Below are 123,383 nucleotides of genomic sequence, written 5' to 3' on the forward strand. Positions count from 1 at the left end.
AAAAGAATCTTATTTCCCAGGCAACAGCTTTTCGCTTGCTGTCTTCCCCCTGGGCCTCCACAAATTAATCATGAGTATAAATAAAAGCACTACTCAAGTCGGTGACTGCGGCCCTGCCCTGCCTGTTGGGATAGCAATGGAGAAATCAAGAACAGAGTGAGGTCCTAAGAAAAGCAGTGGAGCAACTCAAGGCTGAGTGTCCAGACTATAGCTGGGCAGCTGCAATGCTGGTCAAAAACAGGGCCTGCCGAGCTCCGATGCTGCAGAAACACATGGGAGCCTGCCTTCACAGGCAATGCCTCCTGACTTCGCAGGAGCTGGATGCTTCCTGCTTTCAGAGGAGCCTGATGCATTCTGATAGGAGCATTCTGATAGGATGTGCCTTTTGCATCTGATGCCATCCACTGACAAGGAGTGTGGACTGTTCACTGGCTCTTATTAAAGAATGCCTCAGACACTGCTTATACCAATATTTTACACCACAGTTCAACTTTTGAAGGGTGTATTGTTTTCAGTGTCAAAGTAAGTCAATCTGGATGCTTTAAGCTGCAGTAACAGAAAACCAACTCAAATTGATTAAACAATTTGGGGATCCATTGCTTAACAAAGAGGACATCAAAAGATAGGGTTGGCTTTGGTTTAATTGGCAGAATCAGGCTCATGATATAATCAAGACCGAGGTTCTTTCCAGGACTCTCCTCTGGTATCCAGGCTCAACTGCATCCTAAAGCATCCTCTTGGTCATAGAGTGGCTTCTAGCAGCAACCAGGTCTATTCCCTTGTTCACATCCAATAGGAGAAAGTTTCTTATGGAAAACTTTCAGGGAGGCAAATAAGTATGTTTCCAGAAATTTCCAGCAAAATGTTTCTCATGTCTCATCAACGAGCTGCATATCGCATGCCAATTCCTGAACCAATCCCTGATAAAGAAGGAGGAATACCCCTTGGACCCATCAGGAATAATCAGTCAGGCTCTAGGGAGCCAAGGGAGGTATGTGGATTATTTGGGAAAGGGTAGATAGCAGAATCAAGTCTGGTTTCTATTAGACAAGAGATGGGAAATACATGGCTAGACAGGCATCCAATCATACTAACTAGCTTAAAGTCTGAATAGCCCACTTACCTATTTAGATTGCAGCTTCTACACAAATACACTTTGCAATACAATTCTTCAACTCCCACCTCCATATTCCTCACCTCATAAGAAGCAGTAGGAGCCTTCATCAGAAGAGACAGGATAGGAAAATTGCTCAGGTTGTTCTGAGAATCCTTGGCTGGGTTTTCTCTTGCAGACCCTTAATGTAGTATGGTAAAGTCTTCATCTAGACAAGGGCATTTGCAACATCTTGACATCAAGTGTACTGACTAGAACCACAGTTCTCACACTCCAGGGTGCAGAAGAATCTTGGGATGGGGGATCAGCTTTGTTCAAAATGCAGATCTCTGTGCCCCAATCCTAGACATTCTGACTCATTGGGTTTGGATGAGACTCAGGATCCATATTGAACAAATCCAGCATGAGATTGGGATGCAGGTTTTCTTTGGATCACACAGAGAAACAATGGCCATGAGCCATGTGTTGTATTAGATTGGACTCCCCACAAGCATGCCCAGAGACAAGGGTCTTTCATGACAGTGATTAACTAGAAAGTGTTCCGGAAAAACAGTTAGGAAATGGAAAATGGGACCGGAAAGGGAAGGAAGACAAGTCAGGCTGCAATATTAGTGAAGTCCCATGGAGGTGAACCTATGGCTTGGTTCCACAGAGAAGCTCTGGAAACAGTGGAGGACAGTGTTGTTCCAGTCAGCAGAGAAGGGAGCTGGAATAGTTATACTCCACCTCACCCTGTAAACTTCAGTCATTGGTTAATCACTGCAGGGTTCTAGCAGCTGGGAGTAGAAAGCCTTTATCAGAAGCCATTGTCCACAAAAATGGTAAAAGTGTCGGATAGGAGGTATGGGCAGGACACCTACATTGTCTGCTCCTCATATTGTAAGTGTATTCAATCACTTCAAAAATTTTATATGTGAATTATATCTCAATAAAGTGTTATTCAAACGATAGATTTTAAGAGATACACTGAAGAACTCTATACTCTGAGCTCCACAGTGGACCATGAAACCACACAACATACAAAGGATGCAGATTGTCACACTACATGCAGGCCAGACTCAGGAGCAGGATACCATGTTCAACACTGACTCATAGTACTTCAAATCAGCTATGAGGTCTCCTCATAGTTTAATAAAATTACACGAATATGGTCAGGCACGGTGGCTCATGCCTGTAATCCCAGCACTTTGGGAGGCTGAGGAGGGCAGATCACTTGAGGTCAGGAGTTTGAGGCTAGCCTGGCCAACATGGTGAAACCTGTCTCTAATAAAAATACCAAAATTAGCTGGGCATGGTGGTGTTTGCCTGTAATCCCAGCTACTCGGGAGGCTGAGTTAGGAGCATCGCTTGAACCCGGGAGGCAGAGCCTGCAGTGAGCCTAGATTATGCCACTGCCTCCAGCCTAGGAGACAGAGACTCCATCTCAAAAACAAAAAAAATTACATGAATATTTGAAAAAAATGTATATATGGACAGTAGCACTTAGGAACTCCCTGTTTTTCCCTGAGGTAAGAGCTTGTTGCAACAGAAGCTGAATTTCAAGGGTAACATAACAGTAGAGACAAATGCTCATATAATGAATTCAACAAAATCATGGTTGCCTACTGGAGATTAGAGATACAAAGATGCCTGAGACAGGTTTCTGTTTGCAAGGAGCTTAGAATTTCATTTATTCATCCATTTAACAAACATTTGTTGAACACCTATAATGTGCCTATCACTGACCTAGTCCCTGGAGAATATCCGTGAATACAAGAGACAGGTTCTCTTATAATTGAAGTGGAGAGACACTCAGCAAAGAGGTACATGATGAAGAGATAGATAAACTTACACTAGAGTGCCAGTAGTGATGAGTTACGGAGAGAAAATGGCAGGTGAGGGGGCTTGACTTCCAAACGATGGGAGACCTCTTTGAGCAAGTGTGTCCTTAATGTTGTCAAAGCCTATATATAGATAAAAAGTCAACTGGGGGGGTCAAAATGGCAGATAGGAGGCAGGACTAACTTGCAGCTCTCACTGAGATGGACAGAGCAGCATGTGGAGACTCACATCGTGAACTTTTGCTCCAAGAACTACCGCAGAAACATACCAGGAAAGCTGAGAGAATCCAGAAATGCTTTGAGGGAGGTGGAATGCTGCTGCAGGCTCCACGGGACAGCTGAGGAACTGTGAGTGGGCTTGCCGTCTCAGCTGGGAGGCTTATAGCCCGCGGCAAGTTTTCAGCCCTGTTCACTGGCTGCCTGGAAATAAACTCGGTGCTGTTGCAGGGGCAGGGTGGGAGTGAGACCAGCCTTTTGGTACTTGGCATACCAAACCCAATCTTAGCACCTGCTTCAGAGAAACACAACCTACAACAGGCATCAAAGAAAACTTCCTGGAGGAAATGTTTCTTCAGGCAAGTTCTGAAAGACTGATAGGAGAATTAGGCAGAAGAATGAGAGAAGGAGACATAGCATGTGCTAGTTAATAAAAGTTCAATTCCACTTTCATCTGGGGCTCCCTTGTTCTGTGTTGAAGGCTGTTTCTTGCTAGCGTACAGGAGAAAATGTCGTTTCCTCATTCTGTTAATGGATATTGAGATGGTATCACAAGGAGGCTCGGGGGAGAGATACGTGGATAGATCTCTGTGCCTGGACTCAGACTTTGAGAATATTTGTGACTCATGAGATTTCCCCTCAAAAGGTAGCCACTGTGCAGATGTTGGTCAGCCCTCTTCCTTGGCCAGCCCAGAGCTTGCTCATGAAGCAGAGGCTGTGCGTGGGCTCCACAACATGGACTTCTCTCCAAAGATCGCCTTGGCAGTGCCATGGGACTGTACAATTTGATGGCAGCGACAACCAAACCTAAAACCCCAATATGGTGTAATAATCTGGCAGTAGCTTGATCACACCAGGTGCTTTTCACCATGGAAGGGCAGAGCTTTTCCCTCACTGGAATAGGCCCTCTTACCTGGACTTAGATGTGTTGCTTCTGCCCATGACGCTTTTGCCAGCACCATCCTCCATGACTTACTGGTTACATCATGGTAGCCCACACAGCATCCCTTCTGTTCTAGAAACTTCCTTCATTGTGAAAAAAGTGTCCCTAGGAGGCACTGGGCTAAGGAGCCCCACTGTCCCATCCACAACCTTGTGTTTTGCTAGATTAAACAAATTGGAGCAAGGTGTACTGTTAGGTTGAACCATATGAAAATGATGATATTCAACCATTTTCTGACCTATAAAAATGACAATTTCATATGACTCAACCCAGTAACTAGTGGGGTTTCAGTGAGGCTCTCCTAGGAGAGCAGACTACTGCATCTTGAGTCGTGAGAGGTAATAAAACTGCTAGGCAGGAGTGATATTTAGAAGCATAAATATAGGAAGAAGCATATATGAGCCCCCAAATGAACAGACCATGGTAGATATTTCTCATTTTTCACACGGAGAATCCAGACATATTTTCTATGTTGTGAGAATGTCAAGCTCATGACCTAGCACAGCCAAGCAGATGCTTCTGTCTGGGACTTTGAACTCAAAGGAGTGAGGCAGTCAGAGGCGTGTGTGTGTGTGTGTGTGTGTGTGTGTTGGCTGCTGTGGATTAAAGAGTTCAGTGATGCAGGGGTGAGTCTTACAGGAGGGAGGAGCAGGATGTTCAGGGGCAGCAAGGCCAGCAGCAGTTAAGTGTCCAGCTGGGAGCAGTGGGGTCTTGAGCATATTCCCAGTGCAGTTTCAGTCGGTCATGCCTTACCTCCTTTTCACTCCTGCTCAAACCTAGTTTTCCAGTCTTCCCATTGAGTGTACTAGTTTCTAAACCCTCTTACAATGAATCTTTTTTTCTGGTTATATTAACCAGAGTAGTTTCTGTTGTTTGTAACTCAAAACATTAATAAATACACTATCTTTTGGCCAGAGGTTTTACACTGCTTTCTAGATAATGGTATTTAATCAGATTTTTTTTCTTTTCTTTTTTCTTTTTTTTAGACAGAATCTTGCCTTGTCACCCAGGCTGGAGTGCAGTGGTGCAATGTCGGCTCACTGCAACCTCTGCCTCCTGGGTTCAACCGATTCTCCTGCCTCAGCCTCCCGATTAGCTGGGATTATAGGTGTGTACCACTGTGCCCGGCTAATTTTTATATTATTAGTAGAGACGGGGTTTTGCCATGTTGGCCAGGCTGGTCTCGAACTTCTGACCTCAAGTGATCCACCCGCTTTGGCCTCCCAAAGTGCTGAGATTATAGGCGTGAGCCACCGCACCTGGCCCTAATCAGTTTCTTGACAGTAAAAGAATGCACCTGTAAAGTAAACCAAGTAAACAGTGGGCAACGAGGAGGAGGGCAGGTGTATTCCTTTTATTCACTCCTCTTTAGTTATTGGTTTTTTCATATTTTTTTAAAAAAATTATTGTGATAGCAATTTGTATTTGTTGGAAAAATCACTCATTTTTATTTAGACTTTCAAATTTATAATATACAAGTATGCATGGTACTTTAAAAATTTTGTGTTTTCATTGCTGTAACATCTTCATATTTCTAATAATGTTCATTTATTTAACTGTTTTTTAAAAAGATTTGCCAAAGGGTAATCCATTTATTGTAGCAGTTTTCAACAGAGTGATTTGATTTATTAACTATACTTTCTTTTTATACTCAACTTCTTTTGCCTTCATTACATCCCTCTACTTGGCAGGAGAAATTTGTTTCTTTTCTAACATCCCACTAAAATTATTAATATGGTGATTTTTTTCTCTTTCTTTTTTTGTAGCAATAAAAGCATTTAAGTTAATTAATCTGGTTCAGTTCAACAAACATGTATAGTGTGCCTACTATGTGAGACAGTCACAGAGCCAGAGGGGCACAAGATAAATAAGACATGAATATGTGTCCCCAAGAGGTCTAAAGAAGGGAACAGGCAGATGAAAAGATACATTTAAAATGATAGAAATATAATAGTTACCTTTAGATAAGATTAATAGTTATTTTTTTCTTCTATACATTTTTGTTGCTACAAATATTTCAATGGTACTTTTTTTTTTTTTTTTTTTGAGATAGAGTTCCCTTTGTCACACAGGCTGGAGTGCAGTGGCATGATCATAGCTCACTGCAGTCCTCGAACTCCTGAGCTCAAGTGATCCTCCCGCCTCAGCCTCCTGAGTAGCTGGGACTACAGGTGCTTACCACCATGCCTGGCAATGTTTTTTGTTTTTTGTTTTTTTAGTAGAGATTAAGTCTTGCTATGTTGCCTAGGCTCGTCTCAAACTACTGAGCTCAAGCAATCCTCCCAACCTCATCCTCCCAAATTGTTGGGATTACAGGCGTGAGCCACTGCATCCTGCTCCATGATACATTTTTGAAAATTTACCAATATTTCATTCATGAATACATATTAAAGTCAGAAAAATAAGGAAAATGTACTTTTTTAAAAGAAAGAATATGACAGCATTAAAACTAGTGGTATTAAGCCTCAAAATCTGGAGATTCTAGAAAGACCTCTGGGTTTTCATGGAGGAAAAGTGTCAAAGAAAGACAAAAGGATGTTCCAGGCAAAAGAAGCAGTATCAACAGGGACCCAGCAATGGGAGAAAAGCAGCATTGTCCTGGTTGAATGTGAGCCCCCTGAAGCCTGTCTCCACATGTGCTGACTGCACTGCCATATCCCCGCCAACTGTTGATTGGTACATGTACTACAGTTGGGCCTGAAGTGCTAGACTTAACAGATGCTCCGTGAATATGTGCAAACTTGAATGAAGATGGGTGGGGTAGGGGTAGAGCACCATTTCCCAGGAGGCCATTGGGAGCCCTTGTGACTTTTAGAGATGAAAGAAAATTTTACTGCACCCAGCTCTGTGTTTTAGAAGAATAGGTACTTTTCAAGGGTGGACAATTTCCCCACTGTTTAGAAATTGATGTTGCATTACTATCACTTCTTTGAATCACCTACTACCTATATCATATTAAGGCACCTACTATCTCTTTTTGTAGATTAATGGACCCTAATGCAAATTCTGCAATACCAATATAACTCTAACATGAACACATTACCACGTAAAGACTGTTCTTATGGGCTAACCGCAGCAGAGAACCAATGGATTCCTCAATCACAGACACCATAAATGTCTTTGAGAATGGCTGTTCTGTTGGCCTGTTGTACCCTGGCTCTCAGTAGTAACTCACAGTACTCAGATCCCCCAGAGGGTGCTCGACTAGGAAAAACGAGGCTCCAAATGAGAATATTTGAAGCTTGCTGTCATTTTACCAGATGGGTGGCAAGTTATGGTAGGAACTAAAACATTGTATGTGTATATAAGTATATACATTTTTTGTATTTGTGATTTTATATATATGTATATATCCACACACATACATATGCACACACATATACAAGGGATCTTCAAAAGTTCATGAAAAATATGCATTATGAAAAAACTATACATGGATTTCATTTTTTGGCATCAAAATAAACTTGTACTGACTTGTTATATAACATGTCTGAACAGGATTTGGTTTGTCACTAAGAAGGATAAGACATTAGTTTGAAAAGAGCCCCTATGAGAGCAATGTGAATTCTGTTAAAATTGAAGAAAAAGTGAACATCGTATTTACGGCGAAACCGGGGTGGAAGAATGGTGAGATCATTGATGCTTTACGAAAAGTTTGTGGGAAAAATAACCCCAAAGAATCAGCAGTTTACAAATAGATAATTCATTTTAGGAAGAGATGAGGCGATGTTGAAGATGAAACCCACAGCAGCAGACCATCCACATCAATTTGCTAGGAAAACATTCACTTCATTTGTGCCCTAATTGAGGAGGACCGATGATTCACAGCAAGAACAATACCCAGCACCATAGCCACCTCAACTGGTTCAGCTTCCACAATTCTGACTAAAAAATTAAAGTTGAGCCAACTTTCCTCTTGATGGGTGCCAAAACCATTGGACCCAGATCAGCTACAGACAAGAACAGCGCTTTCAGTGGGAATTTGAAACAAGTGGGATTAAGATACTGAAGCATTTCTGTGAAGAATTGTCACAGAAGATGAAACATGGTTTTACCAGTACAATCCTGAAGACAAAGCATAATCAAAGTAGTAACTCCCAAGAGGTGGAAGTTCAGTCAAAGCAAAGGCAGACCGGTCAAGAGCAAAGGTCATGGCAATGGTTTTTTGGAATGCTGAAGGCATTTTGCTTGCTGACTTTCTGGAGGCCCAAAGAATGATAACATCTGCTTATTTTGAGAAAGTTAGCCAAAACTTTAGTAGAAAAACACCTGGGAAGGCTTCACCAGAGGGTCCTTTTCCACCATGACAATACTCTTGCTCCGTCCCCTCATCAAACAATCACAATTTTGCAAGAGTTTTGATGGAAAATCATTAGGCATCCACTTTACAGCCCTGATTTGGCTTCTCCTGACTTCTTTTCTGTTTCCTAATCTTAAAAAAATCTTTAAAGTGCACCCATTTTTCTTGGGTTAATAATTTTAAAAGATTGCATTGACATGGTTAAATTTCCCGGGCCCTTAGTTCCTTACAGATAGGCTGAATGGCTAGCATCATCACTTACCAAAGTGTCTTGAACTTGATGGAGCTTATGTTGAGAAATCAGGTTTATATTTTTTACCTTTTAATTCCATTTTCCATAAGCTTTTTGAAGTCCTCTCATGTAAAATATATATATCTATGTACTTACATAAGATCTATATTAAGTACTGCATATAATATATAATCACAAAATTCTACTTACTGTGCTGCTTCTCAATAAGTGGCATTGTTATTCAGCTCACCAAGTTTCATAGGATGTCCCTTTCTACAATTATGCAAGAATTCTAGTGCTTTTTCCCTTTTAAAAACGTAAGTGAAATTTAAGCCTGATTCCTACAGAGAATTAATTTTTATAACCACTACATTCTGCCATGAGGAGGGTTAATTACTGTTTTCCTTCTCTACTTTCTATTGAAACTATCCATGCAAATGAAAAAAAAAATGTGAGGAACTTGGCACAAAGCAAAGCCAGGTATGACTTATCTAATTAATTTGACTGGAAACCCCTGGGTATTACAGGTCCTCCTGAAAAGACCATCCTTCAAAGGTAGGAGCCAAATTCTCAGTAATTGGCTTGTTCTGCAACCACCCAACTGTGTTTATCTTGAGAGAGATATGTGGGTCTGGTCGCTGTCTCCAGCCACCTGCACCCAGCCTCCCACCTGCTGAGCTACGTCATGGTACCCAGGGACCAGTGAAGGCAAGGTAAGGCTGGGAAGCCCAGGCTCCCTGCAGGCCAGAGAGTGGAGCAGGGTGAGGGGGAAAGAGGGATAATGCCTTCAGCACCTTCCAAACCTGGCTCCAGATTTGGAAACACCTGAAACTTCAGATAAAGTTTATTTATTTATTTATTTTGGCCTATAGTCAGACGTGTTATTGCAAATATAGAACACTATATTGTTAAAGGACAGTCTGGCATTCAGGCAATGGAGGACACGCTAAATGAAAGGTCAGTGTATTTAATTCCATTAAAAATGTTAAATTTCTGTATCTCAAAAAATTCAGAAAATAAAAGACATGATAAATTAGGAAAATATTGCAAATGCTTACATCCAATTATTGAATGGAAAGAGAAGAATAAAAATAGTACTTTATATAATGACCTCAATTTCATGAAAATAATACATACATACATTTTAAAGGAAGACAGTCAAAAGATATTCTTGCTAGTGATAATATAATTTTTGTGTTTATGCGTTTCTGAGACCTGTATTTTCAACAAGTATTTATTCTTAAATATAGACATTTTTAAAAGTAAAAAAATAGTTCTACTTCTGAGAATTATCTCGAGGAAATAATTAAACCAACCAGAAGTATACAGATGCCTACTGTAACTTTATTGTTATAAAATTGGAAGTAACTTAAATGTTAGGTCATAGTGGAAGACCTAAATGAGTATTATATATGCACTCTAACAAATATGATAAAATCATTCAAATGGTAATTATGATGATTAAAGATTATAAATATGATTATGATAGACTGTTCGAAGAAAAAAATTAACAAGATATGTGCATATTATGTAAATATGTAAAATATATCATTTGGACAAAAACTGGGGGAAATGTGTAAATATAAAAATAATCACATTAGCAAATGAAGATTATGGATGCATTTTTCTCTTTTTTTAAAAAAAGTTATTATATTATTGTTTATGTTTCAAAAGAGTAGGATGAGATTGTCCTGAGGCACTTCCATTATAGGTTAGAATGCCATGAGCCCTTGCTCTGTCCAGTGCTGGCATCCAGGCCTCTCAGTTCAGTCTGTCCACACTTGTATCAGTCCATTTGTGTTGCCACAAAGGAATACCTGAGACTGCGTAATTTACAAAGAGGTGTCTTTTGGCTCGTAGTTCTGCAGTGCCATGTACAAGCATGGCACCAATGTCTGCTTGGCTTTTGGTGAGAGCCTCAGGAAGCTTACAATCATGGCAGAAGGTGAAGGAGAGCAGCGTGTCACATGGCGAGAGGGGGAGTAACAGAAGGGGAGTAAGAGACAAAAGGGAGGAGGTGGCAGGAGTTTTAAACAACCAGCTCTCCCCTGAACTAATAGAAGGAGAATTCATGACCACCGGGAGAGCACCAAGCCATTCACAAAGGATCCACCCCCACGATCCAAACACTTCCCACCTGGCCTCTCCCCCAACACTGAGGATCACATTTCAACAAGAGATTTGGAGGGGACAAACACCCAAACCACATCAACACTCAAGGCTGTTTTAGAGAAGACTCTGATTTACAAGTTAATATTATCCTGAGTAGAAACACAAGTATGATACTCAGAGATCCAAAGAAACAGTGGTAAACTGGCATTTATTTTTAATTGGAACAATTGGAGGATTCTGAGAAAGACCAGCTAAAATTATGAAATCCTTAAACTTGTTAAAGCATCTCACAAACTATTTCCACCAAGGCTCAGCTCGTTAAGAATGATAAATCAATAGAATTATTTTTTCCTCCAGAAATCATGATCACACACCAGACACAACCTTGTTAGTTTAATGTAATGTATGAAATGCTCTTCCATGAGCACAATGTTCAGACATTGTTTATTTGGACTAACAAAACTCTGATGAAGAAATCAAATAAGAAAGTCCTGTAGCTCATTTTTTCTTTAAAAACAGCCAATCACTGGAAAAACACACATTGACAGAATCTATGTAGTCCCAGGAATGAGACATGCTGGGATCCACTCATGGCTGAGGGAGCAGGGCTCAGGCCTCATACAGAGAGCAGGCCAGAGGTTTAGCAAAATGACCTGGAGTTCAGGGCTGGGCTCTGTCCTCATGACCACAGTAAAAGCACTGACTGAGCGCCTGCCCCCTGCCTCTGTTACATACGTGACCTCATTTAATCATCACAACAACTTTCCCAGGTGGGTTACTATTAGCTTCATTGTTCAGGTGAGGAAATTGAGGCTCAGCAAGGCAAGGTTGCTTTTCTAGGAGCACATAGCAAGTGATGGACCCCCTGGGTCTGGCACCCAAATCACCTAGCGCCTCACCTGGTGTTTCTCCCTCTACATTATATTAACTACAATGTAACAATTAGTGACTTAATCTTGGTACCTTACCTATATGATTTCATTTAATGATTATGAAGTACCATTATGTATTATTTTTATCCTCTAAACTTTCCTAAAGTTACAGAGCTAGGAGGTGGCAGAGACAGGGTAGGACTCCTGTCTATCTGCCTAAAACTGCAAAGCCCTCACTGTGTCCAGCAATACCCAGCTGCCTCTCCTTGTACCAAGGGTGTTAGAAGAGCATATCCCCCACACAGCCTGCTCAGGATAAATGCATTTCATCATGACTGCTCTTCTCAGAAACATGCTACAGTCTAATAAACCTTAATCACCATGTCATAAAGTGCAGTGACTAATCCATTGTACTGTGATTATCACCCATAATATATGTAGAGACATAAAAAGAGATTAATAATGAAGGTAGTCAAATAATACATAGGACTGATGATTATCCACAACAAAGTAAGGAGTGAGTGGAACGTGTTTAAGGAGAAAAGATAAGTCGATGCCGGATCTGAGCTGTCAGTTTAGTGCTCTCCCTACTCAGCCAGTCACCCACTCTGCTGGTGACTTTGTCTTCCATGTTACTGGGTGATGTTTCTTTAAAATGTCTTGCTGTGCAAAGTATGCACTCCTGGTCCCTATTCAACCCCCATGAGAACGTCACAAACACTCCTAAATCTCACATGAAGCAGCTCTATATCCTGGACAGAGCCCTGGCTTGGAAGTGAGAAAACCTGGTCAAGGTTCGTTTCTGTCCTCAGCTAGCTATGTGATCGTGAGTAAGTCACTTAATCTTTCTAAGGCTGAGTTCCTTCATTTACAAAATGGGATTGGTGATACCCAAAATAAGGCTGACAAAATAAGGTTCGCTGGAAATTCAAATGCTTTGGGTTAAATAATACAGGATTAGCTGATTTAAAGTACCAATGTTATAAAGAAAATAATCTAACAAATGCAGTAAAGGTCTTGGCACATTTTGATGCTAGAGTTGGTGGGAGTTGGAACAGCCAAGCACTAGGAAAGAGTTCTGAGTCGAGACCAGGACTGGAAAGGGAGGCTCAGTGCAGGTCAAACCAGGAGGAAACTGGAGGCAACATCATACTGAAAGGTACACAAGTTGTAGCCCCCCTCCTTTGAAACTTAACTCCTGCAGTCACCAGAGGCAAGCCCTGAGCAGCATCTCCTAAGTAAGCGTCTGTGACTTGCAGAGTGGCGGTCCTGGCCCACAGCTCTTGGAGAGCACTGGGTGGGGCACGCCTGGCAGCTCAAACAGCTGAGTCTTTCACTGAGTGTGAAGACAGCCTGATCCTTTAAAAAGAGTGGAGTTAACCCCTCCTCTAGGTCAATCTCAGCAGTAATTTTCCAAATGCTGCATGATGCATTCATGTTATGACCCCCTAAAGCTCTTGTTTTAGTTCTAGAGCTAGTCTAAGACTATTTACCACTGGTTTTTTGAATCTCTGTGTGTCATACTTGCATTTTCACTTAGAGTAAGACAACCTGTAAATCAAAGTCTGCCCTCGGGCGCGGTGGCTCACGCCTGTAATCCCAGCACTTTGGAAGGCCAAGGCGGGCGGATCACGAGGTCAGGAGATCGAGACCATCCTAACTAACACGGTGAAACCCCGTCTCTACTAAAAATACAAAAAATTAGCCGGGCGTGGTGGCGGGCACCTGTAGTCCCAGCTACTCGGGAGGCTGAGGCAGGAGAATGGCGCGAACCCGGGAGGTGGAGCTTGCAGTGAGCAGAGTTCACGCCACCACACTCCAGCCTGGGCGACAGAGCGAGACTCCATCTCAGAAAAACAACAACAACAACAAAAAAAAACAAAGTCTGCCCTAAAACAGCCTTGAGTGTGGACCGACTGAATTGAGAGGCCTGGGTACCAGCAACAGCCAAAGCAGGGGTTCATAGAGCCCTCACCTATCCTGAAAGTGCCTCAGGACAATCTCATCCTACTCTTTGGAAACAAAGAATAATACAGCAACTTTTTTAAAAAAGAGAAAACTGGCTGCAGTTGTGGTGTCCTGGTGACTCACGCAGCAAATTCAACTCCATCTTTACCCAAATCCTTATTATTTCTTCTCCTGCAAGCCACTCCTTAAAGAGAAACTATAAATATCTCTCTTCAGATTCAAGATGATATAGCTTAGATGGGTTAGTGTTGTTATTGAAAATAGGAGGCCTCAGCCGGGCAGAGTGGCTCACACCTGTAATTCTAGCACTTTGAGAGGCTGAGGCGGGCTGATCACTTGAGGCCAGGAGATTGAGACTGGCCTGGCCAACATGGTGAAACCTGTCTCTACCAAAAATACGAAAAAATAGGCTTCGTGGCTCATGCCTGTAATCCCAGCTACTCAGGAGGCTGAGACACGAGAATCACTTGAACCCAGGAGGCAGAGGTTGTAGTGAGCCAAGACCATGCCAATGCACTCCAGCCTGGGTGACAGAGTGAGACCCTGTCTCAAAAAAGAAAGAAAGAAAATAGGAGGCTAGATTCATGCTCCAGCACTGGCAGCAAATAATAAGGTACTGTAGGAAGCTAGGTGCTGTTTTGAGCTCTTTTAATATGTTATCTCATTTAGTGTTTTTCATCATCCAGGAATAGCTACTCTCCTCCCCACAAATAACAGAAGGAGAAAAGGAGGCTTAATGAGGTCAAGTAATCTGCCCAAAGTCCCAACAAACACCCTCCTGTTACTAATGCTAACCTTCCATGACTCTCCAGGGCTAGAAGAAAATCCAGTGTGAGGGGTTAAAAAGTGAAACAGGCTTAGCTCACATAGAAAGTCCTTAGCTCATCTCCTAGCACATGGTTAAATGCTCAACAAATGATATCTGGCATTAGCAATAGAAGGGCATTTGAAAGCCTTTAAAGAAACACACAGAATGCATGGATTTTATGGACTTGTGCACAGAGAAGCCCGTGGTGCTAGAAGATACCATGTAGGACTGTCACCAGTGTGCCTCAAGTTGCTCATTATCTTGCCATTTCACGTAAAATAAAACAGAAATGCAAATAAAAGCTACACAAATAACGAAACATATATAAAAGAAAATTTTCCCTTTGACTCCTCCGATTTTTCCTGGGAGTAATGCACCTTGTGCTTAGATACACAATTCTCATTGTCAGAGTTGTTTTCCCTTTGCTTTCCACAATCAGACCACATCCAGGCCAGTGCTTGGTTTTGGAAATAAAACCTTGACCACAGCCCTTTGCCTCACTGGGAATGTGTTGCTCAGCTAAGTGGCTCAAAGTCCATGCTGCCACCTACAGAATGTGAGAACATTTTGGCAAATTATGTATCTGACAAGAGACTCAAACAGGCACTATGGCTCCTGCCTGTAATCCCAGCTACTCAGGATGCTGAGGCAGAAGGATCCTTTGAGCCCAGGAGTGTGAGGCTACAGTGAGCTATGATCACACCACTGCACTCCAGCCTGGGTGACAGTGAGACCTTGTCTTAAAATAAAAAAAAAAAAAAGAAAGAAAAAGAAAAAAAGAGACTGTTTCTAGAATATATGAAGAACTCTTATAACTCAATAGTGAAAAGACAGATACCTCAATATAAAAATAAGCAAAGGATCTGAATATTTATTCAAAGAAGATATAAATGGCCAATAAGCACTTGAAAAGATGCTCAGCATCATTAGCCATCAGAAGAATGCATATCAAAACTACAACGAGAACTACTTCACACCCACTAGGATGGCTATTATAAAGAAGACAGATAATAATGAGTGTTGGCCAGGATCTGGAGAGACTGGAATACTTACACACTGCTAACAGAAATGCAATACAGTGCAGTCTCTGGAAAACAGTCTGGCAGTTTCCTCAAAAAGTTAAATATAGAGTTTTTATATGAGCCAGCAATTGTACTACTAGGTATATACCCAAGAGAATTGAAAACATATATTCACACAAAAAATATGTACAGGAATGTCCATAGCAACACATTTGAAATAGCTAGAAAGCAGAAACAAACCAAATGCCTATCAGCTGATGACTGAATAAATAAAAGATGGTATATCCATATAATGAAATATTACTCAGCAGTGAAAAGGAATAAAGTACTGATAGATGATACAACATGGACAAATCTTGAAAATGTTATGGTAAGCGGAAGAAGCCAGGCATAAAATACTACATGCTTTATGGTTCCCTTCATATGAACTGTCCAGAACAGGCAAATGGATATGGACAGAAAGTAGATGAGCAGTTGCTAGAGTTGAGGGATGGCAAGTAGGGGAAATGGTGAGCAACTGCTAATGGGTACAGGGTTTCTTTTAGAAGTGATAAAATGTCCTGAAATTGATTATGGTGATGGTTGCTAAACTCTGTGAATATACCAAAACACAGCAAATTATACATATTAGATGGATGAATTGTATGGTATGTGAATTATGTCTTAGTTGTTTTTTTTTAAATCTCATGCTTCCCAGGCAGCTGGAGTTTCTTCTAACTGGGCTGTGGAGTACATGACGTGGAAGGCAATGTGGTTAAAGGCATGCGTTTCAGAAGCAGACTCCCCTGGGTTCCAACGCTGGCTCTGCCTTTTATTGTCTGTATAAACTTGGGCAACTCTGTGAACTTGTGAAAATATTTGTCATAATATAGTCTTTGTGACTTTGTGCAGATGAAATGAGATGATGCAGGTAAAGGGTTTATCACAGTATTCACTTTGCGAGCGCTTAAAAGGAAGCTACTGACTTCATCACCTACGTGAACTTGGAAAGTTTACTTATGAAGTAAGTCATTTATTCTGTTACATATTATTTCTGTCTTCTTCCATTTCTTGTGTTTCCACCACCAAATCAAAATAGGAATCAGAAGTTCGCATGCATTTATCTCTACTGACTTCAAAAGAAAAGGGTAAAAAAAGTTGTCCTAGTTTAGGGATGCAAATGATTTAGCAGTGGCAGGATGCCCTGAGTGCGCATTACCAGGCTTTGGAGTTTATGTCATCAGGCATGGGGCGAAATGGTAGCTTTTGAGGCATAAAAGAGGAGCATAAGTTCTGTCCTATTAAAGAGATCAATTGTCCAGTGTGTCCAATATTCTGTCTTCCACTCTGGCCAAGACAGATGCTTCAGAGAAGGCCATAAAATCCATTAACATACTTAATTACACACTCTTGTATCATGGGAGATACATTACTGTCCCAAACCCAGCCTGTCCTTGCCTAAATATCCAACATCCATTATCTTCAAGGTAGCTTACAGATTTAAACTAATTAATCTCTCTTTCTCCAAGAGGCTTTTTCTTACCAGGGGGATAAGAGGGCTGGTTACCTGCTGCCTGCCCCCATCTGTGAGCTACTGCGCTGATGCCTGATTGTCACCTTGTGCCTGTTTGACCTTATGCTTAGTGGGCATTTGGAACTCCTGCCCCATCAATCATTTGTTGAAGACCAACTGTATGCCAGGAAATGTGCCAGACACTGGGGCAAAAGGAAGACTAGGATTTTGTTCCTTTATGAGAGGAACTCTAAGTCTACTAGGGTATATATAATTTTTCCTATATTATGATTACTTAAAAATGTGTTGGCTTCCCCTTTGAGAGAGATATATCTGAAGATAATGATAATGTAAGGTATAACTATTGAAATTGCTCAGAACAGCAAAGTGACTTCTTAGAGGTCACTATGCAACACTTCCATTTTCATTTATTGGCCAGAAATTTAGTCTCATGGCTGGGTCTAGTTGTAAAGGGAGTTGGGGGAATGTACTCATTTAATGGAGGGACGAGGTGCCTAGATACAAACTCAAGTTCTGTCCCTAAGAAAAAAAGGAGAGAATGAATTTGGGGAGTCAATTAGCAATCTTCTCACAGGAGGCATCAAAGATTTTTAATAAGAGAGTGATAAACTTAGATCTGTGGTTTTGGGCACATCTGGTGGCCCCCAAAGCATCAGTAGGTTAGGGTGTGGGGTAAGGAAAGGTAAGACAACAAGGGAAAGGGAGGGAAGCCGCAGCAAAACATGATCAACTAAAAGCCAAAACATGATCATTGGTTTGAACAACTAAGAGGATATGAGGTGACCTTTGAGAAAGCTGTTTTACAAGAATGGTAAGCTAGACACAAAAACCTGTGATGAAAAATCACCAATATGTTGTCCCTTTTGTTGATCAAGGAGCTAACTGTCAGGCCTCTGAGCCCAGGCCAGGCCATCGCATCCCCTGTGACTTGCATGTATACATCCAGATGGCCTAAAGTAACTGAAGATCCACAAAAGAAGTAAAAACAGCCTTAACTGATGACATTCTACCATTGTGATTTGTTCCTGCCCCACTCTAACCGATCAATGTACTTTGTAATCTCCCCCACCCTTAAGAAGGTACTTTGTAGTCTCCCCCACCCTTAAGAAGGTTCTTTATAATTCTCCCCACCCTTGAGAATGTACTTTGTGAGATCCACCCCTGCCCACCAGAGAACAACCCCCTTTGACTGTAATTTTCCATTACCTTCCCAAATCCTATAAAATGGCCCCACCCCTATCTCCCTTCGCTGACTCTCTTTTCGGACTTAGCCCACCTGCACCCAGGTGAAATAAACAGCTTTATTGCTCACACAAAGCCTGTTTGGTGGTCTCTTCACACGGACGCGCATGAAATTTGGTGCCATGACTCGGATCGGGGGACCTCCCTTGGGAGATCAATCCCCTGTCCTCCTGCTCCATGAGAACGATCCACCTACGACCTCAGGTCCTCAGACCGAGCAGCCCAAGAAACATCTCACCAATTTCAAATCCAGTAAGCGGCCTCTTTTTACTCTCTTCTCCAACCTCCCTCACTATCCCTCAACCGCTTTCTCCTTTCAATCTTGGCGCTACACTTCAATCTCTCCCTTCTCTTAATTTCAATTCCTTTCATTTTCTGGTAGAGACAAAAGAGACACGTTTTATCCGTGGACCCAAAACTCCGGCGCCGGTCACGGACTGGGAAGGCAGCCTTCCCTTGGTGTTTAATCATTGCAGGGATGCCTCTCTGATTATACACCCACGTTTCAAGCGTGTCAGACCACGCAGTGACGCCTGCCTTGGTCCTTCACCCTTAGCGGCAAGTCCCGCTTTCCTGGGGCAGGGGCAAGTACCCCTCAACCCCTTCTCCTTCACCCTTAGCAGCAAGTCCCACTTTCCTGGGGCAGGGGCAAGTACCCCTCAACCCCTTCTCCTTCACCCTTAGTGGCAAGTCCCACTTTCCTAGGGGGCAAGAACCCCCCAATCGCTTATTTCCACACCCCAACCTCTTATCTCTGCACCCCAATCCCTTATTTCTGCACCCTGACCTCTTATTTCCATGCCCCAACCCCTTCTCTGCTTTTCTGGAGGGCAAGAACCCCCCACCCCTTCTCCGTGTCTCTACTCTTTTCTCTGGGCTTGCCTCCTTCACTATGGGTAAGCTTCCACCTTCCATTCCTCCTTCTTCTCCCTTAGCCTGTGTTCTCAAAAACTTAAAACCTCTTCAACTCACACCTGACCTAAAACCTAAATTCCTTATTTTCTTCTACAATGTTGCTTGACCCCAATACAAACTCGACAGTAGTTCCAAATAGCCAGAAAATGGCACTTTCAATTTTTCCATCCTACAAGATCTAAATAATTCTTGTCGTAAAATGGGCAAATGGTCTGAGGTGCCTGACATCCAGGCATTCTTTTACACATCAGTCCCTTCCTAGTCTCTGTGCCCAGTGCAACTCGTCCCAAATCTTCCTTCTTTCCCTCCCGCCTGTCCCCTCAGTCCCAACCCCAAGCGTCGCTGAGTCTTTCTAATCTTCCTTTTCTACAGACCCATCTGACCTCTCCCCTCCTCACTAGCCCAAGCTACGTCCCAATTCTTCCTCAGCTTCCACTCCTCCACCCTGTAATCTTTTTATCGCCTCCCCTCCTCACACCTCGTCTGGCTTACAGTTTCCTTCTGTGACTAGCCCTCCCCCACCTGCCCAGCAATTTATTCTTAAAAAGGTGGCTGGAGCTAAAGGCATAGTCAAGGTTAATGCTCCTTTTTCTTTATCCCAAATCAGATAGTGTTTAGGCTTTTTCATCAAATATAAAAACCCAGCCCAGTTCATGGCTCGTTCGGCAGCAACCCTGAGGCGCTTTACAGCCCTAGACCCTAAAAGGTCAAAAGGCCATCTTATTCTCAATATACATTTTATTACCCAATCTGCTCCCGACATTAAATAAAACTCCAAAAATTAAATTCCGGCCCTCAAACCCCACAACAGGATTTAATTAACCTCGCCTTCAAGGTGTACAATAATAGAAAAAAGTTGCAATTCCTTGCCTCCACTGTGAGACAAACCCCAGCCACATCTCCAGCACACAAGAACTTCCAAACGCCCGAACCGCAGCGGCCAGGCGTTCCTCCAGAACCTCCTCCCCCAGGAGCTTGCTACAAGTGCCAGAAATCTGACCACCAGGCCAAGGAATGCCTGCAGCCCAGGATTCCTCCTAAGCTGTGTCCCATCTGTGCGGGACCCCACTGGAAATTGGACTGTTCAACTCACCTGGCAGCCACTCCCAGAGCCCCTGGAACTCTGGCCCAAGGCTCTCTGACTCCTTCTCGGCTTAGCGGCTGAAGACTAATGCTGCCTGATCACCTCGGAAGCCCCGTAGACCATCACGGACGCCGAGCTTTGGGTAACTTTCACAGTGGAAGGTAAGTCCGTCCCCTTCTTAATCAATACAGAGGCTACCCACTCCACATTACCTTCTTTTCAAGGGCCTGTTTCCCTTGCCTCCATAACTATTGTGGGTATTGACAGCCAGGCTTCTAAACCTCTTAAAACTCCCCAACTCTGGTGCCAACTTAGACAACACTCTTTTAAGCACTCCTTTTTAGTTATCCCCACCTGCCCAGTTCCCTTATTAGGCTGAGACACTTTAACTAAATTATCTGCTTCCCTGACTATTCCTGGACTACAGCTATATCTCATTGCCGCCCTTCTTCCCAATCCAAAGCCTCCTTTGCGTCCTCCTCTTATACCCCCCCACCTTAACCCACAAGTATAAGATACCTCTACTCCTTCCTTGGCGACCAATCATGCACCCCTTACCATCTCATTAAAATCTAATCACCCTTACCCTGCTCAATGTCAAGATCCCATCCCACAGCATGCTTTAAAAGGATTAAAGCCTGTTATCACTCGCCTGCTACAGCATGGCCTTTTAAAGCCTATAAACTCTCCTTACCATTCCCCCATTTTACCTGTCCTAAAACCAGACAAGGCTTACAGGTTAGTTCAGAATCTGCGCCTTATCAACCAAATTGTTTTGCCTATCCACCCCGTGGTGCCAAACCCATATACTCTCCTATCCTCAATACCTCCCTCTACTACCCATTATTCTGTTCTAGATCTCAAACATGCTTTCTTTACTATTCCTTTGCACCCTTCATCCCAGCCTCTCTTTGCTTTCACTTAGACTGACCCTGACACCCATTAGGCTCAGCAAATTACCTGGGCTGTACTGCCGCAAGGCATCACAGACAGCCCCAATTACTTCAGTCAAGCCCAAATTTCATCCTCATCTGTTACCTATCTCGGCATAATTGTCATAAAAACACACGTGCTTTCCCTGCTGATCGTGTCCAATTAATCTCCCAAACCTCAATCCCTTACAAAACAACTCCTTTCCTTCCTAGGCATGGTTAGTGCGGTCAGAATTCTTACACAAGAGCCAGGACCGCACCCTGTAGCCTTTCTGTCCAAACAACTTGACCTTACTGTTTTAGCCTAGCCCTCATGTCTGCGTACAGCGGCTGCCGCTGCTTTAATACTTTTTGAGGCCCTAAAAATCACAAACTATGCTCAACTCACTCTCTACATTTCTCATAACTTCCAAAATATATTTTCTTCCTCATACCTGACATATACTTTCTGCTCCCCGGCTCCTTCAGCTGTACTCACTCTTTAAGTCCCACAATTACCATTGTTCCTGGTCCGGACTTCAATCTGGCCTCCCATATTATTCCTGATACCACACCTGACCCCCATGACTGTATCTCTCTGATCCACCTGATATTCACCCCATTTCCCCATATTTCCTTCTTTACTGTTCCTCACCCTGATCACGCTTGATTTATTGATGGCAGTTCCACCAGGCCTAATCGCCACATACCAGCAAAGGCAGGCTATGCTATAGTACAAGCCACTAGCCCGCCTCTCAGAACCTCTCATTTCCTTTCCATCGTGGAAATCTGTCCTCAAGGTAATAACTTCTCAGTGTTCCATCTGCTATTCTACTACTCCTCAGGGATTATTCAGGCCCCCTCCCTTCCCTACACATCAAGCTCGAGGATTTGCCCCCACCCAGGACTGGCAAATTAGCTTTACTCAACATGCCCGAGTCAGGAAACTAAAATACCTCTTAGTCCAAATAGACACTGTCACTAATAAGTAAAGGCCTTTCCTACAGCATCTGAGAAGGCCACCACAGTCATTTCTTTCCTTCTGTCAGACATAATTCCTCAGTTTAGCCTTCCTACCTCTATACAGTCTGATAACAGACCAGCCTTTATTAGTCAAATCAACCAAGCAGTTTTTCAGGCTCTTAGTAGGTTTCAGTGAAACCTTTATATCCCTTACAGACCTCTGTCTTCAAGAAAAGTAGAACGGACTAAAGGTCTTTTAAAAAGACAGCTCACCAAGCTCAGCCACCAACTTAAAAAGGACTGGACAATACTTTTACCACTTTCGCTTCTCAGAATTCAGGCCTGTCCTCAGAATGCTACAAGGTACAGCCCATTTAAGCTCCTGTATAGATGCTCCTTTTTATTAGGCCCCAGTCTCATTTGACACCAGACCAACTTAGACTGTGCCCCAAAAAACTTGTCATCCCTATCTTTTGTAGTCATACTCCTATTCACCGTTCTTAACTACTCATACATGCCCTGCTCTTGTTTACACTGCTTCTCCAAGCCATCACAGCTGATATCTCCTGGTGCTATCCCCAAACTGCCACTCTAAACTCTTGAAGTAAATAAATAATCTTTGCTGGCAGGACTATGCTGAATCTCCTTAGGCACTCTCTAATCAGATGTCCTAGGTCCTCCCAATTCTTAGACCTTTTATACCTGTTTTTCTCCTCTTATTCCATTTAGTTTCTCAATTCATCCAAAACCGTATCCAGGCCATCACCAATCATTCTATACAACAAATATTTCTTCTTACATCCCCACAATATCACCCCTTACCACAAGACCTCCCTTCAGCTTAATCTCTCCCACTGTAGGTTCCCACGCCACCCCTAATCCCACTTGAAGCAGCCCTGAGAAACATCGCCCATTCTCTCTCCATACCACCCCCCAAAAATTTTCGCCGCCCCAACACTTCAACACTATTTTGTTTTGTCTTATTAATATAAGAAGGCAGGAATGTCAGGCCTCTGAGCCCAGGCCAGGCCATCACATCCCGTGACTTGCACGTATACATCCAGATGGCCTAAAGTAACTGAAGATCCACAAAAGAAGTAAAAACAGCCTTAAATGACATTCCACCACTGTGATTTGTTCCTGCCCCACCCTAACTGATCAATGTACTTTGTAATCTCCCCCACCCTTAAGAAGGTTCTTTGTAATTCTCCCCACCCTTGAGAATGTACTTTGTGAGATCCACCCCTGCCCACCAGAGAACAACCCCCTTTGACTGTAATTTTCCATTACCTCCCCAAATCCTATAAAACGGCCCCACCCCTATCTCCCTTTGCTGACTCTTTTTGGACTTAGCCCACCTGCACCCAGGTGAAATAAACAGCTTTATTGCTCACACAAAGCCTGTTTGGTAGTCTCTTCACACGGACGCGCATGAAACTAACAATGTATTGGGGAGAGAAACACACATCTGCAAATATCATTGCTGAAAAGAAATCACTGCATTAAGTGCTATAGTTAAAGCGTATAAACCCAACACTGAACACAAGGGAGGGAAGGATTGGGTCTGACCTGGAGAGCAGCAGAGGAGAAAGTGCGAAATGAAAGGTACCCAACAACAGACAAAGGGTCACACTTGGCCCCAGACATAGTGCTTCTTCCTCAAGCGCGAAGGGAGTATTGCCAACACCAGATATGCAGTGTTATCTGTATTTGGAAATTGTTTATATTTGGGCCATTCACTTCATTCAGTCTGGCAATTTCATTCAATTAATCTCATTCATTTCTTAATTAATCTCATTCATTATTCTCTGTAAACTCCACGAGAGCGGAGACTTTGTGTCTTCTTCATCGGTAGATCCCCCATGCCTACTGGCACTAGTAGTTGCCCTAAATTCACTTATCAAAGGCAGCAAGAATAACTGGGACTCTTCTCTCTTGCTTTTCACGATTTCCAGCAGGGCACAAAGGCCTACAGTCCCCACCTGAAAAAAACAGACTTGACTGGAGGCAGCGCCTCTTGTTCCAAATACAGCCCCAGCTGACGCAGATTAGCACAACCGCCTAAGCGGCGGAACTCTGGAGAGTGCGGAACCTAGGATCCTAGGAAACTGAAGGCAACGGAACCTGGGGGCGATGGAATCCGGGAGCGGTGGAACCCGGAGCCTGTAGAACTTGAATCTAGAGGAACCTGACAGCGGCGCCAAGGGGGCCACCCGGACTCTGTTTGGAACGGAAGCACAGTGTCCGCCGCTTCCTGGTTGCGGGTCAGCGCCCAGGTCCCGGGCTGGCCGCGGGGATGTTGCCCTACACAGTGAACTTCAAGGTGTCGGCGCGCACCCTCACGGGGGCCCTCAACGCCCACAACAAGGCGGCGGTGGACTGGTGAGGGCGCCGAGCTTCCAGGTCGCCAGGATCGGCCAGGAATGTGTGAGGGGGAAGGGGGAAGAACAAGAGGTTTCACCCCATGGTTAGTTTGGCCTCGCTAAGGCAGGGAGCCGCCCTCACGCAATGAGCTTGCTTTCAGTTGGTGGATTTTTGTTGTTACAAAAGTTATAATAGCCCCGTGTGGGAAATTCCCCCATGCAAATACATTTCCCCTCTTTCTCGCGTATTTCTCTGCTGTTTTCTCTGCACCTCGCCCTTTTGCCGTTCCATTCCTCTCTCTTTTCCTCTCCTCCAGCTTCCAGGCTTCTCTCTCTCCACCATTAATTCCCTGTGCACTTTCTCTTTCCCATCCTGTCTTTTCTTTTTCGTTGTCTTGTATTCCTGTTGTCTTTCAACAATGTGCCAGACCCTGTGCTAGGCGCCTGTTCTCTCACCTGTCCTTTTCACCTTCTCTTTTCGGGCTCCTCCTGTGTAGAACATTCCTGCCTTCAACAGGTCGTCTTTATTACTCTCTCCTTTCACTATAAATTACCACTGCAGCTCTGAAAACTACTCATTAGACAAATGTAAAGCAAAATTCTGTGGCTGTGGGATGTTGTTAGGAGGACTGAAACGTCTCGTGCAGTGTTTGTCGTTTTATTTAGTTGGAAGGACTGGGATTAGTCGCAGTATCCCCAGGCACATTGTGAATACTAAGGATTAGAAATCGGATAAGTGAAAGACGTATACCTACAAGAACAGTCAGAGGGCACAAGTTCCTTTTTATGTCCTCGGGTCTCTATTTTCATATCTTTTAGAACTTTTTTTATCCGAATGAAAAGTGAATTTCAACAAGCATTTTAAGCTTAGCCAGATCTTTTATTTAAGTGGGATAATGATAAATACTGGCCTTTGGGTTTAAATGATTTTATTAATGGTGTTACATATGAATTAGACTTATCATTTATTTAGGCTTGGCAAGAAAGAAGTCGTCCTGCTTTGTTCTCTACTTAAACTTTAACATTACTGTTTTGCTAGGGGCTGGCAAGGTTTAATTGCTTATGGATGTCATTCACTTGTGGTAGTGATTGATTCCATTACTGCCCAAACTCTTCAAGTTTTAGAAAAGCATAAAGCTGATGTTGTCAAGGTAAGTAAAATCCCACTTTGACCCTAACATGTTGTCTAGTGTAAAGTTTAATACTGTGTATCACTAAGCTCTCATTAAGTCTTACGTGTAAGTGTTGAATAGCTTTTAAATATAACAACCTATTTGGGGTAGCCTAGAATTTTCATATATATGACTTAATGTCAATACAGGGTGAGTTATTAAATGCTAGTTGTTAGATCATTTTAAGGCAGATGAAAATTCTACCATTTACAAGACCACTCAGTCATTCCTTAGTTTTGAGCACTTAGCATATGCTATGGATATTGAGATGAAAGCCCTCAGATAATTCTCCATCTCATAAGGAAGACTCACAGCGTGATAGTGTGATAAGTGAGACTCGCTTAACACGCTGTGAGAAAACAGAGGAGCTGCATATTGCCTGGTTGTGAGGAGAGTCACAGAAGTCTTTTCAGTTTCAAGACTAGTAGACGGTAGTTAGCCAAGTAAAAAATTGACAAGGAGCATTGCAGGGAAAAGCAAGAATATACACAGAAGTAAGTAGCATGCCATAAAGATGGCTAAAGATGGGACACTTGTAGGAGTGATGAAATAAGAGGCAGCCAGAGAGATTCAGCTGTCTGTCCTAAAGTTTTGTAAGATTATGAAGGAGTTTGGATTTTTTTTTTTTTTTTTTTTTTTAGACAGAGTCTCACTCTGTCGCCCAGGCTGGAGTGCAGTGGCATGATCTCGGCTCACTGTAAGCTCCACATCCTGGGTTCACGCCATTCTCCTGCCTCAGCCTCCCGAGTAGCTGGGACTACAGGCACCCACCACCATGCCCAGCTAATTTTTTGTATTTTTAGTAGAGACCGGGTTTCACCATGTTAGCCAGGATGGTCTCGAGCTCCTGACCTCGTGATCCACCCGCCTTGGCCTCCCAAAGTGCTGGGATTACAGGTGTGAGTCACCACGCCCAGCAGGAATTTGGATTTTTGAGTAGGAGATTGATGTGACCATATTCGCGTCTTAGAAAAACTCTGGCAGCAGTGGAGGATCTGCTGGAGAAATGCAAGACTGGAGGCAGTAAGATCATTTAGGAGATTTCTGCAGTAATTTTGGTGGGAAATTCTAAGGGCCTAAAATAAAGCTGGGGCATGGAGAAGTCATGTTTAAGAGCTGCAAAGAGGTAAACCTGATAGCCTTTATAGTGATCAGTATAAAGGAGAGTAAAAGAATAGAGTGACTCCAAGGTTTCTTTTGGTGTAATTGAATGACACTGTTTCCAGTTATCAGAGGTAAGCATCTGTGAAGTCAGTGAATTTTTAAGTTTTCAACATGCAAAATCTGAGATGCCTGTAATATATTGCATTATAGTGATCCGGGCTTTAGGAGAGAGGTCAGGATTAGAGATAGATATTTGGAGTCTTTTTCTTTTTTAAATAATAGCTTTATTGAGATACTCATACCATAAAATGTACTGACTTAAAATGCACAATTCTGTGGCTTTTAGTATATCCACAGTTAATGCAGCCACAATTACAATGAACTTTTTTACCTCAAAAAGAAACCCTATATCCACTAGCAGCCATATTCCATTTCCCCCATTTCCCTCATCCTTTGGCAACCACTGACCTACTTTCTGTGTCTGTAGACTGGCCCATTCTGGGGATTTTATATAAATTGCATCATATAATTTGTGGTCTTTTGTGCATGACTTCTTTCACTTAGGATAATGTTTTCATGGTTCATCTGTGTTGTAGCATATATCAATATTCTGTTACTGATGAATAATATTCCACTGTAAGGATGTATCACATTTATTTTATTGATGAACATTCGGATATTTTGTACTTTTTGCCTGTTATGAATAACGCTGCTTTGCACATTCATGTGCAAGTTTTGTGTGAACCTGTGTTTTCATTTCCCTTGAGTTTGTTTCTAGGGGTGGAATTACTGACTCATATGGTAACTCTGTTTAACTTTTTGAGGAACTGCTGGACTGTTTTCCAAATTAACATTCTCATTAGTAGTGTATGAGGAGTCTAATTTGTCCAAATCCTCACCAACGCTTGCTGTTCTCTGTTCGTTTGATTATAACCATCCTAATGGGTATGAATTGATTCTCACTGTGGCTTTGGTTTGCATTTCCCTGATGGCTAAAGGTGTGGAGTATCTTTTCATGTGCTTATTGGCCATTTGTATATCTTCTTTGGAGAAATGTCTATGCAGGTCCTTTGCCCATTTTAAAATTGTATTATTTATCTTTTTATAATTGAGTCGTAAGATTTCTTTGTATACAGTAGTCCTCCCTTATCCAGAAGGGAAATGTTCCAAGACCCCAGTGGAAGCCTGAAACCCTGGATAGTACTGAACCCTATATATATTGTGCTTTTTCTCATACCTACTTACTTATGATAAAGTTTATAAACCAAACCCTGTATATACTGTTTTGTCTCATACATACTTACCTATGATCAAGTTTATAAATTAGGCATAATAAGAGATTAACAACAATAATAATAATAAAGGAGAACAATTATAACAATACATCAGCATTACTACTCTTGCACTTTGGGGGCATTATAAAGTAAAATAAGGGTTACTTGAACATAGCACTGAGATATCACAACAGTTGATCATCAGATGGCTACTGAGGGCAGGTGGTGTATACAGCATGGATGTTCTGGACAAAGGGATGATTTATGATTGAGGCAGGGTGGAACAGGACAGTGGGAGATTTCATCATGCTCTTCAGAAAAGCACATAATTTATGAATTGTTTATTTTTAGACTTTTTCATGTCATATGTTTGGATTGATACATGATTTGCAAATATTTTCTCTCAATTTGTGGGCTGTCTTTTTACTTTCTTGGTGGTGTCTTTTGAAGAACAAAACTTTTTCATTTTGATGTAGTACAATTTATTATTTTGTATTGTTGTTGCTTGTACTTTTTGTGCCATATCCAAGAAACCATTGCTTTCTCCAATATCAAGAAGATATATACCTTTTTTTCTTAGAATTTTAGAGCTTTAGCTTTTAATCCATTTTGAGTTAATTTTTATATATGATGTGAAATAGGGAAAAATACTATTAATTTTTATTTATTGACCATATCCTGTAATCTAGCTAACTTCACTTAGTAGATCTATTTAATAGTAATTTTGGGTAAATTTTTTTTAAGTAGACAGTCACGTCACTGCAAGTGACTGCAGTTTAATGTTTTCATTGATAATCTGTGTGTCTTCTATTTTTCTTGCCATGTTGCATTGGCTAGGACCTCTACTACAATGAATGGGAGAGTAGTGAGAGGATACTCTTGTCCTGTTCCTGAGCTTAGGGGGAAAGTATTCAGTCTTTCATCAAGTCTGATGTAAGGTATAGGGTGTTTCGGGAAAAATATATTTACCTTCTCTTTCCCTCTCTGTTTCCTTTCCCCTACACTGCCCCTTGGCATTTCTGGAGCTTTTATTTCTTTATGTAGGTCCAAGTTTCAGTCTGGTATTATATTCCCATCGACTGAAGAATTTACTGTAAGTTCTTGAAGTGCCTGTCTAATATTGGTTGATTCTCTTAGCTTTTATTTCTCTGAGAAAGTATTTCACCTTTGTTTTCAAAAGATAATTTTCAAAGGATATAGAATTCTGGGTTTATAATTTTTTTTTCTATTAGTACTTTACAAATATCATTCCATTGGCCAGGCACGGTGGCTCACACCTGTAATCCCAACACTCTGGGAGGCCGAGGTGGATGGATCACCTGGGGTCAGGAGTTTGAGACTAGCCTGGCCTACAAGGCAAAACCTCATCTCTACTAAAAATACAAAAATTAGCCAGGCGTGGTGGTACACACCTGTAATCCCAGCTACTTGGGAGGCTGAGGCAGGAGAACAGCTTAAACCTGGGAGGTGGAGGTTGCAGTGAGCTGAGATAGTGCCACTGCACTCCAGCCTGGGCAACAGAATAAGACTCTGTCTCCAAAAAAAAAAAAAAAAAAAAAAAAAAAAATCCCTCCACTATCTTCAAGCTTACACAGTTTCTGATGAAAAATTTTTGTTTTTGTTTCTCTGCATTATATCTTTTTTCCTCTGATTATCTTCAAGATTTCCTTAACCTTGGTTTTCAATAGTTTGATTATTAAAAAAAAAAAATATATATATATATATATATATATATATGGCTTGGAGTTTACCTAAATGGAATTCAACATATACATATACAAATATATACACATATACAAACATATATATACACATAGAGACAGTCAATTCTTGTTATTCATGGTAGCTATATTCTGTAAAGTTGTTGTATACACTGAATTAGTGAATACTGAAACTTTGTTTGCTCCTAGGGGTTAGGTTCTTGTGAGGCTCTGGTCACAACATTTTTATCAACTGATCAATAGATAACCTTGCTTTATATGTGTTTCCGTTTAAAGACATATTAATATGTCAGTTGATCTATTAACATTGAACTCATAGCCAACAACACATGCCTGAGCAAAGATTATCACACATATATATATATGTATTTTTTGTAAGACACATCACAACTTCTCATACTTAGAAACGGTAGGCAGTATGCTTGGGGACCTATTTAAACAGTGAAGTCACCAGCAAAAAGAACAAAAATGTGAAAAATGTGGTACTAAATAAATCATGAGATGAACACTTGTTTTGCCATTGGAAAAGCTAAAGCAAGAATTCTTGTTTGACTTCAGCTGGGAACACACATGTATGTTCGGTGACATTTTTTTCACCATTCTGCACTTGTCCACAAAAGCACTGCAAGTATTGATTTTGAGGTTGCAAATTTTAGTGAGTAGGTAAATTGACAAATACAGAATCTATAAATAACTAGAATGGACTGTGTACACATATATACACTATACATATTCTATTCATACACATTCTATACCTATGAACTTATACTCAAACATATACACATACAAATATGCATACACACATACATATGCATATATACACATACACACCTCATTTAAAAATTTTTGCCTGAGCAAAAGATCTATTACAGGAAAACCTTAAGGCCTGTTCACGCTCATTTTCAGAAAACGTTGTTTCCATCTTTTTCATGAATACTACTGCAATTGGTTGGCTTACTTTCCTACCTTAGCATTATATATGAGTGTATTTATATCTGTACACATATATAGGTATATACATTTATATGTATTTATAGATTTGTGGTATTTAAATCTACTTATTAAACAGACCTTGGACACTGTACTAAGTCTGAGAATAGAAATGCAAACAAAGACCACATGGTGTGCCCTATGGAACTTACAGTTGATAGACTCATGAATAGGCAAAAAGAATGTAAATAAAATAAGTACAAATTGTGTAGTAGTAAATGCTTTGAAGAAAATAAGCAGGATACTGAGAAGAGAGGGGTGGAAGTGACCAGGGAAGGCCTGACTCCTAGTGAGGACTATGAAATTTTTCCCTTACTCTGTCAGTATTCACTGTTCAAGAATTGAATCAGATTTGCCCTGGAGTTCATGTGTTTTTTATTTTAAAAATTCTATTGTTAATCATGTTGCTATAGGCATGAAGCATTTTTTTTTTTTTAGAGAAAAACTTAATGTTTTGTGAAAGAGAGAGACAGCTAGAGTTTTTTGTTTGACTTTGCCTTCTCCTGACTTTCCCTCTGCAAGGTTTTTGTGTTTCTAAGTTGTCTTCTTTTAGTTAGGAGACTAGAATACAGAAAAACATTCTGCTAAATATGATTTTAGGTATTTTGTCATAAATTAGATTTTAGGAAAACTGATTTTCAAGGCATCCTGGGGTTTTAACCTAAATTTCCCAAAATATTAAGGCTGTGAATCATTTTTCATCACAGGAGCTTTGTGATGTGTCAAAAAAAACAATTTTGTAACTGCAGTTAAAGATATCTACTAAAGTAACACAAATGCTGCCTTCAAAATGAAAACCAGTTTTCTGTTTATTCTTGCTAAATGTTTATGTAATATAAATGTAGTATGGGTTCTGGTTGATGTTTTGTGAAAATTATGTTCCGTTTCATCCAGCGCAAGTATTTACTTGATCTGATTTCTTCCTGATACAGGTTAAATGGGCCAGGGAAAACTATCACCATAACATTGGCTCACCATATTGCTTGCGGTTAGCTTCTGCTGATGTCAATGGGAAGATCATCGTCTGGGATGTAGCAGCAGGAGTAGCTCAGTGTGAGATCCAAGAGCATGCCAAGCCTATCCAGGGTGAGGAAAGTCTGCTCAGCTAAGTGTGTATATTGATACACTTACTGTTGGAGTGGTTTTTTGGTTTGGGGGGTTTTCCCCCATTCATTTAATTTTATCAATTCCAAGTTAGCTCTTGATTGTGTTTTGCCTATTCTGCTGATCTAAATCTGGCTTTCTGTCCTTACTAATACACTTCTAGGCATATTTCTTCAAATCTCAACTGATTTGTGCTTTGGTAAAACTCATTAATTGCAATATCAGCCTCATTCAAGCATGAAAAAGTAAGTGGTACAATCTTGTAATCTAAGCTACAATATAAGGAAAATTGGCCACTGCTGTTAGGAACTAGCCATCAGTGCTTACTCTACATTAAGTAATTTGTTCATTATCAGAGATGAACAAAATTTTATTCTCATTTTCATATAGATTGCTTGTTTGTTCGTTTCATGTTACTGACCTAAAACCAGTACGGTATTCTTTTTTTTTTCTTTTTTTTTTTTTTTGAGATGGAGTGTCGCTCTGTTGCCCAGGCTGGAGTACAGTGGCGCTATCTCGGCTCACTGCAAACTGTGCCTCCTGGGTTCACGCCATTCTCCTGCCTCAGCCTCCCGAGTAGCTGCGACCACAGGCGCACACCACCACACCCAGCTAATTTTTTGTATTTTTAGTAGAGACGGGGTTTTAACCATGTTAGCCAGGATGGTCTCGATCTCCTGACTTCGTGATCCACCTGCCTCATCCTCCCAAAGTGCTGGGATTACAGGCGTGAACCACTGCGCCCTGCCCAGTACAGTATTCTTTAGACTTAAGTCCTCCAGTGGCTCTCTTGACTGAATGAATTTTTTAAATGACTATTTAAAAAATATTTATTAAATACTTACTGTGTACTAGGTACTGAACTAGATCTTTGCATATTCTGTTTATTTTTTGAAAAACCATGAACAACTGTAAAGTTCTATTAAGTAATTCCACAGAAACATTAGGAAAGTCTGACATCTTGGTTGTGGCTAGGAGAGTTTCATATTGATTTTATAGTTTTAAGTAATGATTAGGGCAAATTGCCTTTTATTTTCTTTGAAGTAATATTTCAGATTACTTCAAAATTTTTACCTTGAGAGTTTAACCAGACAACTTATTTTTATATAGAATTAGTTTTTTCTCTGGAATATTGATACACACACACACACACACACACACGTCACATTTGGGGCTGGTGGTTAAGTTTTTAAAGATTATATTTTAAAAACTAAATATCAAGGACAAGTTAGCCAAGGACTTTGGAGAGTGTGGTTTCTGAATTTTGCCTTTCTTTATCGGGTCTTTCCAGATGTTCAGTGGTTGTGGAATCAAGATGCTTCCCGCGATTTACTGCTTGCTATCCACCCGCCAAATTACATTGTGCTCTGGAATGCCGACACTGGCACCAAACTATGGAAGAAGAGCTATGCAGATAACATTCTTTCCTTTTCTTTTGACCCTTTTGATCCCTCACATTTAACTTGTGAGTAACAGTTGCTTGTGGAAAATGAGTTAAGTGAGATATTTATAATATAGTAATGCTATGTGCATGAGATATACACACACATTATACATCTATAATGTTAAAATGACTGAGCGAAGTGGAGAAGCATGTCTAGTCCATATATCTGCAGCTCCTAATACACATACTCAATCATAAGTTCATATCATTGCAAATATGATACAAAATTAAATCAGCAAGCTACACCTTCACTGTGTTGAATTTGTGAATAGTATTAGACTAGCCAGGGACAGAGAGTTACTTTGACACTCCAGACTTAATTAGTTCTTCTAAGAACATTTAAGTAACTTGAATCAAGGGTTTCATTCAGTCTGTGGCCAAGTTAAGTTCTTGCTTTTTAATAAATTGTCCTAATTCACGCCATTCATTTTGAGTGCCATAAATAGATGCATGTAAAGAAGAAATAAGCCTAAGCAAATTTTTTCTTGCAGAGATAGTTTTTGCTAATATGCTTTTAATGTTTTCCTGAGCTAATGATCTAAAAATGAGATGTGCTTTAGGTATTTTTGTGGCTAAATTGTTTAGAAACTATTTAATCATCCAACAGATATTTCTTGAGCTATTGCTACTCTTCTGGGAACCAAGATGTCTCAGAACCCAAAAGGCAGGAGCCTTCACAGAGTTTGCATTCTAGTGAGAAGTCATATCATAAACTATGACCACAACGAATTAATAAATTGTAATGTAGTAAGAGGTGACAGGTGATATAAAGGCAGGATAAAGGGGATGCAGAAGAATGGGGAATGAGGGCATGCAAGTTGTATGAGATAAAGTGGTCAAAGTAGGCTTCACTTTGATAATGATCAGAAATGTGAAGGAGGTAAGGGAATTAGCTATGGTAAGGAATGTTTTTCCTGGATTTGAATGACTCAAAATTGTTTTACCCATCAACTTTTATTGAGGGGCGTGTGTGTGTCTGCACGTGTTAAAGGAGGAAGAGAAAGGCAGACAAAGTTGAAATTATAATAACATGGGAAATGTGGCTGTGTAAATACACTACAGGGTGCTTAGGCTTTTATGTATGTAAATGTTTGTATATGGACGTGTGCATACATACACTCACTTGGTCACCAGTTTACTTACTCACATAGGTGCAGTGCTGGGGAAACACCTAGGAGGGCTGGCCCAGTTGGCAGAGTCAGGGAAGGAAGGCATCACAAAAGAAGGAAGCAAAGGGGGACCTTGAAGGATGAGTTCTGGAACCTGAAAAGGCAACAAGGCTTTCAGCTAACTTGATTGCATCAGCTCTTTACATCTCTGTAATTTGGTTGATGAAAGCATTGTGTGTTTCAGAGTGTCAGTTGACCTAACATCTTTGATTTACTCATATTGAATGTGCTAGGGTTGTCGTAACTCTTGAATGCATCCTTTTTCCCTGTGTTTAGAGCAGCCTTGTTAAGGGCTGGGACCCAGGGTAGTAAGGTTTTTCTGCTCATGTCTTCCAGTATTAGGCCCATTGTTGAGGGAGATTATTTTTTCAGTCATAAAAAGGCATAATTTGTATTGCTAAATATGGTGCTCCCTCCTTGACTATTTTTGTTTCATGTACACTTAGTAAGTCACTGTGGGCCCACTACTGTTTTCTAAATATTAAGGGAAAAGAATATTCTTTAATCATCTTAAGGTTCGATCTGATGCTTGAGAAGAAAAAGGGAATATATTTAGACTGAGTAGCTCAGGATAAAAATTTGGTATCATCAAATCAAATATATGAACTTAGCTAATTGTGATATGCAGAGCCTCTTAAGTATGGTTTTTTGTTTTTTTAAGTTATGGGATATGTTAAAGTTTTTTTGTTTGTTTGTTTTTTGTTTTTGTTTTTGTTTTTTTTTTGAGATGGAATCTTGCTCTGTCACCCGGGTTGGAGTGCAGTGGCACTATCTCGGCTCACTGCAACCTCCACCTCCCAGTTCAAGCGATTCTCCTGCCTCACTCTCCTGAGTTGCTGGGATTACAGGTGTGTGCCACCACGCCTGGCTAATTTTTGTATTTTTGGTAGAGACGGGGTTTCACCATGTTGATCAGGCTGGTCTCGAACTCCTGACTTCATGATCTGCCTGCCTCTGCCTCCCAAAGTGCTGGGATAATAAGGAAAGATTTTTAATGAAAGTCCGTGCACTGAATTTATTTAGAAGAACAAACACTTGTTCTTTCTGCCAATAACCTTATGTTATCTTTTTAATATAAGACATAATATAGAATGCCAAGTTTGGAGGCCTCTGATGAATTGTAATGGACCACCTGTTTCTCTTCAACTTAGAGAACATTCCCATTATGTTATGACTGCATAACATTGCCAGTTATATATTATTAAAATTATCACTATATTGCTCTCAAAATTGTATTGGAATAAAACTGTATGCTAAACTTGATTAAACTTTAATCAGAGTTTTGCTTTTCTCAATATAGTGCTTACCAGCGAGGGTATTGTTTTCATCTCAGACTTCTCCCCATCCAAGCCTCCCTCAGGCCCTGGGAAAAAAGTTTACATATCCAGCCCACACTCTAGCCCAGCTCATAACAAGCTGGCCACAGCCACAGGTGCCAAGAAAGCTCTAAATAAAGTAAAAATTTTAATCACTCAAGAGAAACCTAGGTAAGTTACAAGTGTAAAATTAACATTCATCTACTTATCCGGTATGAAAGCATCATTTTTGGAGATGTACAAAGACTGATGTTTTTCTTCATCTCACTTTTTCTCATTTCTAATTTTGAATTTATTAGAGGAAAAAAACATTTATTTTTGTCCCCTGCCCTAAGAGGAGATTCAGCATTTAACATTGCCTTTGTTTCCACTAGCTGTGCTAAACTTCCCCACTGACTTTTATAGATTAAAATTTTTGAATTCTGATTTTTACTTGTGAAAATCGCGATGATCCTAAAGTTCAGGCAATTGAATGCATTAAAAATTTGGGCACAAAAGCTGGATACTCATTTTAAATACATTTTCCTGACTTAGGTGCTGTGCATTCTCATTCAGCAGTAAAATCGGAGTGTTTTTCTTATGCAGGTGAAGATGTCTCCCATCCTGGTTAAGAGCCAAGGCTCCGGGGGAAGCTGTAGCTATGAGACTGAGAAACTTCTTTAATCTTACTCAAATTTCTCTCTCCTAGTCTCTAAAATAAGGCTTTAAAGTATTTCATAGGGTTGTTTTAAAGATCAATAGATCCAATAATGTAAGTAAAGCATGTAATGTCATTGATACTTAGTAATTTATTTAGAAGATGTCGGCTGTTATTAAGAAATTACAACTGAATAAAAGTTTAATTTGATGTATTCAAAATAGGTTTCTTTCTTTTTCCTATAGCAATAATCTGTATATTATTGCTTTGGCAGGCTTTTTTGTTTGTTTTGGCATTCATTTTCAGATAGCCTTTATTTTTAATATGCCAAGATTACTCTCCCTAGGCTTGGTGAGTAACTACTTGAAAAGTATGTGGTAAAAATATAAATTGCTCTACAAATACATTTTGCACTTGTGTGTAAGTATCACTTTTATATATTAAGCCATAGGCTGGTTAAGTTCACTAGTTAGTTTATCTCTCACCCTGTGCCAAAATGACTTAAGATTACTTCTTAAGTATCTTAAGAGAACTTTCTATTTTTTATATATTCCCTCTCATAAACAAGAAATTATTTGGCAGTCTGAATAGTTTTATAAGTTATGTTTTATATTTCTTAAGTTTTCTCTCATATGAATTATATGTATATCTTGAGTATTGGGGAAATACATTATTTCTTCAAGTAGAACCGCTCTGGGTGCTTTCACATCTATTAATTCATGGACTCTTACTACAATTCTGGCAGTAGTAATATTCCCATTTTACAAATAAGGAAAACTGAGTCCCACACCAATTTAAATAAAGTTACTCAAGCTCACCCAACTAGGACATGGCAGTCGGGATTTTAATGCAATAAAAAATTCCTCTTTCTAGTCTTGTGAACTAACTTTATTTTAAATTTCAAAGCCTTTTAATAAAATTATGTATGTAAAATGAAATGTAAAATGAAAATAGTACATAATTGTATGTCTATTCCTATTGAAATATATTTAATATAGAAAAGGTGATTGAATGTATGCAACAATCACAAATTATTAAAATGATTTTTCAGACCCTAACAATCTCTTAAAATCCTTATAGTTTGACCTGTTTTATTTACACACAAGAAAATGCTGCAATATAAGTGAAACTTTGTTTCAAAAAAGATTTAAGACAGCTTAAAAGTGAATGAAGGCAGCCAAGGGGAAGTTACTTGCCCAAAGCCATACAGATAGTCCAGTAACTCCTGGTCCAGGGGCCCTAATTACCCTAAATGTTGATGTTTTCATCCTGAGTCTTGATTTTAACAGTTTGTCTAGTACTTTTAATGACAAAGTAAAAGTAAAATAAAACTGTCTTATGCATGCCAGCTATTATTATATCATCATTTACCATGTCTTGTGTAATATTAATAACTTAATATTCTACTACTTAATATTTCAAAAACTTAGAAACACTGACATTTCTACCCATCCTATACAATATTATTAGCATTTGGATTTTGGTACATAGTAGAGATCTAAGTTTTGGATGCCAACCCATGTTGGTCACTTCAGGGAATAGTTGTACATTTTTATTGTCAATTTTTATGTGTAAAGTACAAAATTAAATCTTTTATTGGCTCTGATATAAATGAAGTCTTTGACCCAAGTAAATGTTTACTTTTTTCAGTGCTGAATTCATAACTCTCAATGATTGCCTTCAGTTGGCATACCTGCCTTCAAAAAGGAATCACATGTTGTTGCTCTATCCTCGAGAGATTTTAATCCTTGACCTTGAGGTGAATCAGACGGTGGGTGTGATTGCAATAGAACGCACAGGAGTTCCATTTTTACAGGTATCTACAATTCATAAATTATATTCCCCAAAATTATTAAGAATGTTATATTAAAAGAAGGCCATAATCTTGCATAAGTCTTGTCTTCAGTTCTCCACTTTCTCTTTTCAATTTATCAAAAGACTAGCAACACTATTTTAGATTGATTTTTTTGTCTGCACTTTTGATTGGTTTGATTTACCCTAGAAATTGTGACTGATCCTGAGATATTTATTGAACTATTTAAGTCACATGGGTGAAGACAAATTATTTTAGGATTATAAATGGATATTTTAAATGTACATTTAGTTTTAAAGTTTGGGATTTGTCTATTTTTTTTTCTTTTGCCCATATTATCTAAATATGAGTTTGAGTTTCACAGTATATACTTTATTAATCTATTGTGTTTTAAAAAATAAATATATCATCTATTTAAAGGTAATACCCTGCTTTCAGCGTGATGGTTTATTTTGTCTACATGAAAATGGTTGTATAACTTTACGTGTTCGAAGATCTTATAATAACATTTTTACCACTTCAAATGAGGAACCAGGTGAGTTTCTGTCTCACAATAATGTTATATTTTTCTTCAAAATTATTTTATAAAGCTGGATGTGGCAAATACCAGCCAAGGTATATAGTTAATGATACTCCTTGCTTTGAGGAAGTTTAAAATATGGTTATAATAAGAGGCATAAAAAGTATAAGCCCAAGATTAATCTCTTGATGTTAAAACAGTGCACCTCCTGTATACATCAAAAAGAGTAAAATTTTGTGTTTCTTGATAATATCCATGAGCCAAGTAGATATTATCTTTTGGAATTTTTTTTTTTTTTCAGTACAAGTCCAACCTTGTGTGCCTTTATTATTATACCCCCTTGACTTGTTGGCTGTAAGAACTTCCATTGTAAAGTGACAGAGGTTATTAAGTCTCAGTTGTCAAGTCAGTCTTATCTTGGAGAATGGAAATAATGTTTTTGTGAAATTATATACTGTGTAAAGATCAAAGTGATTTTCACATCTTTTGGAAAGTACAGTTATTTTCAGGCTTATAGACTACTACAAATTATGATGGAAATTTATTCATTAATTATATATCACTGTTGATCCTTTTTCAAAGTATTGTCTTTATTTTAAAATATTGAAAAAAGATATCTTGATTATAGTTGTTATTTTGGAAATTAAACTTAGTACAGTCATTAAGTAAATTATCTTTATATTTGGAAAAAATTTAGTAGTAATTGTAAAAAGTGAAGCCATGCTTGACATTGCATTCATGAAGGAGTGATGCCCAAATTTAGTTGAGGTTTTATTTAAATTGAAACAAACAGTAGTGGTATTGATATGGCTGCTTTCTGATATTTAAAACAATTTTATGTGAAGATCCAGATCCAGTTCAGGAGCTTACCTATGATTTACGAAGCCAGTGTGATGCAATCAGGGTGACAAAAACCGTCCGTCCCTTCAGTATGGTGTGCTGTCCTGTCAATGAGAATGCAGCCGCCCTCGTAGTGAGTGATGGCAGGGTCATGATATGGGAACTCAAGTCTGCAGTTTGTAATCGAAATTCACGGAACAGGTAAATGAATCAACAGGATCATGGTTTTGTTTTTTGTTTCCTGTTTCCTTTTATAAAAAATTTCCATAATCATAAAAATAGGAGGGCTGGTTTTCTATAAAAATATTTTTAAGGTAATAATTAAGGCTTTAGATTATTAGGGAATTATGTAAATCTGCTAGAGCTATTTCACCTATGGGTAAGATGAATGAATAATATAAAAATAGATAGAATGCCATGATCTGGACTTAATAATTTGAATTCCTAATACGTAATGCAGATTTTAAGTATGTAAAACCTTCTAATTATTATGTCTTTGCAGTAGTTCTGGTGTGTCACCTTTATATTCACCAGTGTCTTTCTGTGGAATTCCTGTAGGAGTGCTACAGAATAAACTCCCAGACCTTTCCTTAGATAACATGATTGGTAAGCTTTTTTCCCCTCTAACTCCATGTTAAGTATTCTTTCTGAAGGGCAAAATTAATAGAATCACTCACTTGTAATTATTTTAAAGTCAAAAAAGTTAATACTTGAGAAAACTAGAACATGGAATCATTCTTTCCTAAATAAATCAGAGGGGTTTAAAATACTTAGGTAGAAAAGTGCCTGAAGTAGCATGGGTTTGCATTATAGTTGTTAGAAATAGAAAATGTTCATTCGTGAGAGACTGATGTAAATGAAAGCAATGACATTAGGCATCTGGATTTTGGACCTAGAGCCGATGCTGAGCTATGCCATGCCAACTCAGGGCCTTGCTGTTTGCTGGTTCCTCAGCTTGGAATGAAGTACATGGTTCCTTTCTCTCTGCTACTCCTAATTCAAAATTCAACTCAGATGTTGTTTTCTTTAATCTCCTAAGTCTAATTTAAATGCTCTTCTTTTGTTTTTCCTAACAGTTATCAGCATATTTTAATTGTGGGTTTTTTCTTCTGTTTCATCTCATCAATTGTAAGCATCACAAGGGTGGTGCAGTGTTTGATTCTATTTTGTCTTTCCCAGCACTCAGCACAGTACCTTGTGCATGCCTGTTTTGTAGTAAGTATTTACTGAAGGAATAAAGTAACTGAGCAGTATTAGAAAAGATTATTTTAACTTTTTGACATGAATTATTTTTATGTTGGGGATTCTTTCAAAAAATCATTTTTGGAGATAAAGTGTTCAAAGTTATTTAATTATGAGGCCAGTATGTATTAAAGGAAGAATGAGAGTTTGTGATTTCAAATTTTATGCTACTTGAAATTGTAAGACTTTGTAAATATGCCAAGCAATTTGGACATCTAATTTTGTTACAGTTGTGGCTGTGGTTTATAAAGGATTTTCTGTTTTATTATTTATTCTACCATAATATAATTGAAAACGATATTATTTAGGAGGGTTTTTTTGTTGTTGTTGAAACGCTAAATAAGTGATGTACTAGAAAGAGCATTGGCCGGGCGCAGTGACTCACGCCTGTAATCCCAACACTTTTGGAGGCCAAGGCAGGAGGATCACTTGAGGTCAGGAGTTCGAGACCAGCCTGGCCAACATAGTGAAACCCTGTCTCTACTAAAAATATAAGAATTAGCCAGGTGCAGTGGCATGTGCCTGTGGTCCCAGCTACTTGGGGGGCTGAGGCAGGAGAATCGCTTGAACCTGGGAGGCGGTGGAGGTTGCAGTGAGCCGAGATTGCACCACTGCACTCCAACCTGGGCAACAGAGCAAGACTCGATCTCAAAAACAAAAAAAAAGCATTACATTATTAATTACATTAATTAGATCACATTTATTGGGTACTTCATACTGTGTTAAGTGCTGTGCTAAATATTCTACATATTACCTTGGTACAGCTTTGCAATGTAAGTAATACTATCTCCATTTGATATATATGAGAACTGAGGCCCAGAGAGATTAAAGCTTTAAACCACACAGTCACACAGTCACACAATGGAAGAGCCCAAGTGTGACCCGGGTAATCCTGGCTCCAGAGCCTGCTCCTTAGCAATGGCCTCCAGTCCTGACAGCTCCACTGTCATCTTGGGCAAGACCATCATTCATCTCTAGGCCTCAGTTTTTTCACGATTTCTGCCAGTTATGAAATCCTTTCGTTCAGTGATACTTACTATTATATCTAAAATTCTTTCTCTCCACTATCTATTCTACCAGACATAAATCCATATGAGGAAGCCTGGACACATGTTTTGCAAAATTTATTTTATCAGTAACACAATTTTTTGAGTTAATTCACCTTGTCTACTCTTAATATGAAAACTTAAAGTGAAAAGAATTATAAACACACACAAGAACAGCACTAATCAGTTATATGGAGCCCATAGGAGTTTGAAATTTTATGCTGTTTAGGTATCTAAGTGATATAAATTACAGATTTTAAGAGACAAATGGATACGGATTGTATAGCAGTTCTTGACAATGTAGTTGATTTTAAAGTGTTAAATAAAGCTTCGTACTTGAAAACATTTTAATTTAAACTTTTAATTAAACTTTTAATTTGAAATTCACTGTGTTCTTAGTGAAAATTGAAAGCAATTCGGGTAAATAAAGAGGCTGATTTATATTCACTGGATAAATGCTGATACTTATTAAGGCCTAATCTGCCCTACATTGTGAATTGCCTCTTATGAAAAATACTTGAAGAAAAATGTGGCATTCCCTGGGTGTCAACTCAAAGCCAACATATGTATGTGTGGCACTTACATGTTAAGCTTCCCATTCCTTCATATTTCATCTTTTTTATTTTATTTTATTTTATTTTATTTTATTTTATTTTTTTTGAGATGGAGTCTCGCTCTGTCACCAGGCTGTAGTGCGGTGGCGCAATCTCGGCTCATTGCAACCTCCGCCTCCCGAGTTCAAGTGATTCTCCTGCCTCAGCCTCATGAGTAGCTGGGATTACAGGTGTGTGCCACCACACCCAGCTAATTTTTATATTTTTAGTAGAGACAGGGTTTCACCATGTTGACCAGGATGGTCTCGATCTTCTGACCTCGTGATCCGGCCGCCTGGGCCTCCCAAAGTTCTGGGATTACAGGCGTGAGCCACCACACTCGGCCTCCATCTTTTTTTAACCAAAGTTATGCAGAGAGATTGATATTGAGTATGTGGCTAATCCTAAGGGATCATTTTAATAGGATTAAAATGCTATTTTTTCTATATATTTTGTGGATTTTAAAATAACATTATTAAAACAACTTTACAGCTTCAAAAGGTTGTATTTATCACCCACTCTTAGTAATTATTTACACTTTTCCTTTCACACTATATACATGTTTGTGTTTATGTGTGTGTAGACATGTATGTATATACTCATGCATATTCTTTCTATTTTTGGCAAGTTAATCCCAATATTCTGTAGTGGTTTATAGGAAGGAAATTTGTATACCTTTTTAATGAACAGTCTTGATTTCATTGTACTGTTTAGATTTAGCTTTTGTTAGAATGATTTTTATTGGAGTCATCTTTTTAGTTTGAGACTTGCTAACCTAAGTACGAATGGTGTATGTGAAAATAATGCCATTGAAGTCTTAACTATTGACAGTGATGGTGTATATATTATACACGTGATTTATGAATATATATATTTGTATTTGTTTTATATTTACTTATAAAACATATTTTGTAATTACACTGACACGTTAAGGTTTCTTATTAGAAATTATGAATAAGTTATTTAAATCTGTTTTTCATGAATACCAATTTTGTATGTACTTTACAGAGTACATCAGATTGAAAAGTAACCCTTTCAAAAGGCAGTAAAATGAGAAAAATGCGGTACAGTAGTTCACTCTGCAGAAACTGTTCTCTAATGCGAGTTCTCTTGCTTTGTTCTGAAGCCTGTGTAGTGCTTTAATACCAGGAACATTGAAACAGTGTTTCTTAGAAGACACAGGTCCCTGCATTCTGGATAGCAGGACTCGGGAGTAATCTATCCTTTGAGGTGTTAGTTGATGCAATTTAAGTCCTATAGCCAGGTACAGAGTCATTGTGTCCTTAATAACTATAGCCGCTAAAGTACTACATTAACTACATTATACTTTTAGACCTGAAGAGCATTTCTACTGAAAATTTTCCTTAGCTTTTTAAGATCAGCATACACTGTAGTTAATATATTTGTTATTTTTATTACAAATCAGGGCAAAGTGCAATTGCTGGGGAAGAACATCCCAGAGGTTCAATTCTGCGGGAAGTGCACCTCAAGTTCCTGCTGACGGGACTGCTTTCAGGACTGCCCGCACCACAGTTTGCTATTCGTATGTGTCCACCGTTGACCACAAAAAACATCAAGATGTATCAGCCACTGCTGGCTGTTGGTGAGTATTTGACCTGGTCTTTTTTTTTAACTCACTTTATAAGATGTTTAGGTTTTCTAGTTTCTAGAAGATCCTTTATTCTTTTTGAGGATGCTTTAAAAGGAGATAGAGGCTAAGTGAAACTGTAAATACTCATCCTGGAACTTAAAAAAAAAAAATTTCTGTCCTTTTATTCCAACTGTCTTATATTGAATTGGAATGCTGAGTCTTCATCCACCTGAGACTGGACAGTCGAGTCTCTGACGCTGTCCATTCATCTCGGAAATACCAGGAGGCTCATCCCTGCAGTGCTGAGTCCCAGGCTCCTTGTCTGTAATTGGACCACCCCAGTCTTTATGTCATGTCAGTTTTCGTTGGGTCTTTATTGACTAAAAATATAGTCAGGGTTAATAGCTTAATAATAGCAGGGTTCTTCTTTTGCCAAGAGTTATATATTAAATATTATTTAAAGTGGCTATGGTCCCTATAAATTAAGATTTGCCTTTTGGTGTGAAATTGTGTATTTGTATGTTATAGGTAGAAAAATTTATCTGGGTTCCAACTTGCTGTCACATTGATTTCATAGTAATGTGATGAACCTAATTTTCTTTACAGCATAGAGAAAAAAACAAAATTTAGTTTGCCATTAAGTACACATTATTAAAATACATTTCTCCAAAACTTCTGAAAAACAGTGTGTTTGTTTGAAACTCAACATTTCTTCTTAAGATACTATCGGCTGGCTTCTGGCTTTCTCCCCCAGTCTATTAACATGTGATTTGTGGTGAAAACCTCACCATATTTATTCTGTGGCCAACATGGCTGACTTCTCAGTGTTAAAGACTCATTTGGGTATTACTGTTTGGTAGTACCCTTCTGTTTTTTTCTGTGCCTATCTTTTGAAAGCGATTTGATTTTTATGATTCAATTGTCTATATATGTGTCCCGATTTATATAATGCAGATAAATGTTTAATTTTTGCTTTAGAAACTGTTGATTAATATTTCACCACTAATAGATTTTAATTAGGATTCATCAGTGTGCTTCATATGTGCATGTATGTATTATGTCAGTGTTCCTGATTTGTCAATTAGGATTTTGTCAATTTCTTGGGGAAAACTACTTCTTGGGATAGCTATGTAATAAGAGCTATGGCAAGGTCTGAGCTTTCCATTGCAGAATAAGCTGTATTGGTATGTAGTGAATATCATTTACTGAATTTAGTATAACAAAGTAAAAATATAAAATAAGTACCTAAAAGTTTGTCTAGAGGTGTCACTAAGAAAGATAAATAAGAGTTCAGCTATGGAATTAATTCTCCTTGTGGTGCCCCTAGTGCATTAGATCATAGGTTCAGCATTGTTAAAACTTTCAGATTGCAGAAATCATTGGATTATTATGAAGTTCTGTTAATTGAAAAATTTTAGTAATTTAGTTATTTTCTCAGTGCCAAAAGGTATTATTATGAAATAGATGATAAATGTAAACAACTGTACAATGTGTTTTTCTAGAATAGTTTTGCAAAAGATTTCTGGAGTTTTATTCAGCAAATAAGATAATATTGGAACTTGCCCAGCATTTTTACTTCCACTCTGTTGCTTTGCATGAATTCATTAATCTTTAAATCATGTGCAGTGCAAAAGTGTTTGTCCATATAGACTGTTCACTTTTCTTGCTTAACTTATAAAAACACTATAGAGCTGAAGCTTTACTTTCTCATGTATGTCCGTGTCCTTTACATTTAAACTTTAGACATACTACCTGAGACCATGAAAAGCTTTAGAATAATACCTGTAAACTATTAATTATAGTGATGACAGAATACTAATAGTTAACCAAGTGCTTACTTTGTGCCAATTACTGTGCTAAGTGCTTTATGTTTTCCCATTTAATCTCCAACAACTAGATTTTCTACTCTTCCCATTTTAAAGAGATGAAAACACAGATTTAGTGTGGGCAAGTAATTCATCCAAGAGTATAAGGAAGAGCCAGGGCTTAAGCCCAGGTTTCTTTAATTGCAGAAACCACAGTTAACCATCATACTTTACTCTCTTGTCAGGATTTATTTAATAAAAGAGACAAAACAAAAAGAAAACTTTGGAAAGAAAAATGGATAACCCTGGTTAGTGAGCTCTGCTAGATTGCTTATTTGAGGACCAGCTATAATAAACCTTCTGAGTCTCAAAAAGTATAAATTCCCATGTGTATAAAAGCTTAGGAAAGTGTTTGTTCAAATCGTGTGTGTATTAATGTAAGTTTTAAGGTCTTTCTGTGAAAAATCTATTCCTGGAATTAGGCAAGGCTTTTGAGCACGTGAGGTTAGGCCCATTTTTTTTATAAGGAAGTGGACCAGAGAAATTCATTCTTTTTTGTGTGTTTGTTTAAACACATAGTTTGGGTTTCTTTTATAAAAGATAAATGTTGTTAAGTGATTAAAGTCTTGAGAAAAGACTTTTCTTGCAAAGTGCTGGAACTCCCACTGAATTCATGCTCTTCCATGATGTCATTTTGAAAGGTACAAGTAATGGTTCTGTCCTGGTGTACCATCTCACCAGTGGTCTGCTACACAAAGAGTTAAGCATCCACTCATGTGAAGTCAAGTAAGTATGTCATTGTGATGATGACATCACAAACATCATATCAGAAAAAAAATTCTCATAGACTTTTCTACATTGAGTACTCTGTAATGATATCTGCAGTGGTGATTATTTGAAAAGTTTGAATAATATTCATGTCCAACTAATGGCTATGTTAATCAAGGATGATAACTAATTGTTTGCTGTGTAAAGAACATAAGCAGTAGAGAATGTTTTCTCTTTTATTAGGTTGGTGCAAAAGTAATTGCGGTTTTTGCAGTTTTTTTTTTTTTGTTTGTTTGTTTTGTTTTTTTTTTTTTAAATGGCAAAAAACACAGCTATTTTTGTACCAACTAATATTGTTGCACCTCATTTATTTCTCCTAAGGGCCAGGCTGTTTTCTCACTGGATATCCTTACGTTGCCTTGTTCAGGTTTATTTAATTTATTTATTTTGCTCAAAATTATTTTTTATTATTTAAAATTTTTTTTTACTTTAAGTTCCTGGATACATGTGCAGAATGCGTGCATTTGTTACATAGTTATACATGTGCCTTGGTGGTTTGCTGCACCTGTCAACCCATCACCTAGGTTTTAAGCTCCACATGCATTAGCTATTTGTCCTGATGCTCTCCCTCCCCTCACATGCCCCCGCCAACAGGCCCTGGTGTGTGTTGTTCCCCTCCCTGTGTCCATGTGTTCTCATTGTTCAACTCCCACTTATGAGTGAGAACATACAGTGTTTGGTTTTTCTGTTCCTGTGTTAGTTTGCTGAGGATGATGGCTTCCAGCTCCATCCATATCCCTGCAAAGGACATGATCTCCCTTTTTATGACTGCATAGTATTCCATGGTGTGTATGTACCACATTTCCTCTTTCTTTTTTTTTCTTTAATTTTACTTTAAGTTCTGGGATACATGTGCAGAATGTGCAGGTTTGTTACATAGATATACATGTGCCTTGGTGGTTTGCTGCACCTGTCAACCCGTCATCTAGGTTTTAAGCCCCACATGCATTAGGTATTTCTCCTAATGCTCTCCCTCCCCTTGCCCCTCAACCCCCGACAGGCCCCAGTGTGTGATGTTCCTCTCGCTGTGTCTATGTGTTCTCATCGTTCAACTCCCACTTATGAGTGAGAACATGCAGTGTTTGGTTTTCTGTTCCTCTGCTAGTCTGCTGAGAATGATGGCTTCCAGTTTCATCCATGTCCCTGCAAAGGACATGAACTCATTCTTTTTTATGGCTGCGTATTTTTCATTTCTATAACGATCCATCAGGACTGCTTATGACAAATTCAAATAAAGTCATTTTAATTGTTAATTTGTCTTGTTTATTCTTTGTTTAAACATCATCAGAACGCTGCATAGCATTTATTCTTTGATTTTTAGGACATGATCTGCTTATGAGTTCTGTGTATGCAGAGCTGTCCGAGGGAAAGCTAAATTGACGGAAAAGTGCTTCTTGTTTTCTGTTCCAAAATGCCTACCTGTGCTGTCCATAGCATTATTTTGCTGAATGCAAGGCTATTTTCCTTTTGTGTCCTATCAGTGATAGATCGTAGAGTTACATATATAAAATATGAATTTCCACTTTTTTGTTTGTTTTTTGAGACAGTCTTACTCTGTCACCCAGGCTAGAGTGCAATGGCGTGATCTCAGCTCACTACAATCTCCACCTCCTGGTTTCAAGTGATTCTTATGCCTCAGCCTCTTGAGTAGCTAGGACTACAGGCACGTGCCACCATGCCCAGCTAAATTTTGTATTTTTAGTAGAGACGGGGTTTCACCATGTTGGCCAGGCTGGTGTTGAACTCCTCACCTCAAGTGATCCATCCACCTCAGCCTCCCAAAGTGCTGGGATTACAGGCGTGAGCCACCACCCCCAGCCAGTTTCCAGTTTTTTTTTTTATGATCTTTCAGTGAAAGCATAAGAAGTCATTTTCTGTTTTCTGTACGTTAAATAATTGTAGGTCTTGTGTATAAAAATTCTCAGTGAACCCTTAGCAAACACATTATCCTGAGTACATGCATTTTCTTAATGGAGAAGGGTTAACCTTTTTTTTCTTTTTTTTTTTTGAGATGGAGTTTCGCTCTTGTTGCCCAGGCTAGAGTGGAATGGCGCTATCTTAGCTCACTGCAACCTCTGTCTCCCGGGTTCAAGCAATTCTCCTGCCTCATCCTCCCAAGTAGCTGGGATTACAGGTGTATGCCACCATGCCCAGCTAATTTTTGTATTTTTTAGTAGAGACAAGATTTCACCATGTTGGTCAGGCCGGTCTTGAATTCCTGACCTCAGATGATCTACCTGCCTCTGCCTCCCAAAGTGTTGGGATTACAGGCGTGAGCCACCGCGCCAGGCCAGGTTAACCTTTTAAGTATCACAGCTTCTGATTGTGATGGAAATCTCTGAAAAGTTTGCATTGTCTTATTGTTTCAAGTGCATTGTTGTGTGGTGCAGCCCAGGTGACTGTTTATTGCCACCTTACGCTGTTCCTATACAGCATCTCCCCAGATACATTTACGTGGAATAATAATGTCTTTAAAAGCTTTGGGCTTTTGAGGTGCAGTGACACAGGTATCTGTTTGGACTCTTTCAGGCTGTTATTCATCTCTTCTCTTCTGTTGCAGTGTCTGTAGCTTGCCATTCTGGCACTTCTAGTAGTCTCTGCTTACACTGCTGAATCTTCTCTCTCTCTCTTTCCCATCTACTCTTCTCTCGACATTTCCTTTCACCCTGCCTTATGTGTCTGGTGTTTCCTTTTATGGTCAGCACTAACCAATCGAAACTCTCCATTTAATCACTACTTATTCTAGGGATTATGTTAACTATTAATACTTCACACGTATCATTTCATTGAATCCCCACTACAATCGTATGGGGCAGGTATTGTATTTCCAGTCTACAGAGTAAGAAACTGAAAATTACAGAGTAATCTGTGAAGGAGCTAGATGGAATTCACTCTGGGCCTTTGAAGCCTCAGAGCCTGAACTCTTCACTTATGCTTACAGTGCATGTGCTGCATCTCCTGCTAAAATACGCACATAGGTTAGTAGGAATCATGTTGGCAGTAAAATTAAAATGTTGGCTGAGCCAAGATTTGTGCTAAGAATTTCACACATGCTTCTGAAAAATCAAACATGTTGTCTTTTCAAACACAGAAAGTTTTAATAGCTAATTAATCAGAGAGGTATTAATTTTAAGTAAGGTTTATTATCCTGGATTAGTCAGGTTATAGATGTCACTAAATACTTGACTTATACATGCTAAGATAATATTTATGGTTGAGTAACATTGAAATTGATTATAAGTGTTACTTGGGATACTAACTCTGAGGGATATACTACTCATCAGATAAATGTGAATGATCATACAAAGATACTCCATTTTTATATGAATTTTTCCTCTTCATTGCCATTTTGAAAATAATTTGTATTTTATATTCAGAGATACTGCCCAAGAGAACGCTAAAATCCTGCTTTGTGTTTCAGTTAATGCAATTTTAGTATTATAATCAAAAGCCATTGAGAAAATTTCACAGAAATACAAAAATTAGCTGGGCGTGGTAGCACACACCTGTAGGCTCAGCCATTTGGGAGCCTGAGGTGGGAGGATCTCTTGAACCTGGGAGGCAGAGGTTGCAGTAAGTTGAGATTGTGTCACTGCACTCCAGCTTGGGTGACAGTGAGACCCTGTCTCAAAAAACACAAAACAAAACAAAACAAAACTTTCACGATGTATTATAAAAATGTCTGAATTTATTAGCAGCAAACTCAAAACATTTTAGATTTTCATGTCCAAATAAGGTTAACTTTTAGAAAGTTGTTTTTCTACCTTTTATTAAGTGTGTTTTTAAAAAATCATAATCTAAAGCACTTGAAGGTTGTATATACTGTGCCGGGGACTCATGACAGCAGATAGCACAAAGTGTGTGTGTTTTTAAAACCATGATGTTTTAACTTGTGATGCTTTACGAATATCTGTTGAATATCTTCTCTATGCTTATAAACAGAGGAAGCCTTTGAAGCTTATAATGCAATGGAAGATACTTAGAAGTAAACAAAATAGAGAGGTATATGTAGATTTTCTTAGGTCATTAGTTTGTGTCTTTGTCTGGTAGGCTGAAACTACTGTCATATGACTCTCTCCCTGGCCAGATTTTAATAGTCATACTAATACTGATGTGAATCCTGATAATTAAACTATCTTGTCATTACATTTGTAGATAAAGTTTTGGTTAGAAATGATTTTGTATGTGTTAGGTATGGTAATACAGTCTCAAATAAAAGGTCATGTTAAGATAAAAGGTCATGCTTACTTTTTAATTAATTTGTGTAATAAAATTTAGGTCTTTGGAAAACTTATTTTTCAAATAAATGAACCTTTCAAATAAAAAAGAGAATTAGTTTAACCTTTATCTCATTTCCTATTATAGGGGTATTGAATGGACAAGTTTGACTAGTTTTCTTTCTTTTGCTACCTCAACACCAAACAATATGGGATTAGTGAGAAATGAACTTCAACTGGTTGATCTTCCAACAGGTTTGTTTTTAAAGATCCAAATAGGTTTGTCATATTGAATAAACATGTTGCTATTTATAAAACATGATTGAAAGTACTTCTTTCACCTTGGAATTTTTTTTTATATTTCATGCTTATATATTTATTCTTTTATTCTCTAATAATTGCCCTAGAAAGGCCTCATCGTTGTTTACATGGAAATGTTGTTGGCACAAATACATGGTAAAATGGAGGACCGTTAGCCTGAACAGACAGATTCATTAAAAAATAGGATACCAGTTCTACTTTTAAGTGCATTGTTATATATAACTAACTTTAAAAGATCGATTTAAAAATAACTCTGTCAATGGACTTTATTAGAGTCTGTGCTGGAAATTTTGGCTTTTATAGGAAACACTTAGAAAATTTATAGGTTAAGGATTGTTTTTAAATGCTCAAATTTAAAACTTGTAATAGTCTCTGGCTGAATGAATAGAGAAACTTAATTTGGGATTTTGAAGATTCTACAGTAGGAAACGTCCCAATAAGGTAACTTTTTCAGAACTGAAAGCCTAAACCCAGTGAATTTCAAAATAAAGAATTTGAAAATATAATAAGGAAAGAGTTTCAAATTATTTTCTGGTGTATGCAGTAGTTTCAAAGAGGTTTTTTTAAAAATAAAATTGTGATGAGTTTCTTTAAAATGGTATAGCAACACGAATCATATGTAGATGATCTTAACCAATGAGAGCATGTGTATGTATGTGTAAAATGAATTAAATCAAATAAATCGTTGTAAATCAAGTAAGTTGTAAATAAATGAAGTACATGGTTGCTTTTTTATGTTCTCCATATGTATTTTCAAGCTCTCAAAGATCCAGTTGTTCTTATTTCTCAGGGTGTGTTACTGAACTTCAAGGAATCATTCCCATCTTTAGTCCAGTGTTGCTGCTCTAGTCTCATTGGAAGTGACCTGTCCATTGACTCTCATCCCCAAGTTCCTAATTTGCCAGCAGAATGGTACTGGCCCTCTGTCTAGTGATCCCAGGGATAAAATGCTGTTGTCTAGTATCATTGACTTAAAAAAAAAAAAAAAAATCCCTGTTTTATTTGTTGTGGTCAGCTCAAGTTCAGGACTGTGAGATAACTTAAAATCTGCTTTGCACAGATGTATTTTTAAGGAACAAACATCTACAGTAACAGTTACAGATTTCCTTAAGTGGGATATTTGAGTTCATAGATGGTAGACTTTTATAGCCTGGGCTTCTAAGGAGGGCAGCAGACTAGTGCAGTCAGGACAGGACATGGGCTGTTTGGGGTATAATAATAGTGAGTATAGTGAGATTCCACATGATGGAATCTCAACAAAGAGTAGGAAGGCATTTAGGCCTTCAGTTGTCCTTGAATTGAGTATGTTCTCTCTTTTGTTTAATGTAGATAAAAATCTAACACAAGATACTAAAACATACAAGGTAGAATTTATACTTTTTTTATTCACAGAAAATCATGTAACTTCCTTTGCGGGTAACTCATTCTCTCACAGCATACATGAACACCGTAGTTATTCCCTAGTTTCCAGTTTATAAAGATGTTTTGAGAGGAACATGTTCAAAATATTTAACTAGTATTTTGCACATGGGACAAGAAGATCTTAAATACATGTTTCAAGAGTTTTCCCCCCACTAGTTAGTATTTGGAAACATGGGAATGTTTGTATTAAATATTACTTTAGATAAGTAGTTTTCGCACCAGACAATTGCTGTACCATAAATATCTTAAAACTTAACATTGTTTTTTTAAATTTCTAAAATTGAATTATAGAATTCAAGAAACTGTGTGACAAATGAAAATGCCTTTTTACAAAATAAATATCTGAATATGTGATATATTATTGATCATTAGTTTGTAACACTTTTGAGAATATTCTTTGAACTTACATTATTAGAAACAGCTTAGAAGCAACTGGGCGCCGTGGCTCACACCTGTAATCCCAGTGCTTTGGGAGGCTGAGGCAGATGGATCACTAGAGGTTAGGAGATCGAGACCAGCCTGGCCAACATGGTGAAACCCCATCTCTACTAGGAGTATAAAAATGAGCTGGCGTGGTGGCGAGCGCCTGTAATCCCAGCTACTCGGGATGCTAAGGCAAGAAAATCACTTGAACTTGGGAGACGGAAGTTGCAGTGAGCCAAGATTGCGCCATTGCACTCCAGCCTGGGTAACAAAGTGAGACCATCTCAAAAAAAAAACCGAAAAAACAGAAACAGATTAGAAGCAAATGGAAGAATGAATAGGAGAACAGAGGGTAGGAAGGGTAGGACTGATCAAATTACATTGGCGTGGCTTCTTGTTTTTCATACATGTTTTATGTACTGTTCTCACTTTTTTAAATATTTGCAATTAAAGGTAGGAGCATTGCTTTTCGTGGTGAAAGAGGCAATGATGAATCTGCCATCGAAATGATTAAAGTATCTCATTTGAAGTAAGTGTCAACCTAAAAAAAAGTCTATGGTGTTATCACAATGAAATCTCGTGGATTTTTTTAATCTTTAAGAAAATGGGAATGTGCTGGAATGCATATGGAATCTTTTTAGTGATAGCAAATGGTGATATGCAGCCCAAAGAAGATATTTTGATTACAAAATTAAGTTGCTATCACTTTTAATTCTCTACTTCTAAAAAGATGAGGTAACTTTTGCATGAATCGTTATTTACTTTCGGATAAAGTTCTTATGTACTTCTATCTAAGCATGGAGTTACTGAGTGAAAGAACTCATTTTCTTTATGTATAATTTAAACTCATTTTGCTTCCAGAAATTGAGTTTTTTTGTTTCAGGGGAAAATAACATGTAAAGCAGTATTATTAAAAATAGAAACTGAATGAAAATCAATCAAAATTACAAAGAAAGAGTAAGCTTTCTAAAGTAGTTTTCAAACTTGTTTTGGCTTTTCTAAGATCTTTGCATTTCCATATAAATTTTAGAATCAGACTATCAGTTTTATCAAAAAATCTTCCTGAGATTTTGATTGGGATTGCATTGAACCCATCAATCAGTGAGGGGAAGAATTGGTATCTTAATAAGTTTTGTAACTCATGAACATGGTGTGTCTCTCCACTTATTTAGGTCTTTTAAAATTTCAGCAATATTTTGTAGTTTTCAGTGTGTAAGTCTTACATATTATTTGTTTATTTTGTGTTTTCTTTGATGCTTTTATAAATGACATTTTAAAATTTCAATTATTTATTATTTGTATATTAAAATACAGTTAATTTTCTGATATTGACCTTGTGCCTTGTGACCATGCTAAGCTTAGTTATTACTTCTAGTATAGGTGCTTTTGTTAATTCTTTAGGATTTTCTATAGAGACAGTCTCGTTTGCTAGTAAAGACACCTTTACATCTTTTCGATCTATAGGCCTTCTTTTTGCTTGCACTAATTAGGACCTCCTGTATAGTGTTGATTAGAACTGAGATGTCAGCTACGAGCTGACATCTTTGCTCTGATCCTGGACCTTATGGAGAAAGCATTCAGTCTTTCAACATTAAGTATGATACTAGCTGTAGATTTTTTGTATATTTCCTTTATCAAGTTGAAAAAGTTTTATTCCTAGTTTGCTGAGCTTTTGTATCATGAGTAGGTGTTGAATTTATCAAATGCTTTTTCTGTATTCATTGATATCATCATATGGTGTGTGTGTGTTCTTTTGTTTTTCTTTTTGAAGTTCACTAATATGGTGAATTACATCGATTGATTTTCAGATGTTAAGCCAACATGACATTCCCGGAATAAACTCTAGTTGGTTGTGATGTATTACTGTTTTGACATATTGCTGGATTTGATTTATTGATATATTATTAAGAGTTTTATGATATATTATTAAGAGTTTTTATATCTATGTTCATGAAGGATATTGGTGTCGTTTTTATGTAATATCCTTTGTTTTGGTATCAGGGTAATACTGACCTTGCAGAACGTGTTGTAAAGTATTCTCTCTCCTTTTTTTTGAATGAGTTTGTGTAGAATTGATATTATTCTTACTAAATGGGAAAAATTTATTAGGAAACCCATCTGAACCTAAAATTTTCTTTGTGGCAAAGTTTTTAAATACAAATTCAGTTTTTTTTTTTCATAAATATAGGACTATTTAGATTCTCTTTTTTTGAGCTTTGGTAATTGGTGTCTTCCAAGTAATCTGTCCATTTTGTTGAAGTTGCTGAGTTTATTAATTTATTGAAATAAGCTTGTTCATCATGGATCTATGATCAGTGATTATCTCTCCCACTCCTAATATCAGTAAATTATATCAACCAATTTTATTTATTGATCTTTTCCAAGAAACTACTTTTGATTCATTTGATTCTTCTCTATGATTTTTCCATTTTCAATTTCATTGACTGTCATGCTTATCTTTTGTTCTTCTGCTTACTTTTTAAATATGCTCTTCTTTTTTTACATAGTTTTCTAAAATAGAAACTTAGATAATTGAATTAAGTTGATTCCCTAAAATGTAATGTAAACAGTTAATGCTATATGAGCACCACTTTTCCTGTATCCTACAATTTTTGTTATGGTTATATGTTTTCATTTTAATTCACATTATAATCTTTAAAAATTTTCCATGGGGTGTTATTCAGAGGTATATTTTTTAACTTCAAACTATTTGGGTGTTTTACCAGGTATCTTTCTGTAAATTTCTACTTTCTGCTGGGGTCACACATGGTCCTGAGTGGAAGAATCTCAGTCCTTTGATACAGGGAGTACAGGGATCTTCCTACTCTGTCACATTTCCTCTATGTCAGCCAACATTTGCTGATAATATTTTAGTTCCTCATAATGCTTATTGAGTAATCAGTGCTCAAATTATATTTGTTGAATTGCACTCGTTGATGTCATTCAGTACTTCTTTCAGGCTTAACAGAAAGTGAATAAAGTGGCATTTGTTGAATACCAACTGTAGTAGAATGATAGAAACTTTACATACTTTTTCATTGAATGTTTACCATAATCTGTATATCAATTAATTGAGGTACATGATGAGATTCTCCTGTCATGTGTGAGAAGTTGAGCCTCAGGAGGGTTAACATAAGTTGTGGCATCAGGGTTTGAATCTATGCCACTCTTTCTTCCAAGTTGGACTCCTTGCCTAATTGTGTGAGACTGTATGTTCTCTTACAGGTCACTTAGAGCTTTACCTTCTTATGACTGTTAATCATGGTGCTAAATGGTAGTTTAAATTGTCTATATTTAGAATGCGTCAGCTGAGTTTTTCAATTTACTGAACTTTTTATTTGGTCTAATTCATGGTGAAATTTTTGCAAAAAGGGGCTTATTTAGTAATTTTGTTTATTTTAGGCAGTATTTGGCAGTCGTATTCAGAGATAAACCCCTGGAGCTATGGGATGTTAGGACTTGTACCCTTCTTAGAGAGATGTCCAAAAACTTCCCTACAATAACTGCTTTGGTAAGTTACAGTTTAAGAATTAAATAGCTTATTTAGGTATATATGTATGTGGTGAATGTTTTGCTTAAGCTTGAATCAAAATCATTACTGCCAATGTCATTTTTTTGGTTAAAAATGTGTGTTCAGAGAAGATGATCTAAATAAATGGAGATAATTCTTATTTTCTTGGATAAATCAACCTAATATCATATTAGTGCAATTCCAATTCAAGTTTCATTTGGATATTTTGAGGAATATGGTAAACATATTCAAAAATGTTTATGAAAGAATAAAGGTCCTAAATAGCTAAGTCATCCTTGAATAAAGAGGAGTAAATGTGGGAGGTGTGGGTGGGGTTGGCCCTTCCTACCTGATATTAGTACATCTTACAAAACCATGGAAATAAAATCAGTATTGTATTGGCACAAGAATAGAAAGTGAGTCAACATAATAAAGAGCTCAGGAACAGACCCATGAATATTTGGGGACTTAATATACAGTAAAGTAGCACAAATCAAAGAGGATGGACAGACTGTGTAGTAGACGGTGTTGGGAAAACTGTCTCACTTTATGGAGAAAAATACTTGATCTCTACTTAATACCATATAGAGAATTGAGTGTCACAGGACTAAAGACCTAAATGTAAAAATGTAAAGCTATAAAATTGAATATAACAAAATACAAAATATTGCTGTGACCTAGAGGCAGGAGGAGACATCAGAAGCTCAAACCAAAAGGCAAAAAAAAAAAAGAAACAATGCATTTAATTAATCAAGATTAATGCTTTTTGTTTGATGAAGATGTCAAAGTTAAATACAGAAGACATTTTGGGAAAACAAATTTTCCAGTGTCTAAATTTAACTAGAAACTCCTGCAAGTCAACAATGAAAAAAAGCGGGAACCCTAGTGAGAAAATGAACAAAGTCTGTGAAGAGCTAATGAGAGGCAGAGAAACCTAAAAGGCCAACAAGCCATATAAAGGAATGTTCAAACTCATCAGTTTTCAGAGATGTTCAAACCATGATATGGATCTACCGTTTAGACTAACAAAAACTGGACAGCCATATAGCGTTAAGTACGGGTGGAACATAGGGTATGGGAATCCTTGTGCATTGCTGGTAGGAATGTAGACCAATGCAGCCATTTTGTAAAGCACACTGGCAGCACTTGGGCAAACACAGACATCTTCTGTGTCCGCTGAGCTCTTGGTCGTAAATGAACTTTTGCAAGGATATTGACTGGTGTGTTTTGTCATGATGTGAGTTTGGAGACCATCTGTGTGTTTTTACTGAGAGAGGAGACAGATTAACAATTGGCTGATGCACCCATGGAGTATTACGTAGCATGCAGAAACAGGAGGAAGAGGACTTAAATACAGTGGAAAGAGTAAGAAACAGGATGAAGTGTATATATATATATATATATATATATATATATATATATATACACACACACACACACACACACATATAAACACAATACTATTTATGTAAATTAGATAATAACTACATGTTAAGAACTTATACATATGCGAGGATATTGGACTAAAAGGCTTTACAATAGGTGGAATATAAAAGAATATATAAATAAAACAAGTGATTTTGGAGGAATCTATGGATGATAAAGGACCCTGGTTGGAGAACTGTGATTGTCTTATCGTGTGCACATAAGAGATGGGGGAGGAGACGAGGAATAGGCAATACTATCATTGAATTCATTATTTTCATTTTGTAAATATTTTATAAAAACATCCAAAGGTCAGACCTTTTGGAAGTTTGCCATAAAAGCTCCAATTAAAATGCATTCATTTAGCCTTTCTCTAAGTAGGTAAAATCTAAAGAACAAATGTGGATTCATGTGTAGTAATAATAAATGATACTGGGCAGTGGTGTGTGTGCCCAGCTCTTCTGGACGATTCTTTGACAGAAGGAAACCTAGCACTTCTAGGTTTGTCTGCATTTGCTTTACAGGAGTGGTCACCATCTCACAACTTGAAGAGCCTGAGAAAGAAGCAACTTGCTACTCGAGAGGCCATGGCCCGCCAGACCGTAGTCTCAGACACAGAGCTGAGTATTGTTGAATCATCTGTGATCAGGTACAGTACAGTGTTTCTTGACACTGTCATTTGTGCCATTAGCATCATGTCTGGGAAGTTGACAAGTGTCATCGGAAGGTGTCTATGGTAGCAAGTTGGACTCTGCTTTTGAACATACTTAGTTTCATCTTTCAGTACATACCCAGATTACTAAAAAGATAATTTTATCATTTTTAGTATTGTACTATACTGTTTATTGTAACTAATAACATATGCAGTAATATTCACCCATCAGCATCTAGTAGTAAATGTGCTCATTCCGAGTGCCCTTCTACTCCATACACTTCAGCTTCTGAAATTCAAATGAACATAGCATAGACATACAGATAGATCATATTACCATTTATACACACCAAAGAAAATGTGTTGGGAATCCTAAATTTGTGTATCATCCCCATCCATACCAATCTTACAGATAAAAAGCTTCAGAGATAATGTTGGGTCACTGTACAGCCTCCCTTCTGTTGAGCACAGTTCTATAGCCAAAATCTCTGTGAATTTTATTTTTCTTGTATTAAGTTTAGATCACCATTTCTCTCTGTGCAGGGTAAACTTCCTCTGATGTTGTGGCTGTTAAGGAGTGATTCATGTTTACCCATAATTAGCTGGGCAAATATTAGTTTCAGACTTTTAAAAAAATAGTTTTGGACCTCCTCTTAATGCGTCTGTACTTTGGGCAAGTTAATTAATTATGAGTATCACTCTAGGGAAAAAAAAAACATCTTTATCATATGTTTCACTATCCCAAAGCTTGCTGCAGGAGGCAGAAAGTAAATCTGAACTTAGTCAGAACATCTCTGCCCGGGAACATTTTGTATTTACCGATATTGATGGCCAAGTTTATCATCTCACTGTTGAAGGAAACTCAGTAAAAGACAGTGCTCGGATTCCACCAGATGTGAGTACAACCTTGATTAAATCTTCATCAAGAAGATTTTGTTTTGTTGGTTCCATATCCAGTGAAGGCATAGTTAAGTTGGAAACTTCAGAAAAGCCTAATGTAAATAAACTTTATTTAAGGAGATATTATCGATTAAACTTGTTCCATACTGCTAGAGAATAACGCTGTAACTATTTTGATTAAATGTTTACTGTGTGCTACTCATTTTTATCCCCGTAATAATCCATGAGGAGTTATCTCCATTTTACCCATAACAAAACTGTGGGAGAATAAGTAACTTTCCCAAAGTTACCCAGCTTACTTATATGGCAGAGCAGTGTTTTAAACTCAGGCCTGTCTGACTTCAGTATCTGTCTTCTTTCCATTTCAGGCATTACCCTGAAGGATTTGACTTACAATCTAGTATTATTTTTGGATAATAGTAATCAGGTTGTAAGTGTAATAGTATTATTAACATTTACTAACTTACATATATCCTTATGGCCTTGTGGAATCTGTAACTAAAGTTTTGCCATTAATCATTTGTGTCAGCATGCATCTCATAGATAGTTTTTAATAGATGGATCATGAAAATGTTTATGTTAACTAATGCAGGCTATTATAATGGTTAAATGAAGGCATGAGGGGATTTTTTTAAATAGGTATATTTATTTTAAATTGCCATCTAAAAATGGAATGCTCTAGTAGAATGCCAACCCCCATAATTTTATAGGTGGCTTTGGGGTCTCATAAAGTTACAATCTAGATGTTGGCTGTGGCTACAGTCTTTTGAAGTGTAATGGGACAGAAGGATCTGTTTCCAAGTTGGCTGCCTCACAGGCTATTGCACATTAATGCTGGCTGTTGACGAGGGACCTTAGTTCTTCATGTCGATCTTTCCATAAGGCTGCTTGAGTGTCCTCACGACATGACAGCTGGCCTCCCCTAGAGTAAGTGATCTGAGAAAGCAAGAAGGAAGTTGCAGAGTCTATTATGACCTAGTTTCAGAAGTCTCTTCAAAGGCAACTTCTTAATTAAACATTCTATTTTATGGTTAGGAAAGTAGATATCTTAAAATGTTGCTTCATATTATACAGAATTTCATTTCTTTAATATGTTTTTTTTATTAATGGACTTTATTATAATATTGATTTTTAAATCCAGTTTTTGTTTTGTTTCTTGACTATTACCAGAGTTTTTACGGTATTCAGTGTGTATGCTAGTCCACTAATGGTCAATTATTCAAACCACTAGAGTTTTCTTACTTTTTACCATGGATACCATTTGAATTTTTATGTTGTACAATAAATGCAAAAATAAAATTTCTTTTAATAAATAGAGAAGTAATTGAGCAGTAATATTATTTAATAGCTAACATGTATTGACTATTTACTGCATAGCAGGCATTGCTTTAAGGCCTTTGCCTTTATAAATTTATTAATACTAGCAACAACTCAAGTTTCATGAACTTACCCTACTTTATGGACAATAAATCCAAGACAGAAAGGTTAAGTAAACATGCCTCAAATCACATACCAGTTTCAAGCTGGGATTCAAGCCCAGGCAGTGTGACTGCAGAGCCCAGGCTGCTGAGCCCTCCATGATACCACCTCTGAGCATCTGTTAGAACTGCAAGTTCCTTTCTTCCTCCAAGTTAGATTGACTACAGCAGCATTTCATTCTTATATTGTGCTTCTATATGTAACTTCTGTGCAAAGCTTTCTGTGAATTTAAACTGCATATGCCTTTAGTAAACAGCATCTCTTCACCTTCATGATTCCACAATGTTCCAAAACGTGTCAGTGAAGCTCTGGATCCTTTTTTCAATAGAAAAATCACGGCACAATTAGTTATAAAAGAGCTTTAAGTTTCCCTTGGAATGGATTTAGTTATCCTTTTGCAGTGAGAGATAAGTTTGAGTTGGCTCTCTGGAAAACCTTCCCTTTACTTCTCTGTTTTTCTTACTTTAATTTCCCCCTTTTTTTTTTTGAGGTATTTGTTCCTCAAAAGACACCCCCTCTCTTTAAATCTAGTTCCAGTAACTACTTAATGTCTATGAAGTTGAAATCTCCTATTTCTTCATAGTTGAAATTGATAGGCAATGTAGCTCTTTGTTAGTGCCTAAAGTCTGTTTTAGGATTTGATGACTAAAAGCATACTAAAGCACAGCCCTTTAAATTAAGTTTTATTAAAATATTTATTATAATGTCTTATACAGCATAGTGAAATTTATATTTGTTTGTTGCTGTTGTTTTCTAGGGAAGTATGGGTAGTATTACCTGCATCGCTTGGAAAGGTGATACATTAGTGCTTGGAGATATGGATGGAAATTTAAATTTCTGGGACTTGAAAGGCAGAGTATCCAGGTATAAGCCAAGAATGAAATCTTGTTATTTCATTAAAAAAAAGAAATGAAATCTTTTTGTTTTGTTTTGTTTTGTTTTGTTTTGTTTTGTTTTGTTTTGTTGAGATGGTGTCTTGCTCTGTCGCCCAGGCTGGAGTGCAGTGGTGCAGTCTCGGCTCACTGCAAGCTCTGACTCCCGGGTTCACGCCATTCTCCTGCCTCAGCCACCCGAGTAGCTGGGACTACAGGCACCCACCACCACGCCCGGCTAATTTTTTTGTATTTTTTTAGTAGAGACGGGGTTTCACCATGTTGGCCAGGATGGTCTCGATCTCCTGACCTCGTGATCCGCCCGCCTCGGCCTCCCAAAGTGCTGGGATTACAGGCATGAGCCAGCACACCCGGCCAAAAAATGACATCTTGATATGGTTCCATTAGAGGCTTGTGACTTGGCAAGAAGGATCAGTAAACTTCTGGAGGTGTAGCTTGGACCCTTGGGTCCCTTCACCTAAACTTGGGAGGATGGGCCTTGAGCCAAGCATTCTTAGGAGATAGTTATCTGCAAGTGGCCCCTGCAGAAGTCTTAGCTGACCTTAAAGGGCAGGCCCTTTCTGTCAGATGTGGCCCCCAGTCCCAGCAAGTAAAGGGTTCTCCCATCATCAGACCTGTTAGAAATGGAAATAGTGAGAGATGTTAGACATAGCTTCTGGTGACCAGATCTCACTCTACATTGTATTGATGTTTTTGTTTGTCTTCAGAGGAATACCCACACACCGAAGTTGGGTGAGGAAGATTCGTTTTGCTCCTGGTAAAGGAAATCAAAAATTAATAGCAATGTACAATGATGGAGCTGAAGTGTGGGATACTAAAGAGGTAGGCCCTCTCCATGAGGATAAAACGTAAATAAATTGTTAGCCATAGGAACTGTGCTTTGTTAAAACACTTCTTTCTGATTTAGAAATGAAAAGTACTTAATGAGTTCGTCAAGTTTCCCATAACAAATTATTTTCTTTACTTTACGGTATTTGTGTTCTAAAGGTAACGACTCAAGATTTATTTATTTATTTATTTATTTATTTTTATTTTTTATTTTGATATGGAGTTTCGCTCTTGTCGCCCAGGCTGGAGTGCAATGGCGCGATCTCGACTTATTGCAGCCTCCACCTCCTGGGTTCAAGTGACTCTCCTGCCTCAGCCTCCCTAGTAGCTGGGATTATAGGCATGTGCCACCATGCCTGGCTAATGTTTTGTATTTTTAGTAGAGACGGGGTTTCGCCATGTTGGGCAGGCTGGTCTCAAACTCCTGACCTGAGGTGATCTGCCCGCCTCAGCCTCCTAAAGTCCTGGGATTATAGGCGTGAGCCACCGCGCCCAGCCGATTTATTTATTTTTTAATGTTATCACTGTCTCTGAGACCTTTAAAATGCTGCCTATTTGTGGAAGATAGATTGCCAGAGGCTGTTCAGTTCTAAACTTGAACTGGGCCTTTGCCACAGACTGTCTTCCTTGACCATTTAATCTAGAATAATAAAGATCTTCCTTTTCTGTCTGGAAGTGATGCCCAAATTCACTCTTGAAGGTTCAGATGGTGAGCAGTTTAAGAAGTGGCAGAAATGTGACCTTTCGTATATTGGATGTGGACTGGTGTACGTCAGATAAAGTGATCTTGGCCTCAGATGATGGGTGCATCAGAGTCCTAGAGATGTCTATGAAGTCTGCGTGCTTTAGAATGGATGAACAAGAGTTAACCGGTATGGAATCCTAATGATAGGGGGCTTTGAAACCTGTCTTTACTTTGCCACAAGCTCTTGTATTTTGGGGAGAGAGCTGCTGCTTCTGTTTCATTTCAGTCTTATTTTCTTAGAATCTGAGTTTAAGAAAATATATTAACTTGAAGCTTGAGTGTTTTTACTGCTGAGATGCTGCAATCTTTGTAACTATAGATGTCAATCATTCTCAATTCAGGTTTTTTAAGTGCCCCTTTTTTGACTCTTTTCTTTGGTTTGTTAACAAGATAAAAGATGTTTATGTTTATAAAAATGGCTTACTCAGAATTTAGGCAAACTCATCAGAGGACATAAATCTAGTGATAAGGCTGCTGGCTTTTTAATAATGGCCTTATGTCTTTTGCAACCATGTATCATTGAAAAGTCACTTTAGAAAGTGTTCTGAGTATTATGAATTTTGATGCCAATCTGTGACTAGTAAAATGACCAGTCAAGCAAATTAGCAGATTGCAGTATCTTGCTCTGTTTTGTATGGTTGTTTTGACATTGCTTTTTACCAGAATAAAAAGCATTTTAGTAGAATATACTCCGTATGTGACTTCTAAAAAAAAAAAAGAATGGGATAATTGTGAATGCATCCATTTATCAGTTTAAAAGGCAGCTTTTGGCTGATGCAATACAGTATTCATCCTTGGAAGATACTTGATCCTACTTGGAGTGGAGGAGGGAACTTCTTGCCTGAGTATTCTCCCAGCAAAACTTTGGTGCACACTCTAGGCTGATATGTAGAAAATTTCATGAGACTTTTCTGAACCTTTGTAGAGTCAATATTTGGCACTTCACAGTAAGGTTTTAAAAACCTGGTTTTTCACTTTGTGTTCACGCTTGAGGCACTACTGAGTTGCTGCTAATGTTAGCGGGGCTGCCTTTAACTTAGTTAGGTATGCTTTGGTTTTTGTCACTGCGCACCCCTGCCCACTGCATTTGGGCACCACCACTTCTTACTATGTAACTGACTGCCATCAGGTGAAGCCAGAATTCAAGACCTACATTCCCATGTCTGTCCTTGTGTCGTTTGCCAGCTCTGGGGAAGCACCAGGATGGCCTCCTAGGAAAGGGCAAGCATTGGTATTCATTTTAAACCTAAAGGTATTGAGGACATTGAAGGAACTTCAAGGGTGGTTTTTGAAAAAATTGGTTACTAATTCTAGATAAAGAAGTGTGGAACTGCTATCTAAATGTTTGAAGAGCTTTTCCTTCACTTTTAATATAAAATTTGAATCTAAAAAGCTCCAAAGTCAAGGTGTAGCTTGTTCTTAAATTAAACTGACTACAGAAATGGAGTCCATTGTATTAACCCATGTTCAATACCATACTTGAACATCTGGCCTGTGGCCAGATTTTAGATCACATGTTTCTTTTAAAATTTTTCTGTTTTTTTTTTATATTCTTTTCAATCTCTAATGTTACAGCCTCAGCCAGAAAGAGAAAACTAAATAGCAATTGGGAAAGGTCATGCAATTGTGTATTCATTCCACAAATTGAACTTCAAATTCAGAACAACCCTTAATAAATGTTAAAGAATGAAAACTATGGTAGTGTAAATGTGGAGTGAGGAAAAAGACATCTGTGTGTTCACCTCCAGATTCATGGCCGATTTGGTCTTGAGGAAAAAAAGTTTGATGTAGTATATTTCTATTCTGAGGAATTAGAAGTATATTTGGGGCTTACTGACATGGGATAAAAATAAAATAGGTCCTAACATTGGTGTTTCCTATGTTTTCTTCAATTCTCCTTGAAAACAAGTAGAGAACATAAAATATTGATTCACATCTGTACATTTTCTTAGAGCAGCTTAGATAGGCCACTTCTTCCTCCAATAAAGAGGGGGCAGTCAGACAAATTAGAAGATTAGAATTCCTGTTTTTGAGTTGGAGAACGTTTCTTATCGGCTGCCTATATGTCAGGGACACAAAGAGCCATCAAAATAAATCGTAATAGTCTTTTTAGCAGCATCTAAAAGGAATGCAAGAACATGAGACTGTTTAATAGCATTCTGGTATCATGCAGTTTCCACACCCTTTAAATAGTATTGACTTGATATCAGGGGCTGTTCAACCTAATTTCCTCCCCAGTGTTTTTTTTTTTTTTTTAATTTTATTATTATACTTTAAGTTTTAGGGTACATGTGCACAATGTGCAGGTTTGTTACATATGTATACATGTGCCATGTTGGTGTGCTGCACCCATTAACTCGTCATTTAGCATTAGGTATATCTCCTAATGCTATCCCTCCCCCCTCCCTCCACCCCACAACAGTCCCAGGTGTGTGATGTTCCCCTTCCTGTGTCCATGTGTTCTCATTGTTCAATTCCCATCTGTGAGTGAGAACATGCAGTGTTTGGTTTTTTGTCCTTTTGATAGTTTGCTGAGAATGATGGTTTCCAGCTTCATCCATGTCCCTACAAATGACATGAATTTGTCATTCTTTATGGCTGCATAGTATTCCATGGTGTATATGTGCCACATTTTCTTAATCCAGTCTATGATTGTTGGACATTTAGGTTGGTTCCAAGTCTTTGCTATTGTGAATAGTGCCGCAATAGACATACGTGTGCATGTGTCATTATAGTAGCATGATTTATAATCCTTTGGGTATATACCCAGTAATGGGATGGCTGGGTCAAGCGGTATTTCTAGTTCTAGATCCCTGAGGAATCGCCACACTGAATTCCACAATGGTTGAACTAGTTTACAGTCCCACCAACAGTGTAAAAGTCTTCCTATTTCTCCACGTCCTCTCCAGCACCTGTTGTTTCCTGACTTTTTAATGATTGCCATTCTAACTGGTGTGAGATGGTATCTCACTGTGGTTTTGAGTTGCATTTTTCTGATGGCCAGTGATGATGAGCATTTTTTCATGTGTTTTTTGGCTGCATAAATGTCTTCTTTTGAGAAGTGTCTGTTCATATCCTTCGCACACTTTTTGATGGGGTTGTTTGTTTTTTTCTTGTAAATTTGTTTGAGTTCTTCGTAGATTCTGGATATTAGCCCTTTGTCAGATGAGTAGGTTGCAAACTTTTTCTCCCATTCTGTAGGTTGCCTGTTCACTCTGATGGTAGTTTCTTTTGCTGTGCAGAAGCTCTTTAGTTTAATTAGATCCCATTTGTCAATTTTGTCTTTTGTTACCATTGCTTTTGGTGTTTTAGACATGAAGTCCTTGCCCATGCCTATGTCCTGAATGGTATTGCCTAGGTTTTCTTCTAGGGTTTTTATGGTTTTAGGTCTAACATGTAAGTCTTTAATCCATCTTGAATTAATTTTTGTATAAGGTGTAAGGAAGGGATCCAGTTTCAGCTTTCTACATATGGCTAGCCAGTTTTCCCCTCCCCAGTGTTAAAGGCCACTGCTAAGCACATTTTTCCTAAGTAAGCATATATAGAAAGAAGCTTTCTGAAATCAGATTTCTGCACAAACCTTTCTTCTTCATCTGCCACAGCTTTCCACAGTCATTTTCGGTAATCTTGGGGCATTCAGAAATGTCTCACAATGACTTGCCGATGTGGGGAGGTCTGGGGATGCTAAACAACCTGGAACGATCTGGCACAATGAAGAATTGTCCTGCCCCAAACGCCAGTAGTGTTCCTTAGCTCTCTTTTTCACCGCTCATTGAATCACACTGAACAAAATCACAAAATATGGTCCTTTCCTTCCCAGACTTCCAGCTCACCTTAATGTTGCCACTTCCAAGTGGTGGAGGAATAACTTTTTTCTACTGATTTTCTTCTTGGCTCTTTGCTTACTGATTTTCTGCATTCCTGTCATGTAGGTAGCTAAAAACCTGGGTGTTATGATTCATACCTCACATAACTTTAGCCCAGATGGAGCAGAATCCATGACAAACAGCAATGATGCTAACTGCTTTTGCATTCTAATTGTGTAATTTTCAGAGGTGAATGAGCTCTTGCATGTGAGTTTCTCCAGATGTGAGATGATCTCCTATTACTTTTTCATGGCTGATCTTTACCCTTCAGAAGAAAGATTTCAATTCATTTGAGGGAGGGAAGTAGTAAGGGTCACTTTCAGTTTGTTCATGCTCATTGGGATGCTGTCAACAATATTTTGCTTTTGGAGAAATAACATATTTGTTTTTAAAAATAAGGTATTTCTCTCCTTTTATTCAGACTTGGTAAATGTTGTCTTGCTTGCCTGATGTAAACACTCGATGCTCCCTTCTACGTGGATTCTCTTGTATCTTTTCATTTGTTCATTGATTAAGAAATTACCACACAGCATGAGAACTTTCCCTGAACCATTCCAAGATTATTATGTATAGTTAATTTTTTTCCCTGACATTTACCATTTCCAAACATACTGTGATATAATACCAACAACTATCTACATGAATCTACCTAAAACATATACATATACTATCTAAAATATGAATGGGGCTGACTTGAGAATTATATAGATTGTCGTCTATGAAGGATGAATAGAAAGAAAGTTAAGTAAGCTAGCCACCTGCATCCCTTTCAGTGCTAAGTGTTCAGTGCTTCTGTAGGTAGTTAGATAAGCCTCATTTTTCCAAGATACAATCCTTCCTTTATAGCCCAGATGTAAAAGAAAAGATGACTAAGTGGAAATTTAAAAAAAAATTCAAAGCAAAAGAAAATCTTTAATAAGAATAAAAGAAAGTGTTCAATAAGCAAAGCCAAATGCAAATGATTACCTGGAGGAAAGTAATTCACAAGTCACAGACTGTCTACAGAGGGGCAAAACAGATAAACAAATGACGCTTCAACATATGAAATGATACTCAACTTTATTTATAATAAGAAAAATATTTGACCTCCTACTGGTAAGGATAAAAGAAGAAAATAATTTTAAAAAGTAATTTTTTAAAAAGAGAAAAATACAAATTAAAATTGTTTCTTACCTATCAGATTCAAAAGCTTGAAAATATACTCTGTTGGCAAGGCTATGAGGAAACAAGCACTCTCATCCATTGCTAACATTAAGATCCCTATAGGAAGGAATTTGGCAATATCTAACAGAGCTACATGCACATTTACCTTTTTACCCAGCAATCCCAGTGCTAAGAATTTATCTTAAGATGTACATTCATACACTGTGACCAAAATGCACACAAAGTTATTCATAGCAAAATTTTGAAAAAAGCCAAACTGCTTAGCCGTAGGAGATTGGTTGAATAAATCTGGGGACATCTGCAGAATGGAGTAATCTATGCAGCTGTAAAATAGTGAGGAATAGCTCTGTGACCTGATGTAGAGTGATATCCAGGATATGTGTAAGTGAAAAATGCAAGTGTAAAAGAGCACATATAGCCTGCTTGTGTACAAAGGCGGATTTTATACATAGGTTCATGCACACGTTTGCTTACTAAAACACACACCACACATACACAGAATAATCCAGAAACCAATGAGAATAGTTAGAAGATGTAGACGGAAAAATGGAGAGTATGGGGATAGCAGTGAAACTTCTCTATCTTTGTTATACAGTTTCAAGTTTTGAACCATTTATATATTTTATATATTAAAAATATACAGTGAAAACAAGAGTGAAGAAAAAGCAAACCCTAAAATTGAATGCAAGACACAGTTGAACCAAACTGTGTAACAACAATATTGGTAACATAACCACACACACACACAAAAACAGTTCAAATAACTAAAACACAGAACTTCCCATTCACTGCACACCTTTAGTGGTTTATATTCTAAGGACAGAATTGCTAAGGAATGTTGAACTTTACCGGGATAGTTGATGGTGACACTAGTAATTCTGAAGCTGTTTTGTGCATGTTGTAGTCTGGAACACATTAGTAACCAAATTGCAGTTTTGGGGAGCCAAGATCTGTGCTGATAGAAAGGGAGATACGGATGGGAAATGGCGGTGGTGGGAAGAAACATTCCAGGGGTGGATTTGGGTTGGTAAAAAATCATGACTTCTTGAACATGTATGTTCCCTGGCTCTGCTCACAGAGAGTTTTCTTGCAATGACACTCAATGGCAGTGAGCGCACATAGCACCCAGATTTTACTTTGCAAGTTCCATTTCCAGGCTAAAAGGAGCCAGAGCTCTTTGGACAAAAAGTTTATTTCAGGACAGAGGCACAAAAGGTGCAAGATGGGTCTGGGGCATCTTGTGGTGCCAGAATTCAAGTAAGGAATTGAAAAACCAAGGAGGACCTGACATAAGAGGCTTCTCCTGTCAAACTGGGGGTAGTCTGAGCATCACGAAAACTAATGGTGGTATTGATGTAAGTGCAGAATACCAAAGAAACCCTCACTCCATAGTAATAGTCACAGTAAGGAAAGGGGAAGTGGGCAAGAAGCAAAAGCTCAGGTGGACAGAAGAATGCCAGCTGACAAATGCGGAAAGAATAAGATTAGAAAATCACCACTTTGCAGCCCCGATACAATAATTAATTGTATACACAAGCAAGGATCACTTGTGGATGTCAAATCACTGAGTAAAAGGATGTTTGAGAATAGGAAATTCAATCTGACAATATTTCCTCCACATATTACTTACTAATTAATTATACAGTGGAGAAGGTGCCCTGATAAGAAAGAGCTCTGGTGAATACCCCTTATCTAGATGATCAGATTTAGTGTTTCCTGTAACCAGACAGCTAACATGTTCCTTCTGGTGCAATGCAGTGAAAAGTACACAGCATCCTTTGTTCAGACTCTGCCAAAAATGTTTAACCCAAATCTGATAATCAGAAAACAGACAAGTTAGAACGTAGGGCATTCTCCACAGCAGCTGACCAGGACTCTTCAAAAATGAAAAGGTCATGTAAGGCCAAAACCAAAAAGGAAGAGGACCATTCTAGATTGGAATAGACTAAAGAGACATGACAATGCAGTGTACCAGCCTTGACTGGACCCCAGATTTTTCAAAATAATACAGCTGTCAGGACATTTGGGGAATAACAAGGGACTTTTGAATTTGGACTGCATTTTAAGTGATTTTACTGAATCAATGTTAAAATTCTTGGGTGTAAAAAAAGTATTATTAAAAATATTTCCAATCACTTTCTGGCTTTTAAATTGAAAAATCCACATAAAATATTTTATGTATAATTTAATTTTTATTTAACTACATAGAATAAAGTTTTCTAAAGCAGAGTTTTCCAATAGAAACATAATGTGAGCCACATAGGTAAGCTTAAATTCTAGTATCCACATTTTAAAAAGTAAAAAGAGATGAAATTGATTTTAATTAAAATTTTATTTAAGCCAATATATCCAAAGTTTTATTTCAACATATAATCAGTATTAAAAGTTACTAGTGAGACATTTTACTTTTTTAAAATTATTCATTCTTCAAAATTCTGTCAGTATTTTACATTTATTGTAAAATGAATTGCCCTCAAAATTTATAGGACAAATTTTCAGCAGAAACAGTTAAGCTCTATTTAGATTTTATAAAATTTTCAGTTGAAAAAGTAGGCATGTATTCAAGTTGTTTCAAACATATTTAAAAGTTATCCAATGACTGAATCAATAACACTTTTTAAGTTTAAATTAGACAAACATTCATTTCCTTCATTATACTAGCCATATGTTAAGTGACTATCATATTGGATATCATACTGGATAATTGCACAGTCCAGAGTTGATGTGGATCACTGATACGATTTGGATCACTGATACGATTTGGCTTTGTGTCTCCACCCAAATCTCATGTCAAATTGTAATCTCCACAGGTCAGGGGAGGCAGCTGGTAGGGGGTGATTGGATCATGGGGGCAGATTTCCCCCTTACTGTTCTCACGATAGTAAGTGAGTTCTTAGGAGATCTGATGGCTTAAAAGTGTGGCATTTGCCCCCTCGCTGGCTCTCTCCTGCTGCCATGTAAGATGTGCCTTGCTTCCCCTTCACCTTCTGCCATGATTGTAAGTTTGCCTCCCCAGCCATACGGAACTGTGAGTCAATTAAACCTCTTTTCTTTATAAATTACCCTGTCTCAGGTAGTTCTTTACAGCAGCATGAAAACAGACAAATACAGTCACTTAAATAAGCCAACACCATTTATAAGTTTGTGTCATTTTACATAATTGTGTCTATTCAAGGGATCCATGGATAAAGCCTCTTCAGGATTCTGGAGGGGAGTTGGTAGTAAGGCCAAGTTGTAAAAGCCAGGGCACCCCTAGAAATTTGGAGCTAAGGTCGAGTCCGATAGAGTGTAGGGTGGTCAGAGCAGAGCTGCTGGGCATTGCAGCCTTTAGGTCTTCTGCTTCTTTGCACTGAAACATGTTGACAACTAGGCAAATCTTGCTTATTAGTGTTCTAAGTAAGCCAGCTGCTGGATGTGGGGGATGCTAGGGCCTAGAGTCTAAGAAGATAGCCCCTGTGTTCAAGAGCTACCTTTGTAAGTGAGACCTGGGAATGCTAGTGATCACAGGTGGCATGATCCCTTCAGTGACATACTCAAGGTTGATAGGCCATGTTAGTTGAATAGTCTTGGAAAAACAAAAGTACATACAGGTAAATATATTTATTTTTAATATTTAAAAATAATGAACTTTGTTGCTATTTGTTGAATCATTGCATTGAATCCTTTATTCAAGTAGTACCAGAGTTGTATACCACACAGGATACTTAAATTTTAAAGGGGAAAAGAAGGCCGGATGTGGTAGCTCATGCCTATAATCCCAGCACTTTGGGAGGCCAAGGTGGGCAGATCACCTGAGGTCAGGAGTTTGAGACCAGCCTGGCCAACATGGTGAAACCCCATCTCTACTAAAAAGCAAAAATTAGCCAGGCATGGTGGCAGGTGCTTGTAATCCCAGTTACTTCGGAGGCTGAGGCAGGAGAATCGCTTGAACCCGGGAGGCGGAGGTTGCTGTGAGCCGAGATCGCACCACCACACTCCAGCCTAGGTCACAGAGCGAGACTCCGTCTCAAAAAAAAAAAAATCAAAAAAGGGGGAAAAGAAGAATATGTTAATCAGATTTGAATGCAGAGACTCTCTCTGCTCTTGGCTTGTGTTTCCTAAGCAGTGACTACATTGAATATACTCTCAGTTGTTCCAGATTTACCTGTTGCTCTCTGCTGACTGCTCTGTAAATGGTTTATAGCTGAAGCTTCATTGTAGTATAAAACTTCATTTTATTTTTAAAAACCTTTCTTTGTTGTCTAGAGCCTGTGTGGTGCCCCTATCTCCTTGTTCCAAGGGCCTCTCTTGCCTTGAAAGCCTTCTTATTACACCAGCCTTGGAATGGACAGTATTCTTTGGACATTTCTCATGTGTAAGTTTTTTCACTTTTCTTTTTCTTTCATAATTTACTTGGGGTTGAAAGACACCCATGAAAGTCAGCCATGGCCTGTACTCCAGCATTTAAAGGGAATGGAGCCTTTAAAGCCGAGAGAAGGCAGAGACACTACAGAATTGCCAGGCTGCCTCTGGGTTCTCGGGCCTTTGTGGAAGTGTGGGTCAGTGAGGAGCTGTGAGGGCGTGTATTGCTCTCAGGTGGCTGTGTGCTTGTCTTATGGTCTGAACATGGATGTGTCGTGATGATGAAAAGGATGCGTGTGAAGAGGGCAATGGAAGGCAGGAGAATTTGGAGCCGGGCACGTTCTTTTTAAAAGCAGCATCATTAGCTTCAGGGATATACTGTGTCTTATAAATCTCAATATTTGCCTCATTGCAAAAAAATATTCACAGAAACTATTAGTGATTATTAATTAAATTCACAAATATTACTGAACTCCTGCCATGTGCAGCACGGATGGAGGATTTAAAAATAATGCCAGGAAGTGTCTGTTCTCCAAGCACTGTCTCCTCAGAATATTCATTCTGCAGAGCTCTAAATGAGCAGATTCCTTTAGTAACATTGTTAAGTTCTTCATTAAAAGGAATCTAAACCTGATAGATTTTAAAGCCTGCTTATAAATTTCCTGGTTTCTTGAAAGCCAAGGAGACTTTCTTTACTCATTTTCTTGTTTTTGACTCAATAAGATAAAAGCAGATATTAAAGTTGATTGGTGGGGTCCTGAGTAGATTGTTGTTATTTTGGTCTATAACCAGGTTTCTAACCAAGAACTACGAAGAAGGTTATCTCTATATTAACACAACTTTTTTCAGGTGAAGAAATACGTGGTTTTAAGTGAAGAGATAATGAACTCATTCAAAATTTTTTCTTCACAGTGACTATCCAGAAAATGAAGAAATAAAGAATCTCCTCCAAGAACAGTTGAATTCATTGTCTAAGTAAGCACTCCATGTTTCATTAGAAGATAGGAATATGAGAAAGAAAAATACAATTCAACTTTTCAAAATTAAAATAAGTTATGTTTTAGAAAATATCAGTGGCCCAAGAAGAGACCATTCTGTTTAGAGGTTTGCTTCCCGTTAGAGTCTGTGTTTTGCAGAAAAAGTACTTATTCAGTAGTTACAGTGACAGAGCATCTGTCTTCACCAAGTTCATGAGCACCAGCTGCTCTGATCTCACATCAAGGCAGGACTAGATGCATAGTGTGAGCATCCTTGTAGCTCAGCTTGCCTCTACTACAAACCTCCATGAAGCCTCACAGTGGGAGACGAATCGCAGGGTGATTCTGGGTCTGCTTCCCGCTTCTAAAATGAGTTCTCTGTGTCAGGTGCTGGTGTGCACAGGTCTGGCTAAGAAATTAATGTGCTCCCTAGAGCCAAGGGCATTTAACAGAATGTACTGGGAATAAGAAAGGAAAAAATACGGGTCTACAAGGAGTTCTTGGGGAAAGCGTAACACATTTTTGCAATCTAGAATCTGTTACATATAATTATAGTATTTAACAAATTAAGCATGATATTTTATTGATGGAAAATTCAAAATAATTAGTTTTTTCTATGCAAAGATTAACATTTATGTTTAAATGGGAAACTATAGATTTAAAGAATGTCTTCCTTTCCGATTTGTGAATATTCAGTATTTTACTATTTTAGAAATACGAATTTATAAAAGCACTAGCCATTCTTCCTTAGATACTTTATTTTTGGAATAGTTTCAGAATAAATTACAAATGTCATCTTCTTTAAAGTATTTACTGTTCTTGATGATTTTTTCAACAATGGCATTCTTGTTCCAGTAGTTAGGCAGCTAATACTTTCAAAAACTGTTGTAAGCCTATAAACCAGAAATGAGAGCGCCGCAGCTCCCTGTGGTGGCTGAAAGCTGCTGCTTCTCCAAGCCTTGAGAACACTCTCAGCCCCCTTCAACTTTTATAATTTCAGGGTCATGGTAAAGTACCTTGTCTTGTGTAAATTCTAAACATGTTATTTGACTGGAATTTTTCATTTCAAGAGTATATTGATCAACCCCCATGCTTTATTGTTTGATTGAAAACTTTTGTCTCACTTTTGTCCGGATTTCTTCCACAGTGACATAAAGAAACTGTTGCTTGATCCAGAATTCACTCTCTTGCAGAGGTGCCTGCTTGTTTCAAGGTAATATTGTTTGATGTATTCTGTATAAGAGACAGGATTTCAAGTTAACTCATTTCTTTTAAGGGTTTTTAGTTACAAACACTTAGATTTTAGAAAAATGTATCAGTTCATCCTTTAGATTTAACTTAAAATAATTTTGACAGTAGTAATAACAAATAGGGAAAAAATCAAATTGCATTTTAAATGTGAGATCTAGGCCTTCTCTCTGGAAAGCACTTCCTCCTACAGCTTTTTAAAATATGTGTTTTAAAATATCAGATACAGGTATATTTAAATATACCAATAAATTATATTTAGAAGCGATAACCTCTATATCCTGACTTACAGTAGAGTTTGTCACTTATAAAAAAGACTCCTCTCCCCACAGAATAAATAGCACATTACTTTCATACCTTATCTAGCCAGTTATCCCAGAGGAACTTCTTCCTAATCTGAATCAGTGGCCCACATTGAAAGGTGTGCTAATGGCAAACCAGGTAAATAATTGTTCTTTACACAGAACAGAAAGATGCTGGAGTCTGAAGGGGTCCTGTGCAGTCAGGCCCCTGTATTGTTGAAGGCCCAGTAGCAGGGCAGGAGAACTTGCTGCCTCCCCCTTTCACCCTGTCAGGCCCCATGCCAGTATCCCAGTGGATATGTGACAACACTCCCTTCCAGTCCCTCAGTCTACTCTAGGAAGCCATCCAGGCCAGGTGTGCTGAGTGCAGTCAAAACTTTGCTTCATCCTTGCCAGGCTCTATGGTGATGAATCGGAGCTGCACTTCTGGACTGTCGCTGCCCACTACCTGCACAGCTTATCCCAGGAAAAGTCAGCCAGCACAACAGCTCCTAAAGAAGCTGCTCCTCAAGACAAACTGAGCAACCCACTGGATATATGCTATGACGTGCTCTGTGAAAATGCCTACTTTCAGGTAGTCTGCTTCACACAGCAAAACCTTTAGAGCTGTCATCTTGATTACTTATATCTTTGTCAATATCTTAAACTTGGGAAACTTTCAAACTAAGTTACTGTTCAGTAATAGAAATAAGCCCTTGAAAATTAGCTGGGTGTGGTGGCGCGTGCCTGTAGTCCCAGCTACTCAGGAGGCTGAGGGAGGAGAATCACTTGAACCCGGGAGGCGGAGGTTGCAGTGAGCTGAGATCATGCCACTGCATTCCAGCCTGGGCAACAGAGCAAGACTCTGTCTCCAAAAAAAAAAAAGAAAGAAAAGAAAGAAGCCCTCGGTACATTTGCATTAAAAAAAAAGCCTGATTCAAGATTTGAAAAGCTCATGGACAGTTACTGAGTTGTTTACTAAACATTAAAATTTTATTATTAAACAGGCTTGTTTAATTTGTCTTACATTTTTAACTTGGCTTCATTTTAATTCTGTCATTAATTTCCTATAAATAACAAATACTTTATACACTTGGTTTGAATTTGCTGTTCGCATGATAATTTCTTTAACCTCCTGCAGAATCCTTCAGTGCACATAGGTTTTTCATCCGGCTCTACTTAAGTGTCAGTTTCTGTAGGCAGGCAGGTATGCATCCAAGTGATAATATCTATCAACATTTTTGCTGTTCAAATTCTTATTAAATGTTTGGAGTGCTGTAAAGTTGATTATCTAGTAACCTGAAAAGTCAAAGTAGTTTATTAAAATGATCTTATTAAGTACAGTAAAATTTAAATAATTCCAAACTCTTATAATCCAGGCTTAATTTTTCTTTTTTTTCCAATTCTAGAAATTTCAGCTAGAAAGGGTTAATCTACAGGAAGTGAAACGGTCAACTTATGATCATACAAGGAAATGTACAGACCAGCTACTGCTCTTGGGTCAAGTATGTCAGTTTTTATAACTACATGCTTCATTAAATTGCTAGTTAATTCGTATTTCAGAGCAATATATCTGTATGTATATATTTCATAATATTTTCCCCTTGTATGTCCCTCCTTCCCTGTAGACAGTTTAGGCTTTCTTTCAAAATAATACCAATAAACCTCATGAGAAAAAACATATGGTTAACCAGCTTGTAATTTAGACTTCCATAATGCCCAGTGGAGCCCAGCTATTTGTTTTGTTTTGTTTTTGTGTCTGAATTGACTGGTACAAAGCTAAAATAGGCAATTACTCGAGCACCTAGATACACCAGCCTCTGGCTTTATGTTTGTCTCAAAAGAGTATTGTAGCACCTCTGTTTAATGTTTGTATTTGTAAACAAAATATTCAATTGCATTTTTTGAAAATGAGTGTTTTCCTTTAGTTTTCTACCTTATGAATTTTAAAAGGTTATGTTGGAGGAAAATGTTCTCATAATTAGAAAAACCGTTTCTCTTACTAGACAGACAGAGCTGTGCAGTTGCTGTTGGAAACAAGTGCAGATAACCAGCATTATTACTGTGATTCACTGAAAGCCTGTTTAGTCACTACTGTCACCTCGTCAGGCCCCTCTCAGAGCACCATTAAGTTGGTGGCAACGAATATGATTGCCAATGGCAAATTGGCAGGTAAGGCACACTTGATATGTTTGTCATCTCTCTGAAAAATGAGACCTTGTTCCCAGCAAAGTATTTGATTAGTAGGGACATTTCTTTCTCTTTTACATATGCTGAAGAAAAATAGAAAAATTATTGCTACCTATAAATCAGATGAATATAATTGTCTAAACCAGAATTAATTGTTTACACTTTTCAGAGTGAAAGGGGGCACTGTTAATAATTGCCGAGATAATAGGCATAAATCCAACAATCCTAGGCAAATCAGAACAATAAAACCTGTGAGAGAACTATGCTCTCCCTACTTATTCTCCAGACTGTATTGTGCTTCCTACCCTGGTTACTTGAGTAATAACAGTAAAACTCTTAATATTATGTTTCAAAATTTAAATCAAGAATGTCTTCAGTAGGTATAAAATGGGCACGACTAGATAAGGTCAAATGGGGATTTAACTTTTTAATGACTTCTCAAAGAAGGAGCTGCACTGTCACTTAAGGGGATGCGCTTTTGTCTTTCAGAGGGCGTTCAGTTGCTCTGCCTGATAGATAAGGCTGCAGACGCCTGCCGCTACCTGCAGACATACGGCGAGTGGAATCGGGCTGCATGGCTGGCAAAAGTAGGTGGTTCCGAGTTTCAATAGGTGCCCTCAACATTTGGGATAGAAAGCTCAGTCCTGAACTTTGGACTTATGACTTAGAAACATTTTTTGGCCTGCAAAGCTGCTTTGCAAATACTGTCTTGGAACCTTTATCCTTTTCCTATTCTTTATGAGTGTAAATTGCATTACTTATTTAAAAATGGATCTTGCATTGGTAGCAATTAAGTAAAAGCAGCTGCCTCCTCTTCCTCCCAGAGTCTGAGCCGAAACTACAGTCCAGAGGTATAGCCAGGCCCTGGGTCCCATAGGCACAGACCGTTATCATTATTCAGAGTATGCAGCAGCTTCAGGGCAGTGTGCTAGTCAAGCAGAGCCTAGCCTGTATTTCATAGAAACAGATCTCACTTTAACTGAATTACTATTTTTTCTTTATAGAGTGCAGGATGTTTTTGTTGTTAACACAGGCGTCTTTCTCAGGTCCGTTTGAATCCTGAGGAGTGTGCCGATGTTTTAAGGCGGTGGGTTGACCACCTTTGTTCTCCACAAGTCAATCAGAAATCAAAGGCTCTCCTGGTTCTCCTCTCTCTGGGCTGCTTTTTTAGCGTGGCAGAGACGCTTCACAGGTAAACCGAGAGTTCACATGGGCTGCTCAGGCCTGCCCGTGAGCAGTCACTTCATGTTCTCTCGCGGTTCTAGCAGGTCATGGTACTCGATGTGTAAAGTGAAGGGAGAAGTATACATTTCAGGTTTGTCAAAAAACCCAAAGGAGAATGGAACTGTCCGTATTCATTACATCTTCATTCGGTCTAGGAGCTATGCTGGTTTCCTGCTAATATGCTGATCAGACCTAACAGGCACCTAGTAAAAAGGGAATTTAAAAGTCTTCAGAGAATTGGGGTCCATTCAGCTTTGACTAGAGCAACTGAGAGGAGGCCCAGAGAGCAGGGGGGAGAGGCGACAGAAGGCGTGGTGAGGTGGAGACATCCCGTCTGAAAATCTGGAAGAGGAACAACCATCACTAATTGTGGAGCATTTCATTTATTCAAAACTAAGGGAGGTAGATTACAGAAATATGACAAAAGATTACTTGTCAACTCTGGACAGGGGTACATGGGCACTTGTCATATCTCTGTAGATTTTTGTGTATTTAAACTATTTCACCATTTTTTAAAGTATTACTTTTAAAAAGCTTGTGTTTGGAGATGTGAGTATTCTTCCCTCCTTTTTTCAACAAACCAGGGCTTAGAAAAGTGCTTGTATCTTAATGCAGTACGCAGGTTTCCAGGGAAAATGTGTAAATGTCTTTATACCCTTCGATGCTGCTGCCCACCAGTGATGTAAATCACAAAGCATAACTCTTGTTTTGTTCTGTTGAGCAGCATGAGATACTTTGATAGAGCAGCCTTATTTGTGGAAGCTTGCCTCAAGTATGGAGCATTTGAAGTCACTGAGGACACAGATATCCTTTGCAAGGTTGTTTGTAGTGACGAGGAAGAAAGTGACATGCATGGGTTTTGGAATTTCCCTTAGTTGTGCTGCCTGGACAGGAACTATATTATATTGTGAAAGATCCATGTTCTGATTTTCTGATTCACCAAAGCCAGGAAAGAGGGAGAAATTAGAGGACAAAGAATCAGATAAGAAGGTGGCTGCACCATGGGTGTCAGCTTTGACTAGGATGGAGGGAGGCAGGAAGGACTATAGAGGACAGGGCCCCCAAGTCTTGTTTGAACTTAAAAAGAAGATGAAGGAATGATTTGGGAAACAGGTAGAAGGACCTGGTACTTTGAAATAGTACTTTTTCAAGACCAGACATTCCATGGAATAAATTTTATATATTTATCTAGAAAAAAATATACTGGAATAACTAAAAAAGTCTCACGATCACCTCTAGTGACAATATGATATGGGACAAAATACAGCACTTAAAGAGAGGTGTTGCTCAGGCCAGCCACTATAATCCACCCATCAGCCAGAACATTTTATTTCTTCTAAATGGCACTTGAGCAACATTGGTTTCTTTGAAAAGAATGAACTTGAGAATGCAACTCCCAGGACCAGAAAAGAATGAAATTGGGCCAGTGCTTGCATGGTCCTGCTGCTGCTCACTGCACTTTGCTTCAAATTCTTACATTTGCTCTCATTTCTACATGGCAGGTACTTGGTTCTCTCTCTCTCTCTCCCTCTTTCTCTGTGTGTGTTTATAATTTTTTTTTTTTTTTTTACAGAGAAATAAAACTAAACTAAAAATTTTTTTTTTCCTTTTTTTGAGGTAAGGTCTCACTCTTCTGCCCAAACTGGAGTGAGTGGCACGATCATGGCTCACTACAGCCTTGACTTCCTGGGCTCAAGCAGTCCTCCCACCTCATCCTCCCCAGTAGCTGGGACCATAGGTCCACACCATTGTGCCTGGCTTTTTTTTTTTTTTTTGGTAGTGACCCGGGTCTCACTATGTTGCCCAGGCTGGTCTTGAACTCCTAGTTCAAGCAGTCCTCTCACCTTGGCCTCCCAAAGTGCTGAGATTACAGGCATGAGCCACCCAGCCCTGCACTGAAAGTTTTTTAAAATTAAACTAAAGGCTGAGCCTACTCAAGATCATGTACCTAGTCACTGGGAGGGTGACTGGTTCAGTGTATGCATTTTGAGGATCAAAGCATCAGCACAGAGTACCCAATAGGCTGTTTAAAAAAATAAATAAATAAATAAAACAATAGGACAGGGCTTTCTAAAAACCCAACATCCAGATATAGGGAACATTCAGAAATAAATATCTGCCCCCAAACTGCCAGCCTCTCAGACTTTCAAATGGAATGAGGATATGCAGGTTAAGTTTCTCCTCTCTTATCAATCATTCATCTTCCAATCTTCAGTTGAGTGTAGGTTATGGGAGAATCTGGGAGGATGTTGGTTGGGTCTTCTGGAAGGAGAAGCTTTGGACTCAGCTGGTACGAAAGGTAATGATGGTACAGACTGAGACATGGCCTACTATGGCCGGGAATCACCCTCTGCCCGCGAAAAGTCTCCTGTGTTCATCCTGTGCTGCCCGCTGTGGACGCCAGGTCCCTTCCGAGCAGCCAGCAGAGCAGACGCGACTCACCCTTCCTGCTTCTGGGAGCCTGTGAAGAGTCTCATAACAGCCCTTTTTACTCTTCTTTTCCTTAACTATGGTTTACAGAAACTCATCACTGCTATATATGCAGATTATGCCCGGAGTTTGAAGAACCTCGGTTTTAAGCAGGGAGCAGTTCTCTTTGCTTCAAAAGCCGGAGCAGCTGGCAAAGACTTATTGAATGAGCTTGAGTCCCCCAAGGAAGAACCCATTGAAGAGTGACAGCTTAATAAATGCCAGGGAATCTGACCTGGAAGGCAGATGGGAGGGGGCTGGTCTGGCTGTGGCCACTGTCACAGTCCAGGATGAAGAGGAGTACAGGGTCCTGTGAGCTGTTTGACCACTGTTCTAAGACTATGTGTGCCCAAAAGCACATGAGCCTCTATGTTGAGAGTAAGTCTGTATCCTGCATTGGTCTCAGAAAGAATGTGAATGCTTAAGATTTTGAAAGTACATAATATTTTATACTTTGGGAGAGAGCTTTAAGAGTCCCTGGAAATACTTTTTAATTTTTTTAACTTACAATTCAAGAGACTGAATCACTTTTCTCATTGATTAAATGTAAAGATTATTGAGAAACCTATAGTAAATGAAATTTGTGAGATGTTTTCTCAAATATATGCTGTGCCTGTACTTATATACAGTCTTTCAAGATACAAACAAGGCAGAAACATTTAAACTAGTATTAAAGGTAGTTTACCAAAGCATTTTTTGTTTTCTCACCTTGAAAACACAGAACCGTTAATTCCTTGGTTTAAGCAGTCACTAAGTTTTGTAATTTTAGGCTCAGAGGCCCATAGGAGGTTTTAAGATTTATGTTTAGTCCGATAGGTGAGGTCTTTGATATTTTGAATTTTAACTCCTTTTATGATACATCACAGTAACCTCATTTTTGAAGTCTTTGTACTTTAATGTTCTCTCTGTTCTAATAGTTGAAGTATGAGATGAGATGTAACTATTATAAACTGTTGCTGAAAACATAAATGTCTGTAACTTACAAACATGATAAATAAATTAAAAATCCCATCCAGGCCTTTGTGTTCTCTGCATTGCTGTGCATGAGGCCAGGTCATGAGCTGGCTCCTTAGGAGTCATCTGGTCGCCCAGCCTCTAAAGCCTGGCTGCTCCTGCTGTATCCAGAGAAACGTGTATGTGGGAATCCCATGGGTGCGGTACAGGGCAGGAAGGACACCCACACCCTGGGCAAGTCTACCTCTGAGTTCCTGAGTGGGAATGTGGCTTAGTGCACAGCTTTTGGAGATGAGGGGGTGAGCACTTCCATCTTTTCCCTCCTGAGCCTGCTGGGTGACACATCATACCCACCAAGAGGTACAATTTTTAAAGAGAAGCATAGCCTCTTTCTACTGTTAGACCAACCAGTCTGACACCCTCTGCCAAGGAACTGAGCTCCATGGAAAGGAAGGCCTGTCCCAGGAATATTTGTCCATAGCTCGGTGCTTTGGCAAGCAGTTCTGTGTCTGGAGTTGGTTCCTTCCGGTAGGTTCTTGGTCTCGCTGACTTCAAGAATGAAGCCACAGACCTTCGCGGTGAGTGTTACAGCTCTTAAAGGTGGCACGGACCCAAAGAGTGAGCAGCAGCAAGATTTATTGTGAAGAGCGAAAGAACAAAGCTTCCACAGCATGGAAGGGGACCCGAGCAGGTTGCCACTGCTGGCTGGGATGGCCAGCTTTTATTCCCTTATTTGCCCCTGACCACATCCTGCTGATTGGTCCATTTTACAGAGTGCTGATTGGTGCGTTCAAAAATCCTTTAGCTAGACACAGAGCACTGATTGGTGCGTTTTTTTACGGAGTGCTGATTGGTGCATTTACAATCCTTTGGCTAGACACAGAGCACTGACTGATGCGTTTTTACGGAGTGCTGATTGGTGCATTTACAATCCTTTAGCTGGACACAGAACGCTGATTGGTGCATTTACAATCCTTTAGCTAGACAGAAAAGTTCTCCAAGTCCCCACTCAACCCAGGAAGTCCAGCTGGCTTCACCTCTCAGTTCTAGAAGAAATTCAGGATCCATTATTGGTCCCACACCTGGCTCGTGTTTCCTGTCCTTTCTTTGCCTAGACACACAGCAGTAGACTTTCTAAAGGCCACAGGCAAACGCCGCTTTCTTTACATTGTTTATTATTTGTCCAGATTTATTTATTTAACCATTCTCTTAGCTTTGGCTGCTATAACCAAATACAGAGACTGAGTAGCTTAAACAACAGACATTTATCTCTCATAATTCTAGAGACTGGCGGTCCCAGACCAAGATGCCAGCAGATTTGTTCCTGGTGAGGAACTTCCTGGCTTGTAGAGCGCCGCCTTCTTGCTACGTACTCATGTGGCCTTTCCTCTGTGTATGCACGTGAAGCAAGCAGTGCTGTCTGTCTTCCCCTTATATAGGCCCTAATCCCATCATGGGGTCAACCTCAGCCTAATTACCTCCAAAAGGCTGAACCCTAGAGGGAGGAGCCAAGATGGCCGAATAGGAACAGCTCCGGTCTACAGCTCCCAGCCTGAGTGACGCAGAAGACGGGTGATTTCTGCATTTCCATCTGAGGTACCAGGTTCATCTCACTAGGGAGTGCCAGTCGGCGCAGGTCAGTGGGTGCGCGAGCCGAAGCAGGGCGAGGCATTGCCTCACTCGGGAAGCGCAAGGGGTAAGGGAGTTCCCTTTCTGAGTCAAAGAAAGGGGTGACGGACGGCACCTGGAAAATCGGGTCACTCCCACCCGAATACTGCGCTTTTCCGACAGGCTTAAAAAATGGCGCACCACAAGATTATATCCCGCACCTGGCTCGGAGGGTCCTACCCCACGGAGTCTCGCTGATTGCTAGCACAGCAGTCTGAGATCAAACTGCAAGGCGGCAGCGAGGCTGGGGGAGGGGCACCCGCCATTGCCCAGGCTTGCTTAGGTAAACAAAGCAGCCGGGAAGCTCGAACTGGGTGGAGCCCACCACAGCTCAAGGAGGCCTGCCTGCCTCTGTAGGCTCCACCTCTGGGGGCAGGGCACAGACAAACTAAAAGACAGCAGTAACCTCTGCAGACTTAAATGTCCCTGTCTGACAGCTTTGAAAAGAGCAGTGGTTCTCCCAGTACGCAGCTGGAGATCCGAGAACAGGCAGACTGCCTCCTCAAGTGGGTCCCTGACCCCTGACCCCCGAGCAGCCTAACTGGGAGGCACCCTCCAGCAGGGGCACACTGACACCTCACACTGCAGGGTACTCCAACAGACCTGCAGCTGAGGGTCCTGTCTGTTAGAAGGAAAACTAACAAACAGAAAGGACATCCACACCAAAAACCCATCTGTACATCACCATCATCAAAGACCAAAAGTAGATAAAACCACAAAGATGGGGAAAAAACAGAACAGAAAAACTGGAAACTCTAAAAATCAGAGCACCTCTCCTCCTCCAAAGGAACGCAGCTCCTCACCAGCAATGGAACAAAGGTGGACGGAGAATGACTTTGACGAGCTGAGAGAAGAAGGCTTCAGACGATCAAATTACTCTGAGCTACGGGAGGACATTCAAACCAAAGGCAAAGAAGTTGAAAACTTTGAAAAAAAATTTAGAAGAATGTATAACTAGAATAACCAATACAGAGAAGTGCTTAAAGGAGCTGATGGAGCTGAAAACCAAGGCTCGAGAACTACGTGAAGAATGCAGAAGCCTCAGGAGCCGATGCGATCAACTGGAAGAAAGGTTATCAGCAATGGAAGATGAAATGAATGAAATGAAGCGAGAAGGAAAGTTTAGAGAAAAAAGAATAAAAAGAAACAAGCAAAGCCTCCAAGAAATATGGGACTATGTGAAAAGACCAAATCTACGTCTGATTGGTGTACCTGAAAGTGATGGGGAGAATGGAACCAAGTTGGAAAACACTCTGCAGGATATTATCTAGGAGAATTTCCCCAATCTAGCAAGGCAGGCCAACGTTCAGATTCAGGAAATACAGAGAACGCCACAAAGATACTCCTCGAGAAGAGCAACTCCAAGACACATAATTGTCAGATTCACCAAAGTTGAAATGAAGGAAAAAATGTTAAGGGCAGCCAGAGAGAAAGGTCGGGTTACCCTCAAAGGGAAGCCCATCAGACTAACAGCGGATCTCTCGGCAGAAACCCTACAAGCCAGAAGAGAGTGGGGGCCAATATTCAACATTCTTAAAGAAAAGAATTTTCAACCCAGAATTTCATATCCAGCCAAACTAAGCTTCATAAGTGAAGGAGAAATAAAATACTTTACAGACAAGCAAATGCTGAGAGATTTTGTCACCACCAGGCCTGCCCTAAAAGAGCTCCTGAAGGAAGCACTAAACATGGAAAGGAACAACTGGTACCAGCCGCTGCAAAATCATGCCAAAATGTAAAGACCATCGAGACTAGGAAGAAACTGCATCAACTAATGAGCAACATAACCAGCTAACATCATAATGACAGGGTCAAATTTACACATAACACTATTAACTTTAAATGTAAATGGACTAAATGCTCCAATTAAAAGACACAGACTGGCAAATTGGATAAAGAGTCAAGACCCATCAGTGTGCTGTATTCAGGAATCCCATCTCACGTGCAGAGACACACATAGGCTCAAAATAAAAGGATGGAGGAAGATCTACCAAGCAAATGGAAAACAAAAAAAGGCAGGGGTTGCAATCCTAGTCTCTGATAAAACAGACTTTAAACCAACAAAGATCAAAAGAGACAAGGCCATTACATAATGGTAAAGGGATCAATTCAACAAGAAGAGCTAACTATCCTAAATATATATGCACCCAATACAGGAGCACCCAGATTCATAAAGCAAGTCCTGAGTGACCTACAAAGAGACTTAGACTCCCACACATTAATAATGGGAGACTTTAACACCCCACTGTCAACATTAGACAGATCAACGAGACAGAAAGTCAACAAGGATACCCAGGAATTGAACTCAGCTCTCCACCAAGTGGACCTAATAGACATCTACAGAACTCTCCACCCCAAATCAACAGAATATACATTTTTTTCAGCACCACACCACACCTATTCCAAAATTGACCACATACTTGGAAGTAAAGCTCTCCTCAGCAAATGTAAAAGAACAGAAATTATAACAAACTATCTCTCAGACCACAGTGCAATCAAACTAGAACTCAGGATTAAGAATCTCACTCAAAACTGCTCAACTACATGGAAACTGAACAACCTGCTCCTGAATGACTACTGGGTACATAACGAAATGAAGGCAGAAATGAAGATGTTCTTTGAAACCAACGAGAATAAAGACACAACATACCAGAATCTCTGGGACGCATTCAAAGCAGTGTGTAGAGGGAAATTTATAGCACTAAATGCCCACAAGATAAAGCAGGAAAGATCCAAAATTGACACCCTAACATCACAATTAAAAGAACTAGAAAAGCAAGAGCAAACACATTCAAAAGCTAGCAGAAGGCAAGAAATAACTAAAATCAGAGCAGAACTGAAGGAAATAGAGACACAAAAAACCCTTCAAAAAATTAATGAATCCAGGAGCTGGTTTTTTGAAAGGATCAACAAAATTGATAGACCGCTAGCAAGACTAATAAAGAAAAAAAGAGAGAAGAATCAAATAGACGCAATAAAAAATGATAAAGGGGATATCACCACCGATCCCACAGAAATACAAACTACCATCAGAGAATACTACAAACACCTCTACGCAAATAAACTAGAAAATCTAGAAGAAATGGATAAATTCCTTGACACATACACTCTCCCAAGACTAAACCAGGAAGAAGTTGAATCTCTGAATAGACCAATAATAGGATCTGAAATTGTGGCAATAATCAATAGCTTACCAACCAAAAAGAGTCCAGGACCAGATGGATTCACAGCCAAATTCTATCAGAGGTACAAGAAGGAACTGGTACCATTCCTTCTGAAACTATTCCAATCAATAGAAAAAGAGGGAATCCTCCCTAACTCATTTTATGAGGCCAGCATCATGCTGATACCAAAGCCGGGCAGAGACACAACCAAAAAAGAGAATTTTAGACCAATATCCTTGATGAACATTGATGCAAAAATCCTCAATAAAATACTGGCAAACCAAATCCAGCAGCACATCAAAAAGCTTATCCACCATGATCAAGTGGGCTTCATCCCTGGGATGCAAGGCTGGTTCAATATATGCAAATCAATAAATGTAATCCAGCATATAAACAGAGCCAAAGACAAAAACCACATGATTATCTCAATAGATGCAGAAAAGGCCTTTGACAAAATTCAACAACCTTTCATGCTAAAAACTCTCAATAAATTAGGTATTGATGGGACATATTTCAAAATAATAGCTATCTATGACAGACCCACAGCTAATATCATACTGAATGGGCAAAAACTGGAAGCATTCCCTTTGAAAACTGGCACAAGACAGGGATGCCCTCTCTCACCACTCCTATTTAACATAGTGTTGGAAGTTCTGGCCAGGGCAATTAGGCAGGAGAAGGAAATAAAGGGTATTCAATTAGGAAAAGAGGAAGTCAAATTGTCCCTGTTTGCAGATGACATGATTGTATATCTAGAAAACCCCATTGTCTCAGCCCAAAATCTCCTTAAGCTGATAAGCAACTTCAGCAAAGTCTCAGGATACAAAATCAATGTGCAAAAATCACAAGCATTCCTATACACCAACAACAGACAAACAGCCAAATCATGAGTGAACTCCCATTCACAATTGCTTCAAAGAGAATAAAATACCTAGGAATCCAACTTACAAGGGATGTGAAGGACCTCTTCAAGGAGAACTACAAACCACTGCTCAAGGAAATAAAAGAGGATACAAACAAATGGAAGAACATTCCATGCTCATGGGTAGGAAGAATCAATATTGTGAAAATGGCCATACTGCCCAAGGTAATTTACAGATTCAATGCCATCCCCATCAAGCTACCAATGACTTTCTTCACAGAATTGAAAAAAACTACTTTAAAGTTCATATGGAACCAAAAAAGAGCCTGCATCGCCAAGTCAATCCTAAGCCAAAAGAACAAAGCTGGAGGCATCACACTACCTGACTTCAAACTATACTACAAGGCTACAGTAACCAAAACAGCATGGTACTGGTACCAAAACAGAGATATAGATCAATGGAACAGAACAGAGCCCTCAGAAATAACGCCGCATATCTACAACTATCTGATCTTTGACAAACCTGAGAAAAACAAGCAATGGGGAAAGGATTCCCTATTTAATAAATGGTGCTGGGAAAACTGGCTAGCCATATGTAGAAAGCTGAAACTGGATCCCTTCCTTACACCTTATACAAAAATCAATTCAAGATGGATTAAAGACTTAAACGTTAGACCTAAAACCATAAAAACCCTAGAAGAAAACCTAGGTATTACCATTCAGGACATAGGCATGAGCAAGGACTTCATGTCTAAAACACCAAAAGCAATGGCAACAAAAGACAAAATTGACAAATGGGATCTAATTAAACTAAAGAGCTTCTGCACAGCAAAAGAAACTACTATCAGAGTGAACAGGCAACCTACAAAATGGGAGAAAATTTTTGCAACCTACTCATCTGCCAAAGGGCTAATATCCAGAATCTACAATGAACTCAAACAAATTTACAAGAAAAAAGCAACCCCATCAAAAAGTGGGCAAAGGACATGAACAGACAATTCTCAAAAGAAGACATTTATGCAGCCAAAACACACATTAAAAAATGCTCACCATCACTGGCCATCAGAGAAATGCAAATCAAAACCACAATGAGATACCATCTCACACCAGTTAGAATGGCAGTCATTAAAAAGTCAGGAAACAACAGGTGCTGGAGAGGATGTGGAGAAATAGGAAGACTTTTACACTGTTGGTGGGACTGTAAACTAGTTCAACCATTGTGGAAGTCAGTGTGGCGATTCCTCAGGGATCTAGAACTAGAAATACCATTTGACCCAGCCATCCCATTACTGGGTATATACCCAAAGGACTAGAAATCATGCTGCTATAAAGACACATGCACACGTATGTTTATTGCGGCATTATTCACAATAGCAAAGACTTGGAACCAACCCAAATGTCCAACAGTGATAGACTGGATTAAGAAAATGTGGCACATATACACCATGGAATACTATGCAGCCATAAAAAATGATGAGTTCATGTCCTTTGTAGGGACATGGATGAAATTGGAAACCATCATTCTCAGTAAACTATCGCAAGAACAAAAAACCAAACACCGCATATTCTCACTCATAGGTGGGAATTGAACAATGAGATCACATGGACACAGGAAGGGGAACATCACACTCTGGGGACTGTTGTGGGGTGGGGGGAGGGGGGAGGGATAGCATTGGGAGATATACCTAATGCTAGATGACGAGTTAGTGGGTGCAGCACACCAGCATGGCACATGTATACGTATGTAACTAACCTGCACAATGTGCACATCTACCCTAAAACTTAAAGTATAATAATAAAAAATAAGGAAAAAAAAAAAGGCTGAACCCTCAAATAATATCACACTGGACGGTAAGGCTTCAACATGTGAATTACGAAACTTGCGAAGCAGAGAGAAAGAAGAAACTTTATACCAGAGTCGTGCATTCTGAAAAATGAAAATGCTTTGGATTAAGGCCAACAAATAGGTACTAAGGCATTGCCTGATGGTGAGAGTGAAGCAGGGCCAGGCACGGCAGCTCGGTATAAACACAGTGAGCAGACAAGGCCCAGAGCCTGGGTTTGTGTCAGTCCAGCTGGCTAGTGTAGCAGTTAGGACTCCCTCGGGGACACAGAGACCAAGCCTGTGTCGAGACACCACTGAAAATCCCCTTCCAAACAGAACAGGTGATCTCTGGTGATATTCACAGCCACATTGCTGAAAACTGCCATACTCACCTCCATCAAGCATTGGAAATCAAGAGCTGAACAAGTATGAATTGTTTTTCACATTTAGCCTTTCTGAATATCTTTTCATGAAAGATCATTAAGAATATGTGTTGTCAACACACTAATGAGGTGGCTTCACGAGCTGAAACAAGCAGCTGAAATTGGGAATAAGACTGAGAATTACTTCAGGACAGCAGACCCTGGCCCCAGTGCCAGCCCCCACAGAAGCTGCTGGGCAAGGCCTGGGCCCTTCCCTTTGCCACAAAGCCTGGGTGGGGGTGGAGGAGCCCCTCTGGAGGTGGGGCTTCTTCAGGAAGAAGGCCAGGTGGTGGGCGGTAGGTGCTTCCCCTTGGCTGGTCTCAGAGCCATTTCCTACTGCTCACTGTTACCTTTTTCCTCCTCTGTTGCTAACGAAATGCTCTGCCAAATGTGGCTGGCTGCCCCACCACGGTCTTGCTCTAGGTTTAATCATTGCTTTGGACGTAGTAGCAGGACATTTTGTTCTTTCAAAAGAGATAACAGAGCAGATTCATACAAGCCTCATGTCCCTCTCACACAGGTACCTGATCAGAAAGTCTCAACATGTAGACACAATGAAATAAGAAAACAATTTCTCTCTCATCTATTTGTTTCCTGAGGCTTCCTCTTGCCTCAGGATGGTGTTAGGTTTCAGTGAATCCTGAGCTCTGTGACTACCCAGGGTATTCCATTCTCAGCAACAGGATGTGATTGAAGTAAAGCATTCAGGCACAAACTTGTAACTGTGCTGCTGAAATAAAAGAGGGCCATGCAGGGAAGGCACCCAAGGGAGAATGTTCCAGGCAACGGGGCCGTTTCTCTGGGAGCCTGCGTGAGATTATTTTGACTGACTCAAAATGACTTGTGAATGAAAGAACCCTTTTAATTAAAACGTAATGGCAGTTTTAATCAATGACATGTTGCTGCCACTTTAAAAGAAGGAAGGAGGAGCTGCGCTTTTGGAAGGCACTTCTCCTGAAAACTGCTGGAATCCAATGAGATGTCAGGTCTAAGAGGAAATCAGAAGGGCAGACAGCCGCCACCTCGCCTTGCCTTTCCTGCAAGGGTCCTGCATGTTTTCTTTCCTTCCATGCCTGTTTGGTCAGCACGCAGCACACATTCAAAATAACCCGGGAAAGCCCCGCTTTTCTCCCGCTGAGAGATGATGAGCGACTGAGGCTCTCACAGGAGTCCCTGTGGGCAATTTCAGGCCTTTCTCTTTGGTGTTTGGCATCATGCCTAAAAATGCCAAATAAAAACCACCCTCACCTTATTTTTTTCAAGAACATTGAGAAATATGACTTAAGATAAAATATGTCCTAAGTATAAGAGAAAGAAGGACATTTTGGGTTCCACAGGTGACCTGGCATGATTTTTAGCTTTCCCGTCTTCCATATTTAAAGTGAGCAAAGCCAAGGACAATTAAAGATGCTCAAATTGCCGGGCGCGGTGGCTCACACCTGTAATCCTAGCACTTTGGGAGGCCGAGGCAGGCAGCTTACCAGAGCTCAGGAGTTCGAGACCAGCCTCGGCAACATGGTGAAACCCCATCTCTACTAAAATACAAAAAAAAAAAAAAATAGCTGAGTGTGGTGGTGTGCACCTGTAGTCCCAGCTACTCAGGAGGCTGAGGCAGGAGAATTGCTTGAACCCGGGAGGCAGAGGTTGAGGTGAGCTGAGATGGGACCAGTGCACTCCAGCCTGGGCGACAGCGAGACTCCATCTCTTTAAAAAAAAGAAAACAGAAAGAAAGATGCTCAACTTAGCCGGGTGTGGTGGCGGGCATTTGTATTCCCAGCTGCTTGGGAGGCTGAGGCAAGAGAACCGCTTGAACCTGGGAAAAGGAGGTTGCAGTGAGCTGAGGCAGAATCGCTTGAACCTGGGAAAAGGAGGTTGCAGTGAGCTGAGATTGCACCACTGCATTCCAGCCTGGGCAACAAGAGCAAAACTCCATCTCAAGAAAAAAAAAAAAAGAGGCAATAGAGACACAAAATCCCTTAAAAAAATTAATGAATCCAGGAGCTGGTTTTTTGAAAGGATCAACAAAATTGATAGACTGCTAGCAAGACTAATAAAGAAAAAAAGAGAGAAGAATCAAATAGACACAATAAAAAATGATAAAGGGGATATCACCACCAATCCCACAGAAATACAAACTACCATCAGAGAATACTACAAACACCTCTACGCAAATAAACTAGAAAATCTAGAAGAAATGGATAAATTCCTTGACACATACACTCTCCCAAGACTAAACCAGGAAGAAGTTGAATCTCTGAATAGACCAATAACAGGAGCTGAAATTGTGGCAATAATCAGTAGTTTACCAACCAAAAAGAGTCCAGGACCAGATGGATTCACAGCCGAATTCTATCAGAGGTACAAGGAGGAACTGGTACCATTCCTTCTGAAACTATTCCAATCAATAGAAAAAGAGGGAATCCTCCCTAACTCATTTTATGAGGCCAGCATCATTCTGATACCAAAGCCGGGCAGAGACACAACCAAAAAAGAGAATTTTAGACCAATATCCTTGATGAACATTGATGCAAAAATCCTCAATAAAATACTGGCAAAACGAATCCAGCAGCACATCAAAAAGCTTATCCACCATGATCAAGTGGGCTTCATCCCTGGGATGCAAGGCTGGTTCAATATACGCAAATCAATAAATGTAATCCAGCATATAAACAGAGCCAAAGACAAAAACCACATGATTATCTCAATAGATGCAGAAAAGGCCTTTGACAAAATTCAACAACCTTTCATGCTAAAAACTCTCAATAAATTAGGTATTGATGGGATGTATTTCAAAATAATAAGAGCTATCTATGACAAACCCACAGCCAATATCATACTGAATGGGCAAAAACTGGAAGCATTCCCTTTGAAAACTGGCACAAGACAGGGATGCCCTCTCTCACCACTCCTATTCAACATAGTGTTGGAAGTTCTGGCCAGGGCAATTAGGCAGGAGAAGGAAATAAAGGGTTTTCAATTAGGAAAAGAGAAAGCCAAATTGTCCCTGTTTGCAGACGACATGATTGTATATCTAGAAAACCCCATTGTCTCAGCCCAAAATCTCCTTAAGCTGATAAGCAACTTCAGCAAAGTCTCAGGATACAAAATCAATGTACAAAAATCACAAGCATTCTTATACACCAATAACAGACAAACAGAGAGCCAAATCATGAGTGAACTCCCATTCACAATTGCTTCAAAGAGAATAAAATACCTAGGAATCCAACTTACAAGGGATGTGAAGGACCTCTTCAAGGAGAACTACAAACTGCTGCTCAAGGAAATAAAAGAGGATACAAACAAATGGAAGAACATTCCATGCTCATGGGTAGGAAGAATCAATATTGTGAAAATGGCCATACTGCCCAAGGTAATTTACAGATTCAATGCCATCCCCATCAAGCTACCAATGACTTTCTTCACAGACTTGGAAAAAACTACTTTAAAGTTCATATGGAACCAAAAAAGAGCCTGCATCACCAAGGCAATCCTAAGCCAAAAGAACAAAGCTGGAGGCATCACACTACCTGACTTCAAACTATACTACAAGGCTACAGTAACCAAAACAGCATGGTACTGGTACCAAAACAGAGATATAGATCAATGGAACAGAACAGAGCCCTCCGAAATAACACCGCATATCTACAACTATCTGATCTTTGACAAACCTGAGAAAAACAAGCAATGGGGAAAGGATTCCCTATTTAATAAATGGTGCTGGGAAAACTGGCTAGCCATATGTAGAAAGCTGAAACTGGATCCCTTCCTTACACCTTATACAAAAATCAATTCAAGATGGATTAAAGACTTAAACGTTAGACCTAAAACCATAAAAACCCTAGAAGAAAACCTAGGCATTACCATTCAGGACATAGGCATGGGCAAGGACTTCATGTCTAAAACACCAAAAGCAATGGCAACAAAAGACAAAATTGACAAATGGGATCTAATTAAACTAAACAGCTTCTGCACAGTAAAAGAAACTACCATCAGAGTGAACACGCAACCTATAAAATGGGAGAAAATTTTCGCAACCTTCTCATCTGACAAAGGACTAATATCCAGAATCTACAATGAACTCAAACAAATTTACAAGGGAAAAACAAACAACCCCATCAAAAAGTGGGTGAAGGACATGAACAGACACTTCTCAAAAGAAGACATTTATGCAGCCAAAAAACACATGAAGAAATGCTCATGATCACTGGCCATCAGAGAAATGCAAATCAAAACCACAATGAGATACCATCTTACACCAGTTATAATGGCAATCATTAAAACGTCAGGAAACAACAGGTGCTGGAGAGGATGTGGAGAAATAGGAAGACTTTTACACTGTTGGTGGGACTGTAAACTAGTTCAACCATTGTGGAAGTCAGTGTGGCGATTCCTCAGGGATCTAGAACTAGAAATACCATTTGACCCAGCCATCCCATTACTGGGTATATACCCAAAGGACTAGAAATCATGCTGCTATAAAGACACATGCACACGTATGTTTATTGCGGCATTATTCACAATAGCAAAGACTTGGAACCAACCCAAATGTCCAACAATGATAGACTGGATTAAGAAAATGTGGCACATATACACCATGCAATACTATGCAGCCATAAAAAATGATGAGTTCATGTCCTTTGTAGGGACATGGATAAAATTGGAAATCATCATTCTCAGTAAACTATCGCAAGAACAAAAAACCAAACACCGCATATTCTCACTCATAGGTGGGAATTGAACAATGAGATCACATGGACACAGGAAGGGGAATATCACACTCTGGGGACTGTGGTGGGGTGCGGGGAGGGGGGAGGGATAGCATTGGGAGATATACCTAATGCTAGATGACGAGTTAGTGGGTGCAGCGCACCAGCATGGCACATGTATACATATGTAACTAACCTGCACAATGTGCACATGTACCCTAAAACTTAAAGTATAATTAAAAAAAAAAAAAAAAAGAGGCTCTGATGGGCTGCTTCAGAAAGACAGGATTTGAACAAATCGTTGAGAATTTAAGAACAGATAAAAAGACAATCCTCAGTAATCACTGCCTTAAAAATGTAACCAGATTTTGGGAGGCCGAGGCAGGCAGATCACAAGGTCAAGAGATCGAGACCATCCTGGCCAACATGGTGAAACCCTGTCTCTACTGAAAATAGAAAAACTTCGCTGGGTGTGGTGGCATGTGCCTGTAGTCCCAGCTACTCGGGAGGCTGAGGCAGGAAAATCGCTTGAACCCAGGAGGCAGAGGTTGCAGTGAGCCGAGATCGTACCACTGCAGTCCAGCCTGGCTCAGAGCGAGACTCCGTCTCAAAAAGCAAAACCAAAACAAAATGTAACCAGAGGGGTCAATTTTCTCTTTGCAGTTAGGGTATTTTTTGTTTTGTTTTGTTTTTGTTTTTGTTTTCAGACGGACTCTCGCTCTGTAGCCAGGCTGGAGTGCGGTGGTGCTATTTGGCTCACTGCAACCTCTGCCTCCCAGGTTCAAGAGATTCTCCTGCCTCAGCCTCCCGAGTAGCTGGGACTACAGGCGCATGCCACCATGCCCAGCTAATTTTTTTTGTATTTTCAGTAGAGACAGGGTTTCACCATGTTGGCCAGGATGGTCTCGATCTCTTGACCTCGTGATCTGCCCGCCTTGGCCTCCCAAAGTGCTGGGATTACAGGCGTGAGCCACCACTTGAAGCAAGGCAGCCGACGTGAAAGCAGAGCGAGAAAAGCTACACACGATGCGGCCTCTGCTGTTCCTGTTCCTGTTCCTGGTCAGTGATGTTGCAGGTTTAGGGTCAGCAAACCACAGCCGGCAGCCCGAATCCCTGCCTCTTTCTAGAAATATGGTGTTAATGCAACAAAACTGTGCCCACCTGTTCATTGTCTGGCTGTTTTCAATGATAGGGTTGAAAAGCTAGAAGGGAATCAAGTGGCCTGAAAAGCCTAAAATATTTACTCTCTGGGCCTTTACAGAAAAATAGTTCGATAACTCCTTCTCTAGGGTCGAAATGCTTCCTGGTGATGAAATCTCAGCTGTCTAACTGCCGTATTGTTTACAGACTGGTATGAGGTCCTTTGTAATTTTTCTACAGCTAGGTGCATTAGAACCTACCTCCTTAGAAGGTTGTTGTTATAAGCTCCGTCCCATCTGGCTTCTTCATAGGCCCAAGTTGCCATGGGAATGGGCCCAGGAGACTCCAAGGTTTATCCGCCAGGCTGACCTTAGTCTTATTGAGAGGTGACAGCGTACTGGCAGTCCTCAGAGCCCTCGCTCGCTCTCGGCGCCTCCTCTGCCTGGGCTCCCACTTTGGCGGCACTTGAGGAGCCCTTCAGCCCACCGCTGCACTGTGGGAGCCCCTTTCTTGGCTGGCCAAGGCCGGAGCCGGCTCCCTCAGCTTGCAGGGAGGTGTGGAGGGAGAGGCGCGAGCGGGAACCGAGGCTGCGCGCGGCGCTTGCGGGCCAGCTGCAGTTCCGGGTGGGCGTGGGCTTGGCGGGCCCCGCACTTGGAGCAGCCGGCCAGCCCTGCTGGCCCCAGGCAATGAGGGGCTTAGCACCCGGGCCAGCGGCTGCGGAGGGTGTACTGGGTCCCCCAGCAGTGCCAGCCCATCGGCGCTGAGCTCGATTTCTCACCGGGCCTTAGCTGCCTTCCCGCGGGGCGGGGCTCGGGACCTGCAGCCCGCCATGCCTGAGTCTCCCACCCCCTCCATGGGCTCCTATGCGGTCGGAGCCTCCCGGATGAGCGCCGCCCCCTGCTCCAAGGCGCCCAGTCCCATCGACCACCCAAGGGCTGAGGAGTGCGGGCGCACGGCGCAGGACTGGCAGGCAGCTCCACCTGCAGCTCCGTGGGGGATCCACTGGGTGAAGCCAGCTGGGCTCCTGAGTCTGGTGGGGAGGTGGAGAACCTTTATGTCTAGCCCAGGGATTGTAAATACACCAGTAGGCACTCTGTATCTAGCTCAAGGTTTGTAAACACACCAATCAGCACCCTGTGTCTAGCTCAGGGTTTGTGAATGCACCAATCGACACTGTATCTAGCTACTCTGGTGGTGACTTGGAGAACCTTTGGGTTCACACTCTGTATCTAGTTAATCTAGTGGGGTCGTGAAGAACCTTTGTGTCTAGCTCAGGGATTGTAAACGCACCAATCAGTGCCCTGTTGAAACAGACCACTCGGCTCTACCAATCAGCAGAATGTGGGTGGGGCCAGATAAGAGAATAAAAAGCAGGCTGCCGAGCCAGCAGTGGCAACCTGCTGGGGTCCCCTTCCACACTGTGGAAGCTTTGTTCTTTTGCTCTTTGCAATAAATCTTGTTACTGCTCACTCTTTGGGTCCACTCTGCTTTTATGAGCTGTAACACACACCGCGAAGGTCTGCAGCTTCACTCCTGAGCCAGGGAGACCACGAACCCACCAGAAGGAAGAAACTCTGAACACATCCAAACATCAGAAGGAACAAACTGCAGACGCACCAACTTAAGAGCTGTAACACTCACGGTGAGGGTCCGCGGCTTCATTCTTCAAGTCAGTGAGACCAAGAACCCACCAATTCCGGACACATTATTGTTGATAAATCTGAGGTCAAAGGCATCAACAGATGATTGAAAAGTTTAACTCCAAGTGCCGTTTCATTATCAAATATTTTTAAGCAAATCTCCATTTTACTCCAGATACTTCTGAACACGTTCTGCTATGAGATCTTCACTTTATTCCAATCTTTTGCATTCTACCATCATTTTTAAGCCAAAATACTTCAGGCAGGCTAGAAGATGAAAAAATATTTATGTCCCAAATAAGTGGCATGCACTACTGTCGTAGAAGAGAATCCATGGGGTGCAGGGACCCACGTACCTCCCTCTTGGGAAGTGCATCTCAGGTCAGGGACTCCTACAGGGTCCAATGACTGGGGCTTCAAATAATCCCACAGAGCTGAGCCAGGAAGTAGAACAATAATTAGAAGTGAAAAATGGACAAGTCTGCAATATAATCCAATGGAGACAATTCAAGGAGGAAATTGGCAAACCATTATGTTTGCACAGGTACGTTATGGAAGGAAAGGAGGGAATCCTAAGAAACAAGAGATTTCTTAAGGCTGATTTGTGGAGACATGACGCAGATCATTTTCTTAAGAACTATCTGCCCAACAACACAATTCAGTCCTCCAGGTTTTTACTTCCCAGTGTTCTTCAAAAATGTGTATCAATGAGGAATTTATTTGAAGAACAGCTGCTTGTTTGAAGTTGCTGATCTTTGCCTAGAATAGGCCAAGGAAAATATACCTCATCCCGTTAAGGAGTTAGAAAGCTGTTCCAGCAGATCATATTGTAGCAAACCTGACATAAGTTCATTTAAATGCTAAGGATCTGATCTGAGCTTGTGTTTCTGGAATTGCCAATGCACATTTCAGAGGGCCTCAGTAACTGTCAGCCAAGCCTTGGTTTTGCTTTTTGCCTTTGGCAAACCCACTCAAGAATGGTTCTAAACACAAGGACCAGAGAAGCGGAACAGGGTGAAAGCAGTGGGGCTGGGAACACCTGCTTCCCGGCAATCTGGCTGCCTGGCCTTGGACAAGTTATCACCTGAGCCTCACTTGTAAAATGGTGATAATAGGGTCTCCCTCCAGGGGTGGCTGAGAGTCAGAGAAGGGAGCTGCGAGGGCTTGTCAAGATCAAGGATCTGTCAGCTTAGCTGCTCCTGGGAAGGAGGCTGAGACTCACATTGTCAGCTTTCACTCACTAAAGAGAGTCTTGCTTGAGGGGCTTGGACAAACAGGAGCTGGGATTAGAGTGGGTGGGACTGGGAAGGAGAGAGAGAAAAAAGGAAAAAAGCAAAGATTGGCTCTCCAAATCTCTAAAATCACCCACCCTACAAGTGCAGAAAGCTTGTTCTGAGCAGAAAGGACTTGATCCGGAGCCAGGTAGATCACCTTCTCTCCTGGAGGCAGCTCTGGAAAAAGGCTCTTAGGCTTCTGGCAGTTCCTCCCCTGAGAATCTCACCCTCTGCAGGTCTCCTCCTGCCTGAGAATCAAAGTCTCTCCAGTCCTTTTGCTGCCTTATGCCCCTGATCCCTGCACCCCCGGACCGGACTCCCAGCCCCATCCCATCCATGGGAACCACCAAGCTCCAAGTACTTATTGAGCCACCACCTTCTTCCAGGGACTCGCCACCCCTGTCTGGGGGCGCAGGGTTGCAGTGGAGAGCAGCCAGCTGGGGTCATTAGGAATACCAGAGTTGGGGCTTGGATGGAAACTGAGTGGGGAGGGCAGCAGTTCTGGGGAGGTGGGAGGAGATGTAGGTAAGTGAAGGGGGCCAGGGAGCAGCCCTGCAGGTAGGGGGCTGGCCAGAGGCTGGCAGCAGGAGAGGAGACCCCTGCAGGCAGTACGGACAGTGGGGCAGAAGTGAGCAGGCGGGAGGGCACATGCCACTTGAGGGCCCGGTGTGAGCTCAGCGAGGGGATCCAGCCAGGGTCCCTCCTGCAGAGGAACCAGCCTCAGTGTGGTCTGAAGAGCCCCAGGAGCTCAAGAAGGTGGCAAAGCCATGGCAGGCAGAGGGAAACTCAGGGAGGGGAAAGAAAAGATCGGAACTGAGGGGAGTCCTGGGAGCTCCCTGCAGTCCTGCAGCAGCTACAGCAGGGAAGTGGTTCTGCAGCACCGTTTCCGGATTGCAGGGATCGTTTAGAACCGTCTCAGCCTGCTGGGGTGGGAGACTGGAGAGGAGCTGCCCACAGCCTCCAGGGTGTTGTCAGAGCTTGGTGCTTGCCCTGCTCTGTCGGCAATCAGCACGGTTGCTGTGATGACACTGAGCTGCCTTGGAAGGAGATGCACAGGTAATGGGGACCTTTCTCAGGAATGCCATAAACTGTGACATAGGCCTCTCCTCGGGACTTTACAAAGCCTTAGTGAAACTCTGAAATCCACCAAATGCTTAATGTGATTCGGTTTGGGGGAAAAGCCAGAGAGGGGAACTGAATGTTGAATCAAGATTGAAACAGCCTCAGCCCACATGATGACGTGAGCAGCCACACATTTAGGTCCCCAAAAGGGTCACTGATAGGGTCACACTGGTCTGGCCCAGGAAGGGTCTGTCTGCACCTGTGCTGAGAGCTGGGGCCTCTGGAGGGCTCAGCGGAACCAGGTGAGACCAGCCAGCACCAGCCTGAGTCCTCACCCCCCCGGGCACCAGAGGCCTTCCCACCTGACTCTGCCATGACAAGTGCCCTGACTGTCTGCAGTGTTCTAGAAAGGTGACCAACAGGTGTAGGCTAATTACATTTCAAAAAAGTTTTTTTTTTTTTCCCGGCACATATAACAGGACTAGTCCTCTCCCCTCTTCTCATCAGGTTCCATTTCCTTTAGCAAACGCACACGGTGTTCGATTTAAGTGCAATTCTCAGAAAACTTAATAACTGCAGTGTTTAATTAGTCTGACAACATTTATTGAAGCGATGAATACAGAAAAAAGTACTTTCAAGGAAGAAAAATGATGTGTCATTGTTTTGTGTTTTCTTTTCTCAAATCTGTAGGCAGGTATGAAACCGAGCAGCAATCTCTGTCTTGAAAAGCTGGTATTTCTGTTTCTAGAACGTATGTGTGTTTGGGGTGGGGTATAGAATAGAGGGGTGAACTGAGTCCTTCACCCACTACCTGGTCTGCTCACTCTGCCCACGCGTGTCCCCTCGACAGCCCTGTGAGTGCCTGAGCTGTGGCTCCCCAGGCAGTGAAGAGCTAGGCCCTGGAGCCAGACCCCCAGAGGTGATTCCTAGCTCTGCCATTTGCCATGCCTCAGTTTCTCCATCTGCAAAATTGGCTTAATGACAGTGCTTCCCTCTTGCAGTCGTAAAGCTCTTAGAATACAGCTTGGCAGAAAAATGTTGCCTGTCACTATTTGTGCTGTAAAAGCCCTACCTCTTGGCCGAATGGAGCTCAGTAAACCAATGGGAGAAACAGGTCCCTTCTGAGATCTCCCTAGATCCCTATTCAGCCCCTGGTAGGCTCACAATAAGGGCTCAGTGTTTGTGGGAGTGAGTATCTGTGCAGAGGGAAGATCAGAATCCAGAGGTGACAGTTTAAGGTTAACATATTATTTTCCCAGCATTTCAAAAGAAAATGCCGTGAAACACTAGTCCCACAAGATATTCCTGAGAAAAAACAAATGGGATAGGAACCAAATGAGCTGGGAAAACAGGGCATTCAATGTCTCCCCTCAGAGATTCCCAGTGCACGCTTGCACTTCAAAGGCTCTGAGAAGTCCTACCATAAAGACACCTGCTTAAATGTATTTCAGCCAAGACTAGCTAAACTCATTTGCTGAGGAATTTCCTTCTCCCCTCTTTGCTTTCCCTCCCTCCCTTCCCTCCTCCTTCCCTCTCTCCCTCCCTTCTGTTCATGCTGTGAATGCCCCATGGAATCCATGCTGGATTAGGAGTGGGCACAGTTGCTCGAGAAGCACAGGAACTTGCTGGGTGTGCTACAGAAAGCCTTTGTTTTCTCTTTTTTTTTTTTTTTTTTTTTTTTGAGACAGAGTCTCACTCTGTCACCCAGGCTGGAGTGCAGTGGCGTGATCTCCGCTCACTGCAAGCTCTGCCTCCTGGGTTCACGCCATTCTCCTGCCTCAGCCTCCCGAGCAGTTGGGACTACAGGTGCCCGCCACCACAGCCAGCTAATTTTTTGTATTTTTAGTAGAGATGGGTTTTCATCGTGTTAACCAGGATGGTCTCAATCTCCTGACTTCGTGATCCGCCCACCTCGGCCTCCCAAAGTGCTGGGATTACAGTCGTGAGCCACCGCACCCGGCCTAGAAAGCCTTTCTAAGCAGGCAACAGAGCAACGACGCCACTCTCTCAATAGGATTTCTGGAAGGCCCAGCACTGCAGTACCAGGGAGGATCCAGGGGTCTAAGCCTTGTAGGAGGCTAGTACCTCAACCATGGAGACAGATGGTTTCTTTCCAGAGCACAGCCTCAGGGCTCCCTTTCAACTGATCTGACCTTGGCTGACGCTAAAGGATTTAATGTCTTTTCCCAGAGAGAAACTAAATCTTTTCTATATACGAAGCTGAGAGACCATCAAACAATTTTTTTCCAAGCCTAGAAGTTTCATGGGGAAGAAAACAACAAAAACACGTAAGCCAAATCAAACCAAACCAAAACAAAAGCAACCCTGAGAACAGAAACACACTAATGAGATTTCTGAGCCTTTAAAAGCTTCTGAATAATTCGTGCAACCACAACTTTCCTTCTTTTTTGTTTCTTAGGATTCCCAGGGTAAGAGGACTCAGCTTTGCCATGGTCCCTTCCAAGTGGCATCCTGTCTCTGCTTACACACCTCCAATGATGGGCTGCTCACTACCTCCCAGGCTGTCCTTTGTATTACTCTTAACTTCCATCACCAGAATGTGCTTTAGGTAACAGTAAGATGACTCCAGAGATCCCCCACATCAGACTGGTTGTCTAGTGTAGGCATTGAAACTCTGGATTCTGAATTAGACCTCCTGGATTAGAACCCCAGCTCCACCATTTATGAGCTATGTACAAGTAGGCAACATGCCACATTCCTCTGTGCCTCAGTTTACTCACCTGCAAAATGGGGGATCATACACTGTACTTATCCCATAGGGTTGCTGAGTGATAACACTCATATCAGTGTGTGGCACATAGTGCTATGCAAGGGTTTGATGCTATTCTTTTCTAAATTGTGATGACTTGGGACATTCAGCAGCGCAGTCTTTTCTAGATTCTCCATCAAGCACATACAGGTCTGTGCACCCAGCCTGGACATCAGCCCTTTGGACTTATACCAGGCAGCCATGTCCCAAAGGCACAGCCATGGCACCAGGAGGAAAAGGCCAGGGAACGACCAGGACACTGGGAGCTACTCTGCCCATCCACTGTGGTAAGTTCTTGTGCCGAAAGCTCAGGTCCTCAATCCAAACTATCCTCCCTTTAGATTATGGCCTCCTGGCCTCATTTTCTGATTCACTGAGGCTCATTCACTGAGACTTTGGACGTGAATGGTTGTGTAGCTCATCACCCTCTTCTCCTTCTGCAGGAACCTATGTGGCTGCCAATAATGAAGGGGTGTCTCTTAACTTCACTCACCATCTGCTTTCAAGCCTTGGGACCTGGTAAAGAAGCAGTGTCCCAGGTGGAACTCCCCAGGACCCTGGGACCGGGAACCTGTTGCCTCTTGCTGGAGATGGCCCTGAGGACATCTGGAGGCACTCCTAGTCCCCAGAGATGCTTCATCCCCCAGTCCACAGACCCAGTTTCCTGGCAGTGCCCTGCCTGTCTCTCTCCTGGGGATGTACACAGGTGCCCCACTGGAAGCAGCTAGAGAGTAGGTGAGGGACAGGGGGATGGAAAGGATATTGGGCCAGGTCAAAATACATCACAGATGGAAAACATCCAAGTGACCCGGATGGGAGAGCACCCATGAGTGGGTGTCCTGCTGGGCACCCCCCTAACCTCAGACTCTCAGGGAGTGAAGCTTCCATTGAGTCACCCTTGCCAAACCATGCGCCATATGATCCTCAGAGCTTCAGGGTAGCCACGATCACCCCACTTCACAGAGGAGTGAACTAGGCTCAGAGAGGTTGAGAAAACCAGGGTGACCAACCATTCTGGATTGCCCCAAAAGGAGGAGTTTGCTAGGACACCAGACTTTCAACTAGGACAGTCCTTGGCAAACTGGGACAGTTGGTTGTGCTGCAATTAAGTGACAAATTTGGGATGCAAGTCAAAGCCCTGCCTGACATCCTGGTCTGAGCCACTTCCACTCTAACCAGCTTTCCAGAGGAGGGAGAATTTAGAAGGATCTGATCTCCAGTGATGCTGGAATCACAAGTGCTCTCTTCCTGCAGGAGGGGGAAGCTGAGTTCGGTCAGCAAATGAGACAGGAAGGCCCAGAAACCAGCAGGGGCCAGAATTAAAGGATTGTCTTCTTAGCCATGCTCTGTTGGAAAGAATGCAGTTTTCAAAACATTTCTAAACTTTTTTGCGCTGTGGACTTTGGACATTCCAAGTAAATCTATTTGCAAAACTGGACCAAGTTATACCATTTTGGTTTGGGGTGCTTCCCTTTCATACAAAAACTACCAAAGAAAGCCTTTGCTGCTTCTTCTGTCCTTATTTTTCTCTTGAACGAATAGCAGATGCTTTAGGGGAAATGAAACTGAACATGTTGGCTGAAAACCAAAACATCAGTCTACAGCGTCTGGGCTTTAGAACCAGGATTCTTTTCCTGCTACTTTGGGGGTGGCTCTGTTTTTAATTACAAGGCCAGCAAATGACAGTGCTCGCTCCTGACAATGGCACCAGGGTCATTCTTCATGAGGACAGGGTCACAGTGGCCACTACTCATTCCAACGCTGGTCTCAGAGATTGTCATGCTCAGGGCCACCTTCCACTGTTTGATCTACTCAGGAATCCTGGTGGGATCAGATTTAATAAATAAACTAAATAAACCACCAGTGAGGTTTAAATAAAGCTGTAACACTGCTTGCAGGCGGAAGCATTGTGACTGTTAAGATACCATAAACAGTCAGGATGTTGCCTGCACTTGCAGGGGGATGAGACTTTAAGAAAGCTCCAGAGAGGTTGCTCCGTTTCCTTGCATTTGCTTCCTGGCCCACCCCTACTCTCATCTCCTCCTTCCCATTTTCCTTTCCTACCCTGACCAACTTGGATGTTGGCCGCTCCTAGTGAGGCTGGCTGAGAGTCTTGCTGGGTGTGAATGAGACCACGTGAAACCACTTGAGGTCATTAGAATGTTAAGTGGAGAAGCAAGTCCCGACTAACACAGAGTGGCCTGACCTCACTGTCCAGCTGCCAGAATGAGGGCAAAGGCTCATCTGAAAGTTCGTGGCCTGACCTCACTGTCCAGCTGCCAGAATAAGGGCAAAGGCTCATCTGAAAGTTCGTGGCCTGACCTCACTGTCCAGCTGCCAGAATGAGGGCAAAGGCTCATCTGAAAGTTCGTGAAGACCCACCTCCCATCTGAAGACACAGGGAGGCACTTGTGCCTTGGAGAACCAATGACATGGAATATACTCCTGGGAAAACCTCCCTCTGTGGCCTGGGCCTGTCAAGCAAATGGCACTTTTGGCCTTCGGTCATCAGACTGACCCTTATGTTCATTAGAGTCAGTAGGCTTTAAGCCATCAGCGGTTGAGGCAGCTTAACTCATATACATGAGTGGGATTATGAATGGAAACGCTGTGTTTGAGAACTGAGAGGCTAGTGGCTTTTCATAAAGTCATCGCGATGCTTGGTGAGCCTCAGGCCCGGCCTCTGATGGACCTTCCCACGGCCATCCTCCCACAGCCTGAGCCACAGATGTGAGCGTCCACCTGAGCTGACAATCAGGACTCTGGAACACCTGACTCTCCTGTAGTGGAGTGAATAGTATCCCTCCCAAATTCACCTCCATCTGGAACCTCAGAATGCGACCTTACATGAAAATAGGGTCACTGCAGATGTAATTAGTTAAAGATCTTGAGATGAAATGCAATGACTCCTATCTTCACAAGAAGAGAAGAGGACACAGAGACTCACACAGAGGGAAGAAGGACATTTGATAATGTGGGACAGAGATTGGAGTTGTGCTGCCATAAGCCAAGAAATCCCAAGTTTTGCCAGTCACCCCCAGAGGCTAAGAAGAGGCAAGGAGGGTCCCCCCACTAGAACCTGCAGAGACAGCCTGGTCCTACCAACCCTGATTTCAGACACCTGGTCTCCAGAACTGCTAGAGAACAGTTTTCTATTGTTTTAAGCTAGCACATTTGTGGTCATTTGTTATGGCAGCTCTAGGAAGCTAACCACCTCCAATGAACAAAAATGAGGACCCAGAATTCTTCTGGGTCCTCTTCAAGTTGTAGAGATAATCCCCCTGCGTTTTGCCTGAAAGACTAAGAATTCTAACTCTACCCTCCTGTCCTTCTTTCTGGCTGAGGGTGGCTAGGAGGAGGCCTTTTGCTTGTGTCTGTTTTACTTGGAGTCCTTGTCAGGTAAGGACCCACTTTCTAAAAAGAAAAGGATGTCCTTCAGTTGCACCTTTGGACTTAGAAATTCCATTTGCAGCCAGATTTACACCACAGGCTCAGTACCTTCGGCCTTCATCACCACGTTCAGCAGCCCTCCCAGGCTTGGTGGCATTTCTTTCTGTTGTCTGCTGCTGATCAGAGGGAACTATGAACACCAGCAAGTCCCAAACTCATAGCCTGGGGAATGTCCAGCTTGTTAAAGACATTGGACCCATGATGGTGGCTTGGGGAAGGTTCCAGAGTCAGGGAATCTCTTTGGCTTTAGCGCTCTAACTTTCTGGAGCCCAGAATCCCTTTTGCCAATACATTCCAATCTGTGCTCCTTGGAACTGTAATGCCCTGCAAAATATTAACAAACATTTTTAAAGCATCATGATCAAATATGTCTGGGAACTGCCAACATAAATATAATTAAATGGCTTTCTTACTGCAGAACTTCTCAGAGCCTTTAATATGCCAAATACAAGTTGTACCCCTCCAAGTAAAGGACGTGGTATTTGGGGATTCTCAAGCCTGTTAATCATAGGTTTTCCTCTGTGTTCTGCCTGCCTCTGCCTGACTGTGCTTTTATGAACTTCAGCAATGAAGAAATCCCTCCCTTGCTTCTCTTCCATGCTTTAAGGAAGCCACTCTACCCTTCCAGTTTCTCCCATAAATCCATGTAACTATGCAGCTTCCTGGTCCAGAACTTTTCACTAGGTCTCGAGCCCCCACGGCCAGAGTTCACTTTTGAATGGCATAAAAGATCCGCCCAAAATCCAGAGCCAGGCAACCTGTCCTGCTCAGTGTCTACCATCTGTACCCCTCGAAATGGGCCTGAAACCCGCGTAGTTCTGAACCCACAGCACAATCACAGTGTTGCTCTTGCTGTCTGAAACACCAGCTGCCTGGCTCATCTGTCTGACAAACAAGGACACATCCTTGAGGCTTTGTGCCCACCCCCCAATGCCTCCCCTTATCTGGATCAGGAGCCCACCTCTGAGCCCCACACCCCTAAGCTTACCACAAGATCTGCTCCTCTACATAATAATTGTATTAGCCAGATTTTTCCAGGGGGACAGAACCAATAGCATGTATATATGAATGAAAGGGGATTTATTCTGGGGAATTGGCTCACATGATCACAAGGTGAAGTCTCACTATAGTCTGCAAGCTGGAAAACCAGAGAAGCTGTTAGCACAGCTCAGTGTAAGCCCAAAAGCCTCAGAGCAAGGGAAGCTGATAGTGCGGCCCCAGTCTGAGGCTGAAGGCCTGAGAGCCCCGGAAGACTGCTAGTGCAAGCCCAGCAAAGGCTGAAAGATCTAGAGTGATGTCCAAGAGCAAGAGGAGAAAATGATGTCCCACTCTAGAAGAGAAAGAGAGAGAAGAACGAGAGCCAGCTGGGTACCCCCCTCCCTCTGCCTGCTTTGTCCCAGCCAGGCCCCAGCTGATTGCATGGTGGTCCCACATCGAAGGCAGGTCTTCCTCCCTCAGTCCACTGAGTCATACCATAATCTCATGTAAAACCCCACATAGACATCCAGAAACAATGCTTCACAGCCATCGAGGCCTCCCTCAGTCCAATCCATTTGACACCTAACATTTACCATCACGATAATGTACCACTCATTGGCCTGTCTGTGATGACCTGGATGGTAAGTCATGGACAGGTCTTGCCCACCACACCGTCTCCAGCATTTTCTACAGTGTTGGACACTCCAGGTCTCCATGCACCTGCTTCGTGATTTGACAAATTGGGGTCTTGGACATTCACTGGCCATGTTTTTTTGTTATTATTGTTTGGTTTTTTTTGTTGTTGTTTGTTTATTTTGAGACGGAGTCTTGCTGTGTCGCCCAGGCTGGAGTGCAGTGGCACGATCTCAGCTCACTGCAGCCTCTGCCTCCTGGGTTCCAGTGATTCTCCTGCCTCAGCCTCCTAAGATTACAGGCGCACACCACCATGCCAGGCTAATTTTTACATTTTTATTAGAGATGGGGTTTCACCATTTTGGCCAGGCTGGTCTCAAAACTCCTGGCCTAGGGTGATCTGCCCACCTCGGCCTCCCAAAGTCCTGGGATTACAGGCGTGAGCCACTGTGCCCAGCCCACCAGCCATGTTTTTACTGGAGGGTGAGGACAAGCCCATCGGGTCTGTAAGTCACCCATATTTACAGTCTTGCTCCTTGCCTTCATGTCTACTTTGTTTGATATTAGCACAACCACACTATTTTTCTTTTCCCATGTGCTTATATTGTTTTATGTTCAGCCTCCTCTATCCTTAACAATGTGTCCCTTCTAAGTACCAAGTAACTGGGTTCTTGGTTTTTTATTTGCTCTGTCTTCCAACTGGAGATCAGACAATTTACATACAATGGTATTACTAATGTGGTTCTGTTTAAATCCATCATCTTATTATTTACTTTCAATTTTTCTCACCTGTTTGATGTTCCTTTTCCCTTCTGTCTTCTTTTGGATTAGTATTTTTTTTATTATTCCATTTCCACTCTATTATCTTGTTGCTTATAGATTCTTTTCTATCCACTTAGTGATTATGTGTTGGATTACATCATTTGTCCTTGACTTATTATTAAAGTCTAATGTAAATTTGTACTTCCACTTTCCACACAAGTGAAAAGGACCTTAGATCATTCTAGTTTTGTTTATCCCTCTTCTGGTTTAGGTGCAATTGTTATTGTGTATTTTAATTCTTTATGCATCCAAAACTCCCTCAAGACATAATAATGATGATTCTATTTGGTGAATACCTCTTGAGGCTCGCCCACATTATCTCTCCTCAGACCTTCCTGCATCTCTTAGCTGCCATTTGGAAGCTTAGTGCCCTTCTGCCTGAAGAACACTTTTCTGTATTTCCTTTGGTACTGTTAATAAATTCTCGCAGCTTTTGCTTGCCTTAGCTGTCTTCATTTTGCTTCATTTTGCTTTCATTTTCTTTATGGAAAATCTCCAGCATACAGAAATGGAGAAGATAATGTAATATACCTCTATGGACACATCACACAGTTTAAACAATAATCTGTCACCCCCCTGCTTTACGGCTGTTTTCACTGGCTAGCCTGGATTGGGAATTATTTTCTCTCAACACTTTGGAGCTATTCCATTGTCTTCTAGCTTCTGCTATTTCTACAGAAATGTCAGTTGTCAGTTTTAGTGACATTCCTTTGGGTATGCCTGATCATTTTTGATTGTCAGACACTATCTATCTCTCTCTCTCTCTCTCTATAGAGAGAGAGAGAGGCCGAGTCTTGCTCTGTTGCCCAGGCTGGAGTGCAATGGTGCAATCTTGGGTCACTGCAACCTCCACCTCCCGGGTTCAAGCAATTCTCCTGCCTCAACCTCCCAAGTAGCTGGGACTACAGGTGTGTGCCACCATGCCTGGCTAATTTTTATATACATATTTTAATAGAGATGGGGGTTTCACCATGCTGGCCAGGCTGGCCTCAAACTCCTGATCTCATGATCTGCCGACCTGGGCCTCCCAAAGTGCTAGAATTACAGGTATGAGCCACTGCACCGGGTATTTTAAAATACTAACATTTTAAAAATTATATTTAATTTGAGAATTTGGATGATGTTGTCTTCCTCCAGAGAGGATTTACTTTTGCTTTTTGCAGGCAGCTAAACATTAGAAACCCCAGGTTACTTAAATCCAATAGGACCTGAGATGATTCAGAACTAGGCATTGACCTTTGTGAGGTTTGGCCTATTTCTGGTGCTCTTTTTAGAGTGTAGCCTTACAGAGCCCTCCAAACTCCTTGTGTCTACTAAAAGCTCCACTTAGATTCTCAGCTTCTCAGTCACCTCTTGTAAACCCAGGAAAAAACATTTTGGCCACTTCTTGAAGATGGAGGTAATATTCCAGAGGCCCCGTTGCCCTATTTATGTGGCCTACAGGCTGCACCGTGCCCTGCTATAATGGCCGAGTAAGGTATGCTCTCCCCAGCTCACCAAAGGAAAGCAAGTCTCTGTCAAATCTTCCACAGGTTTTCATGATGTTTATCTTCCGCTAATGAGCAAAAGGATGAAACACAGTGCATAACAGGAAGTGTGGAGGTGACCAGTAATGTTGAGGTCAACGGCTATTTTTTTTCTGGATGTGTTTGTGGTTCTAATATTTAAGAAAATAAAAACACGCAGTGCTGCTGTCTTTTTGGCTACTTGGCTGGCGTCATTTGGCTGGTTTGTGGGGTTGAATGAAATGTTTACACATTTCTGGTGTCACACAAACAGAGCCAATGGGCTCCTTGATTTGTGCAGCTGGATTGGAGTACGGGCTAGGTTGAGATGAACCCAAACTTCTTTCTTTTAGGGATGACTGTGATCCACGGGATCTAGAGCAAGTCGGAAAATCAAGTGCTGGTAGGGGTGGAGCAACCAGAATGTGAGGGGATGGTCAAAGTGTAGCACTTATGCCCACCCTGTGTGAGGGAGTTCCAGGGCTGCAGGTTCTCAAAGACCAGGATCAGCCATGAAGCTCCAGCTGACTCTTGGCACAGAAAAATTGGGATCCAGAGTGTCAGATCCCTTGATCTTTCAAAAGAAGCCAGAAATTCAAATAACTAGGTGAAATAGCCAGTTTTTGGCTTGACTAAAAAAAAAAAATCCAGTGTAAGCCAAACAAAATATATCTCTGGACCAACATCAGCCCTTGTATTGACAGTTTGTGACTTTGATATAATAAAAGTAAGCATAGGCATTGTGGTGCACCTTTCTTTTTTTTTTTTTTTTTTTTTTTTTTTTTGAGACGGAGTCTTGCTCTGTCGCCCAGGCTGGAGTGCAGTGGCGCCATCTCGACTCACCGCAACCTCCGCCTCCCGGGTTCACTCCATTCTCCTGCCTCAGCCTCCCGAGTAGCTGGGACTACAGGCGCCCGCCGCCACACCCAGCTAATTTTTTTGTATTTTTAGTAGAGACGGGGTTTCACCGTGTTAGCCAGGATGGTCTCGATCTCCTGACCTTGTGATCCACTCCCACCTTGGCCTCCCAAAGTGCTGGGATTGCAGGCGTGAACCACCGCACCCGGCCTATGGTGCATCTTTTATTCACTATCTTAAGACACCAAGAAAATTGACATATGAGCAACACTTTAGGGCATCTTGGTCTTGCTGTACTACTTAGGGCCCATCCTGGACACACTTGGGGCTTCTTGAGTAGTGGCCCGGATGTTTCTGCCTCATTCCCGATCACCTGAGTTGTATGTGCGAATTTTGTTTAAAGCAGTATGACCACACCACCTTATTCAGGTGGAGTTCTGAAAGCTGGGGCCTGAGCATCTGAGGTTTGAACAGCAGCCCAAGTGATTTAATGTACAGCCAGAGCTGAGTTCATTTCGCTCTGCACTCCCCTGTCCTCCTGGTGGAGGGATGGTGACCAAGATGGGACTAAGCCCCTGATGGCCACCCCGTTTGCCAAAGTCCCCAATAGCTTAGAAAGGACGATTTCCGAGCAACATGTCTACACACATCTGGGCCCGTTTTCTGGACCTGTCACAGGACAGGAGAAAGGGCATGAAATCTAGCAACAAAATACCTGGAGTGGCGTCCTCTGTCACTTCCTGGCTGGATTGGGCACTTGCCTATTTGACCTCCATTTTTTCTACTTTTAACAAGATGGTGATGCTGGTGCTGGTGAGATGGAAGATTCTGCGAGCAGCTAGCAAGCTGTGGAGCGCGGTGCACACATGGGTGCTAGTTTTCTCAGGTCCCCTACCCCCAGACCTTGGTGTGTGTCCAGCCTCGGCCCCTCCTCTGCTTTCCCAGGAAACACTCCCACACTGCTTCACACAGGTCCTGCCATGGGACCCACTGTCCTCAGGGAGGCCCTCCTGCCTCAGTGTCACCAGAACCTTTGCAAAGGGCCCTATCACCCCCAGAGGTTGGGCTCTGGGGCCATGCCTGGTCCAGGACACAGGGCTGGAACGTGGCTTCCCATGCTTATTGGCTCCAACTGTGGAAAGGAGACCTTGGCCCTTGTTACTGACGTCAGCCCCTTCAGAGAGGCGAGTCGGCCATGAGCGCCTCAGTTCTGCCCCTCTGCTCCCCTCCCAGGCTCCAGCCCACTCTGGCTTGCCCCACGTGCCCCCACCCTGTCTCTGCGCCTCCCCTCTAAGGCTCCATCTGAGCAGAGACTCGCTGCCCCCCTCCCTTCCTCCTTCCCTGAGCTCTCAGATTCCAATAGCATGTTCTCCTGGCTGTTGGGCCATCAGTATCTCTGCATTCTGTCATGATTTTTTTTTTTTTTTTCCCACACAGGAAGCCCTAGAACGCCGCCACTGTCTTCTTAAGTAGCCACATTTTCAGGAAGAGAAGGCCCTCCCAGTGATCGGACATGGTGCAGGGTACACTTGGGGGCCGAGGACCATCCCCGAGGGGATGAGAATAACGTGGGCTCTGGATGCACATCCCTTTATAGCTCCCCCTTCCCTACTTGTCCCTTTCCCTGACTAATTAATGACTCCACCCATCACCCAGCCAATCCAGGTGCCTGGAAGTCATCCTCCACACTTCCAGCGTGGGCAGGGGGTATCTCTTGATCACAGATAAGAGCTTGCCCCATCTGCTGCCCCAGCCCTTCAAAGCCTCCCTGCCATCTTCAGTATGATGCCCCCATCTTTGCCTGGCACTCCCTCCCACCAGACGCTTCCCGGGGCTCAGCCTCCCAGCCCCACCCCACCCCACCCCAGGCCCCATTCATCCCAGGTAGCAGCTTCTGCTGCTCAGATGCCCCTCTGCTCCTTGGGTGGTCCAGGAACTCCTCATTCTTCCAGAGGAGGCCTGAGCAGTGAGGGAAGCCCTTGACACTCGCCTACTGGGGGTACAATTTGACACAGATTTTTTATAGCATCATTTGGTGAGACAAATAAAGTCTTTAAAGTGGCTATGAAATTCCACTTGTAGACATTTTGCCCGGCAAACATGAATGGGCACAAAAATTCAGCTGCAAAGATGAACTTGTAGCAATTTGAAACACCCCAGTGTTGCTTAAAGCAATCCTAGTGCATCCATACAGTGGAATCCTAGGCGTTAAAAACATTAAGGCACATGTAAATTTTGCTTTTCGAACCATCACGTCTGCCCTGGACTTCCTCAAAGCCTCCTAACAGGCCTCTAGGTGTCCCTCTTTGCTTCTTTCCAAATCATTTGCACCTGGTATTGGGTGAGAACTAAAAGCCTGAATCACGCCATCGGGCAGCTTAAAGCCCCATAAGGCATTTCCATTGTAATGAGATGAGCATGTGAATTCCCTCCCCAAGCTGTGCACCATCAAGGCCCTGCGTGCTCTGTAACCAGGCGCTTGTCTACCTGGGGGGTCCCACAGGAGGACACCGGCCTCAGCCTGGGCCCTGAGCTTGTCACACCCTTGTCAAACAGTGCCTCCCTCCCGCCACACCCACCTTCTATCAGCGCCTTGGGATAAGCCTAGCCCTGCCCCATCTCTGGACTTTGGATATGCTGTCCCTGCATCAGTCGGCTTCCCCTTCCTGGCACTCGGGGTAACTTCTCTACATCCTTCATTTCTCAGAGAGGCTTCCCTTAACCCTTCTGTTCAAATGGGGTTGCTGCTATTATTCCTCACTGTACCTTGTTCTTTCTGTTTTCCCTTTTCCATTTATTACACCCAGTAAATCCCTAAGGACAGCATCCTGATGGGCTTTGTTTACAGGGTACATCCAGCACTGAACACTCTGTACGCCTCACACAGAGGAGGTGCTCGATAAACATGTAAGAATGCCCCTGCTACATTGTAATTTAAAAAGCAAACTACAAAATAGTATGATGGCATATATAACATAGCATAGTATAATCCAATATAATACAAGAGTACAAGGATTAATATTAAAAAATCCAGAAGACTCTTCCACAAACTCTTGTCAGTGGTTAAGTATACATGGTGGGATTATAGATGGTTTCAAATGTTCACCTTCTCTGTATTATCTATATTTTCCAGATTTTAAATACATTTTTATTTTTATTGTATTTATTTATTTGTAGAGACAGAGGTCTTGCAATATTGCCCAGGCCAGTCTCAAACTCCTGGCCTCAAGCAATTCTCCCGCCTCAGCTCTCAAGTGTTGGGATTACACGTATGAGTCACAGTGCCCAGACTGAATCAATTTTTCAAAAATGGTAACAATAGTAATTATTCCACAATAAAAAATAAAAATTTTGCTTAATTCTCATTGTAAAAAGACTCTGCCCACAAATCCCCAGCCTCTGTGAAGTGTTTCCTCTAAGCTCCATCTGCACCACACACCTGAGAAGGTGAAGCTTGAGGCATCCTTCTCTGTCCCATAGAACCTGGGACTGCCTCCTTCATAAGATGAGTCATCACCATTTCATAATCCTCCGTCTCCCTGCGCCCTCCTGCCTGTGGGAGCACCCAGAATGTCTTCTTCATAGCCTTCACTCATTAGTGATTGTGACTAATTAATGTGAGCTAATCCATTTTATGTGCAATTTCTGGCCTGCTCTGTCTTCCCGGGGCTGTAATTTCAACAAGGGATCATCTACCCTAATTGCTAGCGTAGTCTTTATAATTCATAGTTAATGCTCGATCAACAGTTGCTAAATGAACAAATGAATGAATGAATGCAAAACAGGATTGTCTCCGAAGTTGAAATCCCTGCCCTTGATTATGTCTGCCATCAGATGTGCGTCCCCGAAATGCAGAAATCCTACTCGAGAGCAGAGGCATGTTACCACTCACTGGAGTTCCATAGACATCACCTGACCACGGAGACTTTCTAAGTATTTGTTCCTGAGAAGTCTCCGCTGCAAAGTTCCGATTAAGATACCTGTGAGCGGCAGGGCGCGGTGGCTCACGCCTGTAATCCCAGCACTTTGGGAGGCGGAGGAGGGCGGATCACGAGGTCAGGAGATCGAGACCATCCTGGCTAACATGGTGAAACCCTGTCTCTACCAAAAATACAAAAAATTAGCCGGGCATGGTGGCGGGCGCCTGTAGCCCCAGCTACTCGGGAGGCTGAGGCAGGAGAATGGAGTGAACCCGGGAGGCGGAGGTTGCGGTGAGTCGAGATTGCGCCACTGCACTCCAGCCTGGGCGACAGAGCGAGACTCCATCTCAAAAAAATAAATAAATAAAAGAAAAAAGAAAAAAAAAAAGATACCTGTGAGCTGTGGACATCTGAATGTTCACACAGCACTGACCTTTTTAAACATGAAAATGAAAACGAATAGTCAGACTCCCGCATTTTTCCATGTCTTATTTCAGTTTTAAAGACGGACAATATGATAAGAAAGTCTGTTTCTCTTCTGGATTTCTATTTCCAAAGAGATAGCAAAGGTTCTCAGGTTACTTGGAGAGTTTACTAGGATGCTGAGCGCTCCTCACCCACATAGTTTATTATTCAGGAGGTCTGAGGTGGGACCCCCAAAAGACAAATTCTCAGGTGAGGTTGATGCTGCTGGTCTGGCGACCACGCTTGGAGACTCCGTGAGCCAGAGGACTCTGCCCCGACTTGCTAGGGAGGCAGGAGCTCTGGTGACCTGCTGTGTGGCCTGGAGGAAGTCACTGCCCATTCTGAGCCTCGGATTCCTTGTTGGTAAACAGCGTCTTAGGACGCGGCTCTGTGATGCTGTGGCCTGTGCGTCGCATCGGCATGTCTCAGCCGGCACCGGGCAGCAGAGGGCAGCAGAGGGCAGCAGAGATCAGGAAATGGCGTCCCGGCAGGCGGCTTTTCCCACTGCTGAAATGAGTTCTCTCAACTGTCGCTCAGCACTCCGAAACCATTAGCCAAACAAGAAAGACATTTCCTCATCCCTTTGCTCTCCAATGACTAAGAAAAGTGAAGTGATGCCGTACACTGAAATGTATTTCTTAAAGTTGGATACTTGTATCATCTTGAAAGCCCCTCTACATCCAGGAAAATTGCAGCCCAGAGAGGGGAGGACGAGCCCGCGGCCTCCTGCTGGTGGTAAGTTCAGGAACACGCGTGGGCCTTTCCGCTCCGTCCCAAGCTGAGTTTTACATTCCCTCCTAGAAGAGAATTGGCGAGTGGACATGAGGGTAGCTTTCTTCCATGGTGCTGGGGGGCAGGAGGAGCCCCAGGGACTCATGGATGTGGGAAGGACATGAGAGGTTTCCCAAGTAGGGCCCCTTGCATTTAGAGCCCCCTCTACATGGAGCTGGAAAAGGGAGTTCCCTTTAAATGTGTGACCCTGGAGTCCCCAAACATCTATTCAGAGACAGCAGATAAATCCCAGACTGCGCCTCTCCAGCTGGTCTTCAAGCTCAGAACCCCCTCCTCGTTTCCAAGTGTGGATCCATCAGAACGAAGGGCCCACACCTCTCCCCCACCGTGGAATTCACATTTCCTGGTGCCTCTAAGTCACCAGGAGGGGGCAGAAAATTCTGCCTCCCAAGCCCCACCTCCAGGGACCCCATTCATCAGGTTTGGGTGCGGTCCTGGAATCCACTTGCTAAACAGACGCTGAGGGTGGTTTGCCCAACCAGACCTGGACAATCTCTGGCCTGGAGGTTAAGCCTGGGTGGTGAAGATGAAAAGATAGGTGGCAGGCAACACTGGGAATTCACAGTCTCCGTTCTTGGAATCATACTTCTCATCCACGGGGAAAATTCCTTGGTTCTGGTACCTTCCCTGCAACTCTCTCCAATCATCCTAACATTCTGGGGGCCCAAGATGAGAATAAAAGCGAAGTTCCCATACCATGTGTCAATTATTAAAAAGTTATCAATCCGGGGCCGGGCGTGGTGGCTCATGCCTGTAATCCTAGCACTTTGGGAGGCCGAGGCGGGTGGACTGCCTGAGTTCAGGAGTTCAAGACCAGCCTGGGCAACACAGTGAAACCCCGTGTCTAGTAAAATACAAAAAAATTAGCCGGGCATGGCGCCGTGCACCTGTAATCCCTGCTACTTGGGAGGCCGAGGCAGGAGAATCGCTTGAACCCAGGAGGTGGAGGTTGCAGTGAGCCAAGGTCACGCCATTGCACTCCAGCTTAGGTGACAGAGTAAGGCTCCGTCTCAAAAAAAAAAAAAAAGGTTACCAATCCAATCAGTTGTTAGAAGATAAAACACATAATTTTTCTACCTTGGTAAATACATCTTCATCATCATGAAGGCAAGGTTTGAATTTAGAATTCTGAGGAGTTGACTTTCGAAAAAAGGCAGCACAGAGAGCCAGGCTGCAGCCTACCCCCTTCACGCCTCACCCCACTTGGCTTTTTAGTGCACACACGTGTGTGTGTGTGTACAGGTGTGTATACCCACTAGCCCCACATATCCACGCCCCCACCCAGTTCCAGCTGAGCCATCACCCACAGAAGAATGATGGACCCAGGGAGAGAGGCCCACACAAACCTGGAGGTTGGTTCAGGGTTCCAGGTATCCGTGACTCTAAAAGGCAGGGTACAGAATCCAGGGGAAGCCCATCCCCAGCCCCAGGGACCCCTTGCCCTAGATAGGGCATGGCCTGATGAGACAGAGCAGGCCCCGCCCCTGCCCACCAGGGCTCCTTGCTGGCCAGTGGGAGGTGGAGGCCTTAGAGTTATAAGGAGCTGTCAGGTTGGTCCCACTGAAGCCACACTGGCTTTGGGCCCCTGGGAGCCTGATTGTGAGGCCTTTCTGAAACCTCAGGTAGGCCTGACAGACAGACAGGGCTGCAATCCAGGGCTGAGCACCTGCCTGGAGATGGGGCTCCAGGAGGGACTGGGAGGGCTGCCTGGAGGGAGGGCTGTTAAAATGCAGCTCTCTGGGCCCTGCACCAGCCCTTCTGAATCAGTGGAGCTGGACATCTATGTTTTAACAAGACCCTCCTTCCCAAGGCTTCTAACACAACACTAAAGTGTGAGAAGCACAGCTTGGAAACATTTTGTTTTATTCATGCAGTCAACAGATATCCACAGAACATCCCCTCCCTTGGCACTCTCAGTTTCCTGTCCCCTGCAGCCAACAGGAAGTCAGCTCTTCCCCACAGATTCTCTCCCTCCTCAAGTTTCAATTCAATTTCACCTCCTCAGGGGCACCTTTTCCAAAATGGCTGCCATCTCCCGGCCCTCAACACCACATCCCCTCTCCTAGCTCCTTCTTGGCCTTTACCACAGGTGCAGATGAGCTTCTTGGAGTATTTATTTTACTCATTGCCATGCCTCCCCCTCTAGAATATAACCCCTTCCCCAGGGCCAGGGCCTGATACATGGGAATCATTCCTTTACTGCAGTGTTGCTGGGATATAATATGCCCATAAACCTACTGAGTATTTGATGAATGATGAATAAGGCCGCTACCACTCAGCAATTCATTCATTGCCTCTTCCCACAATGGGACAATGGGGCAGGTGCCTTTTGGATAAAGAGGGAAGGTGTAGGTGGCGGAAGCCTCCGAGCTCTGAAGACCCTGCATGGCTGTCTGCCCGCCCCTCCATGAAAGGGGCAGCTCTCCCAGGAAAGTAAGAGAGGAAGAGGGGCCAAGAGAGCTCACAAATGGGTGTCTTCTCTTGTGAGGAAGGATTCGGGGCTCAACACGCTTCCTGGGGCTGGGTCTGTACAGGTAGAAGGAAGAGGCCCAGTTGGCTCCAAGGCTGGGCCAGCCCCAGCCCTGCAGCCTGGCGGTGTGCAGGCACCCTCACTTCAGAACATGCTTGTATGCACTTGCTCTTCTGGCACGCCAAGAACTGTTTCTTGGCTGCCTTGTTAGGAGATTAAGCTTTCTCTAAAAAGATGAAAAAAAAAATCTCTAGCAAAGGCCTGACTAGAGCTGACCCCCGAGGAGGCGGTGGCAATAACTGATGGGCACTACATTTGTCTAATTAATCTTCTTGTCAACAAAGTTGTTCTTTGCCGGTGCCAGCTCTGACATCATCCTGCAAGCTTGCCACACTGGTTCATATGCAGTTACAAAGGCCGCCTGTGACCCAGCACTACACTCCCTAACCACCCCCAACATGCTGCTGCCTGGAAATGGGTGGATGAGAACAGAGATGTCACACAGCTGCTGGCTTAGAAGGGGCACCGGGGAATCACAGCTTGAATGAAAGGTGGATAAAGATCTGGAAGGTTCAGGGGATCCCCAGGCTGGAAGGAGCCTGGTTTCTAAATAGGACACTGATGCCGACCATCTTTTTCAAGTTAAACTTTGGAAAGTTCCATTTGCCATGCAAACTACCCTTGCCCTGGATGGGTTGCCCCAAGAGTGACCTAGGAAAGTTTAGGTGGTAAAGTTGCAAAATCAAGTGCCTTCAGGGCCCAGGCAGAGATTTCACTTTCAGTGCCCTGGGATGAAATCTCTGCATATCCACGAGGCTGACCTGGACTTCCCGGATTGGGAGGCCTTGTGGTCAAAAGGCGAGTCCAGGCCTGAACACCAGATCTAAATGTTCAAGAAGACTGTGCAGATTTACAGGCTAAGTCAGAGTCCCTGGTAGCCGTTTCCGACCTCTGTATGGGGCTTTTAGAGTGAACTGTGGTCTCATCCAGGCGTTTCCCGACCATTGCATCCCACACAGGGCCTCCCTTCTGATTTTATCGTTAGTCTCTCTCCCTGTTGATTTCCTCCAAGTGCTCATCACTGTCCACACTCACCCTGTTTATTTCTGCTCACCGATCTGGCTTTTTAACCGAGGAGTCTGTGAATAAAATCTGGAGGAGGGGGGTCCATGAACTTGGACAGGAAAATATTTATATCATTATTTTCACTGTATGAGATTTAACAATTTACTCAATTATGAAAAGCGGCAACAAGCCACAGTGTATTAGCAGTGTCTGTGACTTTGTCTCCAACAGAAATCACAGCTGTTTTTCTATCACGTCGTAGTTGGTGCAGTTATCTCAAAATATCAGCTGGGCTAATCACTATTTTGAAATGACTGTAGTTAATAGATTGGTCTGTAGATCCTGTTACATCCTCTATCAACAAAGAACATATACGAGTATAGCACCACTTAAAAATATTTTGATAACTGCATGACAGTATAATCGGTTTGTTTCATAATCCTGTGTATCTTAATTTATGCTTTTTTCAAATATTCTGGCCTCATGAGACTGGCAAGAAAGACTGTAAGCCATCTTTTCTGTTACTTTTTCTTTCTTTCTTTCTTTCTTTTTTTTTTTCTATTTTTGAGACGGAGACTCTCACTCTGTCACCCAGGCTGGAGTGCAGTGGTGATCTCGGCTCACTGCAACCTCCGCCTCCCGGGTTCAAGCGATTCTCCTGCTTCAGCCTCCGGAGTTCTCTTTTCTATCCTTAGCCCTGACCTTGGGTTCTGGCACACAGTAAGTGCTCAAGACAATATTATTGACTGAATTAATGAAGGAACCACTGAACAAATGAATTAAATAAGTGAACTGAACAAATGAACATGAGCCTTAACGTGGCCGTGGGTCCACGTCCATGGACCCACGTATTCTGGAAGGTGCAGAAGTTTCCACGACCCTTTGCCACCTGAGCTTCTGTCTGTGTGACATCCACACTACCCACCAGGAGAGACGGGGGTCTTGCTACCTCCACTAAGAACAGTAGGAACAGCTCAGAGCTGACCAAGGCGTCCCCACTAAACAAGACTCCACCGGCCCATTGCCTTTGTTGCTCCAGCCACACGGGCCTCCGGAGACCAGAGCTGGAGATAAGGTGATGATCCTTTTTTTTTTTTTAATTATACTTGAAGTTTTAGGGTACATGTGCACAATGTGCAGGTTTGTTACATATGTATACATGTGCCATGTTGGTGTGCTGCACCCATTAACTCGTCATTTAGCGTTAGGTATATCTCCTAATGCTATCCCTCCCCCTCCCCCCACCCCACAACAGTCCCCGGTGTGTGATGTTCCCCTTCCTGTGTCCATGTGTTCTCATTGTTCAATTCCCACCTATGAGTGAGAACATGTGGTGTTTGGTTTTTTTGTCCTTGTGATATTTTGCTGAGAATGATGGTTTCCAGTTTCATCCATGTCCCTACAAAGGACATGAACTCATCATTTTTCATGACTGCATAGTTTTCCATAGTGTATATGTGCCACATTTTCTTAATCCAGTCTATCGTTGTTGGACATTTAGGTTGGTTCCAAGTCTTTGCTATTGTGAATAGTGCCGCTATAAACATACATGTGCATGTGTCTTTATAGCTGCATGATTTATAATCCTTTGGGTATATACCCAGTAATGGGATGGCTGGGTCAAATGGTATTTCTAGTCCTAGATCCCTGAGGAATTGCCACACTGACTTCCACAATGGTTGAACTAGTTTACAGTCCCACCAACAGTGTAAAAGTGTTCCTATTTCTCCACATCCTTTCCAGCACCTGTTGTTTCCTGACTTTTTAATGATCACCATTCTAACCGGTGTGAGATGGTATCTCACTGTGGTTTTGATTTGCATTTCTCTGATGACCAGTGATGATGAGCATGTTTTTATGTGTTTTCTGGCTGCATAAATGTCTTCTTTTGAGAAGTGTCTGTTCATATCCTTTGCCCACTTTTTGATGGGGTTGTTTTTTTTCTTGTAAATTTGTTTGAGGTCATTGTAGATTCTGAATATTAGCCCTTTGTCAGATGAGTAGGTTGCAAAAATTTTCTCCCATTCTGTAGGTTGCCTGTTCACTCTGATGGTAGTTTCTTTTGCTGTGCAGGAGCTCTTTAGTTTAATTAGATAAAGGGATGATCCTAAAGGGACGCAGTGGTCCCGCCCATCGCCGCCTCTGCAGGGACGGAGCCGCGGCCCCGAGCTGACCACGCGATGGCGCTGTGCACCCGGCCGCGGAGCCCCTGCACGTCCGGCTCCCGCTCGCGCTCTCGGCTCGGGCTCCGGACTCCAGGCTCGGAGCAGGGGTTCGGGCTACGGTTCCCGGCTCCGAGGGACCGCGGGGCTCTCTGCCTGGGAAGGAGGCTTGCGGGCCGCCTCGGGCCTCGCTGCAGCCCAGCTAGGTTAATCAATCAGCAGCCGCTCAGTCACCCATCCCTTCCGCATCAGTTGCGTGGGGCTGGGGATCATGCCTAGGGCGGGAGGCGTGGGAGCGCAGGGCGCCCCGGGTCCGGATCCGGCTGGAGGGGCAAACAGAACGGGTTCTCCATCCCCTAGGGTGAAATCTCTGGGACCAGGCTTTGAGACCCTCTAACTCGCCTTGCACACCGTGTCTGCAGAGGAGGCTGTAGTTCAGAGGCCAAGCCCGCTGTCGGAAGGCAGCCAGGCGGACTTGAGTCCCAATTCCTCCTTCCTTTCTGCCATCACTCTCTCTTTTGCAAAATGGGGATGATAAAGGCCCCGACCAGTTGGTAGGATTGACGGAGATGGGGCAGCACAGGGCTCCTAAGCACAGTGCCCCGCGCCCAGTCGGCACCGCGGGACGCATCGTCTGCAGCCGCGTGAGCTCGGGCAAGGCGACCTGGGCTCATCTCTGCAGCAGGGACGAGGTCCGCCCTGTACTTGCGGCATCTGCGTGTGGTGGAACTGACCGAAACGCTTGCGGAGCTGCGCACGGTGCCTGGCACACCGCTAGCAACCCTTCCCTTCCCTTGTTCTGCGCCTGTCCTGTGAGTGGACAGGAGGACACCCAGGGCCTCTGCTGCCTGTCCGATACTAGTCACCCCAGGGCCTAGAGGCTTATTCCCTGGAGATGGGACCCACGCCAAGCCAAGGTCTCCGATTTTCTAGAGAGAACTTGGGCAGCCGGGAATGCCATCCTTGGAAGGAAAGGCAAGAGGGAGGTGAACATTCATTCCAAGGCCGTTAAACATGGGGAGAGGCACTGCTGGAAAACTGTTCTGGTCAGAAAGAAGCTGCTTAGTAAACCCAAGAGGCTCAGCGGAAACCCAGCCGCGGTGCTTGAGGACGTGGGGAGGCTCCAGCTCGCTCCGTTCCGTGTCTGACGTCTGCCCTGCGTGCGTCCCAAGGCTGTGTCCCTGCTCGGTGTCCCTGGCCCACCGGCCCTCCGGCTTGTCCCTCTGCGCGGTCACTGGGGCGTGCAGACCCGAGCCGGCCCTCCCTGAGTCAGCCAGGGACCCCAGAGTGTCGATAATTAAGAGACACACGTCAAGAATGTAAATTCCTGTGGTTCCCAGACTAGGAAGGGTTCATTCGGTGCCTCAGGACAATTACAAGCCGAGGGAGTCTGAAAGAGCCAGTGTTACTGTTTAAAGTGTTATCAGTTTAATGAACTACTTATGAAGTGTTAAATGCATGCAAGTGTAAACTGCAACATCTGGGTTTGTGTTTTATTTGTAGACTTCAAACTGGGCGCTTGGTGTTTTGAAAATGCCAATTAACGGTGTAAAATCAGAATTTCTAATGGGAGGAAGAAGATGTTTTTGTGAC

At 41.5% G+C, this 123,383-nt stretch overlaps 1 protein-coding gene across 3 annotated transcripts; it reads left to right on the top strand.

Moving 5' to 3' along the window:
- Positions 1-24,209: 24,209 nt before the first annotated feature.
- WDR11 (WD repeat domain 11) lies at positions 24,210-82,199 on the top strand. Of its 3 annotated transcripts, none has more exons than XM_508077.6 (29): positions 24,210-24,417; positions 25,438-25,549; positions 31,592-31,745; positions 33,055-33,228; positions 35,677-35,863; positions 37,980-38,145; positions 38,563-38,677; positions 39,508-39,703; positions 40,005-40,108; positions 43,810-43,986; positions 46,481-46,565; positions 50,973-51,079; positions 53,444-53,519; positions 56,393-56,501; positions 58,451-58,575; positions 59,326-59,473; positions 61,715-61,821; positions 62,558-62,672; positions 63,379-63,550; positions 72,699-72,807; positions 73,707-73,769; positions 74,919-74,984; positions 75,718-75,895; positions 76,710-76,805; positions 77,307-77,472; positions 77,980-78,077; positions 78,537-78,682; positions 79,439-79,518; positions 81,233-82,199. In XM_508077.6, the coding sequence occupies exons 1-29, from the start codon at positions 24,332-24,334 to the stop codon at positions 81,388-81,390; spliced, it is 3,675 nt and encodes a 1,224-aa protein (XP_508077.4). In that variant the 5' UTR covers positions 24,210-24,331; the 3' UTR covers positions 81,391-82,199. The 3 variants fall into 3 exon arrangements, 2 of the variants coding, with proteins under 2 accessions (XP_508077.4, XP_009457618.2); XM_009459343.5 differs by having other exon boundaries at positions 24,265-24,502; XR_682862.4 differs by lacking the exon at positions 78,537-78,682 and having other exon boundaries at positions 81,233-81,370.
- The last annotated feature ends 41,184 nt before the right edge of the window (positions 82,200-123,383 follow it).

The sequence above is a fragment of the Pan troglodytes genome, chromosome 8 (genome assembly GCF_028858775.2).
Source record: "Pan troglodytes isolate AG18354 chromosome 8, NHGRI_mPanTro3-v2.0_pri, whole genome shotgun sequence".
In the NCBI taxonomy this organism is placed as follows: domain Eukaryota; kingdom Metazoa; phylum Chordata; class Mammalia; order Primates; family Hominidae; genus Pan; species Pan troglodytes.

Coding starts and splice junctions, on each gene's coding strand:
- WDR11 (XM_508077.6), top strand. CDS start 24,332: ATGTTGCCCTACACAGTGAACTTCAAGGTGTCGGCGCGCACCCTCACG. Junction 58,576..59,325: donor GTTGAATCATCTGTGATCAG/GTACAGTACAGT, acceptor ACTATCCCAAAG/CTTGCTGCAGGAGGCAGAAA. Junction 77,473..77,979: donor TGCCAATGGCAAATTGGCAG/GTAAGGCACACT, acceptor TTTGTCTTTCAG/AGGGCGTTCAGTTGCTCTGC.